This window comes from Megascapheus bottae, chromosome 9 (assembly GCF_031878675.1).
Source record: "Megascapheus bottae isolate mThoBot1 chromosome 9, mThoBot2.hap1, whole genome shotgun sequence".
Taxonomy (NCBI): domain Eukaryota; kingdom Metazoa; phylum Chordata; class Mammalia; order Rodentia; family Geomyidae; genus Megascapheus; species Megascapheus bottae.
The window spans coordinates 32,830,644-32,974,822 of record NC_143517.1 but is presented as its reverse complement, the minus strand read 5'-3'; the positions used below and the strand labels follow the sequence as shown (position 1 = coordinate 32,974,822).

The 144,179-nt window shown below is 36.3% G+C and overlaps 2 protein-coding genes across 2 annotated transcripts; one reads left to right on the top strand and one right to left on the bottom strand.

Moving 5' to 3' along the window:
- The first annotated feature begins 82,464 nt into the window (after window positions 1-82,464).
- On the top strand, window positions 82,465-109,031 carry Calb1 (calbindin 1). Its single transcript, XM_090339042.1, has 11 exons — window positions 82,465-82,700; window positions 83,215-83,291; window positions 87,176-87,250; window positions 98,467-98,550; window positions 98,648-98,704; window positions 102,185-102,262; window positions 105,308-105,363; window positions 105,453-105,492; window positions 105,625-105,678; window positions 106,385-106,456; window positions 108,112-109,031. Exons 1-11 carry the CDS (start codon window positions 82,622-82,624, stop codon window positions 108,223-108,225), a joined length of 786 nt encoding a protein of 261 aa, XP_090195168.1. The 5' UTR covers window positions 82,465-82,621; the 3' UTR covers window positions 108,226-109,031.
- A 5,781-nt stretch (window positions 109,032-114,812) lies between these two features.
- On the bottom strand, window positions 114,813-143,852 carry Decr1 (2,4-dienoyl-CoA reductase 1). The gene is made up of 10 exons (XM_090339041.1): window positions 143,762-143,852; window positions 137,108-137,310; window positions 135,038-135,095; window positions 134,827-134,913; window positions 133,387-133,534; window positions 121,515-121,614; window positions 118,862-118,934; window positions 115,520-115,666; window positions 115,070-115,132; window positions 114,813-114,975 (listed from the first exon to the last, which is right to left on the bottom strand). Exons 1-10 carry the CDS (start codon window positions 143,828-143,830, stop codon window positions 114,916-114,918), a joined length of 1,008 nt encoding a protein of 335 aa, XP_090195167.1. The 5' UTR covers window positions 143,831-143,852; the 3' UTR covers window positions 114,813-114,915.
- Window positions 143,853-144,179: the final 327 nt, after the last annotated feature.

The following is a 144,179-nucleotide window of genomic DNA, read 5'->3' as shown; positions in this document are numbered from 1 at the left end:
TAAAAGATTGTGTAGCAAAACCTGACTTCACCAGATAACTTTTAATGCTTATAATTATCTCTCTGGCATGGCTTTGATTCTGATTTTTTAAAAAAAGACATTCACAAAATGTAGGTGTGCTACTAACTGTTCATCCTAAAGATTACGGTATGGACTGAGCACAGTAGCTCACTCTGTAATCCCTGATATTTGGAGGTAAAAATCAGGAGGATTGGGGTTCAAGGACAGCCCAGAAAAGAAGTTTTTTCAGAACTCCATACCAACAAAATAAGCTTAGTATGAGAATTTACCCCTATATTCCCAGCAACAGTAAGTTTAAATAGGAAGATCAAGGTCTGAGAATGGCCCTGGGAAAATGAGAAATAACCAAAGCCAAAATGAGCTGGGACTAGAGTCCATTAACAGAGAGCACTTACCTAGCAACCACAAAGTCCAGTACCATAAAAAATTACAATTGCAAAAGCAAAACATATAAGTACTCAAATAAATTTTTGCATATTTTCTATCTTTCCGACAGTTCCATAGGTGTTTCTTAAGCCCCTTTCCTCATCAAATAAACATTTCACTTATTTGCTAGTTGCAAATAATTTACCCTTATCAAAGTGTATACTTTATGAAGACACTGATCTTAGTGATTGCAATAATTTTCTTCCAGGCTCATGCAAGGCATGGCATATACAAGGCATCCAATAAATACATTGATATTAGTATAATTCATCTTTGAAGTGAGATAGATGTCTACATAGACCACTAATCCTTTCTTTACTTCCTGTCCTAAGTCAGGGACTTATTTTTCTAAATAACAGTTTGAGGCAGATGACATAGTCCAGACTTAGAACTAAATCCTACAATCCAATAAAATCAATAAATAAATACAGCAGCAGATTCCATTAGGAAATCTTCCTGTTCATTGGCGGGTTGATTATGGGGTGGAACAGATGAGGATATAAACAGATGAGTGACAGAGTCTGGAAACTGAGAAGTTCTCATGATTCTGACTTAAAACACAGGAGCAAAGTACAGCTGTTATGATTGGAATTATGGGCATAACTGGAAAAGAAATACAGATAGGGTGATGAAAAAAGTCAAATCACATTGGAATCAGGAAAATGATACTGATGTTAAGAATAAATGCCTATAATTTTCCCAGTCCTTTATTTGTAAAGTCAAAGCATAATCATAGATAAAGATCAAGCAAACCCAGAAGGACAAAAGAGCCTGAAAAATATCCCAGCATTCAGCTCTTTTGAGTGCTTGAGAACATGAGTGTAGCTGCCCATACTAGCACATATTTGTGGTATCAGCTCTTTGAAAGGGAAAGACAAAAAAAATCATAGTCCTAAGACAACCTGAACAAAGTAAGAGTGAAATTCGATCTGGAAAACAAACTAAAAGGAGGAGGGGAAGGGTCATACATAGTAGTCAAGCGAACTTGAAGTCTGGAATTCTCCTCCATTGCAAAAAACAGTTAGGCACAGGCATATGCATGTGAATATATACAGACACACAGACACACAGACACACACACACACACACACACACACACACACACACACACACACACACACACACACACTACACACATTTTCCTTCAGAAGTCTATTTTCTAGCTTCAGCTTAGCCCTACTGTTAGGCAGAAAGTACACTACATGGAAACTAAGACAGCGAAAGTAGGACTTGCCAAGATTCTGAAAACTACCTTTGTCCTATGGAAGTTCTCCCTGTTTTGTACTACCAATTTCATGGCTCATTAGAAAGCTATGGCTATAGGACATGAAGCCTGGATATGAAGAAATGTATTCCAAGAGGAAAAGGGCTCCAGATAATGCAAGGATTTAGTTCGCATTCACAAACTGGCTTCTCTCAAACTTAATAGTGCTTAAATGCTTTTCAGAGATTAATATGAAAACCCATGAAGTAAGGAAACAAAGATCATAGAAAACTTGAGACCTTGTTTCTTCATGACTTAGTTTCACTGAGTACACAGAGTATATCATATAAAGCCACACATAAAACAGTGCTCTCTGTTTAAGACTGTCTGGAAGTGGCACTGTGGCTCAAGAGGTAGAGTGCTCACCTTGAGCTGAAGTGCTCAGGGATGGCCCCCAAGCCCCACAACTGACCAAAAACAAAAATGATTTTCTTGGAAAAAAACATATTAAGAGAAGTAAGCCAGACCCAAAGAAATATAGGCTCTGTGGTTTCCCTCCTTCATAGTAATTAGTATGTATCTAGGATTCTCCTAGCAGTGGACCACAATAGCTCAATAGCTATGTACATAGCTCAAAAATCCTATGTATATAGGATGAGGCTAAGCGAGACGAATTCCAGGATACGGAAACAAGAGGTTTATCTTTGTGATTGTTGTTCTTAATAAACTATATAAAGCTGTTTCTTTTTCATTTTCCCCTTATGGTTTATCTCCTGTTGTTATTCTATCTGCCTTTGGTACCTGGTATATCTATATACATTAATTTGTTTATTTGAAATAGGGAAGGAAAGGGGAAAACAAGATGACTAGGAGGAGACTGGGGAGGAAAAGTGGGAGAAAAGCATGGGAAGTGGTATCAAGAAGTAATGTATCCACTACATGATGAATGTAACTGTAAACCCTTTATATATCATCCTGACAATGAAATACAATAAAAGAAAAGAAGACTTCCTGGAAACCCAGATCCTCAGGTAACCATCATGGCCACAGGTCAACAAAGGTTGTGTACCTGACCAAGGAAATAGTCTTAGGCAACTGTACCCAGGAATCTCTGACTTGGATCTTTTAGGAAGGTGCTGCAGGAAGAGAAAGGAGAATTACTCCCTTACAAATATATTCTTGGATACTGAAAATGCATTACCTTGCCAACCTTCTCCTAGAGATAAGCCATCCTTCTCTCAAGCTCTCCTCTGAAATGCTGTCTCTGTGTATCTCTGTGTGCCTGGCCATCACAGTACATTTTGCAGATTGGGTAGGATGCTAAATCTGAGCATTTAAAGTAAAAGCCAAAATAAAATCATAAATGTAATGGTAAAAGTTTATTGGAATGCTGAGTGAAACAGAAAATGTGCGTGATTCTTACATTTTATCTAAAATTGGGCTTTCTGGGCCCTGGGTGAATCTATGCCTTTGAGACTACAATGATTCACTGGTTCTCAAAAAATAGTCACCAGAAAGACCATGTTTCTGTGTGATGAAATTTGTCACTGTAGTCACTACGTACAGGGCCTCTTCCAGTCAGTTGCTAATTGCTCCAGCGTAGAGCTCTGAAAGCTGCGGAGATGTGTATAGCCCCAGGAGCTCATAAAGTAGAATTGTAAAAATATTCCTCCTGACTATGTAGCAGGGGCACTGGAAACTAATTAGCTACAATAACCCTGTCCAGACACACCATATTCTCAGGCTAGAAAGCACACTCCCAACAGATAAAATATATAATGCATATATATACACAAGGTGTGTGTGGATGCACACCCCAGAGACAGCAGAATACTGCTTCTTTCCAGGATTTCATGTCACAGTTCCTTGATTTGATATAAAACTTCTATAAAAGTCCTGCTTCTTGTTTCAACACTCAATTACATGTGACAGTTACTCTTCTTTCTCATTGTTCTTTTTTTATTTTTAAGGTATAAATTCTTGACTTCAGGACAGAATAGGTCTAAGCACTAATCATGTTTCCAGCTTTACACAATAGTATCCCCTTTACATGAAGAACTTTATATTTTACTCAAGGATTTCCTGAATACAATGCTCCTTTACCTTCAACAGTAATTCCTTCAGAGAGGTTCACCCCTATTTCACACTGGGCCTTTATCATGTATGTATACTCTCTTCAAAGCATTGGATTGCAGAAGCATAAAATGGAAAAGGCCTTAAGGAAGTTAATGCTCTAATCCAGAGAAAGAGATACAAGCACGTCAGAGATGTGCATCAAAGAGGATGTGCATCAAAGAGGATATATGGAGAAGAGTACTTGGAGGGAAATTCTGGAAGCAAGATTCATCATTAAATGCAAGCTGCTATACAAAGATCATAAGGTACAATGTAATCAAAAAAAAAACTATGTTAGAGGCCTGAAACAAGAGGAGGTAATAGATTAGTGGCCAAGGTGGAAAGAAGAGGAAAAAGAGAAATAAGACCTAAGATCACACTCAAAACATAGTCAAGGCTAATTATGTATCACCTTGCAGCTATAGCAATAGAAATTCCTATGTTCCTTGTTCCTTGGTGTCCTCATCTATAAAATGAAAAAATTTATATATTCACAATAGACTTCAAGGATCAGCTATAGGTAAAGACCTCAGAACAGGACCTGCCTGGGACCCATAATATGTACTTGACATAATGTTAGTGATGATTAGTTTGCGAAGGAAAGTTACTCACAGCTCTGTGAGGAAGAAGTTGCTGCCATGTGTAGGTGACACATAATAGAGGCTTGGATTTGAGTTGAAGCACTGGAAACTGAAGTTTTGATGCCCACCCAGATGCATATAGACTTCAGACAAACCACCAAAAATGTGTTTAGACTGCCTGAGGAGGGCAGGGCAATCCACCTAAACCCCACTGGAAACATTCCACTATGGGCCCAACCAAAAAGCCCCCCACCTCCCTGGACCTAATGGCTTTTTTGTTAACCTCTGCCTCCTTGCTTAGTCCCTATAAAAACCCACCTCCTTGTACAACCTCCATACCCACAGGAAGGTCTGTGCCCCTTGCTAGTAATAAAGAGTCTTATCCTGTTGAGAATCGATTCTGATCTGTTCTTTTTTCCTTTCTCCTTTATTTCCTAACAAACAGCTAGCGGTTGAAGTCAGAATCTGTTTCGAATGTTTGTAATGTTTCGTAAGTCCAACAGGACTTATGGAGTGAGAGTGTGTTGATTTTCCTAAGAACATTGTAGATGATGGTGCTCTGAATCTTTGGTGCATGAGGATCAAGACACCAGTAGTTTTCCTGATTGGCAGTATCTATTGGATATCCAATGGAGTTGAAAGTATAGATCTAAAGTCAAGGAGGCGTGTCTCAAGAATAAGAAGTGTGTTCAAGAGGGGAAGGGAGATGGAGACAGAGGGACAGTTAAGACAGAAGGAAATTCAGACATAGGACCTAGGTGCCTAGAAAAGAAGTTATGTCAAAAACTGAGACCATGTGTCCAATATACCTGACATATTTGACTGTTAACAGGTAGTGAGAAAAGTTATGAGACTCCATGAGCTTGAGTGTGGAAAGACAGAATTGAAAGCAAGGGAATTTGAGGAATGAGAGAGCTTCCTAACTAAAAGATTTTTGGAAGCGGCACAATTATAATGATTGGCATCATTTGACTGAAGATTTAGACCTGAGAAGATGTCTGTAAGATTAAGAACTAATACTACAGGGAGTAAGTTGTCTAGAGGAGCAAACATAGGAAAGCCTTCACAAGAACTCCTGTGTTCTTCACACATATCTGTTGCCTGCAGTCCTCCCTATGAACAAAAATGAAGATGGCTCATTGTCAAATGAAATGCTGGGAGGATGGCCTATTTTTATGCCATTTCAACTATAAGATACAACTTGGATGCTTATTTGAAAACTTCCTTTTATCATGAAAAAGTGGAAGAAAATATTTCAGAATAAAAGCCTAAGTACCCAAAATCTTACTCTGCATCCTTTTCTATAACAGAAAAAATAGAAAAAAAGATGCAGTAGAAAAAGTTGCATCCATGTGCAAAACTACAGAGGCCTTCAAAGAGCAGCTGATGCACCCACAAAAATCTAGCAAGTCATCCTTTTCTTGTTCAAAGCAGAAAACACATTCTGTGCTGCATGAAATCCAGGATAGAAACATCTTAGAAAAAAGAACAGTGTGTTCAAACTTCCTTTTGTTTGAAATAGGAAGCGATATTTTCCAGAAAGTTTAATTTGGGTTCTAGTAATATCTTCTTTTAATAAGCAGTAGCAACATAATTATTATCAAAGCATATCTATATTTCATTTGTGGAAAAAGGAAATTATTTTGTCCTTAGCTCTTTAAAAGGATTTAATGAGATACCTTTGCAATTAATTTTTAAATTGTCTTTGTTTCTAGTTCTATCTTTAAATAGATATTTCCATAACCTTCTTGCCAGAATATTTTTGAAAAATAATAAACAATTTTATAATCCTTCTAAAATAACAAAAACTATCATAAAAGGTAGAACTTTGAGTACTATATTATAAATTGATTTTACAGCTCTAATAATTTTCTTAGACATGATTTCCCAGAAAACCTCTAAAGGTTATCTAACCTTCATTGTAATATTTTTGTAATATTGCCCTTAGAAATCTTCTCTTGAAATGAAAGAATTAAAAATTACATTGCAGTAATTTTGGAGAAAAGAAGTTAGAGTATTTCATAAAATTGTGACCAAGGAGAACATATAGAAAAAGGTATGGAGATCAAAGGAACTCCATTTAGTAAAACTGCAACTTATCTATGAAACAAACATGATAGGACATCTCATATCCAGTGGATATCTCATATCTATCTCCTTCCTTGTTTGCTTTAATTCTTTCATCTTCCCATGTTATGCTTCATGTTCATTAACTGCAGGCTCTCTGACAAGATCATTTCATTGTATAACCCACTCAAATCCACAGCTCCAGGAGAAAACTAGTCAATAATTCTTATGTCTAGATAGTATAAATACATTGCTAAAGTTACAAAAATGTATCACAGTGCCCTCCAAACTTAGGTTTACACTCAAATAGTTCGAGACCAGCTTCTGTAATAATAGTTTTTGGCAGGGACATGCATTAATGTGGTCCTGTGCTAAATCTCCTGCACTTTTATATAAATAGAATCACATCAATAATTTTCTAAAGAAGATTTTCTTGGTAATCAATATATTATTTCTGCCTGCACATTGTAGAATACAGTGTTCTCCAGTTCAGCTTCTTTCATTTTTTCCTGAACTTCTACCTTAGCTTGATTGTTTGTTTGGAAACTCCATATAATCCATGGCTAAACCATCTACTAACTCAGGACCCTGAAGAAACAGGGAAGAAAGGCAGAGTTCAGTTTTGTATCATTCTTTAAACTGGGTGCCCCAGACACAGCTTGTTCTTTCCAGCCTTCCAAGGAATTGTTCACTAGAATTGTTTTACTCTAGGAATGTTTTTTATTTTTTGAACACAGCATGCTTTATTTTATTTTTTATTTTTACTTTCTGTCAATCCTGAGGCTTGAACTCAGGGATTGAGCACTGTCCTGGGGCTTTCACAAGACTAGCACTCTACCACTTGAGCCACAGTACCACTTCTGGCTTTTTCTGTGTATGTGGTGCTGAAGAATCAAATCCAGGGTTTCATGAATGCTAGGCAATCACTCTACCAGTAGGCCACACTCCCAGCATCACAGTTTTTTGTTTTGGTTTGGTTTGGTTTTGGTTTTTTAATGAGGGGCATTAATGATTTTAAATAGCACATGTGTATTATCTCAGTTTTGGTAAGTCAGAATGTCAGGAACAGAGTTATCTGAAGTTCCCAAGGACAAACCTAAGCTGTGAGAGGGTTTGGGCTATTGTCAAGGATCCCTGAGAATCATGTTCCTAGGAAAGAAGATCATTCAGGATGTTACCTTTAGATAGTAGGATTGAGTTCCCATGATTTTCCAGTTACTAGATGGAAGTTAGACATAGTTCCTAAAACTCCTCTCTGGTTCTTGAATCTTGTTGTGTGTATGTGTCTTACTTATATGACAGAGCTAGCAAAAAATGCATCAGCTCCTTTGCATGTGTCAAATCTATTTCATGTCTATCATTAAAGAAAGTGTTCCACATTTAGGTCAAAGGTGAATATTTTCTATGGCTTCTTTCACTGTTAAACTTTAATTTTATTCTAGTATGGTATGTCAGGATAGAGGAATTTATTTCGTGTTTTTTTTTTAATTCGCTGTGACTAGCTTTATGACCAAAACTATCTGTTTTGGAGATAATCGATGGACTGCAAAGAAGATTGGATATTGTGCATCTGCTAAGTGGAAAGTCTGATTAGCTAGGCCAAGTGGCTGGTGGCTCATGCCTGTAATCCTAGCTAATCAGAAGGCTGAGATCTGAGGAATGTAGTTCAAAGCCAACCAGGCCAGGAAAGTCCATGAGACTTTTCTCTGCAATTAAACACCGGAAAACTAGAAGTGGTGCTGTGGTTCAAAGTAGTAGAACACTAGACTATAGAGAAAATACCAAGGAACAGTGCCCAGGCCCTGAGTTCAAGCCTCACAATTGTCCAAAAAAAAAAAAAAGTCTTGTAGATGACTATTAGGTCCAATTAATCAATGGTGTAATTTAAGCCTGAAGTTTCCTTGGTGAGTTTTTGCCTGAATGATCTATACATTAGTGAGAGTGGAATGGTGTAAACTCCAACTATTGTTGTGCTCTGATCGATGTGTGTTTTTAAGTGCAAGCAAAAAATAAAGTAATGCTGGAAAATGATCTAAGATTTTCAGCCTGAAAATTTTCACTTTAACCCTTCACTAAGCACCTCCATGCATGCAATACACATGCAACGGCCTCACTTTCTAGGGGATACTAAGTATATTCTTCCAGAGTCTTCTATGGTATAATCAGCTTTGGAATGATACTTGTTACTATATCTAACATAGTTTGTCAAACATACAAGATATCCTTATATGTTTCTTTGCATGTTATTTTGCCATTTCATTATAGCTGTTACCATTAATCCTAATAATTGTACTGACAATTACGCACATACATCTTTTTCATTGCATTTCTCATAGCATCTCCAGTACTTGCCTTGTTTTAGTGTACTTTTATGCATTTGTAATAAAATAGTCATCATTTATATTTAGTAAACTATATAGTTTAGAGTAGTTAGTAGATTTTCTTTTAGAAAATCATCTTGTGGTCAGATCATTCCAAGTAAAGTGTCAACAGCAAATATTTAGTAATATGTGGCGATTAGTCCTGAGAAACGTCAGGTTATTTTTAATTTCTGAGCTCCCTTGATCTGTTCTCTGTTCTTCCTAGAAGTGTTGCCTTGTCCTCAAGCTCCTGTGTCCTCAGACGTCCTCACCACTTCCCACCTCCAGCCACCTCCTACTCGCACTTTTCCTATCTTTAGTCCCTAATTTTCTTACTTAGGATTTCTCCCCCTTTCTTTGGGTTACTACAGTTTTCTGCTTGCAACTTGATTATTTCTATATTCCTACTTTGTGTTATGTTTTGTTTGTAGCATTTTTATCTAACTTGCTTAGTTTTGTGCATGGAACTGTGTTCCATGGCTGGCACCATGACTTAGGCCCACAACGGACATGCTCATACAATGTAGGCTGACACCCTAGAGGAGGTGGGTTATAGCCACACTGGATGGTGATAACCACTGTGACTCACAGTCAATGGGGCCTGGTGTGCCAGTGGGAGGAGATTACAGGAAAATTTAGCAGCCCTTTGCCCTGCCCCTCTGGTGCTCCAGAGGGAGTCTCTCATCATTGTGGCTGTCACGCCCTCTTTCCTGAGTGTCCCTCGTGGAATTCCTTTCTTTACCACTTCTCTGGTGTTCTCAGGAAATGGCTACTGCTGTCTGTGCCTCTTTTAACAAATCTCTGAAGTTTGCCTTACAGTGTTGTTGTTCTTCTGTTATAGTGGATGTGAGGGTCTTCTCCAGGAAATGTTTTCATTTGAAATTGTCAAAGATCCCAGTCCAAGAACCCACAGAACCCAGAGTTAAGTAAAAGTTGCTTGTTTTTTATTCCTTGTTTTCTTTTTTAATGCCAGCCTTGAACTCAAAAATCTTATGCTCTCCCTTGGGATTTTCACTCAAGGCTAAGGTTCTACCACTTAGCCACACTTCCATTTCTGGCTTTCTAATCATCAGTTGGAGAGAAGCGTTTCATGAATTTGTCTGCCAGAACTGACTTTGTGCCTGCTATCCTCAGTTCTCAGCCCCCTTAGTATCTAGGATTAAGGCATCAGCCACCAGAACAAAGTTTCTTTGTTCTATTTAGAATGTTCTTTGGACTTAGAAGAATTTCAAACAAGTGTTGTTAAATGCTGTCTATTGGTCCTTATCGCTCATCACTTTCATTCCACACTGCCACCTGTTGGAGTGGGGGGGGTGCACTTTGTGCTCCATGGTCTGTGTGTAGGTGGGGGTGTCTATGGCTGCTTTCCATGTACAGGGAAAGATCTGTACTTAAAAGAGAAAATGCTTTATATACAAGAAAGAGGTTCTTATTCATCCAATAGAAGTATGTCCTCTGAAGTGACACAAAGGGCAAATTTAGAAAGCACAAAGCACATTGCAATACCATTTTACAACCTTATGAAGAAGCAAACATTGCTGCAGGGCCATTAATAAATTTGGGATCGTGTTTTACATTTTCTGGGCTCCTCCTATTTCAGCCTTAGGACAGTTTACTGAAAATGCCCATGAATCTTCCAGCATTGCTTCCTTTCAAGACCACAGCACATTTACAGAACTTACTTCCTAATTTGTCACATCCAAAAGCTTAGATTAAAAAGGAATTCTCCAAAAATTCAGGCTCTGATCTGGTAGTTTAAGTGCTATTTCCTGTGTAACAAGACACCTTAATGAAGTTTTATGTCAGCTGCATTTCAGAGAACCAGTGACAGCTTCCAGCTGGATGTTTTCAGGGAACTGAAAACCTTGGCATTTAATTATCTTCCAAGGCTTACTCCAGTTTTGCTAAGAATCTAATGAGTCTTAATTCTGATAACGTACAGAAATATCTGCAGTCCCCAAATATTTGATGGAGTAGGAAAGCACAATGCTGTTGCAATAAGGCCTCAGGGGATAGCCAATGTTCAAGTCAAGGTAAAATTTAGTATAAATGATAGGTAAGTTTACTGGACATTCCCTTGCAGATTTTTGTCTCAAATTTTTGGTGATTTTTTTTTTTACAATGTACATCTAACTCACTACCTTTGGGAAGTTTACGATCTAGAAGAAAAAAGAAATATAAACTTCAAGTAGGGCACTGTATGTAATATGTAATAAAGTGCCACTGGAACACTTGCAAGCATTCATGATAAAATGTTAAAATAATAGTTGCAGTGTTACCAAGCGAAGGAAGATCCCCTTGTGGAAACCTAACTTTATTTGCTTTGGGCAACTCTTATCACTAATGACTGTTCCCTTAGCTTAACTCTCTGATTGAAAAGACAGTAGGAGAGTTAAGTGAGATGGAATCTTCATAAAGGTCTAGATCAAGTAGAGAAACTTCATGGTCCATGGCAAAGGACCATGAAGTGGGAGATTAAAAACTAAAGTACTGCTTTAGTTTGTTGATGACACAGGACAGAGATCTGTAAGCCCATCTATCATCCACACATCATATATCTTCGGATAGTTGCTTAGTTAGGTAGATCTTTATACAGCTCTCCAAGTAGCTTTCTTTTCTAACTCACAAGCAGGGGTTACTTTTCTTGCTTTAAATTTGGGCTTTCTGAGTTCTAGGCTCCTATCTGAGTAGGAGACTTTTCTCCCAAATGATTGACCTAGGATCCATTCTATTGAGGAGAGGCCTTACTCCTAAACATATACTAAACATTTACTAAAACTTAGACTGTTACTGCTGCTGCTATCAATGATAATAATGACAACTAGCATTTATTGGGTTGCAATGCCAGAACCAATGATAAGTCCTAGATAGTAATTATTTTATTTCACCTGCACTGCAACTTTGTAGGAATACCAACATTTAAAGAGATTGGGTAACTAACCTAAGACCAGAAGATATGAAAACTAGAATCTGCTCATGTCTGATTCCATATTAAATGTGCCTGACCTATACAACATGGAGGACCTACCCTATAACTAGACAATAATATCAAACTCTCTCCATTCAAAGAACACAGTTTAGATTGGAGGTTAGCTTTAGTATGCACGAGATAACACAATAATTATACTGGGTATACAGTAATTGCTACCCAAATGGCATCTTTTTATCCTAGATGGTGGCATACCACCTTTGATTAAGGTTACTGATGATTGGTTGATGGGCCCAGACATTTCAAGTATACCTGAGAACGATGAGAATCAGACATTAGGAAAGATGAAACCTTACAAACCCCTTGTTGCTCTCAATTCTCTTGTAAAGAGGTATAATTATTCTCTAGCTCAGATTCTGACATCAAACTTTGGTTTCCAATGACTCTTGTCAAATTCCTCTGATTACAGGTTTGCTTCCCAGTGTCAGCCCTCTCAATTGTGCTTGGCTTGTTGTCATGTAACCTGCCATTAGCACCACTAGTGTTTAAACAGTACCACTCTTAACACAATGTATAATGTGAAATTTCTTATTTATGCATGAGTGATACAATCTTCTCCTCTCTTGGAAATAGCTTTTTTCAAATCCCTTGTAACCTAGTTCACATATATTTATTAAGAAAACTAAGAGACTATTTACTACACTAGGGATTAGGGTTAGAAAAGTGAGAGAAACCATTGTGTGTCCCCTCACACAATGAAGAACAGCCCCAGTGAGAAAGGTGAAAAATCACGGGCACTCTGCACTCTGGAAACTAGCATTTAGAGCATCTTATAGGTCCAGAAGTTCCTGTTCTACATAATAGTAGAAATTTTCAGCACAGAGTTAAAATAGCAGTTACATTGATCTGTTTTGGTGGATCGAGCCTGTAATTGTAGCTACTCAGGATGTGGAGACAGAGTATCCCATTTCAAGGCCATCAGACATAAAAACTCACAAGTCTCCCATCTCCATGTGTGGTAACACATACCTACTATTCCAGCAACAAAGAGAAGCATAAATAGGAGATTAACAGTCCAGGCTAGCCTGGGCATAGAGTAATATTCTCTCTGAAAAATATTCAATACAAAAATGGGGCTGGCTGCGTGACCCAAGTGTCACACACCTGCATAAAATGTGCAAAGACCTGAACTTAAAAAAATGTAGTGGAACTTTTCCACAAACACTATATTCGACAATAGCTGTAAAGATGACTCCTATAATTGTAAGGGATCCTGGAATGAAAAACATTCTTCACAGATGCTATAATTTTGTATATCTCACATACTTATTTACATGATGATTATTCTCTATGTCAGCTTCAGATGTGTCCCATGTAAGGGACCATTATGTTTTAGCAAAAAGGGAGACTATCCAAGAACAAGTTCAGAGGCCTCCTGTTTCCATTAAACTGCCTCAACCTCCTTTCCCAACACAAAGACCTTTTAATGGTGGGCAGTGACTTAACAGTACTCAATTAAAGATCAAAATATAAATGTAAGTTTCCTTTAAATATTAAGACAGCCAGAGCTTTCTTCCTGGTTCAGCTTTAAAATTGATTGCACCTCTTGTGCATTGTTTTGACACCAGTGTTTACACTGGAAAAATATAAATGCTAACCAAAGATTTTATTATATATATTCACTAGTGTTTTACCTGCTTGTTTCTGACATAGCACTGTTATTTATCTAAAGATACGCTCACTTGAACATTTTCTCTATTGGGAAAATATCTTGGTATCTGAACATGAATTTCATTTTATGATTCTGTGGGTCCCAATCAGGGGATTTCCAAAATTTCTTTTGAAATTTCTTCATCAGATATCCTTAAAATATTTTAATGAAATAGTATACATTCATCATGCATATTGTATTTTACTCTGGAAATGTAATAGGGATTTTAGAATATTTATGGGGCAGAACTTCCACATACATGTGCCTAGGACACAGTGCTGTTAGAGATACAGACTCAATTTGAAATGGCTGAAATTTTCTCTTTGAAATCTTCCTTTTTGTTAAATGCTTCATTTTGTAGACATTCTTAGCTGTTGTGGTTTTTTTTTCTGGATTAGGAGAAAAGACCATTAAGGTATGTTTTGAATTCTTACATGCCATAGGAATTTGGCAGAGATTTTTGAGACCCTCCACATAAAGCACTTCATATTTCACCCTTTAGTGTTAGGATTCAGTTCTTTGCAAAGTCATACCAAACAAGCGTGCAATTTTATTACTATCTGATTCCAAACTCATATACTTAGGCAGACTATCACCGGAACTGGAATCCTGGAACCAGTTCATATTATTTCCCCCATTTTAAGACCTCTTACTGCTCTTGAAACAATTCGAAACCCTTGAAACAGTTACTACACTTCATAGTCATTCAAGGCAACATATGCCGGGCTCAGTGGCTCAAGCCTATAATCCTTGCTACTCAGGAGGCTGAGATATGAGGACCACAACTCACAGCCAGCCTGGACACTAACGTCTGTGAGACTCTTATCCTCAATTAACCACTAGAAAACCGGAAGTGGCACTGTGGCTCAAGGGGTGGGGTGGTAGCCTTGAGCTGAAGAGCTCAGGGACAACACTCAGGTGCAGTGATAGGGCAGTAGCCTTGAGCTGAAGAGCTCATCACACACACACACACACACACACACACACACACACACACACACACACACAAGCAATATGTGGGGCAGGTACAGTTATGTCTCAGTGGCAATTCACACACATTATTTGTATAAAAGTTCACTGAATGCCCATATTCTCAGGGTTAATCCCTTCCTTGTCTCCTCAACTAAATATTTTTATGGCCCAAATCCAGCAGCATCCACTTTTGTCTTTCCTTGTCCTCGGAAGAACAAAGCTCAACACTCCCTAGCTGTACACCTTGATATGTTTTCTGTTTCTTGCCGATCTAATAGAATTGTGCCACCGTCTCTCTCTCTCTCTCTGATTGCCATATAAGCTTGTGCTAAAATGTCCTTCCTAGCCTTTCCTACTTCAGGGCTGAAGAGTAGCTTCTCTGTGTCAACCTCAATTCTGCTTTTCACATAGCTCTTGTCAGCCCTCCCTGCCCACTCCCTTAGCTGTAAATAAAAGCCAAATTGTTGACATATTTATCAAGGTGTTTTTGCCTGAGACTTATAAGAGCTCTCAAAACATTGAGAGCCTGGAAAAATGGTATGATTAGATCCACTTCTTGAATAAGAGAATGTATGGTTTTCATGAGATCAAACAAACAAACAAAACTCTGAAGTGTTAGCTATAGATGTAAATAGAATGAGAATAATGAACCTGCAAGATATCTCAAAGAGGATTTAATTTAATATTCTCAGTGTGTGGTTCTGAGCACTTAGAATTCAAATATTTCAAATATTTCAAGAAGCACAAAGGAAATTATATCTTTATCAGCAATAAAGTTGTCTAATATAATGGACATTTCTATTACTTTGTTCTGGACCTAAATGAAACCAACACTGATCATGAAAGGTGTACACTTTCATTCTCAGTCAAGAAAAAAAAACAGAGTCTTCCAGGGTATGTTCACCACTGCCCATAGACCATTTTGATTACCACAAGTGACAGTGCTTTCAGCATAAAGTGGGTAGAGACCAGGGAGGCTTTGAATAAGCACAGTAGCCAGGGCGGTCTGCCACAGTACATGCTCAGTCATGTCACTGCTTCGAGACACTGCCTGGAAGAGAATGAGAACAGGAACGCTTTGTGATAGAAAGAAAACTATATTGAGACACTTTGACTGTGTTTGCTTCTGGTATAGAAAACATTTTTTTGGTGGAATACATGAACCTGTGTATTTAATGAGGACAACTGTGCTGTTTCCTTTGGGTTTCACTTTATTTTTCTAGCCTTTTGAGGCAGCATGTCTTCTGGCCTAGTTGACCTGGAGAATGTTCAAAATCATAAATTCTGAAACACTGACTCCTATGCATGGTTCATTCGGGTGATACGGGGGCTAAGAGCACTGACGACTAATTTCACCAAATCCCCAGGGCCTGCGGCTGCTGCAGACCCAGGAACTATATTTGAGAAGCAAAGTGGACCACTTGTCCTCTGAGGGGTCCCCCACCCTCCTGATAACAGTCACCTGTGCTGCAAGCCACACCTCCAGGCCCTATCGTTTCCCATAATCTACTATATACTATGACCTTGGAAGAACTTGTAACCAGTGTCACGTACTCTGTTGATAGAATTCCAGCACATCTACTTTTTGTAAAGTTTTAACATGATGCAAGGAAGGCTGAACTCTCCCTAACACCACATTCATCAAGAAAGGAAAGCCTGCCGGGCGCAGTGGCTCACGCCTGTGATCCTAGCTACTCAGAAGGCTGAGATCTGAGGATCGCAGTTCAAAGCCAGCCCGGCACAAAGTCCGTGGGACTCTTATCTCCAATTAACCACCAGAAAACAAGAAGTGGCGCTAGGACTCAAGGGATAGCTCAGGGGCAACACCCATACCCAAAGTTCAAGCCTCACGACCAAAAAAAAAAAAAAAAAAAAAGACAAAAAGTGGAAGAAAGAAAGAGAAAGGAAGGCAGGCAGGCAGGCAGGCAGGCAGGCAGGCAGGCAGGCAGGCAGGCAGGCAGGCAGGCAGGAAGGAAGGAAGGAAGGAAGGAAGGAAGGAAGGAAGGAAGGAAGGAAGGAAGGAAGGAAGGAAGGAAGGAAAAGAGAGAGGGGCAGGAGGGAGACAGGGGAAAGGCAAAGGATAAAAAAAGTACTGCCAAAATAAAATACATTTCTCTCTTTTTTTTTCTTCTAGCCTTTCTTGTGCTTGGAAGAACACATTTTGAAATGAATTTTTTTCCAACAACATGGTTTCTAAAACAGGCATGGCACATTTGAACATCTACTGTTTGTGTGTGTGTGTGTGTGTGTGTGTCTGTGTGTCTGTGTGTCTGTGTGTGTGTTTGTGTGAAATTTTAATGTGCCTCCCATCTGTTTTTAGAATCAAAAAAAAAAAGTCATGACTTCTTGACCTCTTTTTCTCTAACTTACTTCTATTTGCCCTTGTTACGGTGACATCTTATTGATTTTTTAATCTGTTCGAGGGACTCAAAGAAGTTTTGACTTTATGCTTTTACATTGTCAAACTTGTTTGTCTGTGTGGATATGTATATATACATATATGTGTGTGTATGAGGAGCATGTGTGTGTGTGTGTGTGTGTGTGTGTGTGTATGTGTGTGTATGACAGTCTTGCAGCTTGACTCTCAAGGCCTGAAAACTGTCTATGAACCTTTGTGCTCAAGCATTCTACCACTCTATTACTCTAGCTCTGCTTCTGGCTTTTTTGGTGATTAAAAAAAAATAGAAAATATTTGAAAGAGTCTCACAGGCTTTCCTGCAGGGTCTGGCTTCAAACCACCATCCTCAGATCTCAGCTTCCTGTGTAGGTAGGAATACAGGCATGAGCTACCTGTACCAGGCTGAGGTTATGTATTTTTTACCTGTGTGTAGGATTTTATTACCATTGGTGTTTCGTTAGGGCTTCTGTTCCTCTACTTTTAAATTCTACCCTATATAAATATTTTCTTTACCTCCAGTGCAATGCATAGTTCACATTTTTATTCTATATCATGGCTTTTCTATATATGTCCCCTGGACATTCTCTCTTCTCAGTGTGCTCTGTAGAGCACAGACTAGACAGTGCCTTTTATATAGAAAGTCTTTGTCTTATTTTACTCAGTAATGCTCTCTGAAAATTGATGACTGTAAATATTTTTGAAATATAGAATTATAATAAGTATTAAAAGAAATAAAATATAAAATCTATAGCTGTCAAAAATTACTTATGAACACTATTCTCCCTAGATGCCATATTTATTTCTCAATTTCTTGCTTCTTTCCTTCTCTGTCATGCAGCCCTCTGACCCTTTTAAGAGCCTTTTTGCTTTCATCAGAGGAGATAGATAGTCCCTGCTAGGATATTTGACTGTCTACAGGTCCTTGGTAGACCCAGCTCGACTATATCCCTTTATTAAAATAGGCTCTTGGACATTTTCTAAAAATACACATCTCACCACCTATACTGAATTAAATTCACCCTTTATCAGGGCAAAGATGATTGAATTCTTTCTCAGACACGTAAAATATGTCCTTTGGTGCCACAATCCGTTTGCAAATGATTATTCTCAGCTGCATTAAAGTTATCTTGATTTGTCCCATTTACCAGGTAAAACTCAGCTGCCCCTGAGTGAAAGACATTATCAATGCTCCTTAGTAAGGTTTTATTTCATGGGTATGCAACAAAAGCCTTTCATTAGAACTGGGCATGAAAATATATCTTAAACCCTCTATGGTGGGTTGATTGTTTTCTTGCTGCCTTCTCACCTTACCCTTTCTTGTACTCCCACACTGAAAATGAGCTTGGCCACCTTGCTGCTGGGCTACTGCAAGCTGTGACACAAGCAGAGAAAAAGTGCTTAATCACAGAGCATTTGTTCTTCTGCTTCTGTGGAAACTCTGTAAGTGCTAACAGAACAAGTCCAAGCAAGCTTTTGGGGATAAGAGGTCACAAGATCACATATCCATTGATGAAAACACCACTAACCACCCAGCCATAAACCAGCCATGCCTTGCTAACCCACCTAGCCACAAACTCCTACATAGTCTAGTCAGACTGAGCTCAGGCTGGTCCAGACTAAACTTATTACCCTCAGAATTGAGAGATAAACAAATGATCACTGTCAGTGTTGAGCTACTAAACTTTAGGGTCATCTATTTGGAAAAAGCTAACTTTTAAACAGAGCTTTTTATTTTTCTCTTTTTTCCCATATTGATGGTAAAAGTCTACGAACAATTTTGACCCTTGTTTCATTACAAACCTCAGGACCACTTCTCTCAAAATCTTCACTGAATTCAAATATTCTAGGCTACTTTTTTCACAAGATCAAAACAGAAATCCAACAGTTTATGAAATTTAACAAAAAGGAGCACACAAAATACCAGCTCCTTTGGGACACGGCAAAAGAAGTACTAAGAGAAAAATTTATAGCTCTGAGTGCCTACAACAACAAGTTGGAAAAATTGCAAACCAACAAGTTAATGTCTCACCTTAAGCTCCTGGAAAAAGAGCAACAAACCAACCTTAATCCCACTAGATGGAAGCAAATTATTAAAATCAAAGCAGAATTAAATGATTTTGAATCCAAAAAAACTATAGAAAGAATCAACAAAACAAGGAGTTGGTTCTTTGAAAGAATTAACAAAATTGACAAACCCTTAGCAAATCTTACCCAAAAAAGAAGGGAGCATACCGAAATGCACAAAATCACAGACAGAAATTACCAAGATCCAGAGTATCATGAGGGAATACTTCTCAAACTTTACGCCAACAAATTTGAGAATCTAGAAGACATGGATGAATTCCTAGCCAATATTAACATACCCACACTGAACCAAGAAGAACTAACCAAACCAAACAGGCCTATTTCAAGCACTGAAATAGAAATGGCAATAAGAGACCTTCCACCTAAGAAAAGTCTAGGGCCAGATGGATTCACAGCTGAATTCTATAAGGTCTTCAAAGCAGAGCTCACACCAATACTCCTCAAGCTCTTCAATGAAATTGAAAATGAAGGTTCTTTACCAAACTCATTCTATGAAGTCAGTATAACCCTCATCCCCAAACCAGACAGAGATTCATCAAAGAAAGAGAACTATAGACCTATTTCTTTGATGAACATCGCTGCAAAACTTCTCAACAAAATACTGGCAACCGTCTACAACAACTCAAAAAAATTATACACTATGATCAAACTGGATTCATCACAGGGAGGCAAAGCTGGTTCAACATACGCAAATCAATTAATATAATTCAACACATCAACAGGAGCAAGGACAAAAATCACATGATTGTCTCAATAGATGCAGAAAAGGCATTTGACAAGATCCAACACCCCTTTATGCTAAAAGCTCTGGAGAAACTAGGAATCCATGGAACATTCCTCAATATAATAAAGGCTGTGTATGACAAACCCACTGCTAGTATTATACCTAATGGCGAAAATCTAAAGCCATTCCCTCTAAAATCAGGAACAAGACAAGGATGCCCACTCTCTCCACTCCTCTTTAACATAGTATTAGAATTCCTAGCCAGTGCAATAAGGCAAGAAGCAAGCATAAAGGGGATCCAAGTAGGGAAAGAGGAAGTAAAACTTTCCCTCTTTGCAGATAACATGATCCTGTATTTAAAGCATCCTATAGACTCTACTCCCAAGCTCCTTGAGCTGATTCAAAACTTTGAAAGGGTAGCAGGCTATAAAATTAACCCTCAAAAGTAAAATGCCTTCCTCTATGCCAACAGTGAGAGGAATGAGGCAACAATCAGGAAAGCAACTCCTTTCACAATAGCCTCACAGAAAATAAAGTACCTAGGAATTACCTTAACTAAGAATGTAAAGGACCTTTTTGATGAAAACTTTAAAACCTTGAAAAAGGAAATTAAAGCAGAACTGAGGAAATGGAAAAACCTCCCATGCTCCTGGATTGGAAGAATCAATATCGCGAAAATGACAATCTTGCCAAGGGCTATCTACAAATTCAACGCAATACCCATCAATATACCAATGTCATTCTTTAAAGAAATAGAAGAGGCGATCCAAAATTTCATATGGAATAATAAAAGACCCCATATAGCAAAAACACTTCTTAGCAGAAAGAACAGTGCAGGAGGAATTTCAATTCCAAACTTTAGACTCTATTACAGAGCTATAATTATCAAAACAGCTTGATACTGGCACAAGAACAGGCCTGAAGACCAATGGAATAGAACTGAGGACCCAGATATTAAACCACAGACCTATGGCCACCTAATCTTTGAAAAAGGAGCCAAAAAAATAGAATGGAAGAAAGATAGCCTCTTCAACAAGTTGTGCTGGCAGAACTGGTTAAGCACCTGCAGAAAACTAAAGTTGGATCCTTCTTTGTCACCCTGCACTAGAATTAACTCCAAATGGATCAAAGACCTGGAGTAAAAGCCGACACTCTGAAAACTTTACAAGAAGGAATAGGAGATACACTAGACCTCCTTGGCACAGGTCGAAACTTTCTTCATAAGGACCAAGAATCACAACAAATCAGAGAAAGGCTGGATAAGTGGGACTGCATTAAACTGCAGAGCTTTTGTATGGCAAAGGACATAGCTAGTAAACTAATTAGGAAGCCTACAGAGTGGGAGAGGATCTTTACCAACCATACAACAGACAAAGGCCTCATATCTAAAATATATCAACAGCTCAAAAAATTGAATCAATCCAAAACTAATCTCCAAAGTAACAACCATCCCATTAAAAGATGGGCCAATGACTTAAAGAGTCTTCTCTGAAGAAGAAACAAAAATGGCCTATAGACACATGAAGAAATGCTCAGCATCTCTGGCCATAAAAGAAATGCAAATCAAAACAACTCTAAGATTCCACCTCACTCCAGTTAGAATGGCCAGGATCAAGAAAACGAATAACAAGAGATGCTGGAGGGGATGTGGCCAGGAGGGATCACTACTACACTGTTGGTGGGAGTGCAAACTTGTCCAACCACTATGGAAAGCAGTGTGGTGGTTCCTCAAAAAACTAAACATAGAGCTCCCCTATGACCCAGCAATTCCACTACTTGGCATTTACGCAATCATCCAGAAACAAAGACGTACTAAATCCACCAGCACAACAATGTTCATTGCAGCACTATTTACCATAGCAAAGATATGGAACCAACCTAGATGTCCCTCAGTTGATGAGTGGATCCACAAGATGTGGTATTTGTACACAATGGAATTCTATGCTGCTGTCAGAAAGAATAACATTGCCCCATTTGTTAGGAAATGGAAAGACTTAGAAAAAATCATATTAAGTAAAGTAAGCCAGACTCAAAGGAACTTAGACTCCATGGTTTCCCTCATTTGTCATAATCAGTAGAAACCTTGGGCTCTCCTAGCAGAGATTTGCAATAGAGCAAAACCTTGATACATAAGGCCATATAGTATGAAGCTAATTGAAAGGACCTCTAGGATATTGAAACAAAAGCCATATAATGAATGATTGTTGTCCATAATGTACTATGTTATCTCTCATCTCTTTTGTTGTGCCTTGGTTATATCATATTGTTACAGTATCTCACTTTGTTATCTGATATATTGGATAGATTTGTATTTGGTTACTTGAAATTGGATAGTGAAGGGGGGAAAACCAAGATGGGGGGTTGGGGAGGAGGGTAATGGGGACCAAGACATGTGAAAGTGTATCAATGAATATGAATTAATGCAACTTCTTTCTGGCAAATATCATGTAACCCTTTTATTAATTACAATAAAAATGTTTAAAAAATAAATTAAAAAAAGAAAATGATCCCATTTGCAATAGTCCCTAACAGAATAAAATATTTAAAAATTAACTTTAAAAAATCTTTTTTCACAGTATATCTTCAGCTATACATTTATAAATCTAGCTAGGACAGAAGCAAAAACTGAGATTTAAAGAGTAAGAAAGAAAACAATAAAAAAGAAAAAAACAATAAATAAAATCCTCATTCTCATTATTTGTGAAGGAGACAATTACATATGTAGAAAATGTAATGAAAGTTTCCATTTAGGTCTCTACACACAAAATCAACACATGCAAGCAAGAAAGCCTTAAGAATTATTTTTAAATGCCACTTGTAATATATTTTTAAAGAGATGTACCATCTTCATGAACTGAAAGACATTCTTATAAAAATATTAGTTTCTGGGCCGGGAGTTTGGCTTAGTGGTAGAGTGCTTGCCTACCATCCACGAAGACCCAGGTTCCATTCCTCGGTACCACATGCAGAGCAAAAAGCCAGAAGTGGTGCTGTGGCTCAAGTGGTAGAGCCCTAGCCTTGAGAAAAACCAGGGACAGTGCTCAGGCCCTGAGCCCAATCCCAGGACTGGCAAAAAAAAAAAAATTAGTTCCCTCAAAATTGATTGCTACATTCAGCACACTTAGAAGAATGTTAAACCAATTGACATCGACATGAAAATCAAATCAGGTGGATCATAAAACTAAAAGTAAAAAGCCAAATAAAATTTCTAGAAGATTGCATAAAAACATGCCAGATTTCCCAAATAGAACATTGTAAAAGAAAAACAAAAGAAAAAAAGAGAGAAGTAAAAGCACTAATCTGGCCTGGCACTGATGACTCATGCCTATAATTCTAGCTACTCCGGAGCTGAGATATGAAATCATAGTTGAAAGGCAGTAGGGGCTAGAAAATTCCTGAGGTTTTTAATCTCAAATTAAACACCAAAAAAGCAGGAAGTAGAGCTGTGGCTCCAGAGATTACACACTAGCCTTAAACACAAAAGCTCAGGGACAGCACTCAGGCCCTGAGTTCAAGCTCCAAGATCTACAAAATAAGAATTTTGTACTGCATTGAAGCTAAGAATTTTTATGAAAAAAATTAAAACTAAGAATGCAAGTTATATAGTGTGTGAAAGTATTTGCAAAATATAACTTAGCTAGAACTTATTTATGAAACAAAGTAGTTTCATGACAAGATGAACATAACCAAGAGAAAAAACTGTTTCACAAAAGCTGATCTATGAATTATCAATATATGTAGGAAAATGTCATATAAATATACCTATATAGATACAAATCTGATGGGATGTATATATTCTATAGACATATTGATATACCATATAGATCAATATATATCTATGACATAAACTCATAACCTAATTTTAATATTGTTCTTAAATTTATGTGCCACTGATTGCATATAGAGATTCTATTCTTGAATATTTTTGTTAACCTTGACATTTGAAATTGATATCTAAAAATCAGTGTGAATAAAATATTTTAATAAAAAAAGAATGTCTGTTTGAAAGGAATTAAGCATACAATGATACATAGAATGTGGAGATGCACTGAAATTCTCAAACAATGCTGAAAAAATTGTAAATTATTAAACATTTTAGAAAACCTACTGAAAAAATCCAGTATTTCATTTCTAGATACAAAGCCAAAATAAATATCTACTTACATGAACTAGATAACATACAAGGACTTTGTGGAATATTATTTATAAAATTACTTTAACACAGATAAAAATCCAAACTTTTAGCATAAAAAAATCAATTGTGATATAATCACATGATAAACCATTGCTGTGCACAACTACAGACACAATGTGAAGCAGGCACTAAAGAATATGGTTCCATTGACAAGAAACTCAAAAGTGAGCAAAATTAATCTTTGGAACTGGTAGTTAATTACACTTCAGGATCTAATAACTTAAGCTGTGGCTCAAGTGGTAAAGCAATAGCCTTGAGCAAAAGAAGCTCAGGGATGGCACCTGAGTTCTGAGTTCAAGCCCCAGGATCAGTGGAAAGTAAGAAGAAAGAACAAAGAAAGCATCTAAATGCTGAAAATATTCCAATTTTACTTGGCAAAAGTTCAAACATAGTACTTACTTTGGGCTCTTATTATTTCTGTTTCTGCTTAATAAAGAACTACAAAAAAAGTAAACCTTTTTAATTTTTTTCTGGTCAACTATTGTCTTCCTCACATACCTTTCTTTCTTCCCCGTTTTTGTTTTTGTTTTTGCCAGTCCTGGGCTTGAGCTCAGGGCCTGAGCACTGTCCTTGGACTTTCTCAAGGCTAGAGCTCTACCACTTGAGCCTCAGCACCACTTCCGGCTTTTTTCTATGTATGTGGTAACGAGGAATCGAACCCGGGTCGTCATGCATGCTAGGCAAGCACTTTAACCACTAGGCCAAACTCCCAACCCTCTTTCTTCCCCTTGTAAATCTACATTTTTTCTAGACTTAAAAATAGCAAAATGGACATTTTGAAGACATACCTATTATATTCATTCTCTTTGTTCTTGCTAACTGATAGAACCTTGTTGAATTTTTTTACCTAGAACACAAAAAATGAATTCATAAGCTTAAAAGACAATGAAAGAAAATATATTTTTCTCAGACTTCATTGCATACTTGCCCAACCTATTGATATTATAAGAGTATAATTATAGAACTATGTGTTTGTCTCAACACTTGGCTTATAATCTCCTTCAGGTAAGAGAATACATCTATTCTTAGTGATCTTGCTCCCTTCTTAAACTTTATAGAGTAGAACGCAGTAACTCCTTGCTGACCTGGAAAACTATATAATGCATTTCTAAATCTTTCAGAGTAGCAGGAGGGCTGGAATTGAAAAGCTAAGATATTCTATTTCTCTAAGAGGAAAGAACTAGATTGCATGACCTCTCAAGAGTCCTTCTCTGTCTCAGAGTCTATGATTGAATGACTTACTGGTAACTTTTATGGCCTTCTTTAGTTACTCATTGTACCAGTTGGTAGGCCACTGAGATTTACTTTGTTCCTGCTTGTCTCCTTTATTTTTCTTTCCTAAAAATAAAATTAAAGATCTGAATTTGTTTGATCTTTCAAATAACTGCAATTTGAACTAAATCTAAGCTGTATAATTTTAATTTCACAAACACATTCGAAATTTAGAAATCTGGATTTGAAATTCATCATTCAAATCCATTCTTAAATATAAAATTCATTTCCTGAATAATATTTTTTCAATTCACTCACTGTTTATATGATATATGTGTATATGTGTATATCCAAATGATAGCCAGTCCTTATGTTTGTAGCATCTCATGTTGGAACAACAAAAATTATTAATTATGAAACAGATTAAGTTGAGCTTCAAGGATACAATCAAAACTTTGTGAGGAAAACTGTTGTGATAGGAAAGAAAAGTAGAAGGGAAAGAGAAAATAGAAATTGGAAAGTGACTCTTTAAGAGTTTGGTAAAGTGCTCAAAATTCTTAAATTCTTAAAATTCTTCTCTTTTATATCTGGACCCACACTAATGACTTTACAGAAATACCTGTCTGCTAATAAAATAGAATATAATTGCAACTAAATTCACTCAAATTCATACTTCAATCTTACTGAAATTTAGGCTATATTCAAATGCTAAGTTTCTTAAAATATATTATACTTTTATAAATTCTATTATTTTCTATAAACTGTAAAATTTCTTAGTGACTTTTCTTCCATATGCTAAGAAACAAATGTCTTTGTGTACTTCAAAATAATTGGCTTTGGCCAGGAGTGTGGCCTCGTGGTAGAGTGCCTGCCTAGCATCCACAAAGCCCTGGATTTGATTTCTTGGTACTACATACACAATAAAAGCCGAAAGTGTTACCGAGGCTCAAGTGGCAGACTGCTAGCTTGAGAAAGCCTAAGGATAGTGCCCAGGCCCTGACTTTCAGCTCCAGGACTGGCAAAAAAATGATTTTGAAAGACTATATAAATTTTACTAAAATTAGTAGTAAGACTAATTGCTATGCATCATCTTTGCACTTTGATTTTTTTTTTACTGATGACATATCAACAAAAATAAATTTAAGCCAGGTATTAGTAATTTCTGCAATTCTAGCTACTCAAGACAAAGACCTAGAAAAGAGTGGTTCAAAGCTAGCCCATGCAGAAAAGTATGTAGGAGTATTTCCAATTAATAGTCAAATACTGGACTGCTGGGTGTAACTCAAGTGGTAGATCACCAGCAATGAGAAAGAAAGAGTAAAACGCAAAAGGTCCAAACTCAAAGGAACATAGGCCCAATAGTCTCCCTCATTTGTCATACTCAGTAGAAACCTTGGGCTCTCCTAGCAGAGATTTACAATAGAACAAAATCTAGAGACATAAGGCCAAATAGTATGACACTAAATGTAAGGACCGCCAGAATATAGAAACAAAAGCCATATAATGAGTGACTGTTGTCCTTAATGTACTATGTTATTTCTCATCTCTTTTGTCATCCCTTGGTTATCTCATTAATTGGTTATTTGAAATTGGATAGGGAAGGGGGGAAATCAAGATAAGGGGGGGAAGGGGGAAGGAAATGGGGACAATGTCATGAGAAAGGATATCAATGTTTGTGAAGTTATGTACCTTCCGTCTGGTGACTATAATGTAACCCTTCTATTAATCACAATAAAAAATATTTTTAAAAAAGCAAAAGGCCCTAAGTTCAAACCCTGGTACTAACAATAGATAAATGAGTTTAACAGAAATTATTTTTATCAGTTTAAACTACTCCTAATAAAAAAACTTACCTTTGACTACCTGAACCATTATTTCTCATTACATATCAGACAAGCAGTTCCTTTCACTAGTTTTTATCTCAAAAATTATAAAATACTCTTTTCTCTCTCTGATTTCTGAAAAATGTGAAAATATTTCCACTTTTTGCTGCTGATAAATTAATCAAATCTCTATTCTCCTTTACTGATTATGATAATATGATATTTTTGTTTTCATTCACAGTTCTGCTTCACTAAAACAAAAACAAACAAACAAAAAAACACCCAAAACCCTAGAGTTTCTTGTCCTGAGATTCTTAGATTCATAAAAATTGCTTTTCTGTTTTCGAGTTGGCCATCAAGAAATTATTCCAAAGAAACATCTCCATATACTGAGGGAAAAAATGCTATACACAAAGGCTAAGAAGAATCTAATCAGACAATCTGTTAATCAGACTGTTAACAATAGCCTTCACTCCAATAGCAAAATCAACAAAGGACTACCAACACCAGGAGGTAGAGAATTTTTTCTCCCTCATATAGTAAACAAGCAATCACCTTTTCAGTGAACATGAGTTGAGTGTTCTTAGATCCAATTCACTTTTAACTAAATTTATCAGAATGTAATTGCATACCAACATGGTTGTTCATTCTTCAATGAAGTCTCCATCAAAAAAGAAAATCCTAAAGGATAGGAATCAAAGAGCTTCCAGATATCTAAACATGTGTCCAGCTTTACAAAGTAGGGGCACCATACTTCATTTCCCACACCTTATCTTGTGTAAATTTTCTGTATCCTTTTACTATCATTTATCATGAATTGGTAAATGTTACTAATTATGGTATGAGAATAGAGATAAATTAGGTGCTTTGATTTTCTGACCATCATAAAGCATAAATAACTGTAAAATCATAGATTATTCAACCTTAAATCCAACTCTCTAAAGTTTAGATATCCAGTTTCAGAGTGATTATTTCCATAAATAGAACAATGACTGATAGGAGATAAACAAGCATCTTTCCTAAATATGGTCCTTCTTGGAGCATTCTTGCTCCCCATGTAAGTGGGGAATTGGCAAAGTCATACTTTGACATAAGCTGAGGAGGAAGCAGACTATGGTGGCTTGAGGAGTTAGACGTTTGCTTCATGTTTTCTTCCAAAGCACCTGTAATTTCTATATTGCTTTCTTTTAAGTTAAAAATGCAAATATTATCTAGAAAGCACAAAATTCTACATAATGTAGTTGTCCAAACAGAGTTACTCAGGTGATGTGATTTGAACAAAGAAAGGTAAAAATCTGATGACAAAAATAAGGCAGCGATAAATACATTTTCAAGAAGATCAAAATGAAAAATAGTCTTAAACAAAGATATAGCAAAGAAAGCTATAAAGTACAACTAAAGAGCAGACAGTGCATTGACCAAAGTGATCACTTTTTCACAAATTTTTTCAAAGGAATTGTGGAAGGTAGACCTAAAAATAACATAATATTATTAGCATAATACAGTGGAAAAGACAAAACAAAAGGTATCCCACCAAAATGAAAATTTTCAAAGAAATTACTAAGAATATTTTTGGTGATTCTAAAAATCCCTCTCAACCACAAAGTAAACATGGCATCACAGTGAGCAGATGAAAAAACATAAGAAAAAGGCTGTTCTTGAAGACAGTATGGGAGATGGAGATTGGTAGAATAACATTAATAGAGCTCTCAGGTAGGGTCTTTGATATCTCCAGGGGCAAGAGCACAAGCACTAGCTGGCCTGTCATTTCGCCCCTTCCAGCAAAATTCTAACAGGTAGAGATGGATTCTGAATGCTGTGGCAACAGAAAAGAGAAAAATGAAACATTTGCTGAGATCGCCGATAGCTCAGCACTTTCCAGGACAAACAATAGATTAATATTTCACATAAAAGAAACAGCTAGTCCAAAATCCTTTTAAATTTTCTCTATGAAAACCATGTAGAAAATAGAAAGAAAAATGATCACTATGGGAGAGGCAGCTGAAGGAAAATATATTTTTTCTCATTACTGAAAGAAAAATTCAAATATTCTCTTCTCTAAAGAGGAAATAAGAATGGCCTATAGACACATGAAGAAACGCTCAACATCTCTGTTCATAAAAGAAATGTAAATCAAAACAACTCTGAGATTCCATCTCACTCCAGTGAGAATGGCCAGGATCAAGAAATCTGATAATAATAGATGCTGGAGGGGATGTGGCCAGGAGGGATTGCTACTACAATGTTGGTGGGAGTATAAACTTGTTCAACCACTATGGAAAGCAATATGGCGGTTCCTCAAAAGACTAAACAGAGAGCTCCCCTATATAGACCCAGCAATCCCACTCCTTGGCCTTTACCCAAATGTGCCAAAACAAGGACATACTAAAGCCACTAGCACAATTATGTTCATTTCAGCATTATTTACTATAGCAATGATATGGAACCAACCCACATGCCCCTCAGTAGATGATTGGATCAAGAAGATATGGTACTTATTCACAATGGAATTCTATGCTGCCATCAGAAAGAATGACATTGTCCCATATTTGTAAGGAAATGGAAAGACTTGGAAAAAAATCATATTAAGTGAAGTAAGCCAGACCCAAAGGAACATAGGCTCAATGGTTTCCTTCATTTGTAATAATTAGTACACATCTAAGACTCTCGTAGCAGAGGATTACAGTAGCTCAAAACCTAGGTACATAAACTCATATAGGATGAGACTAAATGAAAGGAACTCTAGGATATGGAAACACAAGCTTTATCATGTGTGATTGTTGTTCTTAATGTACTAAGTTATTGCTCTTCTCTTTTGGGATTTTTTTTGCCCTTATGGCTAATCTCATATTGTTACTGTATCTACTTTGTTATCTGGTATATTGTACATATGTTTATTTTTTTATTTGAAATGGGAAATTGAAGGGGAGAAACAAGATGATTGGGAGGGTGTGGGTGAAGGGAAATGGGAACAAAACCATGAGAAGGGGTATCAATGTGTGAAAAGTAATGCACCTACTACCTGACAAATGTAACTGTAACCCCTTTATACATCATCCTAACAAAAAAAATGAAAAAAACTTCCTAAGATCAAATCAAAGAATTTGTTGTAATTCTTTGTGATTTCTTTTAATCTTTGAAGACTGGATAAATGCGATTGCATCAAACTCCAATGTTTCTGTATAGCAAAGGACATAGCTCCTGAGATAAATAGAAAAGACACAGAATGGGAGAGGATTGTTTTTTACCAGCTATTCATTATACAAGGCCTTCATACCTCAAATAAACTTAAAGCTCAAAAAATTACTCCCCCCCCCAAAAACAAACCCTCGAAGAAACCACAGCCCAATTAGGAAATGAGCTAATAGCTTAAAGAAAGACTTTGCAGAAGAAGAATGACCAATAGAGACATGGAGAAATGTTCAATGTATCTGGTCATTAAAAAAAGATGCAGGCCGGGAGTTTGGCCTAGTGGTAGAGTGCTTGCCCAGCATGCATGAAGACCCGGATTCAATTTCTCAGTCCCACATACATAGAAAAAAGTTGGAAATGGTGTTGAGGCTCAAGTGGTAGAGCTCTAGCCTTGAGAACATCCAAGGACAGTGCTCAGGCCCCGAGCTTAACCCCAGGATGGGCAAAAAAAAAAAAAAAAAAAAAAGATGCGAATTAAAACTGTGTTGAGATTCTACCTCATCCCAGTTGGAAAAGGCCATTATCAAGAAAACTAACAATAACACATGCTGGCAAGGATGTGGCCAAAAAGGAATGCTACTACATTGTTGGTGGAAATGTAAACTTGTTCAGCTGCTCTGGAAAGCACTAAACAGAGCTATCCAAGCACTTAGCAAGTCCACTCCTGGGCATTTATCTATTAGAACACAAAACAAGGCCACACTAAAACTACCAACACAACCATGATCACTGCAGCAATGTTTACTACAGCCAAGCTAAGGAATCAACCCAGATGCTCCTCAGTGATGAATGAATAAAGAAAATGTGGTATATATACACAATGGGATTCTATGTTTCCATCAGAAAGAATGATACAGTACCATTCATGAAGAAATGGGAAGACTTGGAAAAAATATAATAAATGAAGTAACCTGACCCAAGGAAATATAATGGGCATGATTTCTCTCATTTGTGGTAATTACAGTGTGTCTATAATTCTACAAGTAAACACATTGGATGGTAAAAGACAAAAAAATACACTTGGATATGATTAATTAAACAAGACTCAGCATTCCACACAGTGAAGCCAAAGGAGAATATTCTTAGAAGAGCACAGAGACTTAATAGCATGTGCATATGATCATATATGCTTTTTGAAATGAACTCCAAGAAATGGAAACAAGACAGTCATTGCTGTTTTGTTTTGTTTTTGCTTTTGTTCTCTCTTGTGTTTCTGCTTTTCATTTCTGTGTCTTATAAGTTTCTCCATTTGGGGGAGCACAAGGAGGAGCACAGAAATGGTGGAACAAAGAGTGAGCAAATGCAGCAATGACACTCTCTAGACAAGATGTTGGAAATGAACTATACAATTTTGGGGAAAGAAGGGGGCTTGGTAGGGTAAATCTGGGAGAAAAAGAAGGAAAGAGGTAATACTCTTCACAAAGAAATGTACTCTTTATCTGACTTACGTAACTGGAACCCCTCTGTACATCACCTTTAAAAATTAATTAATTAATTAATTAAAAAAAGATCTTTCCTGATCTTTTCCTAATCCAAATCAGGAAGGCTAGAAAACCTTGATTAGAAAGATAGGAGATAAGAGGGAGAGTAAATGTTCTTGGTTTTATGTAGTAGATTCCTTTTTTCAATTTAGTTTCTGAAGTGATTATTTTGCCTGAAGAGGATATTTTCAATGATCTTATTTATAATGTAAAACTTTCACTACCTCCTTCCCAAGCCTAAGGCTTCTCCTAGAGCACAGCCCCGTTGGGAAGAGGAGAAAGTATTTAAATCAAGTTCAGTATTTCAATTTCCATTAAGTTCAGAGGCCCCAAAATCTATAGTATTGTCTGTATTTCAAAACTAAGTTACTAGTATTCTACCACTGAATAAATTTGAAATGGAAATTGGAAAGCAAATGTAAAGACGTTTTCTGAACCAGGGACAGTGGCTCACATCTAGCTACTGAGGGCTGCTGAGATTAGGAGGAACATAGTAAAAGGCCAGCTCAGGCAAAAGGTTCCACATGAATCAATTAAAAGCTTGGCACCATGTATTGTGCCTGCCATCTGAGTTATACAGTAAGCATAAATATGAGAATCTCGATCCAGGATGGCCTGGGGGGGAAATTGAGACATGATTTGGAAAATAACAATGTGAAGGGTCAGAGACAGATCAAATGGTAGAATGTATTACTGGCCAACAAGAAGCTCTGATTTCAAACTCCAGCACCTCTGAAACAAGAGGGGATTCTAATAAACTCCCATGACATTTGATTATTCATCATCCCTATTATCATGTTATTTATAATAATAGTGATCATCAAAACAAAATACCTATCAATGATTTGTGCTCTATTACAAGGCAAGCAGCATGATATGATCTTGGTAGATATCTCATTTAATCTTTTTGAAAATCATATTCACTTAACATTATAATTTTTACTCAAATGAGGAGAATAAATCCAGATGAAGAGAGTTAAACAATTATCCCATATTATTCAATGAAAGCAGTTAAATGACTATATGACCACATGGAAGATTTCAAAGTAAGATACTTTGTAAGTATATCACAGTGGATAAATGCCAGGTTATAGAACTTCACTTCATCCCAGAGCATTGATGAGCTAAGACGGGGAAAAAAAAGACAAAATCAGTGTTTTGAAAGGGATAACCAGGCTGCCTTTTACTTGGTAGCTTTCTACAACATAGCACGTTGGCCACCTCAACATAGTAACAGACAAAATTAGTCACTATCAACCCCCTTGCCACCTGTCTTGCTCCTCCTAAAACACATCTAAGACATTCCACTTAGAAAATTTTCATCCTAAATAGGCACATGAATAATAGTCTTCTATTGCTAATCAATATACATATTAAAAACTAAGCTAAAAATATATTCAATTAAAGAAAGCTGAGAGCCTTCTTTAAGGAAATTTCCAACCTTTATTTTTCTTTTTGTTCTTTTTATTATTACTCTTTAGGAGACCCAGAAGTGCATGCTAATCATAATAAAATTCATGAACAACTCTAGCCAGTTATTTTTATTTTATATTTTGTATTCTTTTACTTCCTTTTGTTAGAGTGGCTCATGCATAAATTTAAAATGCAGCACCTACTTCAGTTAGGATTGTCCCTAGCTTAGAGACAACGTAGTTGCCTTGTATGAAGTAGTTTGAATTTTGCTTATTTATCATTCGTATTATAACATTAATGGCTATCAATAACAATAAAATAACAATTGAAGTCCTATTATATTTTGCCTTTTCTCTATATCCTCTCATCATGGCTGTCATAGGGAGTGAACAGGTAGAAAAAGAAATGGATAATTTTTCCTCATTGGTTTTTTTATCTAGAAATTTGGTTGCTAGTATTTTTATTTATTTTTGAGACATGCCTACCTATTTAAGTACCAAGGCACTTAGTATTTCTGACATTTTCAGTTCATTACAGAAATAATTCAGTCTTTTGGTTAAAGCTCTAGGAACATTAAACCCAAGGTGAATTCTGAACCAACTGTGTCACACTGAAACTAAAACTTCATTGATTTTATCTGCCCACTACAAGGTATGCATTGCACTGAGTGCCTGAGAACTGAGTAGAATGGACTCTGCCTCCTGGCTCCCATTACCCCTTGGCATTAGCTGAAGAGCATTGCACCTGAGTATGTTTTACTGTATTGGAAATCTGAGTAAGCATGAAAGATAAAACCACTGTAAAACTGATTATTTACTATTAAAGGAGTATAATAATTTTTGGCAAATGACTAACGTGGTCTTAGGATAAAGGAACAAGAAAAGCAGAATTTTGTCTTCTCCATCCTAGAAGTAGCCCATTGTATAACCTTTAAGAAGGGTATGAGCAGAAGCTAACCATGGCTCTGTCTCATCTCTAATAAACACGGCTCCTGGAAGCAGTCAGAAAACAATAGAATGTATCTTTGGGAGGGGTGACTAGTTCGCAAGCAAAAATGATGAGGCAAACATAATAAGCAAATGCGTGCATGCAGTGCTCATTGATGGATTTCTAAATATTTTTGAAATATTATCTTAGCATTAAATCAGTATTTATTCTTTCTCAGGGTTTGTATCTAGAGAATTAGAAACTCTTTTTGGCTGGGTTACTATTGAGATATTATGAAAAGTAACCATGCTTCCATCTTCCTCACTTATAGGAGGGGAATAATAAACCCTACGTATCTGAGATGGATGCAATGAAGAGGATTCCAGTTTAATAATTCATAAGAATTTCTGGGTGAATGATTCTATATAATGTAAGCATGAGTACAAAGCCAGTAATAAATCAGAGGTTATTTGACACTGAGTTCTGCATTTGATCGCCAACAATACCATAGTTTTAAAATAACCCTGGATGCAGGCTCTCAGAATTCTCTGTCTGCCTCTCCCTTCCCATATTCCCTTTCAACTACATCCCCCCACAACATGACTTTCTAGTTCCTATTTGGATAAACAATGAACTTTTCTATTATATAATAAGAAAAGTGTAGTTAGCTGCTTCATTTTTTCACTTTTAAAGCTTTAAAATACCTTCTTTCCATTGGATGGTTGTTCACATGCTGTTATAAAGCAGCAGTTTACATTTCCAAGCAAGTGCATTATCTTGGGCTTTCTGGTTATATATAAACACAAATGAAATTCAGTTTAGGAGTTTATACTAGGTGAAATAATCTACCCACGTGACAGTAACAGTTTGCATTTATTAGCTTGGATTACAGTCTTTGCTTATTAGTGTCTGCCATAATTTTTAAAAAGAAGGGAGAAATCATAAGTCATACAAATCAATTCTTGTGTCATATGTTGTTATATAGATCTATATGCTTTTATATTTCCATGTACTTGGGATAATTACTATTTTCCATTTCTAGAGTCAAGGTAACGGATATAGACATCTTCTAAATATCACAATCTCCAGTAATGATATTATGTAACAAAGCCACTATACTGACACAAAAGAGGTAATTCTGCTGACCTGATTAGAATGAATCAGATATACAAGTAACAAAACAGCACCTAACCTAACAACTCGTATCTGGTACCAGCATGGAAGAGTACAACAGAAAAAATAGGGAGTATTAGCAGGAATACACTGAATCAAAACATCAGAATAAGAGACAACTACTAAGAGATTTCTGAAAACACCCTCTGCAGGCAGACAGCCTTCCACACAGAAATCAATAAAATTTGGTCCCATCTGAACAGAGAAAGGGTTCTTTCAATAAAGCATGGGATAAACAAGTGAGCACTCAGTTGAAACAGGTCCTTAAAATAGTACCCATAGCCAGAAATCAGGCGTCGCTAAGGGCACACATTTAGGATGTTACGCTGGGTCAGGAGGTGGCTCAAGTTGATGGAGTACTTGTATAGCAAATTTGAGGCCCTTCATTCAAACCCCAGTAGCATCAGAAAATAATGTTAACATTTTCATTGGCCTTTTCTGAAATAATCAAGCCTGGACCACAAATGTATTAATGTTTTTTAATATTAAGTATAATAATATAATACATATAGTCACATATAATATAAACTTATTCGTTTTTTTAATCTGTATGTAAATATAATAAAAAAAGAAAGCAATTATAATCGAATTTTTCAAGGTAAGCCATGTACAATTGCAGCAAGTCTCTAAGTTCAAAAATAAAAATATGGTAAATTTATTCAATAAAATTAGAGCAGAGAAAAATTAAGTGTGTGTGTACCAGTCCTGGGCCTTGAACTCAGGGACTGAGTACTGTCCATGGAATTCTTTTTTTCAAGGTTAGATCACTACTACTTAAACAACAGTCACTTTTGGCTTTCAAGTATCTTACTAGAGATAAGATTCCTGCTGACTTTCCTGCCCACTCTGGCTTTGAACAACAATCCTCTGGATGAAATCTGAAGATCTCCTGAGCAGCAAGGATTACAGGTATAGGCCACCAACACCCCGCTTAAAAGTTGTAAAATAGTAACAGTTCCTTATTAGCAAAATAATATGAATGATCTGTCATTTTGTGAAAGACAAAAGCTTACTGCAAGCAAAAATCATTTAGACATAAATAACTAATTTCATTTAAAGAAGTCATTACTGCAATTGTCTGGTTATCTGTAGCTACTCAATGAATAACATTGCTGATAAATTTAATAGCTTAAAACAACAGTTTTTATTGCTTGTCATTTTGGAAGGGTTGAATGTGCTTAGATAATCAGCTTTCATATGGTTGCAGTCAGATGATGCCTGGGAATGAGGGCTTAACAGAGCCATGTGTTTAATATGAGTCTTTCTTTCTGTTTTTGCACACCAGGTGATATGTCTGGCTCATCTAGACCCTCACCTGCCCAGGCATCTTTCTTGCTGTCTCCTTTCCTCTTCTCTCCTTTACCCCATATTACTTCTTGAGTCCTTCTCAGTTCCTCCTTTTCTTCTCTCTTCTTTTCCTTTTCACAAGGCAGTTTAAGAATCCTCACAATTTTATTGATCTTGAATAGTAGATTTCTTAAATAGAAGATGGCTTTCCCAAAGTGTACCCTCCAGGGATATATAAAAGATGTACTTTTTTTTAAATCAGCCTCAGGACTGACTCATGGAGTATCATTGTTGACATGTTACATTACAAGCTCATGCTAAAGGGGAACGATTCCAAAGAATGTGATATTAATAAGTCCGCTTCATTGGGAGATCACCTGTAGAGACCAGTTCCCATGGTAACTAAAAGACAATATTGATGACATTTTTGTTATATGTTTTTTGCTTTCCTTATCTGTGGCAGAATTATAACTATTAATCTGTCTCTCCTAAGGGGAGACAACAAAAGATGATGTCAAAATTTTCCAGACTTTATAATGCAATGTAAAATGAAATGGGCTAATTCTGAGAGCAGTTGTAGACCAAATTTAGTATTGATTTGCAACTCAGTCTCAAATATTGAAAATTCTTTATTCTATAATGAATATAATTTCTTAATTTGTTATTAGATTTTATAATGTAATGTAAAATAAAAATGGTTAATTCTGAAAGCAGTTGTAGGCCAAATTTAGTATTAATTTGCAACACAATCCCAGATATTAAAAATTCTTGCTTCTGTCATAAATATCATTGCTTAATTTGTTATTAGATTGATGTCCAAAAATACACTAACAACACTTCTCAGAGCAAAATTCCTTGAGGTCGCAGCTTCAAAATATGCAAGAGAACTTAGTTTTCCAAAGTATTTTGGAAATTACTCAAGCAGATTATTTGAAGATGACTGTGCTAGTCAAATTTCCTTCTCTATGACAAAATATTTTAGGAAATCAACTTTTACAAATAAGGAAGATTTGTTCTGGCTCACTGTTTCAGGCAGTTTGGATTATAGTTAATTGACTGTTTTTGTTTGGGGTTTATGGTGAAGCAGAGCGACACAATGAAAACAGGAGCACAAAGCTGTTTACGTCATGACATCTAGGGGAAAGAAAAGGAGTCCAAGTATATACCTCAAGAGAGCCTCACCAGTCACACAACATCCTCCATTTAACGGTTCTACTTCTAAAGCTTCTACCACCCCCCAGTAGTAGCACAGGCTTGATGAAGCCTTCCACACATGGCCTTGTGTAATCAAAACCACAGAGCTAACCAAGCCAGCCTTCTCTTGGACTAGACTAAATTATAGTCATTAGATATTTTATAAGATGATTTTCTTCTGTAATCATATACAAATTAAACTGTAAATACTTGAATGTTTATTTCAATTGACAGGTTTATTTTTACTTAAAAATTGATTTCTGGGCCAGGAGTTTGGCCTAGTGGTGGAGTGCTTGCCTAGCATGCATGAAGACCCGGGTTCAATTCCTTGGTACCACATATATTTAAAAAAAGCCGGAAGTGGTGCTGAGGCTCAAGTGGTAGAACTCTAGCCTTGAGAAAATCCAAGGACAGTGTTCAGGCCTTGAGCTCAAGCCCAGGACTGGCCAAAAAAAAAAGTTGATTTCTAAAATTTAGATCATTAGCCTAAATAAAAACTAGCATTACTTGTCACAAACAGATAAATATCAGTCAATAAATGCATAAAATGAAAGCCAGGTGTGGTGGCTCACATCTGTATTCCTAGGTGCTCAGAAGGCTGAGATCTGACGATCACATTTCAAAGCCAGCCTGGGCACTAAAGATCCTAAGACTCTTATTGCGGATTAACCAATTAACCACTGGAAAACAGGAAATGGCTCTGTGGCTCCAGGTGTAAGGCGTTAGCCTTGAGCTGAAAAGCTCAGGGACAATGCCCAGGCCCAGAGTCCAAGCCCCATGACAGCCAAAAAAAAAAAAAAAATCCACAGTATGATGCTTCAAAAATAATACATTGTTATTTAAACAATGTTAGATTGAGAAATATTTAGAATCAGTTGTTTTAAGGTAGCACAAATGCACAAAAAGAAATATCAAAAAAAATTGTTTTAAATGAACCCTGGCCCTAAAAATACTAGTACATAAGATGAAATAGGAATGTAACTGTAATCCCTCTGTACATCACTCCAAAAATAAAATAAAATTTAAATAAATATACAAGTGGAAAAAAATGACACATGCAATAGTTGGGCCCAACATCAAACAGGAGAAAAGAGAAGAAAAATGTATTGATATTTATTACATATCAGTCTGGTTATCTAAAGTGAAAAAAGATACAGAGATGTCATTTTCTCAAATTTCCTGACTCACTCACCTTCATTTTCTTTGTTCAAGTGTCTTGAGCGTAATCATTTATCATTTGCTTATTTTTGTGTTGTTTCTGGAAGTGAGCTAACTTCCAGCCCCCTATTTCGTCTGAAGTCATAAATGCTTTATTATGTGAAAAAGTAATTAAAATTTATCTGAAAATATTAGGTTACAGATTTTGAAATAGAAAATTAATAACTGCAACTTCAAAATTAATTTAAGCAGAATTGGAAAATTACTAAGGAGAAAACTAAAGAAAATGCTATCATGGAGGACATGTCTGCTCTGTGATTTATACATTTTCATTAAATATTCTCTAAAAATATACCTCTATCCGAATATTACATCTATGTTTACTCAGTACCATATAGAACAGAAGTTAGAGAAACCCGACTAGGCTGTTTGCTATTCATTTTCTCGACTGAAAGAACATGTAAATATTTATCAAGTGCAAAAGAGATGGGGAAAAATTTAGGAACAAATATTCAATTAGCATTACAATCTCTATCAGAGCAGAGTATAAAATCTAACCAGGCATGGTGGCTCATGCCTGTATTCCTATCTATTCAGGAGGCTGAAATCTGAGGATCTCGGTTCAAAGCCAGCCCAGGCACTAAAATCCATGAGATTCTTATCTTCAATTAACCATTAGAAAATTGGCACTGGGGCTGTGGCTCAAGGGATAGGGCAGCAGCCTCTAGCTGAAAAGCTTAGGGATAGCACCCAGACACAGAGTTCAAACCCCACAACTGACAAAATCATCATCATCATCATCATCATCATCATCATCATCATCATCATCTTCATCATCATCAAACAACTAAATGTAACCTGCATTGGTGGCATGTAGCTTCTAGAAAGGTTGCCAGATCCTTTAACATAAAGTTCCAGATATAAAAAGAACGATATCTCCCACAAAAGGACCATAAGGAAAGCTGCTCTTCCATGCACTCAGATCTGTTAGAAATTCAGGTTAAAGTGCTCATTTAAAATGCACCTTCAATGATGTTGGTTGACATTATAACATAGATAGCTTGGCTCTGATAAAAGGTAAAAAGGTCCTGTGGTCAGGAGACTGTGTCTTTATAGTGAATCCAACCACGAAGGATAAAGAATCACCTCTGTTCGTCTAAGGGAAGTTTCTCTTTCCAGCCTATTACAAGGACCTCAGAAGCAGGACCTGTAGAATTCACTTGTGCTGAGGGATCACTTTGCTAGTTGGAATTCTGGGACAATCCTCCACATCAGTGATAGTCTGAAGTCTGTGTCCATCTTTATGTAGAGGCAGTCACAGTTTGGTGTGCTAAACCATTCTGCATTGCAGATCAAAACAACTCTAAGATTCCACCTCACTCCAGTTAGAATGGCCAGGATCAGGAAAACTAATAACAACAGATGCTGGCGAGGATGTGGCCAGGAGGGATCACTACTACACTGTTGATGGGAGTGCAAACTCGTTCAACCACTATGGAAAGCAATATGGCAGTTCCTCAAAAGACTAAACATAGAGCTCCCCTATGACCCAGCAATTCCACTACTTGGCATTTACCCAATCTTCCAGAAACAAGGACATACTAAATCCACCAGCACAACAATGTTCATTGCAGCACTATTTACCATAGCGAAGATATGGAACCAACCCAGATGTCCCTCAGTTGATAAGTGGATCAACAAGATGTGATATTTATACACAGTGGAATTCTATGCTGCTGTCAGAAAGAATGACATCGCCCCATCTGTAAGGAAATGGAAAGACTTAGAAAAAATCATATTAAGTGAAGTAAGCCAAACTCAAAGGAACATAGGCTCAATGGTTTCCCTCATTTGTCATAATCAGTAGAAACCTTGGGCTCTCCTAGCAGAGATTTACAATAGAACACAATCTAGATACATAAAGCCATATAGTATGACGTTGAATGTAAGGACCTACAGGGTAGAGAAACAAAAGCCATATAATGAGTGATTATTGTCCTAAATGTACTACGTTATCTCTCATCTCTTTTGCTGTCCCTTGGTTATCTCATATTGTTACAATAATTCACCTTGTTATCTGATATATTTTAATTGGTTATTTGAAATTGGATAGGGAAGGGGGAAATCAAGATAAGCAGGGGGGAGGAGGGGGGAGGGAATAGGGGACCATGACATGAGAAAGGGTATCAATGTTTGTGAAGTAATGCACCTTCTATCTGGTGAATATAATGTAACCCTTCTATTAATTACAATAAAAATATATGAAAAAAACATTCTGCATTGACTTATCAAGGGCTCTCCCATTTTGAAGTGACATTTGCTATTAGCTAATAGGACAATAGCACTGTCACCATTTGGCAAGTTTATCTGTAATTATATGAACTTCTGGCATTCTTCTAGATTTTTGTAACTAAGAAAAACCTATTGAGGATACATATAATTTATGGTATGATTTAATCACATAATTCTATCTATGCCCTATATAATGCTTAATATCTTTTCATGTAAATAGGGAACACATTTATTGGGAAGCAAGTTTGCAACAAGTATGTGGATAACTAATTAATCTCTACTGAGACCTTTAATGCACTAACCCACAAAGTTCAATAATGTTAAGGTTCTTTAAATAAGCAATGCTTACTCTGGTATTAAGACAGGCATATTAGTATCTTAGACTGAAAAGCTTTGTTTCACTATTTTTCCTCACATATCACTCAGGTCAGTTGAATGTATTTTCATCAGTATCATGTAGAACTGATCAGCATGTCTTTTACGTATTAAGCTATTACTATTCATGGTAATATTGTAACGCTTGTTACACTACCTATCCAAGCTACTTTCTCTTCTAGATTATGAACTTATTTAATCTTTCTTTTCTTTGTCTAGTCAACACTTCGATGACCAGTGTGTACTAGGTATTCTATAAGTGTCCTATGAGCAGTCCTTTTACCTTGGATGGCATATGAAATTATCCAAATTTGCAGGAAAGAATAAAATTTTTCAGGTTAGACATTGGTAGGAAAGTAAGAAATAAATTTGACCCATTTGACTATTTCTGTGTTTCTTATGTTATCAAAGTCAAAATGAGCTACAAATAACTCATTGCCCATGACAATAGCCTCCTCAGAGCTCTTTGTCCTGGACATGTTGGTGCTCCTCTTTTGGTTTTCTTCAGAGATAAATTTGTAGATGATAAATTCATGAAAATAATGATGAAGGAAGCAGACAGTTGAAATATGAAACCATATCTTGCTTCTTTAGTAAAAGGTGAAAGATTTATAGGATTTGAAGAGAACCCAGAGTATGATATTTTACTTCTTTAGAGAATCATTTACAAAGAAATCAAAATCAAGGGTTATGGGATAATTTTTGAAATAGCTAATACTACTTCAACATCTGGCTTTTGGTGCAGCAAAGATGCCTCTGCAAAGCAAAAGTGAAATAGGGCACTTGCTGTGGCTGGATATAATTTAACTGTCCTCCTCCAAGAACACAAGAGTTTAAGATGGTTCCCTTGCGGCTGGTATTGGTACTGTGAAATCTTTAAGAGACAGGGCCTACTAGAGCCCCTTGGGTCAATGAAAGTATGTTTTTTGAAGGCAAATCTTGGGCAATCTCAGAAGCTATCCTGAAAAAGCTGTTAGTAAAAGAAAAACCCCTCTAACCATCTCCTGTTTGGAGATGGGATTACTGGCTTGCTTCTGCACACACCCAGCCCTGCATTCTGCGCCATGATATGGAACAGCTCTTGCCTAGCTCTGCTATATTATTTGGATTTTCAGCTCCTAAAACTGTAAGCTAAGTAAATCCTGAAAGTTAGTACCATCAAGAAGACAGCTAGCTACCCCAAACTGTCAGAGTGCGGGTTACACCAAGAAATAAAAGTATTTGTTTCTTTAGTGCAATCAGGCCAGTTTTGACTTTAGGAAATTTTGGCAGTGTAATTAATTCCATTGATTCCAAGACTGATGTTTAAAGACAGAACTGCTTTTGCTATTTCTACTTAAATGACTATCCTTTACATATGTACGGGCCTCCTGGGGTATTCCAACCTAGAGCATGAAAGAACAAATGTGTGAGAGAGAATGGTAAATAATAAACTGAAAAAAGCCAATATTTTCTAAATACCTGAAGAATATCATTGGGAAGAAAGTTCATATTTGTAATACTTTTAAACTTTATGACAGAAAGAGTAACTACAATTTTCATGTGTTTCCAGATTATCCTGTGGCCCATTTCAGTCCACTAATCAGATGTCACAGAAAGCCCAGTTGTGAATTGGTGGTTGAATGTGGTTCTCTCAAGTTAGTATATTTGTGATAGCAACTTTGATCACAATGATGGTGGTAGGAAAGACCCGAGAAAGGATTTTAAGATATACTGTGCCATTCTTTGTATCCCATTTTGAAAAGTGATTTTATTTTCTTTTACTTTTTCTTAAATTATTTTTGTTGTGGAGGTGATCTACAGAGGGGTTCCATTTACCTAAATCAGGTAAAGAATACAGTAAGCAGGCTCTTAGGTATTTCATTATTGTGATAAAAATCTGACTAAAACAATGATGGAAGGGAAGGATCAAAAGAACAAAATGAAGCTAGAGACAAAACCAGAGTCTCCATTTCATCAAGACACTCAAGTTTATTGCTATAAGAACAGAAAAGACATGAGTGGTGAATTCTCATGGTGTCTTAAATATATGTATAAACATTGCTATGTTAGTAGTTGCCACTACAGTGATCTTTCTTACTCATTGCCTTCCTTGAAGTGTAAAAAGACTAGTGACATGGTAAAGTTTCCAAACATATTTATTTCCCCTATTCTGGTCACTAGTATAGAGTGGGGGTTACTTACTCCCAAAGCTTTTCTGCTTACTGCAATGGATGAATGCTTGTATGGGGTTTGGCAGAGGTGAAATGAGCTTCTTAGAGGACAGAAATGTCATTACTCAAATAAAGCACTTACACGGCACCACCTGCATCCTGATGTTGCTGGAAGTGTGTGCCTTACCTAGGAGATTGCTTCCACTCTCATTCCTCCTGCAGACACTGCACTTGAGATATTGCACACCACATCTTCTTACTGTATCAGCATTGGAGCAGATCCTGTAACTGGAGCCTCTGCTGATGCTTGTGGTAACTCAGTATCGTGTCTTTTCTCTTTGTAATTTGGGCAGCACTATCTTGGAAGCTGCTTGATAGGTTATGTGATAGTGAAATGAAGTCCCTTAGGCAATATGTGTGCATTGTCAGTTTGTTGTGAAGCACATTTGAGTATTCCTAAATGTGCAATTGCCAGTAATTCAAATCGAGGGAGAAATCTAGTCCTTAAAGAAGTTGCTTTTATGAAAAAAAGTGAGTCCTGGCTGTTATGGACAAACATTTTATTTCCAGAAAATAAAGAGCCACAGGTCCTTAACATAGATAGGTGGTTTTTGTGAGACATTTAAAACTTTATTGCAGTCATATTATACCCTCATTTTTCTCATTTTATTTTTAAATGAATTCACTAAGTTAAAAGTTATTTTCTGCAAATAGTCATGAAGATGATCATTATGGTATTCTGATGGCTTATCTTTCTGTTGTTTCTATTTTTGTGTATAATTTACAGAAGTATGCGCTCTAACTAGGTTTTTCAGTGGATGCAGAGTTTTACAAAATCAAATGTCAAATTTGATGTAATTCCCAAATATTTGTTTTCCATTTGTCCAAGTTCTTGTCAACAATGGACACTGAATTCCAACATGAATTTCAGAAAGGATTGACCATATCATAGCAGAATTAGGAGGGATACTTTTACCATTTCAAAATGATTAGCACACACTCTAAAGGTACACTGAATCTAAGCATAGTTTGAAAGAGGGACTTATTTATCTTTACCTATCCATATTTATGCTTTGATAAGAATACAAGAAGTATTTTCCTATCACTCAGTCTTTATGTGGACCACCAAGCTTTGTTCTCCTGAATATTTCCTTTTTCCTCAGTATCTTCCAGATTTCACAGTATGCTGTAATAGAGATTGTAATGCTCATAGAATATTTATTCCTAAACACTTCTCTGCTTCTTTATACTTACTTAAAGGCAAACAAATACTTTCAGCCAAGAAAACAAATACAAAACAGCCTAGGCATGATTCTCCAATTTCTCACTCTTCTATATGGAACTACTAAAGCGTGTAAAGCCCTGTCAACCTTCATAATGTCATGTGGAAGCAAGAAATAAATTTTCATATGTTAAATCACTAAGACTCAAAAGTGCTCACCAATACCACAATTCTACCTATCTTAGCCCATAGATATTATTCAAATATTAGGCTTTGCTTCATCTTCCCTTGAAGTAATGTCTTCAGAGACATTTATTGATTAACTACTATGCCTCAAGTACTATACTAGGTAGTCAGAATACATCAGTTAATGTATGTAGACATATATATTAGCTGTACTTATGGATTATATAACATAATTAAGAAAAATACTTATCAATAATGTCAGTAAAAACTATCACCAATAATTACAACCATTAAGTGTACTAAACTCTAACAAATGCAAGAAATGTTATCATGAAACTATTAACCATTAGTGTATGAACTTTTTTAAAAGACAAAATTTGTATTGACTTTACCTGGCTAAGAATATATACTACAAACTACTTGGATTACACAGCATTTTAAAAGGAACACCAATAATTTTAACAATTCTAAGGAAAAGTGAATGAAAAAGTCAGCAGTCACTATGCAGCCAAAGGGCCACTGTCATGACAAATACAGTAATCAGAATGTGCCCAGCCAAAGAAGTCAATCAGCATCAGCTTCCTGTCATTATTTTTAAAGATATTTAAAGAGCCAAACCAGATTTCTTCTTGTCATTTGCCAAACGGAACACTGAGTCACAGTTCTCAAATTCAGGTGCCTATGACTCAGGATGATAATATATGAGTAAGTAAACAGAGTTTTTATTTAAGAAAATCAACCACTAAATAAATAATCCTATTTATTTATTTGCTTACTTACTTATTTACTTGTTGGCAGTACTAGGAATTGAACTCTAGGTGCGGTACTTTCTATGAAAGCACTCTACCACTTGAGCTATATACCAGCTCTGCCATTTTTTTCTACTAAATTATGGCTCAAATAAGTAATAAGGCAAACATATTTTCATTGTTTTTTGACTTTTTTTTGTAGTTGTTTCTTTGTAGAGTAGGACTCAAACTTGGTACCTGATGCTTTCACTCACTAGCTAGGGCTCTATAAACTGAGCCATGCTTCTAACCCCAATGCAAACATATTTTAAACTTGAAAATATAAATCCTATATTAAATATGCATATTGTTATTAATGAATCAAAATCATTATCAATTTTCTTTTTTCTGTGACATTGTTCATTGAGGCAGGAAAGTGAACTAGAAAATTTGCCTTTTTTCTCTCACACCCAGATGGCTATAACTAATTGTATATTTTACCTGGATATAAGCAGTATAGAATTTAGCCTTAAGTTATTTACTGGGGAATTTTGTGCCATTTTACTTGGAGAATAAAATTGCTATTCACAAAGATAAATATATTGAGGCATGCAAAAAATCTTTGCACAATCATTTTCCTGTTGGGAAATGTATTACACAATGATTTTACTTTGTTTTTTATTAAAAGATTTTATTAACCCTGATTATTTAAAATCATATTTCAAATGTCAATGTTAACAAACAAGTATTCATAAATGGAATCTCTATATAATCTCTGGCAGATAAATTTAAGAATAAAATTAAAATTAAGCTGAGAGTTTGTATGTCATATATACATATAGATCTATATATATACTATGTCTATAGAATATATATCCCATCATAGATTTATGTGTCTATATAGTTATATTTATATCTCCAAGTTCATGTCAATTACCTTGAGTACTGAGTATTGAGTAATCTAATATCCACATATCAAGGAGACCATGCACCTTTTGTTCCTTTGGTCTTAGCTTATCTCACTCAACATGATTTGCTCCAGTACACAATGATTTTTCTAAAAAAAAAAATCTATCATTTTAGGGATTCTATTTCATTGTTCACCACTTATTTCTGAAATTAAGGAAATTTTATTTTACCACCCTGCTTGCATGAATCAGATTAATTTGGTGAGCCTAACTTTTAGTAAAATTAAATGCTAACTTATTTTGCAAACCTTAAAATCAGAGAATATTCTCTGGAAATCTGCCTCAACTTCAGATTTTGGAGAGTGTCGTTTAAGACATGTCATTTCTGGAAAACACTTCCAAAAGGAAATGGAAAGCATTATTTATTTCCCATGTGAGTTTCAGAAAGGTATTGTTTTGCTGTAAATGATGCATTAAGTCATTTCTAATTATTTCTGGTTTATTTTCATAATATATAGATGAATTTTAACCTAAACACAAAATTTCAGGATTTATCATCCCAAAGTCTCTGGAGAACTGAAGCAAAGATTTCCCCAATATTCTGTATGTATGTCAACTTCCAACCCTTAAAAAATCTTTACCAAGCCAAATGCTGGTAGCTCCCATCTGTAATCCTACCTAGTTGCAGTTTAGGGCCAATGGTTCAAAATGAACCCAGTCCAAAAGAATATCCTCAGCCACCAAAAAGCCAAAAGCTCAAGTGGAGTAATGCTTGCATTGAACAAAAAAAACTCAGGTACAGCACGGAGGCCCTGAATTAAAGCCCTAAGACTGGCACAAATACATATACATATATATATATGTATGTATACACACATACACGTATATATATATATATACATATATTCACATACTTTTACACACAGACTAAAGTGACCTAACCAACCAAATTCTGCTTCTGCATAGTACACATATACACTGAATTATCCATCTCATGTGTGGGTCAAGTATTGAGTTATTTATATTGTAAGTCAAGAGTATTTTTAGCTTATAAACCAAGACAGGATCCATCTTTTTAACTCATTTTTGTGTAATTTAATTCAAATTTTACCACTGCAGATGTTTGTCTCCAAATTAACCTATGCCTCCATGGAGGCACCATCTAAAATCACTAATATTTCTTAACTAGTTTTTAAATTTCAAAACACTTAAATGTTGAGACTGGGAGTTTAGCCTAGTGGTCGAGTGCTTGCCTAGCATGCACGAAGACCCAGGTTCAATTCCCCAGTACCACATACACAGATAAAAAGCCAGAAATGGTGCTGTTGCACAAGTGGTAGAGCTCTAGTCTTGAGAAAGCCCAAGGACAGTGCTCGGACTCTGAGTTCAAAACAAAATCAAGGGCCAGGAGTTTGGCCTAGTGGTTAAAGTGCTTGCCTAGCATGCATGAAGACCCGGATTCGATTCCTCAGTACCACATATATAGAAAAAGCCGGAAGTGGTGCTGAGGCTCAAGTGGTAGAGCTCTAGCCTTGAGAAAGTTCAAGGACAGTGCTCAGGCCCTGAGCTCAAGCCCAGGACTGGCTAAAAAAAAAAAAAAAAAAAAAAAACATCTAAATGTTGATAGTTTGTCTTGTAATGTTGTACTTCTCATGTACACAAGTTCTTCAGTCTCTATTATATTCTTATCTGTAATACCCATATATATAGCTGATGTGTTGCATTTATGATATATGCAAAATTTGCTATATGTTATGATATAGTTCAGCAGCGGCAACAGAACCTGACTGAAATGCTTCAGCTTCCCCTTCTAAACTACCATGAGATTCTCAACCATTTATTCAGTATCTTGAGCTCAAATTTCTGATTGGAATTCAAACTTTCCAATTCAAATTGTTGTTTCTGGTTAAGGTAGATAAATTTCTTCTGTCTTTAATTTATGTGTCTTTTCATACACTCACAGCTTATAACAATGGTTCTGATGCGAAACCAATTCCTGGAGACAAAAAGTGAATTTCACACTAGTATTACTCAGATTTTATTAGTTCATAAACAGAGTCAGTTTAAGACAAATAAGTCCTTTCTTCAGACTGGTAAGTTTCTCATTAAACAAGTATCCTTGGATCAATTATGCTTCTTAATATTATTGTTTACATAATGGCACTTTAAGTTGCATTTTTTCAACAACATTATGTTTTATAAAAGAACATAGTAGTCTTCATTTTAGTAAAGAAATATGCTTTTACATATACACTACCCTTCCTGTTAATCAAGTCTTTTCCTTTGTTTTATAAAAATACAAGGAATCATCTTCCTCTACACACACACACACACACACACACACACACACACACACACACACATACAAATATACACTCACACAAAGACATACCTTGATATATGGCAAATGAAATTCAATAACTTTAATTGGACCTGGTGACACCAGAGCAGTATTGTCTTCTTAATTGTCCAACTTTCATATGTTAATATCTAATTTAAAGTAGGCTTAAAGCATTGCTCAGTCAAAACAAAACAATCAAATCAATGATACATTTATCCCATAGCTGGCTTGGGGGTGAGTCAAGTTTCCTTATCAAGTAATTTCAGATCCTGGTTCATTTGTCTTAGATGTCATTCAGATTTGTCCACAGAGCCTGGCCTTGTAAATTCTAAAGCAAAGAAATTATGTATGACCATAACCCATAAAAAGTCTACCTGGCATTCAAAGAAATAATAAAGCAAAAGATGTCTTCAATAATGTATAGAGTGACTCCCAAAATATTTCAGTGTGCTAAAACAATTTTATTAAGGAACAGCATTTCAATCATGGATTATATAATATGCTTATAAGTGGATATATTAATAGTAAACTTCTTGTCCTTCTCCTATTAAAATCAATAACTTTTCTAACACATATTGCCAAAAACAGAACACTTTAAATTTCAGTCCTACATTAGTATTTTACAGATCCAGATAGACTCACCAAAAAATCAACTTTTCCATCTCATGAGAAATCACCTGAAATTCTTATCAGAACAAAGACTCAAACTATTAAATAATTTACTGTTATATGACTTATCAGGTAAGTCATCAGACTCACCATAATTTAAGATGCAAACATTTGAGGCTATGATGCTTTATAAAATGAAATGTTGAAGCAAGCATGGAGAACCAGGAATAAGGAGTGAAAACTAGTCAATAAAATACGTGATGGGCCAGGAGTTTGGCCTAGTGGTAGAGTGCTTGCCTAGCATGCATGAAGACCTGGGTTTGATTCCTTGGTACCACATACATAGAAAAAGCCAAAAGTGGTGCTGTGGCTCCAGTGGTAGAGCGCTCTAGCCTTGAGAAAGTGCATAGACAATACTCAGGTCCTGAGTTCAAGCCTCAGGACTGGCAAAAAAAATGTACATATGAATTGTCTGTTAAGGACAGGGCCCATTAGATGGTTCACTCAAAGAAAAACTTATGCTTAGAAAACTGTATTTCCTGTTAACTCCCAGGATCCAAGAAACTCTTAAACTCAGAAAGAGTCCAATGCAATATTTAATGAAATACTGAGTCTCAAGAAAAAAATGTGTTATATACAAAATGGACTATTTGATAGTGATAATATCCTTCTCCAAATTCAACACTTTATCTTGGGGTCTACTGACAACTATGAGATTCACGAAGCTCCCAAAATTGAATATAAAATTTTGTGTATGTGTAATTTTCTCTAAACACAAGAGCTTATAAACTCTCATTCACTTAATTTTATATGTGCTAGAAGAAAGGAAGATTTTGATTAGTATTAAGAAAAGAAGGATTTGATTAGTATTTCTGATTAAGCATTTAAAATATTCAAACCTTATTAAAATAACAACATTCAAATAAGTCATCAATAATTTTCCAGGTTTCATTAAATATGCAGTAAAGTATTATGGCTATTCAATACATTCATTATAAAAGTAGTAAGGTATTGAAAAGAAATTATTGATTGAGAAACCAGACAGATCCATATTCAGTCTGAATTTTGTCACTAATTAGCTACATGACAAAAAACAAGACATTAAACATTCTGAACCTTTATTTCCTCACCTGACAAAGGGAACCAGCAATCCTTACCTCAAAGGGACCTAAAATTTAGAAGGCCTTACAGAGTTCAAATATCTATCTGCTCCATTAACTTGTAAGAACTCAATAAAGTAAATATCCTTTCTCCTTTATTTTCTATTGAATAAATGTTCCTCATGAGTCTATAAATATCCATATTGCCCCTTCTTAAAAATTGTGAAAGCTAAAGGTACATAATTTGATAGAGGCTACAAAACAGGTAAGCATCTCACCAATATCCAATTTCTTAATGCCAATATTATTTCAACTATGTTAAAGCCAAAAAAGATTCCATTCATGTGACAACTGTAAAAATATTTTAAACAATGATGAAAATTTGACCAAATCTTGAGAGTTGAACTACAGCTCGCAGGGCTTACCCACAATACATAAATGGAGAACATTTTGAAGGACGGTTTAATCTTTCTAGATGTAACATGAGTCTGAGGAAGAAAACAAAATCATAGCACGAAGAGAATATCTTTTGCAGCATACTCAGCTTTGGGAATCAGCTGGAGAGCCAAAATAGAAAGAATTCCAGAAACACATCCTAACTCCTCAGAAAGCGTATGTGGTCATAGCATTTGCATCCACCATTCAAAATGAAGCAGAATTTTCCCACCAGACACAACCACTCTCATCATGAGCAAGTGTAAGGTGAAACAAAGCACACAACTATGCTCACATTTGCTTCAGAGCCTACCAGAGGAAAATACAGTGATTAACAGAAAACGATCTCACTCTGAAATCCAAGTCTATGAATAAGGACCTGGGAAATTCCTCTAGAAAAAGAATAACCCTAATATAATACAGACTATGTCAACAGTCATCTTTTGCATGCAACTAAATATTTTTCAAGAAAAGATGAATTAATAGTAGGAACAAACATTAGAAAATATAAACTTTTGAACACTAGCACAAGGTACAATTTCTCCTTACTGCCGGATCTCTCTATATATATTTATACTATACATATATATACATATGCATATACATATAAATATATTAAGAGATACTATGTCTCTACTACAGCCCTTGCTCATGACAGATGAACCATTTCATAAACTGAGATTTAATGTCTTCTATCCATGGAATAGGCTTCAACCAATGACTATCAAGAGGGGCCAATAAATTCACAAGCTCACACAGTCATTGCTCAAGAAAACTCTTAGGTATATTTGCTTGCTTTCAGGTATCAATGTGCGAGACATAATGCACCCACTACCTGACAACTATAACGGTAAACTCTCTATACATTACACCAACAATAAAATAAAATAAAATAAGTACATCACTGTATTTCATTTATATTACTAAAATCATCAAATGTAACTATAGGCTTGTTTCTATGCATTAGAAGTAGGATCTAAGTGTAACTTGTCCACCCTACAATATGACTAGAACTTCACTAATATAATTCAAACTAACACACAAAATTAAAATCATCATTTTCAGTGGTGAAAAACTCAGAGGGAATTCTATTCAAGTCAGAGATAAAAGAAGAGTATTTGCTGTCATTTCCACTTCTTGACATTGCTCTGAAGATTGTAGTCAATACAATGAATCCAGAAGATACAAAGAGAAGCAAGTAAGCACATTAACATGATTTGCAAATGATATAATTATCTACCTCCAAAACACAAGAGAGCAAAACAAAAAGCTAAAGAGCAAAAATGGAGTATAATAACTAACATTGACACACAAAATTTAGTAAATATAAAACTTTAGAAACACTTTCTTAGATGTTTGAATAAGAAAAAAAATCTAGCCAGGCGGGGTGGCTCACACCTGTAATCCTAGCTAATCAGGAGGCTGAGATCTTAAGATCACGGTTCAAAGCCAGCCCAGGCACTAAAGACCATGAGACTCTTATCTCCAATTAACCACTAGAAAACCTTACCGCTCAAGCGGTAAGGCAGTAGCCTTGAGCTGAAGGGCTCAGAGGGACAGCGCCCAGGCCCAGTGACCAAGCCCCACGACCACCACCACCACCATCACCAACAACAACAACAACAATATATATATATATATATATATATATATATTCTACTCACTATCTTACTAAAATAATGAGTTGGTAAATCCTGGAGATAACCTAACAAAAATTAAGAAAGACATCCATGAATAAAACTGTATTAATTTACTGATGGTCATAAAAATGCTTCTTAAAAAGGGCATAATATGGCAAATCCTTTGATAGCAAGCCTCAATAAAGTTGTAAAGATGTCAAATTTTCCCTAAGATAATCTATAAATGAAATACTCTGTTAATTAAATGTCTTGCCAAAATAATGCATGATATGCAATTAACCAATCTGGTAGTGAATTATTTGAAGAAAAGCACATTCATGAGGATGACCAAGACTTCATAAAACAAGGACAGAAGGGGCTGGGAGTTTTGCCTAGTGGTAGAGTGCTTGCCTAGCACGCACAAAGACCCGGGTTCGATTCCTCGGTACCACATATATAGAAAAAAGCCAGAAGTGGTGATGTGATTTAACTGGTAGAGAGCTATCCTTGAGGAAAAGCCCAAGGACAGTGCCCAGGCCCTTAATTCAAGCTGAAGGAATAACAAAAAAAAATCCATAGTAATTATCATTATTTGTCACTAACAAAGGAAAAGAGATTTAAAAAGACAAGATACATGTTCTTATATATATATATATAACTTCTGTTTCATAAATATATTTCAAATTAGTGTAGAAAAAAGTTTAACAACATGCTTGACCTGTCAAAAAAACTTCTTTGTATCACATAAATCTACATAAATTAATATTCAAATTTTAGCACAAAAATATCTTGATTTTAAAGGACAATTATTTTAATGCTGAAAATGACAAAGACATCTTCCTTAGATAGGAAATTCTCATCCTGCAAAGTGATGCAATTATATAACTATATCATATATATACAATAATTATATAATTAAAAAAATTATAAGAATAAAATGAAGACATTAAACAAAGAAATACTACAATATATACAACAGTCAAATGATGCATGATATTTAAGATATCAATATTATATTTCTTGGTATTTTGCTGTATATGTATAGATTTTTTTTTTTGCCAGTCCTGGGTTTGAACTCAGGGGCTGGGCATTGTTCTTGGGCTTTCTCAAGGCTAGTGCTCTACCACTTGAGCCTCAGCATTAATCCCAGTTTTTTCTGTGTGTATGTGGTACCCAGGAATTGAACTCAGGGCTTCATGCATGATAAGCAAGCACTCTACCACTAGGCCCTACTCCTGGCTCTAGTAGTATACCATATTTAAATATATTAGAGTCTGAGAAAAATAATTCTGATAAAAGCAACATAAAAACATTCCCATTAATTATTAATTATAAAAACTCAAATAGTATTAAACATTCTTTGTCTTTCAGATTATTAAATTTACAAAGTTCTTAAAAATTTTAAAATGCAAGGTACTAGCAAGAATGTGAGAAAATAGACACAAGTGTGGATTTATGAAAATATAGTTTGAAAACTTTTAGAAGAAACAACTCGAACTCCTTCAGACTTAAATGGTATTTAATTTGATGATTTATTTCTGAGAACATACTTGTAGAAATAATAAGACAAAGGTATATGCACAAAATTATTTAGTGAAATGTAACAGCAAAGAACATCAAATTGAATTTTTTTGTTGAAAAATACTAAATTAGTTTTCAAAAGAGCAAGAACTTTTTTCATATGCCCTAAATGTTTTTATTACAGTCATTAATATATATTGACTCTACAAATTAATAGGCTTCTCTGAGATGTATGAGAAGGAAGGAAGCAAGGAAGGAAGGAAGAGAGGGAGGGGGGAGAGAGGTAGGGAGAGAGGGAGGGAGGGAGGAAAGAAAGAAAAATATATCAAATTTTAATATTTGGGGGAGAGTTGTTTGGCATGATTTTGTTCCAACTCCTTTTCATGAAGGCACTGGGTTGAATAAATGTTTACATCATTCACAAGCAGTTGTAAAATAATTCATTTTTATTAGTGCTTATGACTTATAACTTGATAGTAAACTTACCAGATAGTGGAGTTTTGATGATTTTTCAGAAACAATGTCTAAACAAAACAATATCTATAGCTGCAAAATACTAGAAAATCTTAGCAACCGTGCACACAATGATAACCAAGGTCGTTTTTCTTTCAATTTTGAAGGTTAATGTTGAGCAGAAATCAACAGAAGGTGAAATAAAATTGATAGCTTAATGTTTTCTCTATAAAAAAGACCAATTTTAGTATTAAACATTTTAACTATGTAGGACACAACAATACTGATTTGTTCATTTGTTCTTTTACATGTATTAGCTACTTAAGGAGATAATTTACAGGATCAGAGGAATGTGCGTTTGCATCTGATAAACAAAAGATGCTGCCTATGTTGCTTCTGTTTGAGATATCCATTAGCTTAAATGAAAAGAGCATGCTTTATATCAACCGAATATATTTTCTTTGTAAGTCTCTTGAAACTAGCATCATCAAAATACCATTCTATTTTCACTTATACTAAAATTTTGCTAACAGAACCAAAAGACACATGGATTTTTTTTTCATCCACAAAGGAGTACTTCTAACGTTGTGTATATTAGCTTCAACACAATGCATTTCTAAAAAGTCAAATCAGCCAGGCAACCAAGTGAATCTTTTAAATTAATGTTTTATGCCTAGCAGTATAAAAGCTTTTTTATGTTCCAAAGACATATATACCTCCTCAAGTACAATAGCTCATGTAAATAGCACTGTCTTCGGTGTAAATGTATATGGTCGGCTGAAAGTTCATGGATATGTAAGTATCCTTTAAATCTCAGATTTTGTCTTGATAGACTAACAAGAGGCATTTAGATGAAAAAAATGGAAGGAATGTTCATTTTAACTGTTTGCAACAGGTTCTCCAAAAACAAAAGAACAGAATGAAATATTTTTATTTGAAAAATAAAGGAGTCTGTGATTGAATTCATTTTGTGTGATAAGCAATTAATACTTGCAAACAAATGCTTTGTTGGCAGTTTTCTTCTTTAGTAAACTAATTTCTGCATACAATCCAAACTCATAATCTTTATAACAATAATCTTAATATCTAAGCCTACGGATTAACTTGCATGCATTATCTAGTATCTGGATTCAATAGACACGGCAGCCCATCTGACAGAAATATGGATGAAATAATTATTTGATTTTAAAGGCCAAGGCAATACATGACTTGAATAGAATTTCACTCTTAAATATCTTTGGCTTATCTGTCTAATTATTAAACAATACACAGTTGTCAGTTGGGGTAACTATATTGGGAGATGCGATGAAAGGATAGAAACCCCCAATAAGTCCTAATTTGGTCACTAATGACAAAGAAAATGGGGGAAGCAGGAAGAAATGCCAACGTGAACCATTCTCACTTTTGCTCTGACAATAGCTTCAGTTTTCAATCCCCACGTTGCAAAAGAAAAAACAGACAAAACGGAAATGAGTTGTTTTTTTTTTCCCCCAGAGTCATTAGAGTAGGATTCAAACATTAAACTTCGAAACCAGGCCTTTTTCTCTTTACCATATGTTTTCACACAGATCACACTACTCCATGCAATGTACATCTTTTAAACAAGAGGTTTACCTTGGTGACTGTTGTTCTTAATGTACTATGTGAAGCTGTTTCTTTTCTCTTCTTTTCTCCTTATAGTTTACTCATGTTCTTATGTATCCAAATGTGGTACCTAGTATATTATTTATTTGTTTATTTAAAAAGGAAAGGGAAGGGAGAAACAAGATGAGTGGGAGGGTAGGGAGGGAAAGTAGGAGAAAAATATGGGAAGAGGTAACAATGTTCAAAAAGTAATGTATCTACTACCTGATGAATATAACTGTAACCCTTTTATATATTACCCAACAATAACATAAATAAAAAATAAAACAATATGTCTCAGACTCAGTGCCCTCAGTAAGAAAAAAGGCTAAATTATGAGCATTTAATTTCTCTCTCCATGTGACTAAGGAGATAAAAGGAAAATTAAACTAATTTGAAATTTGGGAAAAATTATGACATCTTAAATGAAATCACTCAGGTTCTTAGGGATCAGTAGCTCTTATCTTGCTTGCAAGTCACCATAACTGCAGGAGGTAAAAGAGAAAAGGTAAGTAGTATGGCCAACCAAATTCTTTTCTGGGATTCCAATATTTGGGAGTTTTCTCCCCCCAGCACTATGCTGGGATATAAGGAGGTTATCCACCTTGCTCTAAGGAGGAGATTTTCTGTCACTCAGAACACTTTTGACACAATGGTTGCCTTTGAACTCACTGAATAAAAGTATGAATCCTATAGCATTCTTAGCTTCCCATTGGCTGCAATATTCACCTAGTGTTCATTAAGTTAGGTAGATTCAATCTTTCCCTAGCTATTTGAACTCACAGATGAAGACATTCATGTGCAAATTTACATTAAAGATGAAGACCACTGAAAATTAACACATTTTATAGATTAGAAGGTTTGCAAATAAACATATAAAATCAAAGATATTGTTCTACTAAACACACCTTTCTTTGCTCCACGATTGTTTGATTTGAATTCTTTTGGTAAGTATCTTTCATTCTACCCTGTTCCATGATAGTGAAATAGCATCATATATTAGTAATATTTTGAACCCTTTGATCTTTTCTAAGCAATGGGGTGAGACTTGAATTTTTTTGAGAAAAAGCAATCATATCTAAGCATTTCTTTTCTTCAGCAGGCAAAGAACAGGAAGAAAGAGGCTTAAATTCTATTTACAAGGAAAAATTCATTTTATATGAAGGTCATTACATGTTAGAATAAGGATAAAGGTCAAAAAAAGAAAAAGAACAAAAATGGGCTTTCAATAGAGAATTGACTTTCTATCTCCTCGAAGGATTTGGTTACATCCACTCTTTTAATTTTAAAAATTCTTAAACTGCATCAATGCATTAAAACATAGCTAATTCCTACATCTTCAATTTCCATATCAGTAAAATAAGACATACTGAAATAAAATGGTTACCTAAGACCATACCAGGAAATTTGGTATTGCTTAAATTAGAATTCATAGGCAAGACCTAAATTTTTCTACCTTAGAAATATTTTTCATTATTATAGTGGACAAAAACAAAAACAAGCAAACAAACAACATGATATTCATAGTTTGAGGAATCTGGGGGAGAGTGGATAAAAATTCAAATCATACTAATATATAATTCTAGAAAATACTAAACACATATATGTATATTTGCCATTGTTTCTTTATATAAATATTACTCTTTTTATATACTCTAAGAGCCCTCTCATACATTTTTTTCAGAGACCTGACTGGCCAGCTAGTCTCACAAATAAATTTGGGGATTTGAATTACAGATAAAGAAATTTTTTTCAGGCTTGGAGTTTAGCCTAGTGGTAGAGTGCTTGCCTAGCATGCACGAGGACCTGGGTTCAATTCCTTGGTACCACATACATAGAAAAAAAGCCAGAAGTGGTGTTGAGGCTCAAGTGGTAGAGCTCTAGTCTTGAGAAAGTCCAAGGACAGTGCTCAGGCCCTGAGTTCATGGCTTTTTTCATATATTTTTTATTGCAATTAATAGAAGGGTTACATTATATTCATCAGATAGAAGGTACATTACTTCACAAATATTGATACCCTTTCTCATGTCCTGTTCCAATTTTCCCTCCCCCCCACAACTTGATTTTCCCCCTTCCCTCTCCTATTTCAAACAACCAATTAAGCATATATAAACTATCAGATAAAGAAATTTTATATACAAATTTAAAGACATATACATGAGTAACACAAGAATCAAATTTGTAAGATAGAAAATTTGAAATTAGTTGTTAAAGTTAAGCAATTGGAAAAAGAAAGTAAAAGGGAAACTTACTGGTAGAGCACTTCAGCATGCACTAACTAGCTCTGGGTTCAAACCAGCACCACACATACACATAAACACACAGTAAGCCAAAAGAATTTATTTTGTCTCAAATTTGATGGAGATTAAGTAGGTAGATAAATCCTTTCTATTGTAATTCCCATCACATGTCAATCCTCCAGAACTGTCTTAGCAGCCCAATAAAGTGTCTAACCGACCCAGAGCGGTGGCTCACGCCTGCAATCCTAGCTACTCAGGAGGCTGAAATCTGAGGATCACAGGTCAAAGCGAGTCTAAAACTCTGAGAGAATCTTGTCTCCACTTAATCACCAGGAAACCAGAAATGGTACTGTTACTCAAAGTATTAGACTGCTAGCCTTGAGCCGAAGAGCTCAAGGATAACGCCCAAGCCCAGAACCGGTTGAAGGAAAACAAAAGCAAAACAAACAAAAAAACAGTTCCTAACCAGTTTTTACTTCTGGTTACTTAATTTTTGCCTATTTACATTGCTAATCAAATTATGTAAGTTTCACACTTAAATATAAAGAAATATTGAAAACTCAGGTCTTCTATCCAGTAGCAACAACTGCAAACTCTGTAAGAATAGTAGCAGTTCAGCAAGTTTTAAAAGTAAGGGAATATTTAGGGCCAGCTATGTAGGAAGTAGCAATGGAAGGATCATAATTCTAGGCCAATCGAAAGACAGAAAGAGAGGCAGGGAGGGAATAAGAGAGACAGCCCATTCAAAAATCAGACTGAGCATAGTGGTATACACCTGCAGTCCCAGCTATGTGGAAGGAAGGCCAGAAGAAGCAAAAGCTCATGACACTACCTGAAAAATAAGCTAAACTAAAATAGGGTCTGGAGTTTGACATAAGTAAGAACCTATTCAAAAATCATACTGGACATAGTGGTATATACCTACAATCCCAGCAGTGTGGAAGACAGTAGTAGAATGATCACAGTCCATGCCAGGTCAAGCAAAATCCTAAAAATCAGAAAAGTAAAACAAACTGGGGTACAGTATACAGTGATTGCCTAGCAAGTACGAAGCCCTGAGACTAAAATATTATTATCAAAGTAAGTAAAGAAATACATATTTCAATTTCATTATTTCTCTCATATTGCAGTTTATGGAAGCTGAAAATAGAATTTTTTCTTCGCTGTTTACACTTCATATTCACGACTAATAGTACCCTGTTAATAAAAATGCCACTTGGGAACAAATACCAAATTGGTCGTTAGTGTTGCCGGAGCCCCCACTGTGGCTAATAGAGCATGCATATAAATGCAAATAATTTTCCTTGAGGTAATTCCACAGCCAAATAACAAGTTTGCCCTAGAAAAATGTTAATTATGCTGACCGGCTTCCTTATCACCCCCTGTGGCTATATAGACGTATTTCAAGTTCAAAGGGTTAAGGGATGAACTAGCTAACCTTCTCAGGCTGTGTACTTTAGAATCTAGATTTTTCCATATAAAACTTTATGGAGATGCCCATCCTACAATGTATTTGCTTTCAAATCTCATGTAATTGACCTATCTCCATAATAAAAGCATCATGGGGGATTACATAGTTAACAATTCCCAGAATTTGTTTCAGGGCTGCTCCTGCTTACTAAGAAAACTTGTAGGTCCACCATGTTGCTCTTTTCTCCAAGAATAATTATGAGCTCTCACAGACAAAAATTGCATTAAATATAGCCATCAAATTTCATATTTCACTGACTGAAATGAATGTTTTTGCTGTTTTTTTTTTCCTTTTTGTTCTGTTTGGTCTTTTATATGTCTTTGGGAGGATAAAGAGAGGCACAGAAATGGAGGAATAAAGAGAAAGCAAATGCAGCAGTAGTACTCACTGGACACTATGCTGAAAATTGGGAAGGGAAAATGATGTGAGAGTGAGGGCAGAGATGCATTGTTCCCCAATGTACTCTTTACCTGACCTTTGTAACTGTAACCCCTCTGTACTTCACCTTTACAATAATCGAATTTTTTTCATATATTTTTATTGTAATTAATAGAAGGGTTACATGATATGTGCCAATAATCAAATTTTTTTAAATAAATGAACAATTGCATTGATTTTACAGACAAGTAATGCTGTTCCTTATTCCAGAGGATTTCCCAAAATATACAAAAATTATTTAAGTTCTATATTAGAAAATATTGGTGCATAAATGCTCGTGCTATTCAGCATGATGAACGTGGTATAAATGTATTGTTTCATAAACTATCCCAAGCTACTCAAATATAAGCATTCTCTATCTGTGGTGGTAGATCTTTTTTCCTCTGTTTTGGCAACACTGGATTTTGAACACAGGGATTTATACTTTCTTGGCTGACATTCTACCACTTAAGCTATTCTGCTACCTCTATGTCTGTGCGGGACAGTTTCTTAATATCCTCTGAACCCTCTCATCTCCCTTTCCTAGGGTGACAGGGAGGGGTGAATAGAAAAGAAAACACAGTGTGATAGAGGGATCATGGTCTGTGGTGCCTCAGTGGCTTTGTACAGCTGCTGGTTTCAGAATATTCTAGAAGTTTAAAATTGGAATGGCGAGGTGGCATATCTCAGGAGGAGAATCATGAATTCAACACCATCCTGGATTATAATGAGACTCTGTCTTAAAACCAAACTAAAATAAAAGTTCTAAGATTCCTTAAGTATTAGGCCAGCTTCTTTTCTGATTCTTGCATTTCCCCTTCATTACATAATAATATAGATACTCCGCTTACCAAAATTCAGTTCCTGGACATTTCTAACATCTAGTCTTTTTCTCAATTTTTGAAGTGAAAATCCTTACATTTTCTGTCTGCTTTCTAGATAACTTTTGTCTAAAAACAATATGTAACTAACGCAGGATACGCTAGGTGCTTTAAAAAAAAAAAGCCAAAAATCTGCAAATCGCAGAGTATAGGGACAGGAGATGTCACCTCTCTCTAACTAAAAGACCCAAACGTGGAAATCTATGAGAACACAAAGCTTTACTTAAAACTTCCTTCTAGTATCAGAACAAGAACTATAGCCACGCCCCAGCCTTGCCTGCAAAGGCCAGTGAAGTGTAGACCACTGTCTCCAGTGTGATGGTGGAAGAGGAGATGCATTTCTGTGTGAAGTAACCACCATCCCCATGAGGTCAGTGGAAGACACTGGGGAACAGAAAGCATTCTATCCCCTCCCAACTTGAGTGGAATCCATGTGCCTTAGCTGGGAGATGAAGAACCCCTAGCAATAAGAAGAGACGCTATTCCAACTCTGGAGCTTCAGTGGAGGCTGAATGGAGACCTGTGCATCAGTTGCCCTTAACTAAACAGTAATGAGGCTCTCTCCCTCTTTGTTTTTGGGTACCATGACAGAAAAGTCTCCCTACATCATGAGATTTAAATAAGATCCATAGCCTCATATTACAGTCAAGATCTAATTGTCAAATACCCACAGATGTCTGTAAGCCTCTTGTTCAACTACTAGTAATATAAAAACAGCTAATACATACTCATTATCCCTGGCTATCAAGAAAGTGTAAATCAAACAACACTGAGATTCAATTTCAGTGGCCAAAAAGAAAAGGAGGGGGGGGGCAATGCAAACAGCAGCTAGGCAGTGACCAGTGACTCATATCTATGCTAGCTACTGAGGAAGTTGACATCTGAGGACCACTTCAGAGCAATTGGGGCAGAAAAATTTGAGGCTCTTATCTTCAAATAACCAACCAAAATCCAGAAGTCATAGCAAAACTCCAAGAGAGAGCATGAGGCCCTGAATTTAAGACCTAGCACAAGCACAGACACATAAAAGAATACAAACAGCAACAAATGCTGTCAAGGATGTGAGGGGATTGTGTCCTGTGGCACTATCGGGCCAGATGTAAACTAGTGTCATCATTATCAGTAATCAGTACGAAGGCTCCTCAAGACACTAAAAACAGAACCACCTGCCAGGGCCAACCAGCAGCAAACCAGGGTTCGCAGATTGGGGTTCCTGAAATAGGGGACAAGGACTAGGAAGAAAAAGAAGAGAGACAGACACACCGGGTCCGGGATGTCCGCAGTCCAGGCAAAGGAGACTGCCGCGTTTATTTTCCACTCTCCCTTCTCCCCTCCTCCAGACCCCGGGAACCTCCAGGTGTTACATTCATATGGTAATTCTCAGGTCATTTACATAGAATAGGGCCAGAAAGCAATAAGACAATAAAGCCATGGTCTGATGCAAGTCAAGGTACAGTTTGATTCCACTCTGGCTCCCAACAACCACCATATTATCCAGTGGCATCATTCATCTGCATTTACTCAAAAGAATTTAAAACAGGATACAGTAGATACTTGCATACCCATATTCCTTGGTGCTCTGTTTACAATAGCCAAGCTATGGAAATAATCCAGCCATTTTACAACTGATGAATGGATTAAAGAAACTGTGGTGCATAATGGAATATAATTTGGCCATAAAGAAGAATAAAATTGTGTCATGTTAAGCAGTGTATGTCAAGTTCAGAAGGACAAAGATCACATGTTTTCTCAAATATGTGGATGCTAGACCTAAACACACACAGGATCATATGCACATAGAGAATATATTTGTAATTGTGCAGCTGTTTGTACTGAGTAGGACAGGGAAAGGAAAGAGAAGATGCTAAAAGGAAACAATGCCAAAATAAATAGCATCTGTGAATGAAGAGAGCAAAAAGAAATTCATTATAAGCTGTTGAGGTAGGAGATTGGGGAAAGCAAGAGTACGTGATAGGGGTCAATCATTAAATTAAATGCAGTCAGTTTAATTCAATATTTGCTTCTTAGTTTTGTTATCTTCTGTGGGAATAAAAAGAACATTTCTAATTATGTGAGTAGATAAGCTAGAAAATATGATTTGCTTTATGGAAAAATCAATTTATGTACAACATCATTAGTTTACATATATTTCCTAAAGTGAAAGTATGGCTCTAACTAGATAAACTTTCGTGATCCATATGTACTTAGTGCATATTTCTCTATTTATAAAGCTCTGTTGACTAGTGTTCTAATAATTTTAAACAACGTTTGTTCTCATTAACATTATTATTAGTAGTGTCAGTTAATTTGCATTTCCATGGCACCAAATGCCAGAGTATTGAATGTGGTCCTTCTAAATACATCATAATTGCCTTCCATCTACCTAATGAGGTATTTGCTCAGTGCTCATCAATGCTTTCCCTGGGCGCAAGTCTGAAGTTTAAAAAAAATAAAAAATGCTAAAAATAGGACTTTCCCAGAGGAATGAAAGGTGTAATGTAAATTCTTTCAGCCTGATTCAACCCTGAGTGTACACAATTTAGATCAAGACACAGAGAAGAGCCTAACTTTCAAATGTCTCCTGATAGTTCGAGAACATCTTTAATGTCTCTAGAACATACCCAGTGATGAAATAACCCTGATATGCAGAATATGGATTTGCAATTTGAACTATTAAGTTTTGCTCTTGTTTTCTCCCATTCTTTTTCTTTTAATTTTTACTTGAAATTTGAACTTAAGCCTTGTGCTTACTCAGCTTATTCATGGCTTACTCTATATCCCAGGAGTCCTCCTTGAATTCTGCCTTTTGCTGGTTATTTGGATAGAGAAGATACTAGACTTTAATGTCTAGACTGGTTTGAAATCTCCTTACTCTAGATGTAAGTTTCCTAAGAGGCTAGGATTACAGTCATGAGCCACTGGCATTGTACTCCAGTCCTCTTTCCAATTCCTTCATTTTTCCCTTTTAGAACAGGAATGTTTGCTCTGTATCATTGTGCACTGGAAGTATAGACATTCTCTTGTACTTTACAGAGGCTCAAAGGAGAATTAACTTGGTCTTTTTTAATAATGTGGAAACTGTTGGAATTTGAGGGACTGTTAGAAATGGACTCAAAAGATATTCTGCATTTTCAGATGACTATGAATCTCTGAAAGACTGGAGCAGATGGTTGCTGTTTGGATCTGGAATGTCCCCCCTAGGATTATATATGGAACCCTTGGTCTCAAGCTAGTCACACTGATTGAGGAGGTTGTGGAAACACTGGGAGGTGAGGCCTAGCTGAAGAAAGTAAATCACTGGAGGCATGCCTCTGAAGTGATATGAGGTCTCCAGTCTGTTCTCTCTCTCTCCCTGCTTCCAGTCTACTATGATGTAAGCTTTTCTGCCATGACTTCCCTGCCATGCTGGATGAAACACTCTGAAGCTGTGAGCCCAAATCCATCTTCACTCACTTATGATGCTTTTTTAGGCAGCTATTTTTGGCATAGTAATATGAAACATCATTAATTCAGTATATTTGCTTTGGAGAAAAGATGGAAGGAATGTCTTCTGTGTCAGAAGTTGTGATTGACTTGACTATTTCAAATTATTGTTAGCTCTCGAAGCTCAGAATTTATTATTATGGCTGCTGAGTGATCAGCTCTAGGACAACATGGGACATGTGGTCCTCTCTGCTGACTTGTGCCTCAAGTTTCCTGATATACACCCATTAAACAGAAAAATAAATGCCTTGAAACTTCCCCCGGGAAAGTGGGGCTGTCTTTTGTGAAACATAATTCTGATTTACATAAATTATTGTGATATTTACATAGATGAATATAATATACTTTTCTCAATTTTCCACAGCTATATGTCTTTCTTAACCCATCTCTCTTCTCCTCTCAACATTTTTCATCAGCCTGATTATGCTATTTTCATAATACATGCACACATGCATGTGTGGACACAGGTAGATAAGTACATAGATGAAAAAGATAGAGCTGGGCACCAGTGGCTCATGCCTCTAACTGCTCAGGATTGTGATTTGAAGCCAGCCAAGGGCAGGAAAATTCATGAGATTCTTATCTCCCATAAACTACTCAGAAAAAGCCAGAAGTGGCAATGTGGTTCAAGTGGTAGAGGGCTAGCCTTCAGCACAGAGAAGCTCAACGACAGCACCCAGGCTCTGAAATCAGGCCCTAAAACCATCAGGGAAAAAAGATAGATAGAGAGATAGAATATACCTTCTTCATATCTTTATATTGAGGCCATTCCAACCCCAGAATAATAAATTTTAAAATATAAAAAGTATCTAATATTTTCTCCTAATAAAAAAGTAATATCTTTAACATTTACCATGAGATTATTTTTCCAATATTTATTGACTTAGAGTTGTGATTGAGAGATGATACCCTCATAATCACTGAGACTGCACCCAGCTCAGTAGTCACAGAGTGTAGTTAGGTGCCACTTGAGGATGCTTCAGTCAACAGTAGATCACATATGAACAGTGGCCCAAAAGATCCCATTGCCGGTGCTGTTAGAGCCATCTCAGCTTGAGTAAGTACCCTCTGTGACATCCCAACAACGATGGACTTGCCCAAGACTATATTTCTCAGACCCTATGTCTATCATACAATAATGCATAAATGTACCACAAAAATGTGAACAGCCCTACATGGTCAATTGACATGATTTGCAATGTAGATGTCAAAAGGGCACCTTTAGTTAATGAATCATGACTTGTGGATCAAAAAAAATAACCATTCAATTATCATACACCAGTAAATTTGCCTGTATTCTATTATAAAGCACGTAGGAATCGTTTTCCAAGTTAATTATAGTGGACAAAGATTAGGTATATCATAGGATATGTATCTTAAATCTAAATTGAGGCTTAACATGCTGACATTCATAGAGTCCTATAATTGCATTAATTACTAACTACATAACCTACGTATGACCTTATCAGGTGCTTTACAAATGGCTGGTTCCTTTGCTAATCCTTACATGGGATAGATAGCATTTTATATTTGGTAGACTAAGCTGCACTCCACAAAATTAGGAAGGTATGAAACTTAAGATTGTAAATGTCCCATAATTTCAGTGTCTTTGCTTTTCCTATTATCCTGAGGTACATCGCATAAATATCTGTTATCTTTCAATGATATTATTAAATGTTATCATTTATCAGGATAACACTGAGGATGCTGAAATTTTTTGCAGAAGTAAATGTATTCTACTCTTTGATAATCTAGTCATACTCTCCTTTTTCATTTCTCAATAAAACCTGAGACAAGTGAACATTAATAACTAAAACTAAAAAGTAATTTTTCTAGATTTTGATCTCTTCACTTTCTCATACACAAAATATATTAGCTATCAAAGCAACCTGCTTTGTATCTCCACTTATAGACTTGGATGACTGCTAGAAAACATAAATGTACAAAGTCAGGTAGATTTTATGTTAACATAATATGATTAGAAGTCAGTACTTTAGTTTTCTTCTATTGTCATACGAACAAAACTCGTTTTTTGTATAGGGTGTTTTGAACAACTTAAAGAAAAGCCAGGATTGAATACCAGCAAGAGTATTCATAAAACAGCATTCACTGAAAACATCAAATGTTTTTATGGGAGAATCTGACTGAACAAAGACTTTAGGGTAGATGACCTTCAAGTTTTATTTGAATAGTAAATTCAGTTTCAAAATATGAAATTGGTATGGTTGAAGCCCTTGGAACTTGGTTAGCATTTCTAAAAAATTATTAAAACAGACCTGGAAAAAAAAGATTACATTAAGTAAAAGTGAATCAGGCTCCAAGAAACAAAAGGTACATATTTTCTCTCATGTGTAGAAGTTAGTCCTAAATTACAAACAAATATGAAAAATAGCAAGGTCATATGCATATATACAGAAACAAAGTGAGAGCGTGGTGTCCACTGGAAGAACCCAATGATGTAATTACACTAACTTACAGTGTAACAAAATAAATACCAGGAAGCTGAAACATATTATATCAGAGAGAGCTGGTATTTAATTGAGGGCTGGGGAAGAAACAAATGAGTAGTGAAAATAAAGGTAAGTGAATACAGCCAATGTATTCAATATATATGTGAAAATGGAACCAGCTAACTTTAGGACAGGGATGGTTTTAGAGAGATGTGGCAAGAATAATGGAAAGGAGTGACAATGACCAAGATTCTTTGTAGTTATAAGTTAACATGTTAAACTGAAACACTTTGTGTAACTACAGATAATATTTTAAGTGAAAAGAAATTTCTAAAACAAAGAAATAACTTCATCTTCCCTCTTTCTCAAAATCTTAATGGTGTGTGTGGTGAGTGAAAAAATCATATTAAGTGAGGTAAGCCAGACTCAAAGGAAGATAGGCTCAATGGTTTCCCTCATTTGTCATAATCAGTAGAAACTTTGGTCTCTCCTAGCAGAGATTTGCAATAGAGCAAAACCTAGATACATAAGGCCATATAGTAGGACGCTAAATGAAAGGACCTCTAGGATATAGAAACAAAAGCCTTAATGTACTCATCTCATTTGCCATCCCTTGATTATCTCATATTGTTACAGTATCATACTTTGTTATCTGATATCTCTCATCTCATTTGCCATCCCTTGATTATCTCATATTGTTACAGTATCATACTTTGTTATCTGATATATTGGATATATTTGTATTTGGTTATTTGAAATTGGATAGGGAAGGGGAGAAAACAACATGAGGGTGGGGGTACGGGGGCAGGGAAATGGGGACCAAGACATGAGAAAGGGTATCAATGTATGTGACTTAATGTACCTTCTGTCTGGCAAATATCATGTAACCCTTCTATTAATTACAATAAAAATATATGAAAAAAAAGAAACTTAGAAGATTCAACACTCTATCCTAGCAACAAGTAAAGAGCAGATATGACTGATGAAATAAGAAAGAGAGAAAGAAAGAAAGAAAGAAAGAAAGAAAGAAAGAAAGAAAGAAAGAAAGAAAGAAAGAGAGAGAAGGAAAGAAAGAAAGAAAGAAAGAAAGAAAGAAAGAAAGAAAGAGAAGGAAAGAAAGAAGGAAAGAAAGAGAGAATGACCATTCTTCTTGACTCATAGGAGTCACTGGGTAGACCACTATTTTTAGGTTAGAAAGACACATAGATGAAAAGAGAAACTTACAAATGTAAGCAGAGAGTCATAAGAATGTCTATGGGAACCAACACTGTTGTTTTTTTTTTTTTTAAGAGTAAACCTGAATTATACTTGACAAATCGCTAGAGGCTCAGTGCAGTCAAATCTGAGTTAAGAACTCAGTACTATCAGAACAATTAATCAGTTGTGACAAGAATGTAGGCAAAGCAAACCTTCACTTATTGTTAGTTAGAATGTAAATTAGAGGTCAGAGCAATCACTCCAGAAAAGGTCTAAAAGTATTCTAATTTCCCAATGCCAAAACATCCAAATCATAAAAGAAAGTAAAATTATCTTAGTTACAATAAAATAAAACCTTTAAAATAAAGAAAACCTAAAGACAATACCAAAAAAGAGGGAGGCTGTCAGAACTAAGAAACAAAATTGTCATACAGTTGTAGTACAGTTGCAGTATCAGTGAACAAAAGTCAACTGCATGTCTTTACAAAAGTATCCAAGTCAAAGAAGAATAACCACATTTGCAATAATACAAAAAAGAATAAAATATTTAGGAATAAATTAAATTGAGGAGATGAAAGGTCTACACATTAAGAACTATAAAAAATAATTGATGAAAGAGAAGCAGAAATAAATGGAAAGATGTCTCATACTTGCAGATAAGAATTAACTTCACTTGTTCATACCATGCTAAATAATGTTCATATTCACCATAATCATTATCAAATCCAATGTTTTTTGCCACAGAAATGTAAAAAAAAGAAAGGAAAAGAAAACTTCATAGATCACAGAAAACTCTAGCAAAGAAAACCAATCTTATGAAAATAGGAAAGAGTAGAAAGCTGCACTTTTCCTACTTTCAAATTTTATAGCAAAGCTATGGTTATTAAGGGAGTGTACAACTGACCAATGGAACAGAACAGAGCTCAAACTAAATTCAAGTAGTTATGAGCAGTTAATTCTTAATAAGGATGTAAATACAGGTATATGCCACAACATAGATGCAACTTACTTAGCAACATTGGGAAGATGATATCAATTGCATATTTGATGACTAAATTTACACAGTATATACAGAAAAGTTAATTTTAACAAGTCAGAAACAACTCAGTGGATTCCTGGGATAAGAGGATTTTAAGAAGAAATTTACAAAAACATATCAAAACTAATTCAGGAATCAGAGAAAACTTCTAAAATACATGTTGGGGGTGATTCAGAATATAAGTTTATTTTTTAATGAGTTACATACTCAAAATAAGTGAATTTATTGTATACTTTAAAGCTATTAAAAAACTGCTAAATAGCATTGTTCATTCTAATTCGTGTATTTAAATCACCTTAAGAAGCATAAAAACAAATTCATATCACTGTGGCCTACTCTTTGAGACTGTGATTTTATATTCTTAGAATCTGGACAAGAGCATTTAAGCTTTCTGAGAAACTCCAGTGTGCAACTGTAATTGAGAACCACTGCAACAAATGCTCATCCTTCATTAAAGCCCTTAATGAAGTTCTAATCTCAATATTACAGTTCTCTGTTAGTCTATTCAGTAACATATTAAATATTCATTATATCTTAGGTATGCCATTTGATTCTGAAAAGACAAAAACTAGGAAAATCTCGTCTCTTTTCTCCATGGACATACAGGACTATATAGAAAGAATCTGTAGAAAGAAAGAGAATGGGAGGGAGGGAGTAAGGCAATAAAAGAAAAAGAAGGAAAAATATGAAGAATTAAAGGGAGAAAGAAATGGAGGTAAAAAAAATGTATATTGAAAATATCACAGTGCCAGTGGCTCATGCCTATAATTCTAGTCACTGGGGAGGGGATAATTGGAAGATCATAGTTCAAAGCCAAGGGAAGGGGGGTGAAACAAGATGAGGGATGGGATGGGGGAAGGGAAATGGGGACCAAGACATGAGAAAGGGTATCAATGTTTGTGAAGTTATGTACCTTCTATCTGGTGAATATAATATAACCCTTCTATCAATTACAATTACAATAAAAAATATATGCAAAACAAAAAACAAAGCCAACCCTGGCACAAATGTCCATGACACAGCCACAACTGGGCTAGAAACATAGCTTAAGTAGTAGAGAATCAACTGTGAACAAGAATGAAATGAACTCCAGGATGTGGAAACAAGAGGTTAATCTTTGTGGTTATTGTTCTTAATATACTAAGTGAAGTTATTTCTTTCCTCTTTTCTTCCCCTTATAGTTTATCATGTTATTACTGTATCTGGCTTTAGTACGTGGTATATTGTATATATATTTATTTGTATATTTAAAGTAAGGAAGTGAAAGGGAAAAACAGATGAGTGGGAGGGATGGGGGGAGAGAAAGTGGGAGAATAACATGGGAAGGGGTATCAATGTTCAAGAAGTAATGTACCCACTACCTGATGAATGTAACTATCACCCTTCTATACATCATCCCAAAAATAAAATTAAAAAGTAAAAAGAAAGCCAACTGAGAACACGAGGCCTGAGTTAAAGTCCTGATATCAGGAAAAAAAAATAATTCAAAGCTTAAAACACTTGAGGTAAAAGCAAGTAGTTCAGTACAGAAGAAATACTAGGGAAAGGTTAAAGAAAGAAAGTTGGAGCTAGGTGAGATCTAAGGATTACAGACTCACATCTAGTTAACCACCCAAAGAAAATATAGAGAAGTAAAGCTGTGGCTCAAGTGGTAGAGCACAAGCCTTGTACAAAAATGCTCAGAGACAGTGCCTAAGTCCTGAGTTCAAGTCCCAGGAGCAGAATACAAACAAAGGAGAACATTGAGAGAACTAATAAAAGCCGAAATAATATTATAGAGGATTTAATATGCATTGAAGTGGGAGCCATTTAATGGAAAGGACACAGTCATCTTTGCTCCTTAACAAGAGGAATGGCAGTATTTTAAATAATGAAAAAGATTTCCCTTTCTAGCCATGAAGAAAGCATAAGAGAAAGTCTTAACAATCTTTCATCAGGCAAAGATTTCTTAGATGCAATATTAAAAACAAGATACATAAAAGAAATTTTGATAAAGTAGACTTGATTAATTTTTTTCATATATTTTTATTGTAATTAATAGAAGGGTTACATTACATTCACCAGATGGAAGGTGCATTAGGGTATCAATGTATGTGAAGACTAGATTAAATTTTAAAGTTCTTGTAACTGAAAAGACAAGTTATACATTGATAAAAAATATTTACAAATCATATATCCAGTAAAGGACTTTTGTCCAGAATACATGCAGTTAAAATGAACTCCAGGATATGGAAACAAGAGGATTATCTTTGTGGTCATTGTTTCTAATGTACTATGTGAAGTTATTTTTTTCTCTTTTATTCTTTTTTTTTTCACCTGATGGCTTATTTCCTGTGGTTACTGTATCAGACCTTGGCACCTGGTGTATTGTATATACTTTTACTTGTTTATTTGAATTAGGAAAGTGAAGGGGAACAACAAGATGATGAAACAAAGGACAAAGAATGACCAATGTAGCAGTAATAATCACAGGAAATGAACTTTACAATGGGAGAGGCTGGGAAGAGGAAACTTGGAATAACACATGGGAAGGGCTAACAATGTTCAAGAAGTAATGTACTCACTACCCTATGAATGTAACTGTAACCCCTCTATACATCACCTTGAAAATATTTTTACAAAAATTTTATTGTAATTAATAGGAGGGTTACATTATATTCACCTGATAGATTGTGCATTACTTCATAACCTTTGATACCCCTTCTCATGTTTTTGTCCCCATTTCCCTCCCCCCACCCAAAATTATTTTTTTATGTCAGACTCAATTAAAAAGAAAAAAAAAAGCCAGAGCCAGGAGCTGTGGCTCACAGCTGTAATCCTAGCTACTCAGGAAGCTGAGCTTGCAAGATCACATTTCAAACCCAGCCAAAGCACTTAAGTCCATGAGACTCTTATCTCCAATTAACCACTGAAAAATTGGAAAGGGCGCTGTGGCTCAGGGGTTAGGGTGGTAACCTTAAGCTGAAGAGCTCAGAGGCATTGCCCAGACCCAGAGTTCAAGCCCCACAACCAACCCCCCCCCAAAAAAAGCCAGTTTATATAAGCCTCTAACAAACACTCCATCAAAGAAGAAATGCAGGTGGAAAGTAAGCACAGAAAGCTAGGCTGATGTAGCTCTGTGGTATAGCACTTTCCAATGAGCTGAGAACCACATAAAAAAAATTGTCATCAGGAAAAATGCAAATTAAAATTATAATATGATGACAATATAGACATAACATCTGAATGAAAAATATTGACTCTACCAAGTGCTAGGGAGGACAGGAAGGAACTGAAAATCTCATACAATGCTGGTGGGAAAGGAAAATGGTATGGCCACTCTGGAAGAAAAATTAACTTTCTTAAAAATTTAAGCATGCAATGACCTACAAGAAATGTGCTCACCACCTTAGATATGTAACTGTAACCCCTCTGTACACCACCCTGACCATAAAATTAAATTTAAAAAATTAAGCATTCACAGTGAGAATGAAGAAGGATACTTCTAGGGGAGAAACACAAAGGCACAATGCCTCTGTGCCTCTGATCATATGAAATAATATTTATCAAAATGAGCTCCAGGAAATAAAAACCTTTTGTTTTTCTTTTCTTTTTGTCTTATTTGTTCATTTATCTCTCTTTGGGAGGCGGGGACTTTGAGAGGGACCCAGAAATGGAATGGTATAGGGTAAACTAATAGGCATTGTTACTCACGAGATACTAAGTTGAAGGAGAACTGTACAACCCATGGTAGGGACAGGACAGAAAGAATGGCAGAAAGTGAAGAAAAGTGTTACACGGTGGAATACTACTTGGCAATTGGAAAAACACATGTGACAGCACGAGTGGATCACAAAACAATTATGCTGAATGAAAGAAGCTTGTCAAAAGAGTGTATAATATATGATCTCATTTCCAGAAAATCCAAATTAATCTATAGTGACAGTAAGCAGCAGAACAATAGTAGTCGGCTGGAGCTGGGTAAAAAGTAGGTAGCCAAATACTTGTTCACATACTTACTGTGTGTTGACTCTTTGAATGATATTATATAAACGATACCATTTTATCACATTATCATGAATATCATTAATTAATGATTACTAAAATAAAACTTTGCACAATGACAAAGAAGAAGTTGGAAGTAATAAATGGACATAAGAGCCACAGTAAATTTGAGAGTAGTATTTATGTTCACTATCTTGATTGTGATTACCATTTGAAGAGAATATCATTTATCAAAACTTGTTAAACTGTACCATTTAAATCTGTACAATTTGTGTATGAGAATTGTACCTCTAAAGAAACTTACTTTTTAAATAAAATAAAATGGGGCTTATCCTAGTCTTATAACTCATGGGGATGAACTATGGGGTGAAGAAGAGAATTTATAATTATCCGGGAACAATCCAAAAACACTCCTAGACCTGTGGCTTGGATCTAAGTAACCACTAACCAATGTATGAAGTACACAATAGAAGCACCCTGGGTAAAGGGATGTTGGAATATAATGAGTTCAGTTTTATTTGTAGATTCTCTGGTTTTGATATCCTGAGTTTTTTTCAGCCATACTTCTATCTGGTTACTTAATTAGTTTTTATATTAGCTTTCAGTGAATTATTATGCATTTTCCCTATGCATATTTCCTCCATCTGTGTCTGTCTTCCAGTAACATTTAAATTTAAATCACAGATAAAGCAGAGAATAAGAAATATAGCCAGGTGTGGTAGTGCACATCTGTAAACGAAGCTACTAGTTGAGAAATGAAGGCAAGAGGATTGAGTGTTCAAAGCCAATCAGTGAAAAACTGCTAAGACTTTGTCTCAAAAATAAATACAGGGGCTGGGTGTTTGGCCTAGTGGTAGAGTGGTAGAGTGCTTGCCTAGCATGCAGAAAGACCGGGGTTTGATTCCTCCGTACCACATACATCGAAAAAAGTTGGAAGTGGTACTGAGACTCAAATGGTAGAGCTCTAGCCTTGAAAGTCCAAGGACAGTGCTCAGGCCCTGAGCTCAAGCCCAGGACTGGCAAAAAAATATAAATAAATACAACCAAAAGTAATGAATGGAGGCATGGTTCAAGTAATAAAGCATTTGCTTACTATGTGGGAAGCACTGGGTTTAATTCCCAATACCATGAGAAAAAAAGGAAGGAAAGAAGAAGGAAGGAAGGAAGGAAGGAAGGAAGGAAGGAAGGAAGGAAGGAAGGAAGGAAGGAAGGAAGGAAGGAAGGAAGGAAAGAAGGAAAGAAGGAAAGAAGGAAAGAAGAAAGAGAGGAAGGGAGGGAGGGAGAGAGGAAGAAAGGGAGGGAGGGAGAAAGGGAGGGAGGGAGGGAAGGGAAGGGGAAGGGACTGAAAATGTAGACTTTCAATCAGAAGTGCTCTAATCTAGCTACATATTTTCACTGGATTTAATAAATCATCTTAAAATGTTAGTTGAAGATGCATGCCTGTAATTCCAGCACTTGGGAGACTGAAGCAGAAGGATCATAAGTTTAAGGCCAGTCTGTGATAAATAAGCAAGTTTGGCACTAAATAACAAGACCTTGTCTCAAAACATGAGCAAAACTTTTTAATTGATTTTTATTATGGTACTTGTAAAGCCAGGGAAAAAATATAAATTTAATTATTTTTTCACAAAAAATTAACCTGGGGGTGGGAGAGTTAGTAAGATATAAAATGATGAATGCTTCCAGAAAGCATGCAAGATGCTCTCTTGGTAATGCACACACACAGACACACACACACAATTAAAGGACTTTATAAAAAATGATGTTAATTATAGTTTCAAATGATGACAATAATTAGGCCAACTAAGTGTCTGACATATCTTAGGAAGAGGGAAATCAATGTACAAAGACTCTGCAGGAAAAAAAAAAAGAGAGAGCCCTAAGAACTGAAAAAGTATCAGTACAGATAGGGTATGGAGTACCACCAAGCAGTGTCTGGAAAGACATGAGTCTGTAACAAATACAACAAACTTTATCAGACCTTGACTAGTACACATTCCTTCCCTTGATTAACTACTTACCCATTTCCAATGCCTACTGCATTTTTACAAAGCCATTTTTAAACCCACTGCATTCATTGATCAGTACATTCCACCAGATATGTGCATTTCATACTTTTTTTAAATGTCCAAGAATCTATTACAAAAAAAGCATAATTATGAGTTCAAACATTTTGTAACATGTCATGGATTTTTCTAGTGAAGTTTTCATTCAGAATAAAAATTTTTAAACGATGTGATAAATTACCCAGCCATTACTTGCTGAATATGGTTCCTAAACATAACTCCTTATAGTTTGCTTTCAAAAACCGCTTAATAAATAACCGTACAATCTAGCTGAGCAGTCAAGCAGAGAAGACAGAACAAGAAGCTACTCCAAGTTACTCTGAAAACAGAAGTGTTTATCCATCGATGAGAGAGAGCAAGAGAACAGCCTGACAAGACCTACACTTGTGTGAGGCTGCTGGTGGTTACCACACCAGCCAAGAAATGCTAAAAGGGTGTGGGAGGTGGGGGAAAAAAGGAGTAACAAAAGGAGTAACATGAACAAGTCCATTCTCAGAATAGATACACGGGTTTTGTGGCTGGAATGTTAGGTATGATAGAGATGGTGTTAGAATAAGGCTAAAAACACATGTTGGGATTCTAGGCCTATCGGTTTACATTCTGCTCTTTGTATAAATAGCCACCAACTTTTTTTTTTTGGTTGATTGTGGGACTTGAACTCTGGGCCTGGGCGCTGTCCCTGAGCTCTTCAGCTCAAGGCTACTTCCCTACCCCTTGAGCCACAGCACCACTTCTGGTTTTCTGAAGACTAAGTGGAGATGAGTCTCACTGACTTTAGTGCCTGGGCTGGTTTTGAACCTCAATCCTCAGATCTCAGCCTCCTGAGCAACTAGGATTACAGACGTGAGCCACTGTGCCCGACTCAACTCATATTTTTTAAGAAAATGAACAATGGAAAGTTCAAAGCAAAAAGGATTTAAGATATTCGATGATCACCTGATAAGTATAGAACAGTAACAATAGTTCAGAAATATTAAAATGTGGGAAAAGTAGAGTATAGAATTGATTAAAATAGCCATCAACATTGAAAACTTGATGGTTTCATATATCACTATAAAAACAGATTTGATAAATTCTTGCTCTTCTTTTTATGTTCCTTTCTAGTTCTAACCCACAAGTTCTAGCAAGTGAACATACAATAGAGTTAAGGTAAACTAACACCATGTCTATTAGTTTATTTGGGGGGACATCATTTCTCTCAAGCACCCAATCCAGGAAGTGGCACTGTGGCTCAAGTGGTAGAGCATTAGCCTTGAGCTGAAGAGCTCAGGAACACAGCCCAGGCTCAGAGTTACGGCCCCATGAAAAAAGCCGCAATCCATATTCCTTACTAGAAATCTACTTTGGGAATGCATGCTACATATCATAAAACTACCCAGAATAAGCAATCACTAATTTATAGAGCTAAAAAGATTGGAAGGATCATAGAAGCAGGACTATCAAAACACCCCCAATGTAGGTATATCCCCTTTCCCTGACAGCCATTCAGCCTCCACTTCTATAATCTTCCCTACTAAACAAAGATGTTTGGTTTCATTTACTATTGAATCCCCTTCAAAAAAAAAGTGTGGTCATAGTAAATGAATAGCCATCCTTGTTGGGGAATCTTACCACTGATTTAAAAAAATATATGCCAGTCATTGCAAAAGACTAGGGAAATCTGTTTCAAAAGAAGTAAAAGACACCTCTGGCTGATAAAGGCTGTGTCTGTTTTTGGATAAGTCCTAATAATACAAGTAGCTTCTTCAAACTTTCCAATTTCATTCCATAACTTTTTATATACTGCTCTTTCCAAAACTTCCTACTCTCTTTTCTGTAGCTGCATCTGATCAGTTCTTTTAAAAGTGATGGGACTCAATGAAATGTGTTCTCCAGGATATCTGGCGTGCCCAGGAAACAACTCTCTTACTAAACCTATGCAGACCTTAAACCTCTGAGAAAATTGCATCAAAATAAGAGATGGTGGTAGTGAATGAATGATGTTTCAAAGGGCCCTAGTGAGTGAAGCCAGGAATGAACTCCCCCCCCAAAAAAGCTTAATCTTAATTAAGAACATATATGTGATAAACTATCATGGTAAGAACGAGGGGTTATTTTCTCCCTGAAACTGAACCTATAGTCAAAACTTTTTAAAAAAGAGTTTTCTTTTCTGAATGAAAGCTAAGTAAACATTCATTAAACCTGAGAAATTCCGTATTTTCAAATTTGCATAGTGAATTGGAACTGTCAGCTGTTGTCTAACCATGAATGACAATGCAGTAGTTCAGAAACACATTATGGAAAATAGTTTAATTATCCTGGAGGTTTTTTTGTTTTTTGTTTTTTGTTTTTTACTTTTATGACAAAATGAAATCATGAACCCAGTCACCTCAGCTTTGGGTAGTGAGGCCTATAAACCAAGTCATAAAGGTGCTTTGTTTGCACTACTGTTTTTAGAAACTCCAATCTTATGGAAAAATCTCATTACCGAAAGCACATGTACTTTTCCTAGAATCCTAGAAACTAGGGAATTCATGAACAACTGGGAAGTGAAGTCGTTCCTACCTTGGTTAATGAACTGAAGGATTTGGAGGACAAAAAATGGGGGTGGGGAAATGTCAACCTTCTTCAAATCTATGAATCTAAAATGTACTTCTTTACTGGTACCCTAAAGTAGACTTCAATCTTGAAATTATCTGAAATGTAAGTCTGAAAAGAGGTATTGATTTAAAGGAATAGTTCAGGACTAATAAGAATTTCAAGGGGAAGAATTTCTAATGAAATTACATTTCTGCTATAATGTCTTAACCTGCAAAAAATAAATTTTAATAATTAGTAGTGAGTATGAATTAGGGTAAGAATAACAACTTATTCTTTATTTATTACATTAAAACAAACCTCAAAGGGAAATAATATTCATAGCTAGTGCATCTAAGTTATCCTCCCACTTTGTGAATTTGGGTATGAATTGCCACAAACAGGAGGAATAACCAGTAATATCTTTAAAAATTCTCAATACACATTGCATTGAACCAATAGTAGTGACTTCATCAGAAAACATCTTTATGAGTTTAAAGACATGTAAAACAGCGGCTAGTGGGGCCAAGATTGGGGCCTAGTGGTAGAGTGCTTACCTAGCATGCATGAAGCCCTGGGTTCCATCCCTATGTACCATATACACAGAAAAGCTGCTAGTGGCAGCATTCTTTGTCACAATAAAAAACTAGAACAGTTGGAATAACTATAATTATAGTTATTTAACAAAGTATCCAACTATAAAAATAAAATGGATGTTGATATTAGTACTGGGGAAGAACATTTAATTGATAAGTTAGACTCTAACATAGAGAACATAGTCCCTTTCTGTCTTTCTTTCTTTCTTTCATGCTTTCTTTCTTGCTTGCTTCCTTGCTTGCTTTCTAATGGGTCTTGGGGCTTGAACTCGGCCTGGGCGCTGTCCCTGAGCTCTTCCCATTTTCTAGAGATTAATTGGAGCTAGGAGTCTCAAGTTCTTTTGTGATCCTCATATCTCAGCCTCCTGAGTAGCTAAGATTACAGGCATGAGCCATAGTCCCTTTTCTGTGAAACAAAAACAGTAACAGTGGAAGAAAAATATGAGAGGAGATAGCAATGTCCAACAAGAAGTGTACTCACTACCTTGTATGTAACTGTACCCCTCTGTACCTCACCCTTGCAATAAAATTAAAGAAAAAATTAAAGAAAAAGCTTTCTAAGAACAAAAAAAATCATGCATGTGTATTTTTGCTTGTAAAAATATTGGGCTGAGATGTAGCTCAGTGGTAAAATACTTGCCTAGGAACTTCAATATTCTACGTTTGATCACCAGTACTAAAAAAGAAAAGACCCCCGCCCCCAACCAAAAGAAAACTTTTTTAAAAAAGCATGGAGCTGGGGTCGGGGCTTGGCTCAGCAGAAGAGCCCTTGTCTGGCAAGCACAAGGCCCTGGGTTCGGTCCCCGGCTATGGGGAAAAAAAGCATGGAGCTTTTAATACTGATTACCCCCAGGCTAGTAGCAATATGAAGACTTGCAATCTCTTCATCGCTCAAGGCAAAGGACTCAGAACAGATGTACCATTTGCCTAGAACTGCAGAGAATTTGTGCTTCTTTGCTCCCAAGTCATAACCTAACCTACATGAAAATTCTGAAAAATCCTTTTCATATCCCCTTATAACCTTTTTAATATTGTCTCTTAGTACTTGGAATTTAAGATGAAATTTTAAAAGAAAACAAATACTGAGGGAATTTAAATATTTAAGAAATTTACACAGCACGTAGATTTTATTGTCGTTTTCAGGAAGAAAATTAGTGACTTTGGTACCTGGTGCATTGTTTGGGACCTGGTGCATTGTATATAAATTTAGTTAGTTATCTGAATCAGGGAAGGGAAGGGGAAGATCAAGATGATGAGACAAAGGACAATGGACTAACCAGGGTAATAGCGATATTCACAAGACAATATATTAGAAATGAACTTTACACCTTGAGAGGGAGTGGGGGAGGGAAAGTGGGACAAAAACATGGGAAGGAGTAACAATGTTCAAGAATTAATGTACTCACTACCTATGAATGTAATTGTAACCTCTCTACACATAACTCTGATAAAAATATAAATTTAAAAAAAATAGGAAAACCAGGCACTGTTGGGCCCTGCCTGTAATCCAAGATACTCAAGAGGCTGATATGTGAGGATGAAGCCAGTGCAGTCAGGAAAGTCTAGTGAGACTCATATCTTTAATTAATCACAGAAAAAGCCAAAAATGGTCTGTAGCTCAGGTGATAGAGTGTTAGCCTTGAGCAAAGGGTGTGTAGGAACAGGACCCAGGCCCAGAGTTGAAGGCCCAGAACCAGAAAAAAAATTAAAATGTTAGGTCTCTTTTCATCAATATATGTAGTCACAGACACTTTTTTTTGTTTGTTTGTTTATTTTACTTTTGTCTTAATACTGTTCTAAAATTTCTAGACATCATCAGTTCTGGTCAGGATTAAGAAGGTCAGAGGAGGGGCTGGGAGTTTGGCCTAGTGGTAGAGTGCTTATCTAGCACAAAGACCCAGGTTCAATTCCTTGGTACTACATACATAGAAAAAAAAAGCCAGAAATGGTGCTGTGGCTCAAGTGTTAGAGCTCTAGTCTTAAGAAAGGCCAAGGACAGTGCCTCGGCTTAGAACTGAAAAAAAAAAAAAAAAAAGACGGTCAGAAGATGCCCTCCAAAATAATTCAATAGTCTGCTCAATCTCTCTCCCCTCTTCAAAATGTATCTTCTAGCACTGAACTTCCATTTCATATATCACATTTTATTCAAAGATTCTGTCCCCAAATGGCAATAATTATTTTCTAAGAATTAGAATACACTTGAGCAAGCTGCTGATCTTTCATTGTAATGACCACTTTTCCTAGAATTTACCATGGAATAATGTTTTCAAAATAGAAATATAAACTAAGTTAAAGTTGAACCCTCCCACCTGCATAAGGGAGATATACATGGAAGAGGCTTGAGCACATTTTCACAATCATATATGTTTATGTGACTACATCCTTCCATAGGCTCAAGCTTCAAGTAGGTGAAGATTGTATCTTTTACTTCATTATCTCTAACATTGGTATAATAGTTGCAATAGTTGTTGCAAAGTGTAAACAAGTGGATATTAAAGGAATTCTTTTAAATCAGAGAACATGAAGTTATTAGCCTCTTGAATTCTAGTTTATCTCTTCAGCAAGATCTTCAATCTCAGAGACATTATGGGAAAAATCAAATATGGCAACTAATGTGAAAATAATGCATGAACTGACAAGTATTATGGCAGCAAGGACTGCATTGAGATGATTGAAACAAAGCTGTCTCTGAAAATGGTGATCAGAAAAAGATACAAGCAGCGCTCTACTAGAAATATCTACAGTATTGGAAACACACAGTTGAAGGTTTACACATTCAAAAAATTACAGCACTTAATACATTCACTTTAAGTTTATACTGGGTAGGTTTGAACTTTCTCCTGCTCCTTTTTGATTTTGTGCTGCTGTAATCAGAAACTCAGTATGCGTGTACCACATACTTCGAAGTCTCAGGAAACTAAAAACTAAACATTTCAGCAATACATATATGTTATAAACCGTGAGTTCGAGTTTTATCGTACAGATGTATAACACTTCCTTCACTTGTTAGTCCTTTTTAACTCTAGTGAGTTCCAGTTTCAAAGAAAAAAAAATCTCTACCAGAGCTAGAAAAAAAAATGTGAATATAAAGACTCGTAAAAATAGGATTGGGTCACTAATTTTCCTAGGGACCAGATCTTATGTTCCCTTGGCTTTAGTTTACTCTTTCTAAACTTTAAGGCTGGAACTACGTGTGTCTCTCGGATCACTCCTTTCTGCACCATCTTAGGGTTTAATCATTTAACTGTGTTGCTTTTGAGTAACAATTCTACTTCCAGTTGGGAGCGAGGAGGAGGAGTAGACTAAACCATCATCCTTTCTCATTGTGGCAAGACTAGTGTATGCACACGCCACTGAGAAACATTCCTACGATCTTTAGAAGCACAAACGGGAGTGATTACTGACAGCCATTTGTCGAATGCCTTAATCGAATTCTTATTTGCCAAGCTTTCACCTGGTTCTGTTCAAGCCAACACTTGTCTTGGACTGTGCCGATGTAGTCACCATTTCTGTGGTTTTTACTCTCGATCGGCTTTTCCCTTCCATCTGAAATCCAAACCCTTTCCAGGTTGTCCTTTCCTTTTTTTTTTCTAACGATGTTCTGGGGTGAGACGCTGCCTAGACCCAGGGGATCCCCGGAGGAGAAATGCGTCTGCCTCTCCAAATGCAACCTGTGAGCAAAGGATCTCCCACCACCTGCTGCTTCCTGGACTCCGGAACTCCTGCAGCAGCCAGCCAGCTTTCCTGAGAGAGGAGAGGAGGCTGGGCGGGAGGGGAGCAGGCTGGAGAGAGGGAGAGGCGGGGAGTGAGGCATGCGAGGCAGCAGGAGGCGTGGCCCGGCCTGGGGCCGCCGGGATAAATGCTGAGAACTGGGTGCGGGGTGCAGACAGAACTCGGGAGCCCAACCTGAGCCCAGCAGCACCGCGGACAGCGCCCGGCCAGCGCCCGGCCAGCTCCTCAGTTCCGACCCCGACGCCCACCCTGACACCCGCGCACTCGCTCGCTCACACGCGCACCTCCACGGTACCATGGCAGAATCCCACCTGCAATCGTCCCTCATCACAGCCTCACAGTTTTTCGAGATCTGGCTCCACTTCGACGCTGACGGTGACTATCTCCTTTTTAAAAAAAACTGTTTCTAGTCCCCTTTCCTTCCCTCTCACCCCACCATCTTCCCTCCCCATCCCTGACCACCCCCCCCCCCCGCTTCATGGCCACCTGCCACCATCATACCCCAGCCCCGCGACTGCTTGTCGCACCATCAGCCTGAAAGTTCATATTGCTTGTATGCAACCTGCAAACCCTAAACTTCGTCTTTCTAGGAATGGTAAATGGTGGGAGAGAAAGTCAGGGGCGGGGAAGAGGTGGGATGGGGGAGAAAGAGAGACTGGCCCCCCAAAGTTTCTATGGTTGCACTCAGCCATCGCTGCTTTCCTGCGTCCTCGCAGCAGCTAAAGTTTGACACCCTGGGAAGAGAGCTGGCGGCTGCACCCTTTCTCTGGTTCTTCTGTACCCCAGGCAAGGCAGAGAGAGCTTCTTCCCAGGGTGGCAAGAGGACGAGAGGATGGAGGAGAAACTTGGGACGAGGCGGCTGACAGCTGGGCACCCTTTGTCTTTGCAGGGAGTGGTTACCTGGAAGGCACCGAGCTGCAGAACTTGATCCAGGAGCTCCTGCAAGCGCGAAAGAAGGCTGGATTGGTAGGTTCCACTCCGTGAAGGAGGATCAGCAAGAAGGCACACACACACACACACACACACACACACACACACACACACACACACACTCCCTTCTTGGGATTTTTATCCTTCTAAAAAGCCAGATGAGCCCAGGAAGAAGGGGTGTCAAAGGTTGTGGCAGGATGTAGAGGTTTGTACGTTGAGACTATCTTTCCAAATTGCACAAGAGGGACAGGGAAGGTGGTTGGGTGGGAGACAAGTGTGTGTGTGGGGGGAAACAGAGAGAGAGAAAGAGGAGAGAGAAAGAGATTTCCTAAAGGGGCACTAAAAACCCTTACAAGTTCTAATCAGACTTTAAAATAAACACATTTCCTACCCTTGTCCTGGCTTTGACAGGTCTTCGAAGGAAATTATGGGTAACAGGAGATTGAGGGCCGCATCACCTCCACCGCTTGGTAGGGTAGGGAAGCTCTCACTTCCCTTTACTGCTTACAGAAGGAAGGGTAGAAATACTTCTCTGCCCCTTGGTGGTCAGGAAACGGATCTGCAGATTATGGATTTCTTCATTCGCCTGCCAGGGATGGTCCTGATGTTGCTGTAGCTGAGGAGGAGGGTAGAGGGGGAGGGTGGAAACACATCCTGTCCTGACTCCCCTCACCTGAGCACGGAGGTCCATGTAAAACATCACCACGAGCAAGAATTTTGCAAGAAAATGTCTTCCTTATGTTGAAAAGGAGACACCCAAAAGTTAGAAAACTTATATATATACAAAATTTTATTTTGAAAGAACAGAAATGAATTGTAGAAAAACAGAGAAGTTCTAATAGAAAGCAACTAACGATGCTCAGGAAATAAGCTATATTTGTGGCTTAAGACACTAGTTAATTAAATGGATGACAATTCATATGAATTCATTGAAACTTCATTCTTTGATAATGAACCAGCCTGTCAAGGAGAGACGTCAGCATAAAAAAATAAAATAAAATAAATATGCCCAGCTTTTCTGAAACTGTTGTATAGAGGAAAGTAGGTTAAGAATTTTACCCACCTAATGGGCTTATGTAAGACTGGCTTTCAGAAGTCTGTTGGATTTGGGCTAGTTAGATACTAACAGCTATGAGCCTTTTGTACTATGGTTAGAAAGAAAATTTTATATTATGGATGATATATATATATATATGCACACACATATTGCAGATCACGACTCTCTACTACTGAGTGGTATAGAGAGATAAAATAGATATACAAGTAAGTAATAGAATTATCTTTTCTTCTATCAAAATTCAAACTTGTACACATCTTTACATAATGTATTCAAAAGAACCCCAGAGGGTTCTAAATGTAGTACAGTGTATTACAGTACTATCAGTGGTTAAAATCATTGGACAAATTGATTTTAAGCCAGGTCATACACTAGGGATTCTTTCTACCCAGATGTAATGTAATATAAATCTACAAGCATAATAAAATGAGATCAAGTAAAAATACCGTATAGGCTTTACCCTCCTCCCACTTTATGCATTATCCCATGAATAAATTCATAGAGGGCTGTCATTATAGCTCTATGGACTTCATAGCAGTAAAAACAAAACCAGTTTGCTTCCCTATTTAAGAATGGGTATTTAAAAATTCTGCTTGGGAAAGTTGTACCTTCTGAAAATTTAGAATGAAAACCTTGACAGATGCTTCCAGATGCTAAACATGTATATATTTAAATTTCCCCAGAAGCAATATTGAGCTTTATTTTCATTTTAGAAATATGTATGAATTGTATACATTTTTCAAATTTTCATTTTCCTCATCCTCATTTTTTGTAAACAACAAAGAGGTTGGGAAGAGGTTAAATTTTTAAATTTCTTTCCTATGGCATAAGATCCAGTTTTGAAAATATGAAAACCTAGTAATTAGATTATAACCCAATTGTACTAAAGTTGAGTACAGGTACAGTATTTTATCAAGTCACTTAATATCACGATTCTGAGATATTTTTCTGGATTATGTAAATTGGCACTGGATACTTTAAAATCTAAATTAAATTCTGGATTGAAATGCTCATATTACTAGATACATGTTTCACTCTATCAAGAGTAATATTATATCTGTGTTTCTTCTCTTTTTTTATAAAAAAAACCACAAATGTTAGCCACATTTTCTCATTTCTTACTCTATTATCACAGATTTCACTGCATTAGTGGAGACATTTGTCTGTTTGCCATATTAATAATAAGAACATTCAAATCATCACCAAGTGAATATAGAATCTGTGATATATGACAATTCAACACATTTCTGAAACCACAACTCTTTTGCTCTAAACATGGTATCTTTCTGTTTTTAATTTCCATTTATCTTTCTGTTTTTAATTGATTACATATTTTACACTGTTTAAAAGCAAGTTTTGACAAAATGGTTCCTCAGAAATTTGGCAAACTAAGTATTCAGTGTTTCCATTTATTACTTACATTAAACAGCTTTAAGATTTAAGATCACTGCTTTGGTGTTTGTTTACAGCATGTATAAAAGCATGAGGACTGATAATCCCACAGTTGCCATGAGCAATATTTTCATTTTTTCCTGTAACAAAATTGAATAAATGCAAGCTTCTGCTTAGCCACATAAAAGAGTCATATAAAGATTACAATATATTAAATTACTTTGTTACTCTTACCTTAGTCCCATTAAAGATATGTACAATGATTTTTTAAAGAGTTTTGTAAATACTAGTAGTGATATTTAGCCTCAATATATCCTTAACCCTCCCAATGCCTAAAGCAAACTTATAGAGAAAATTTGCATGGTAAATGTCCACCGTTCTATTAGGGACAATGAAAACTGAGGCTTTAATTTGCTTTCCCAAGAACATAAACTAGGATATGAGTAAAGGCTGGTCTATTTTAAATGGACTTCAGTTAATGTTAAAAGGGCATTTTAAATTTTTAAATTAATTTCCTGAATACTTGCTCTATGTTCAGATCATTAGTTTAGAGTTCATATCGCTCTAATCTGTCAATAGGTAAAGAGATTATAATAGTAATAGAACATACAGGGGGAAGGGGAAACAAATGAGAAGGGAGCATTTTCTTTGTTACTATGAAGCATATTGTATTATATGCTTCAGCTCATTAAACCATTTCCTACATTCCAGATACAGACAAATGTTATAAGCATATAATTAATTTCAAAACTAAGGTCATCAATATTGTATATCTCTTAGCCAAAGTAAAATTTGAACATGTCTTTTCTTTCATCTCATATTTTTCCCCTAATATTTCATTTCATTTATTTATTTACTTTTTAAAAATCAGGGCGTTAGGGATTTAGCTCAATGGAAGAGCACTTGCCTGGCATATGCAAGGCCCTGAGTTAAGTCCTGAGCCCTGGGAGCCAGGCGGGGGGGGGGGGGGGAGGGAGAAATACCTGTTTTGTACTACTTACTTTATAAACAAAGTCACTTTTCCTCACATTTTTTTTCACTTGTCCAAACTAAAAATGCATATTAACATTTTACACTAGTAAAACATGTTAGAATAGGAAGTGTTATAGGATGAGTTATTATGGAAATATAAAAATAATCTCTAGTGAAAAAACAAGTTTTATACTATATTAGAAGCCATTATTGTATTTAAAATTCACTCAAGGTTGTGAATTGAATAATTCTGACTGCATTTGCAAAGAACAGCTCACTCTCAAAGCCAGTAAAAGATAAATCTCAGTGATTGACTCTAAAATGATCATTGTCATTACAAATCTAATACATACTATGTAGTATTTATAACTTTAATTTTCTTAAGAAGTTTCATCAATGTGCATAATTCTAAGTGACTCCAATTTTTTGTTTTCTTTCCAATAATTTATTGTTGTTTTTTGATGTACAATCTCCTTAACCTGCTTTTATATAATTTTAGGAACTATCACCTGAGATGAAAACTTTTGTGGACCAATATGGGCAGAGAGATGATGGAAAAATAGGAATTGTAGAGGTAAGAAACTAGTGTGTTTTTCTGACTTAAAAATGAATAAATTAGCTTCAGTTTCGATGTTGCATCCACATCAAATATGATATGGTAAAAGAAGCCTATTTAACCAAAGTCAAATATCTTCTGCTCAAAATTATCAAGTCAAGAAATACCTAAAAATTAAAGAAATGTGCAGCTGTGCCTAATCTGAAGCTTATGCTTAATGTATTACGTAATTGAGATTTGGGGAATGAAAAGCGCTTGATTCTGTCTTCTGTTGTGTGACTGTTTGCTGGCACTAGTGCTGCAAGACAAGTCCCAACTCCTGGAGAAGCACCCATACCTTGCATTCCTAGCATTTGCTCCAAAAAAGTGTCTACATACTTGATTAGCTAGGTTTATTAATGTTCAAGAACATGGACCTTTTTTAAAAATTAAAATGTAAATATTTCCCAGTAACTGGTGGTTCAGGCCTATAAGCCTAGCTACTCAAGAAGCTAAGATCTGACAGTTGTGGCTCAAAGCCAGTCTGGGCAAGAAAGTCCAGGAGACCCTTTTCTAATTAGCCACCAGAAAAATAGTAATGGTGCTGTGGTTCAAAGTATTGGAACACTCAACTTGAGCAAAAAGAGCTCAGAACAGTGCCCTGGTTCTGAGTTCAAACTCCATGGCCAACAAAAAATAAAAATAAAAACTAAGTATTTGTAGTTCCCAGGATGACTTGAAAGCATAAAGCTACATTCTAATTTCTGAAATTCTACTTCAGATAGGCAAATAACCTTAGCAAAAACATGAGTTTGATGAAATTAAGTGAATATTTTATGATGTTATAGACACCTCTTTTAGGTCCTTCAAACTCCTCTTTGGATTCTCTAAAAGTTCAAGCTATAGTCAAATCTAAATGTGTGTGTGTGTGTGTGTGTGTGTGTGTGTGTGTGTGTGTGGTGTGTGCCATTTCTGGGGCTTGAACTCAAGGCCTGGGTGTAGTTCTGAGCTTCTAATTGTTCAAGGCTGACTAGTGCTCTGTCACTCAGCCATTGCTCCACTTCTGGCTTGTGTGTGTGTGTGTGTGTGTGTGTGTGTGTGTGTGTGTGTGTGTGTGTGTGTGTGTGTGATTAATTGGAGATAAGAGTCTCATTAACTTTCCTGCTCAAGCAGGTATCAAATCACCATACTCAGATCTCAGCCTCCTGAATAAGTAGGATTACAGCATAGTTGATAAAGCACTTATCTCTATCTTTTGACAATGGCTTTTGACCATGAGAGCAACTTATTTTATTTTAGACTAAAGAAGCACACTTTGATAATGAATCCATTTTATATTTTCAGATTTGTGAAAAAAAATGTTGCTTTCCCTATTTCTGCATTACAAAACTCATGTGTTATCTCAGTTCTTATCTTTATTTCTACAGCCTATTAGAGAAATTGAGTAGAAATATTTAGCCAGAAAAATGAATAAGGTCATATTTTACAATATGCCAAATCACAAGTATAATTACATTATTTATATTGTGTTCACAGCATATTACCTTGTCAAGTGTTCTGGCTCTCACAAAGATTAGTTATAATTTAGCTTGGATGGAGAGAACTAACCTGGTTTTCAAATAATTGCTCCTATTAGAACATTTGTGATGCTGGTATAAAATATATGTATTTTTAAACAGTTACTACAAATAGAGTGAGAGAGAGCATACTATTATCTTTGTAATTAATTTCTCCCCCTAGAGTATAAACTTTCTCCTTCACCTATAGTATAACTCATTATTATATAAATAGATAATATTATATAAACAGATTGATATAGAAGATAACTACTAAATATATGAAATAATCAGAAGAAACAATGGCTGGGCATAGTGGTAGTATACAGTAATATAATCGCAGAACTAGGGAAGCAAAGGCAAAAGGATCAACTGTTTAAGGCTAGCTTGAGCTATGTAGTGAGTTTGAGGTCAGCCTGAGCAAAGTAATAAAACCCAATCCTAAGTAAAACAAAAATGAAAATCAATCTGTCTTAGAAATAATGAAGTAACTTTAAAATGAACATAAATTAAATAAAATAAATCTAATTTATTCAAAATTATTTTGAAAATTTGGCATCAGTAAAATTCTAGCTTAGTTATTTCAGAGTCAGGAATGCTATAATCCTGGTAAAAATTGTCATTTTATGTTTACCTCAGCTTTTCTTAAAGGATACCAATGGCCTTAGCTGTTTGTTGTTTTATTTCCTCAGTGATCCTGAGTTGCATAGTAAAATGCATAAGTCTTATCCACATGGAGTGTAGGCTTCTATGAGGACAAGCTGGGTGAACACATTTGAAAATCAGGTTTAAACCTGGGTCTTCGTGCATGCTAGGCAAGCACTCTACCACTAGGCCAAACTCCCAGCCCCTATAAATACTTTTATAAGGATAAATTTAGTGGCAAACATAGAAGTGACAAATTTCTTTCAAAAATACTGCCCAAATTGACAAATATTATTGATTTTCTAAATAAATTTGATTTATATATTCTTTAAAAAATAAAATAAAATAAAATCAGGTTTACTGTATCTGATGTTGCTTAACCATTTAGGATTTGGTTGAGTCTTACTATGAATGAGAAGCTCTGGGCCTTGTCTTAGAGTTTGATGAAAGACTATTTCCCAAGTAGTTTGAGATAAAAACTGAGAAAAGAAAAAGGGTTCCTATGAAGAAAAATAGAGAAATATAGGTAAGAGAGTGAAGAAGGTAACGAAGACAGAAGTAAACAACTAAGGAATTTTGGTAGCAACAAATAAAAAGAATGTACATGAATGTACATTTGCAGGATGTTATAAAATTTATAGTGCTTTCAAGTAAGTGATCCCATTTGATCCTCATAATTACCAATAAAATTCTAGATAGAAATGGAGGATGTGTTTTATAATTGAGAAAATGGACACATCCTTAGAATTTGAAGGAAATGGGGACCAAGACATGAGAAAGGGTATCAATGTTTGTGAAGTAATGCACCTTCTATCTGGTAAATGTAACCCTTCTATTAATTACAATAGAAAATACATGAAAAAAATAAATGAGACCAGCAGGTGCATGCAGTAATAATCCTTGTATGTGTGACACAGAAAGCAAGACACCGGAAACCGGATGGTGACTAGTGAGGAAGGGAGAATGGTGGTAGGTTGATCAGGATGCACAACAGATATAAATGGACACGTACAACCATTTGAAGATAAAAATTAAAAGTGTTATGCCCACTGATGTGCTGAAAAAAAAAGAAATTGCCTAAAGAAACAAGAAACAATGTGAGATGGGCTCTAAAGTAATAGGTAATTTAAAGTAATAGATAATCTGCCATTTGTGTACTAAAAAATATTTTCAAGCTTCTTTGATAGCAATACCTTTAAGTTTTGCTGGGTTAAATATGATCAAACAAAGTAGAAATGCTCCTCAGCTCCCAATGGGGTGCATGTCAATAAACCTCTCATAACATAAAAACAGCAGAAGATTTCTGAATATACCTAGCTTAGTACACTTATGATTTAAACAGAACTTTTCAGATCATTTTGAGCCAGAAGTGTCTGAAAGGAGAGAAGTGAAACATAAAAGGATTGGTGGTAAGTATTCAGGCACATGGAACTTTTTTGCTAGATGAGATCCTTGGGGAGAACTAGCCCAAATTTCACATTTTAAGCTGAAGAAACTGAGACCCAGAAAGATTGAATGATCCCACTGCTAGGGAGAGGAATAACTATATACAGAACTAGATCTGACCTGATTCCAAAACTCTTTTCATAACCTTAGTCATCAGAGGAAAAAGAATCAGAGAATAAGAGGACAAGTAGAATTGTCACTGTGGAGCCTGTGCACATTTCTGTGCAATCTAGAGTTATCTAGGAGTGAAGGAAAAAAATGGTTCAAGAAAGAAAGAAAGAAGGAAAGAAGGAAAGAAAGAAAGAAAGAAAGAAAGAAAGAAAGAAAGAAAGAAAGATACAAAAAAAAGAAGTTCAAGTTAGAGGTAGCATGTGGAAAATGTGGAAGGGAAAGAGAAGTATTGTGGAATGTAATACACCAAAATGTTTTGTTGAATGAGATTTTTATACTTTTAATATCTAATATGACATGGAAATCCTATAGGCAGTGTGGGCCGTAAACATTCAAATCCTTGGATGCTATAAAATAATATAAAACCCTGTTGCCCAACACTTCTAAAAGATATTGGATGTGTTTATATGTTATGCTCACCTAATAGGTATGGATTAATCAAATAACACCCAAACAGTAGTCTCCTGCCTAGTTAGAACTAATCAGAATGATTTTAAAAAGTTGAAAAAATAGTGATTGATTTTATAAGTTCTGGCCTGATAAATTTGAGTGACATTTCCAAGCAATACGCATTTGCTATCAAGAAGCATGTAAAAATAATTACATAAAAATATGATTGCTCTGATTTGGTAGTTTTATTTCTTTGCATGTATTGTTGAATTAATACAAATAGTTTGATAATAATAAAATTATTAACATAAACTCAACACAGAGCACTGGTTTTCTGATAAAACCTAACAAATACTGAAGCAGTCAAAAGGTGTTCCAAATTTATTCAGATTAATAGTTTTACTGTAAAGAAGGCCTATTAAAATCATTAAATAGGAAGACTGAGTGATTTAACAGAGAATAGAATTTTTTTCTCTCTAGGCCAAACTTCTGGCCCCTCTGAAGTTCATTCTGAAGTACACTCATTGCTCGTAGAAGGAGGCCAAATCTGTAACCTTTGCTCTGTCCCTTGGGCAATGTGTGGAAACCTACTAACTGCTCTAGTCTTAGAATTTCTACCTATCCACATTAGTACATCAACTGAATTTTTTAAAGATCTAAACTCTATTTTAATGTCAAAACTGTCATAATCTCCTCGGAAGATTTTCTTTTTGTTTTCTATAGTAGTCCTTGAGCATGTAAGTTTAGCCAGAGTGAATGTAATCTTCACAACACGATAGTGATCCACTGTAGAATTTAAGGTAATGACAATGAGATCTGACTTTAGAATGCACTAATGGAAGGAAGGAAGCAAGGAAGGAAGGAAGGAAGGACAAAATCAGAAGCTGAATTGTGGCTCAAGTGATAGAACACTTGAGCAAAAGAATTTCAGGGACAGTGCTCAGGCCCTGATTTTGAGCCCCAGGAAAAGCACACTCCAACAGAGGTAGGAATTGTGTCTTCCGGACATTTTAACATATCTAGCCTAGTCATTATTTTCAGTCTCCAGTGAAATCACCCCTCTCAAAAGTAGGGATTTGATTTAGCAATGTATCCACATCATACTTTGAAATTGTCAAGGAAAAAATGGTTTTGAAAACCTCTGTCTCACTTCAAGGTTCTTATTGATGGTGACTGCAAATTCTCACATATCATCATAGTTGATATGTGTATTGTATTTGTATTTATTTGTAATTAAATGTGTTATAGTCAGAGTTTTCAAACACACTCATAAACATAGGATGAAGGATCCATACACTAGAAAAGGAAAAGGAGAGTTGGGGAAAAGTTGTTCGCTGTTATTTGTAATACTGAGTGGCCTGGAAGCAGATTTGAGTGGAAGAGTGGCACCTCGTAGGATTACTACAAAGTGCTTGAGAAACACTTCCTGTGGAGGAGGAATAAAGAGAACTAGATTGGGCAAAGGGAAATACTGGGCTAGCAGTCGTCACAGAGATTTCAGTTGACCCAACTGGCACTCAGAATCAGTGCCCCCTCAGAGATTTCCCAATATACAACCAAAATTATCTAGCCTTTTTATACCCATATGGATTAATCATAGGATGTGGCCTCTTTGGGATACAGCTCTTTTCAGCCCAGGCAATCTCTCAAAAGACCCTGACAGCTGAGACCACATAGTCCCCAAACCTGATCAAAGCTCTAGGGAGTGAATCACACTACTTATCTACACTTCAGAAAAATTATTTGAATTGTTTACAACAGAAGTTCACCTCCACTTATCTACAGCCTATGCTGACTCTAGATAAAGTCAGCTGCCTTCATTAATTGCAGCAATAAATTCAAATTCAAATTTCTGTAGTTACTGGACACATACACAGAAGGTAAAAGCACAAGAAGATAGACAAGCTGAAAATGACTGCTATTCCTCATTCTCAGGGACAAGCAGCCAATTTCCATAACTGAAGATCTGAGAAATTATGTTTGTGGATGCAACTATGTGCCTCATCTGCCTAATATTTTTCACATGCTTCTGTAATCAAAAAAATGTTTCTAATTCCTGAAAAGGGCAGCAAGTAGGTGAAGGAGCAAGAAATCACCACCAATCTTGGCATAGAATGTACTGGGTACTTCTATGAACAGCCATGACAACAAATATGACAGTAATGCAGCTCTACTTAATATATAGGAAAGACTTTTGGAAGGTTTAGATGTTGTCTTAGATGCTATAACCAGTGAATGTCCATGCCCAGCTCTGAAATTTGAATATGGATTCCTGAGCAAAAAGAATGTCTACTATAGCCACATTGTAACCACATATCTTCTTTGCTTCTTTAATGGATACTTTGTTTTAATATTTTACATGTTTAAGACTCAGAATGCTTGTAAAATAGGATGGGATTGTGCCTAGCATGGCATTACCAGTTCAATAAGTAGCAAGTGATGATCTTCAGCTCACATCAACTCCAATGAAATTTTTAAATAATATATAGATACAATCAATATCTTTTGATAGCACTAAGGTTTGATTCAGGGCATTCTGCCAGTTATCCAGATGTTCTCCTATTTGATCCAGGTCTCCACCTTCAAGCAGCATTTCTAAGTAATCAAAGTAAGACAAAAATATCATGGGCAAAGAAACATTAAAATTTGCACTAGACATGAAAAGCAATTTGACTTTCTTTGTAGTTAATATTCTAAAGAACTCTAAACTTTATGTAAATTGCAAAAATTTCATGAAACAAAGATGATTGAATTTCCTTAATCTTATTGTTAGTCATGGCTGGTAAAATATTATTTTATATATGCATTTATTTATTTATTTTTAAGTAATCAGTGGATTTGGAAGAGAAGTTCATTTTCTTAAGAGAATTTTTTTCTGTTTTAGTTCAAGGCAAACTACATTCCTTATAAATTCAAGTGATAAGGAAAAATGATGATAGTGAAACTTCACTATAGAACAAGTTAAAAAAATTTCTAATTCTAAAAAAAAAATTCTAATTCTTTAATTGTTATACAAAGGTAATATACAGAGAGGATACAGTTACACAAATCAGATAAAGAGTGCATTTCTTTTCGGACAATGTCACTCCTTCCCTCTCTCTCTCTCCTGGATTTTCTTGCCTGTGCCCACCCACAAATTATATAATTCATTTTCAGCATAGTGTCTAGTTAGTAGTTTCATTTGTTCACTCTTTGTCCCTCCACTTCTGTGCCTCCCCTTACACTCCCAAAGACATATAAATGAACAAACAGAACAAATATATTCAAAAAGAAAAATAATCTGTTTTCATCCCCTGGAATTCATTTTATCATTTTGACAAATATTATTTTGTGTAATCATATGCATATTGACATTGTGCTTTTTTTGTTCCTCTCCTAAGAGTGACTCCTTTGGTCTCACTGTGTGTGTGCCTACAGAGCTATATAATTTATTATGTCCTGGTATTTTAGATCGAACTTCCACATATGATAGAAAACATATACTATCTGTCTCTCTGAACTTGAAGGAAGTACTTTTTTTGCCAGTTCTGGGACTTGAACTCAGGGCCTGAGCAATGTCCTTGGGTTTTCTCAAGGCTAGATTTCTACCACTTAAACCACAGCAAGACTTTCAGCTTTTTCTATGAATGTGGTACTGAGGAATTGAACCTGGGTTTTTGTGTATGCTAGGCAAGCACTCTACCACTAGACCAAACTCCTGGCCCCTGAGAGAAGCACTTTTTTAATGAAATAAAATGATCAGTCAAGCTACAGCTTTTACTTGAAGTGCATACTATACTGGGCCCACACTGCTTACATCTTCTCAGGGATGTAGATAAGAAACATCCTCTAGTTTATTGAAATAGATGGCTTAGAGAATGTATACCCTAAATTTTAAAAGGTATATACCATTAAATAACGATATTTAATGATCTGGGCAATCTCCTAATAATGATACTATTATCAGCTATTTCCAATTTCTGTTAATCATAACCATTGCATGATATGAAGTCATCCAGTGTTATAGTAAAATGTGCACTTCACATTAATATTATATTAGAATGTGCACATGCCATCTAGTTCTACCAGCCAGCTTGTTCCTTAAATTGTTTGCCTCAGACATATTTCTTCTCTCTTTGAAACAAATGCTTATTTTATCCTCTTCTTTCCTGTTACTTCTATTCTTTCTTCTCTCCCCACTTTTCTTTTTTTGTGGATTGTTGGGCTTAAACTCAAGGCCTTGACACTGTCCCCTACCACTTGAGCCACATATCACTTCTAGTTTTGAGTGGTTAATTGGAAATAAGTCTCAGAGAGACTTCTCTGCCCAGGCTGGCTTTGAACCATGATCCTCAGATCTCGGCCTCCTGAGTACAGACATGAGCCACTAGCACCCAGCTCTCCTCACCTTCTGCTAAGTCTTAAAAGAAATGTTTTGAGTCAAGTTCCACAAAAGGACTCAAGAGCATGACTGCTTCCTCTTCTGCAGACCTCCATGCTCAATTCTCCCCCTGCCTTTCTCCCTCCCTCTTTTCTTCATCCTTAGCTTTTGGTACTGACCAACTCTTGGCCTGACTTCTCCAATATAAATGGCTACTTCAATAATGAAAATCATTATTCACTACTGTCTGTACTAACAGCCCAATTCCAGATGAAGAGGAAAAAGGACTTGATAAAAAAAAGATGGTTCTGGTTTTAAAAAGTGGAAATATAGTCTATCAAAGCCAGACTATCTTGTCACACGTAAAAGTTACCATCAAATGCATCATTTGCATTCCAAGTACAATCCTAGAGTGAAGAGACTACAAATTTGTTCTACCATGGTCTTCAAGAAACATGTTGCTGGTCCAATTCACTAAGAATCACATTGATGTAATTTACAAATTCCACCATTCACCAGCCAGTCATTCAACCTCTCTGGGTCAACTAAAAACTTTGGAATCTGAATTACCCTACTTCTAGGGTACTGGATTTTATAACTGAAGAATTCAAAGAAATCAAGGGACACAGAAAAATATTGAATTTAGTAATACCTAGAAAACATGCATGTATTGTGGTGGTGTAAGTTATGCTTATGGGACAAAAGCCAATTCAATTACTGGCAAATCTAGATGCTTATTCTCCCCTTTCAGATATACCAGCATATATATATTAACCAGTCCTGGGTACTCAACTCAGGGCCTGAAACTGCCCTTGGACATTCTCAAGGCTAGTGCTCTACTGCTTGAGTCACAGTACTACTTCTGGCTTTTCTACATATATGGTACTGAGGAATTGAGCCTGGGTCTTTGTGCATGCTAGGCAAGCACTCTACCACTAGGCCAAACTCCCAGCACCAGTGCATATTTTTTATCTATACTAGTGACCTGTGCTTCAACATAAGATGTCTGGTTGATTCATAATAAACATTCTAATGAGATATTCAATACATCCCATTCTAGTAAGAACCTTCCCTTTAGCATTGTTTTCATACACAGAGTCCATAAATTTAGCTGTTTTCATGTGAGGCACTATTTCAAAGATCTGAAGGCACTATTTCAAAGATCTGAAAACAGGAAAACTAAATAAAATGTTTTATGCTAAATTTAAAGTTTTAGCCTAGATACATAAGGCTATATAGGATAAGACCAAATGAAAGGAGCTCCAGGATATGGAAACAAGAGCCATATAATGTGTGATTGTTGTTCTTAATATACTGTTATTTCTCATCTCTTTTGTTGTCCCTTGGTTATCTCATATTGTTACAGTATCTTACCTTGTTATCTGATATATTGTATATATGTTTATTTGCAATAAGATAGGGAAGGGAGGAAAACAAGATGAGGGGAGGGGGTGGGGGGACAAATGGGACAAAACATGAGAAGGGGTATCAATGCTTGTGAAGTAATGCACCTTCTATCTGGTGAATATAATGTAACCCTTCTATTAATTACAAGAAAAATGAAAGAAAAAGGTGAAAGATTTTTTTTAGATAGGTGCTATCATCTTTGCTGTCAATTGGCAGACCTTACACTAACCTTAATGTACACTACAATTTCTTGGTCCAAAGTCTAAGAATGAGGGTCCATTTCTGTGCATTGTAAAATTCACCAGCTTCTGAATAATAGTCAAAATAGAGTATATATGTGGTGAGGGGTTGTCATTATGTAGTGGTGAAGATAAAACAATTCCACTAGCAGGTGGAATTGAACCCAAGACATTTAAGAGACATTGCTTTCTCCTTTGCCTCCTTATTTCAGTGACAAGGGTTTCCAAGGTCAGAAATGACAAGGGAGTTGCTGGGGACTACATCTCATTAGCAGCTGAGTCAGAAATAGATCTCACATCAGCAGCAGGGCCATCAATCTAGATCCCTCCTCTGCTCGGAATAGGCAGATTATATTCTTCTTGAAATGGTATCCAGTCCTTTTATCCTCAAAAAAATTAAATAAATAAAGGGGAGAAGTTATGAAGGTTATGAAATGAAGATCTAAGGGGAAAATGTCACAGAGTCACACAGTGACGATCAAGACTTCACCTAAGCCCTGGAGTCAAGCAGAGGAAGTCCTTTCAGCAGAAACCAACAATTTTACAATTGATGTGTTTTCCGACTGTTCAATTTCCTGCTGTTCCTCATGAGTTGTTTCTCTAGTTCTCTTTGTAAATGCTTCACACTGTCTTGAGTCTATCTACCTTTGTTCCTCATAGCAAGCTTTCTTCCCTGACTTGGGAATGCATTGTTTTCTTACTCCATTTCCTCTTTATTCAGGTTTCTCTGTTTCTTTCATGTCACAAAGTCTCTGGTTACAGTATATGCCCTTGAGTGTGCCTTGATGAATCTGCTCAGATGAGTACTGGTCTTGCGGCAGCCCTTCTCCCCACCCAAGCAGAGCAGAGCACACAGGCTGTGGAACACAGGGTAGAAAAATACCAGACAGGAAAAGCCAACTGATGTTGTTTTCTCCTCATTTTCTAGGTGATAAAGTTGCCCCTAGGGAATATGTTGAAGCAAAATTAAGCAGCAGGTGATAGAGAGTTGTGTTCAAGCTCCTTACCACTGTTTCTCACTTTTTAAAAATTTTTTTCCAGTTGGCTCATGTGTTACCCACAGAAGAGAATTTCCTGCTGCTCTTCCGATGCCAGCAGCTGAAGTCCTGTGAGGAATTCATGAAGGTAGTAAAAAAAATTGTCACTTTAAGAAAGCTATTGAAAATAGGAAAATAGTTGGCTTTTTTAAAGATTTTGTTTTCCTTATCCAAATTACTTACAGACTTGGAGAAAATATGATACTGATCACAGTGGCTTCATAGAAACTGAGGAGCTTAAGGTAAGGAAATAAAAATTTATGCACTTTTTTTCTTTCCTTTGAAGTACTATTATGAACTCTGCTAAGGGCTTCATCGCTTAAAAAAAACTCCCACAAAAGAAACTAATGTTGAGCAATGGCACATTTTCACCCACTCTTCACATCATTAATGAAATAGATCGAAAAAGAGACTCCAAGTACTTCTTGAAATTCTGTTCAGCAAAGTAAGAAATTAGCATTTTCTGTGCTGTATACAATTTGTTATACAAGATACATAATGGAGAGATGTTAGATAGATACCTGAAATAGATGATTGAAGGTCAATGTTAGCTGGACGCGATGATTCACGTCTGTAATACTAGCTACTCAGGAGGCTGAATTCTGAAGATTGAGATTCAAAGCCAGCCCCCGCACTAAAGTCGGTAAGAAAACCGAAAGTGGTGCTGCGGGTCAAGGGGTAGGGCGGTACCCTTGAGCTGAAGAGCTCATGGGCAACACCCAGGCCCAGAGCTCAAGTCCCATGACCAACAGAAAAGAAAAAGAAAGAAAGAAAGGAAGGAAGGAAGGAAGGAAGGAAGAAAGAAAGAAAGAAAGAAAGAAAGAAAGAAAGAAAGAAAGAAAGAAAGAAAGAAAGAAAGAAAAAAGAAAGAAAGAAGGAAAGAAAGAAGGAAAGAAAGAAAGAAAAGAAAGAAAGAAAGAAAGAAAGAAAGAAAGAAAGAAAGAAAGAAAGAAAGAAAGATATTAGATGCAGCGGATAGACAGATGATAAATGATAGATCAATTGATAGATGGATACATAGGTGAACGATTTGGCAGATAGATAAACAAGACAGATGTAATGATATAATTCCAGCCACCTTTTTTCATTTAAATTTGAAATCTTATTTCATACATTAAACATCAAGTTTCTCTTTCAAAAGAGAAACGAAAAATTGGGGATGTCTAATATGTGCCAAGTACTTTCCTACCTTATTTTATCTAATCTTTGCATGGTCTCCATGAGATTATTATGACTGTCAGTAACAAAAGCATTAAGAGTAGTTAAGTGCTCCACTAAAGGCTCCACCAAATAAAGCCCAGGGCCAAAGTTTTTAAACCAGCTGTCTCCAAGGCCCTAGCCATCCACAGTCCCTGCTACCACTTGGCAACATCAATGAAATCCTAATGGGATTAGATTTTGAAACATCACAATGTTGAAAACGAACTGATCAATTCACACCTCAGTGGTACTGAGGAGGAGCTGTGGAAAGAGGAAGATGTAAAGGAAAAGAGACCTAAAATCAAGTTTTAACCTCAGTGCAAATGTCTACATCAGTCTAACTTTTCTCATCTTTAAAAGGGAAGCAATAATACCCTCCTCTCAGAGGTTTAATATGAACCTTAAGTAAGACACTGCACAGGAAAGTTCAGTGAAATGCAAAGCACAATCATACTATACATGAACACAATCCATGAACCTTTTCAGAAATGTAAATCAATCTTTGAATCTCCATTCCTCAAATCAACTTTAAGATATCTCATTTCACAGCTAGTTCCTCTAGATTCAGAATATAAAATGACTAGAAAGGGAGCAAGGTAGTATTTACTGAGTGTATGAATTTGAGCAGCTATTTGTACCTAAAGTGTTTTTTTTTAAACATTTAAACTTCATAGAAAACTTGTGAGGCAGTTATTGTCGTTCCCAAATCACAGATGCTGAAGTTCAGTGCGATTGGATAATTTTTAAAGCTTATACATATACCTCAAAAAAGGACCTAGAATATATGACAAAATTGAGGATACCGTTTTAGAGATAAAGTTGTACATTTGCACAATTGTAAAGCATTCAAGGGCGGTCTTTTGAAAGTGTGAACATTTTTAATATGAAATGAACAAAAGCAACCTCTCTCTCTCTCTCTCTCTCTCTCTCTCTCTCTCTCTCTCTCTCTCTCTCTCTCTCTCACACACACACACACACACACACACACACACAACACATACACACAGCTCTGAAAACATAAATTGCAAGGTGACTGACAGTGGCACTATTGTGCTTTTTTTTAATCAAACAAAGAATCCTTTGAAAATCATCTCCATAGCTCATTTCCAACAGTGACCTCAAAATATTTTAAAAGTCTCCTTCTTTGTTCTAAATTTTCTTCTCAGAAAGAGATTCTAAATAGAAGCCTTCCCCTCCCCGGGGAATTTTGAGGCTAAGTTGGCATTCTTTTTAATGGATTTTTCAAGAAAGCTAATTTTAAGATCCATAATAGAGTAAAACATTGCTCACTTGCTCTCAGACATGACTTTGAATCTTAGCTTCCCAAGGTTTTTCCTGGGCTATTTTTGTGACCACCATTTTGGTCTCTGATGAGGCTTTTTAACCCAATTAATCTCTGACAAAAGATTCAGAAGACTCAAAAATAAGACTCACCCCCACCAGATAGCTTTGACTTTCCCATGCTTCATTTTAAATCTGAAGAATATTATTTGAAGTGAAAAACAATTTATCAAACCAAAAATGTCTCCTTTCTTGAAAAGACGGATGTCAAAGGCAAGCAGAAGTATTCAAAGAAACTCAGTCCTTCTGTAGTATGGGAGAACAAAATCTACTCACTTGTCATAATTGTATTACTTTATTTTCTGAGAAAATAAAAAGAATTACAAATGAACATTACTGGTCAAAATGAAAGATTACAATACACTTAAGTCCTTCCATTGTCATTTGAATGTCATGCCAGGGCAAAATAAACTCTAATTTATATCTGCTTAAAAAATTAAACTTACATCAAGCTCCAACTGTCAAGTTAATAATCATCTTTTCTCATCCTTCCCACATTAATCTTGATTTAAATATGATTCATATATCCTTCAAGGATTTAATGCCATTATCTGTGGCCAACTGTTTTAGTTTGTACCGTTTGCTGAAGCATTGTACATGAGGCTATTTAGATTGTGTCAAATCTAAAAACTAACCACCTGGCCTCTGGAGAAACAGGCTTCACACTAGCTATAAACTGATATGTAAATACAGCCCACGGGAACATAAAATGCATTTGAAATTGGAGGTAGCTCTCCATCTGGTTTGCTGATAATTTTTCACACATGTTACAGAGTCCTTGTGTTTCTTACAGAAGAGTCACATGAGTTCTTTCGGAAATGCCATCTAAGGAGAAAGGATTCCATTGAGCTGGCGTGATTTTAAAGTTTTAATTCAGATCTCTACACAATACAGAGCCTGCTTTAATTGAAATCCCAAAAGCATCAAAGAGCTCAGATTATGACAGATCTAATCTTAGTAAAAAGCAGATATTATACCTGCTACTGGCATTTCATTACTGAAATGCCACATTGATCCTTTGTTTTAATTTTGCTTCTTTGATCCTCTCCACACCTGGCTCTACCCTCTAAAGTAGGCTTTTTTTTTTTGCCTTCTTGTCTGTTTTGTTTCAATACCTGTTAAACCAGAAGCCTACTGCACACTATTGATGAAATTTATTGAAATGTTCTTTGTCTTAACAGAACTTTCTAAAGGACCTGCTAGAAAAAGCAAACAAGACTGTTGATGACACAAAACTAGCTGAGTACACAGACCTAATGGTAAGAAAAATGTTGACATCATCTAGCCAAAGGCTCATAAAATTCCACTGTGTTCTTGCTGAAGACCACAGAGGATGAAATATATGGACCATGATAGCAATGTCACATGCACGTACCTATCATTTTCATTTAAAAATGAAATTAGGAATTGTTATTACATCTTGTCACATTGAATGTTATAGACATTGCCTTTATCACACAAAGATATGCACATCCCTTTCTTTGTAATGCTATGAAGAGATTGTTTCCCCTTTAAAGATCTCACAAAGCGAATATAATTCTATCACTAAATTATGAAGCTTATATTAATCATTGATTTGAAATTACAGCACCCCAAGCTCATTATACGAATTTGGAATCCACTTTTACCACTGTTTTGGAAATCAGAGGCTTCTTTAGACTTTAAAGAAAACTTCTATCTAGTTCATGCAGTCACTTAAAAATGGACTGCTTTTCTTTTTTCTTCTTTTCTTTTCTTTTTGTGATTTTCGGGGGTTTTCCATTGACGTTATAGGTGAAAAATTTGAAATTCACCCTAAGCTGGATTATTTGGTAAATAGTACAATAAAGATCTATTATAAGATATAGATAATAGAGCCATGGAAATTTCTTTACACACGGACTCCTAACATTTCAGAAACCAATGTACAAATAAGTTTTTATGAGGCTTGATAAATTAAGTCAACCCTCGTGTAGTTACTTTTTCTGAAATGGTAATGTTTGCTCATTTGAACTCATAAGATTAGGACTTCCCAAAGGGGCATGTTGTAAATACTAAGGATGTCAATAAATTGTCCAAAAAATCTAGTGGTTTATTGTCAAATCTGTTGTGCTACATGGATCAATGAAGAATTTAAAGTTTAGTTACTCTGAGAGATAATTCAATAAAGAGCTGGGGTGTGTTGGTGTAGCTGCCTTTTATCTTCAGCCTGTCAGCCTAACTTAAATCGGAAAACAAACACAAAACACAAGGACTTAACTGCCATGTTTACCAGACAGTGATATTTATGTTAAACAGGGCTTAAAATCATCAAAAGAGTATTCCCTAGTCCTCTTTAATTCCACATTATACCTCCAGGTATAGTATTAACAAATACACAGTGGAGAGCTGGGAGTTTGGCCTAGTGGTAGAATGCTTGCCTAGCATGCAAGAAGACCCAGGTTTGATTCCTTGGTACCACATACATAGAAAAAGCCAGAAGTGGTGCTCAAGTGGTAGAGCTCTAGTCTTGAGAAAGCCCAAGGACAGTGCTCAGGCCCTGAGTTCAAGCCCAGGACTGGCAAAAAAACCCCACAAACAAACACACAGTGGACTTTCGTCTATGTGTCACAATGGATTAATCTAAATTCTGGATCTTTTGCAGGGGGTGAGGATGAATAATAACCTACATTTATCAATTTTCTATTTTGTCTCAATCTTAAGGGATATCTATTTAAAGTCTCCTTTCCATGTAGAAATTTGAAACAACCTTTAAAAACCACTCAGATGGGAGTTTCCCCTGTTAAATTGGCCCAGAAGATCTGATTAAATGTCATAAACCAGTTCAAATTCAGAGAAGCAAATTAGTCAAGAACTAATTAAAATTTAAATATATAGGTGAGACAATATTTCCCTATGGGCACTAAACCGCATGCTCTAGCTGTCCACTGTGTCAGTAGACAGTGTGACCATACTAGAATTTATGGTCAATGGATTTTGAAATGCTATGTCACTATAGACACTGGGAAAAAATTCTGCTTCCAACAAAGAATATTTAGAACAGCTCAGACCATTGAATGTCTTCTGTTTCCTCTTCAAAAAGATCTCACTGACCTACATTCATTACAGTTTCACCATATTCTTTTCTTCATAAATAAAACAGTGCTACATGTTTACATATTTACTATACATATTTCACATATGCTACTTCTACATGACATAGTATAGCACTAGTAGCTACTTTCTAAATTTGTGGATGCTTCACAAATATAGGTATGACTGCATTTATGTATTGATGCAACTCAATGTGAAGTGTGGGTGTAAGCACAAGGAAAAGCTTTATTGAGTATGCATTGCTTACTGGAAAATTAACTCAAAATTACTCAGCAATCCTGTTTTCTCTACAGATTTTGTTGATGATATCTGCATCTTGCTTCTGATCACATTTTGTGCTCTAAAAGACTGAAACAAGGACTGGAGATGTAGTCGGAGGTGGAGTACTGGCTTAGCATGGGCTAGAGTTTGGGATTCCAGCACCACAAAGGAAAGATAGAGAGATGCAGCACAGGAAAAGAAAGATAGTGAAGTGAACAGTAGTTTTCAAGGCACTGTTGGAAGAGGCTAAGGAAGTACCATATACTACCATGCACCTTTCTCATGATCTGATGTACATACAAATGTACAATTTGCAAGATAAATAAATAATATTCTAGAAGCCTAATTAAGAACATTACAACATTATCTGCTTGGTAAGTCTATATTCTGATCAACTTAGCAATTGACACAAATTATAGAATGGAAATTTTTCATTGAAAGTTTTAAAACAAGGCCAGGTATGATGCTCATACCTATAATCCTAATTATGTAGAATTTAGCAAACAGAGGCAAAGACTAGGGAAATTCAAATGACAAGCCAACATAGGCAAAAAAAAATGTAAATTACACTTCATTTCATCCAATAAGTTGGACATGGTGTTATAGGCTTATGACTCAGTTGGGTGATATTTAGGTAGGAGGATTCTGATCCAAGGCCAGCTTTTGGCAAAAACATGAAGCCCTATCTGAAAAATAACTAAGCTAAGGAAAGGACAAGGTCCTGGCCCCTGTGATCAAGCAACTGCCACAAGTTCAAGGACTTCAGTTCAAATCCTGTCAGCCTCCTTACACACACACACACACACACACACACACACACACACACACACACAAAGTAAAAAAAAATACTAGTTTCTAAAATTTTATTATCTATGTAAGAATGTTAATTCAATCTGTTTAATTTTATATGTATCTCCTTCACTCCATACATTATCATTCAATAGCTGGAATAACAATGTTCTTTCTTTCAGCTAAAACTGTTTGATTCAAATAATGATGGGAAGTTGGAACTGACTGAGATGGCCAGGTGAGTTTGGGGACTCTGGAAATGTCATCAGAATAAGATGATTTTAACACCCAAATCTAACCTATCAATACAATATTCTGTTCCTAAAGGTTACTACCAGTGCAAGAGAATTTTCTTCTTAAATTTCAGGTATTTAACTTTTTTCTCTACAGTAAATAATAGTTTCCTTTAAAAGTTAGAATTATAGGAGATTTATCAATAGAAACACACTAAAACCTAGTAGTAGAATTTTAACGTTTTTCCCCCTTCTCTGTCCCCTAGGGAATCAAAATGTGTGGAAAAGAGTTCAACAAGGCTTTTGAGTTATATGATCAGGTAAATAGTACTTTTTCCTTTCTTTCTGGTTCCTTCTCCCTTTTGAGTGGGACACAAACTTTTAGCATGAAATCTATGCTCTCAAAAATTTTTAAATTAAAACACATTATTGTTAATTGTAAAAATAATGTTATACAGAAAATCTTTAGAACTTTTTTCTCATGTATAATTGATAAGTGGGCATAAAACCTCTCCCTACTGTGACAATAACCATTCTACTGTTTCCATGTGTTTGACTATTTTGAAATCTTCATGTTGTAAGTGGAAGGGAATGCCATATGTACCCTTCTCTGACTAGCCTGCTTCTCTCAAAACAATGTCCTCAAAGTTCATCAATGTTAAAATATAGTGAAGAATTTTCTTATTTTTTAGTGTAGAATAACATCTCATTGCAATATATACACACACATCTATCTATCTATGTATCTATCGATCAATCGTTTGATCTATCTGTCTGTCTGTCTGTCTATTTTATCCATCTATCAAGACATCTTTGGGTGTTGACTTTTAAATCCTGTAACTATATTGAATTGCAAGGTATTGAGTGAGAATCACTTGCCAAATTTGCAACCAGTTATAAGCCTGGTGATCAATAAGAATACCTACCAAGTGTTCCACTGGGAGATTTTGTAAGGATTTTAACTCTTTCCATTATATTTATTCTGCCACTGTTGGATATAGACTACTTAATTTTTCCCTCTCTCAGGATGGCAATGGATACATAGATGAAAATGAACTGGATGCTTTACTGAAAGATCTCTGTGAGAAGAATAAACAGGTAATTATGTGATTCATTTTCTAGGCAATCTTTAAAGAGGGTCTATGCCCAAGAAACCACAGACCATTTTGGAAATTTACCTTCAAAACTGATAGAGCAGCACAAGTAGATTTAGAATTTTTTCTTTTTTATATTGTTATTGTAAAGGTGATGTACAGAGGGGTTACAGTTACCCAAATCCGATAGTGAGTACATTTCTTTTGCATAGTGTGGACTCTTCCATCATTTTCTCCCTGGTTTTCCCTCCTGACACTCTCTCCACAAGTTGTATAGTTCATTTTCAGCAGTGTCTATTGACTATCACTGCTGCAATTATTCACACTCACTCTGTCCCACAATTGCTGTGCTCCCCTGTATCCTCACCAACATGCACAAACTTACAAAAAAGACAGAAGGTACAGAAATCAGAAACAGCAACACAAGAGAAAAAAAAAACCCATTGTCCCCATTTCTTGGGGTTCCTTTAGATAAACATCATTTTATGTGATCATATGTCCATAGCTATTGAGCCTTTGTGATCCTCTCCTAAGAATATCCTCCTTTGGTCTCACTGTGTGAATATCTGGAGTCCTATATAATTTTTTTTCTGGGTATGATTAATTTTTTTAATTTTTTTTATTGTAATTAATAAAAGGGTTACATGATATTTGCCAGATAAAAGGTGCATTAATTCACATACATTGATACTCTTTCACATGTCTTGGTACCCATTACCCTCCCCCCACCCCCCCACCTGTCTTGGTTTTCCCCCCTTCCCTATCAAATTTCAAATAACCAAATACAAATAAATTCAATATATCAGATATCAAAGTGAGATACTGTAACAATATGAGATAACCAAGGGACAGCAAAGGAGATGAGAGACAACATAGTACATTAAGGACAACAATCATTCGTTATATAGTCCTATATAATTTATCATGTCCAAGTGTAGTTATTTTTGTCTCTTACCAAAAAATGTTTATGTGTAGATTTTTAGATATAATCTAGTTACCACAGGTGAGAACAACCATGCAACCTATGTTTATTTTGTGTCTGGCTTACTTTGCATAATATAATTTTTCCATAAGTCTTTCCATTTCCTTTCTAATGGAAGCATAGAATTACATTGCATGTGTATACATACATATGTATCACATTTCCTTGATCAATTTTTCCACTGATTGGCATCTGGGTTGATTTCATTTCTTGGCTATTGTAAACAAATACTACAGTGAACATGGTTGTGCTGGTTGCTTTGGTGTGGTGCTGTTTCTTTTCTATTGGATAAATGCTGAGGAGTGAAATTATTGTGTTTTAGGGAAGCTCTATGTTTAGTCTTTTGAGGAACCTAACAATAACAGATGCTGAGGAGCATGTGGCCAAAATGGGGTGTTACTACACTATTGGTGGAGATGTAAACTTGTTCAACCAGTCCGGAAAGTAGTATGGAGTTTCCATAATAGATTTTGATTTTTAAATGGTTGGTTCTGGCCTAAATCATTATGATAAACAGATACTCTTTTAAAACTCACTGTTATTCACATTTGTATAAGATTTTAATCCCAGTTCTTTCCCTAATATATTGATGTAACAAGCAGCATAATTTCTCACTGGATAGTGGGTGATAAACTCCATATTTAGTGGGATTACAATGCCATCTTTATTCTGTACAGGATCTGGATATCAACAATATTACAACATACAAGAAGAACATAATGGCTTTGTCGGATGGAGGGAAGTTGTACAGAACAGACCTGGCTCTTATTCTCTCTGCTGGAGACAATTAGGGTTGGTGATAACAACCACAAGCTAGTGATACATTGTATCTAAAAAAAAGTAACTGTGCACTATAAAGAAGTAGGCTGTATTTTCTTTTATATCTGTAAATTTCACTGCATATAGATAATTATCCAGGATGTGTGGCATATTCTTTTCTGCTTGTTTCTATACTGTTTGTAATGTACAGTTTTTGTAACTATATGATTGAAAAGGAGAAGGCCTATGCTTAGACCAGTCAGTACACCCAATTTAAAAAAACATATATAGATAATTTGTTTTCATGAATACAGTTGGATGTTGATTTTTCAAAATACTTCATCAGAATTAATATTTAAACCTCTAGCCTCTAATGTGTAAATACACATTTGTCATTGAATAAGAGATTAATCATGAGAAACCAAACATTCTTAAACAATCATCTGACTAGTCCATAAAATATTTCTAAGCTTTTATTCACAACTATTAAGAGAAATGTACTTTTACATCTAAAATACCCACATATCAATGTATCAATAAAGAATCACTTGTGGCTTTCAGAAGTTAGCAGCCTCCGCAGAGATTCAGATTACTAATCATCTAAATCAACATCAAATGATTGTCACAAGTTGGTTTATTAAGAAGGGATGGCGCACCAAATGACCCCAAAATCTGTCTGATTTGACATTGGTATTTCCAACATGTTCATTGTCAGAAAGTATGACATTATTCCATTTTCTAAACTATTTCATGTGTTTCAAATTATAATTATCCTAGTAAACTGCTGTCTTGTGTCACATCCCATGTGTATCTCCAATTAAATTTATGATGCTGAGTATCCTAGTGTCTACTTTGCATACTTCCTGGATTTTCTTTCTACGTAGAACTGTTCATTTCCACCACAGGTATCTGCCACTTCTGAAAATACTTTTTTTCTAGCCATAACAACTCTATTTTTTACTACATAACAGAATTTTAATGTAAGATTCATAGCATTCTGATGACTGAATGTTCTATCACCAATACTTTTGTGTATTCTGTGGATTTTTTCTCTATTTCATACTGAGATCAGCATTCAAAATAGCTCTATTTCTACCTGCAAACAGTTTCAAGTGAGTTAATCATAGCATCTGGAGAGAAATGTTAATATAATTATTTATCTTATGTAGCCAGAGATTCCCAAACCTCCTTTGACCCACATCTAAGTGACAGTTTCACGTATTTATAGCTAGAATACCCTATCCCGGTTGTAGTTGACTTGCAGTAGTTGATGGTTTTAGATCCTTTGATGTGTGAAGCAGGGAACAGTGATAGAAATGGCTGTGAAATCTAGTTACTGGGAGTTACTGGTGGACCAGGGTCAGTTTCAATGTTCCCATTTTACGCATTTTTTTCAATTTATAAAAATAACAAAAATGCAAGCTATCTCCTTCCAACAAGAATGAACAGAAAAGAGATCTGCCAAAAATTAAAACTTATCAAATGATGGAATTGGTAGATTGGCTTTGCCTTTAGTGTTTAAATGGAAATACTGGTATTATAACTATAAAGAATGAATAAAGAACAAAATAATGTTCATCTCTCTTATTTATTTCTTCTCAAGAACATTAGCTGACATGTAATTCATAATCAACCAAGATAGAAATATAAGATGGTCTTATTATAACCTACAAATGAAATCTGATACAATAAATTATTAGATAGATGCCGTAGTATAAGTGCCTCTGACACTACTATAGGACAAGAAATTTAAAATCATTCAAATGTTTGGCAGAGAGATAGGCAGATATATAAAACTATGTAGATATATGAGCAGGAAGAACATAAATATTTTCCTGTATTTCATGTATAGAAAAAAATAGTTGTTCATTATATCTATACTATGGTTTAGGACTCTTAAAATAACAGCATAGAAAAAGAAAAATACAAAAGAGAATTGTATGGTGGTATGTCTGAAGAGACTTCTTAGAGAGCTGGTAGTAATAATGGTCACAAACCTAGCACCACTGGACTTGCTATAGTGGAATGAATTTCTTGAAAACTATCAGACTCAGAAGAAGAAATTCTCTCTTTCTCTCTCTCCCTCTCTCCCTCTCTCTCTCCCTCTCTCTCTCTCTCTCTCTCTCTCTCTCTCTCTCTCTCTCTCTCTCTCTCTCCTCCCTCCCTCCCTCCCTCCCTCCCTCCCTCCCTCCCTCCCTCCCTCCCTCCCTCCCTCCCTCCCTCTCTCTCTCTCTCTCTCTCTCTCTCTCTCTCTCTCTCTCTCTCTCTCTCCTTTCTTCTGTGTCTCTCCTGCTCTGTCTCTTCCGGTGGTACTGTTGCTTTGAACTCAGGGCTCAGAATTGCTAGAGAGGCAATCTGTCACTTAAGCCATGCCTTCTGCCAACACTACCTTCATTATTTATTTTGTTTGCTTGCTTGCTTTAGTTTTTTTTTTAAAGTAAAGCCTTGTGTTTATTTTGTCCAGGGCTAGCCTCAGAATGCCTCCTTTTCACCCTCTGACATAGCTGGAATGACAGTACATGGCACCATGTTTGGTGTATTCGTTAGGATGGGATCTTTTTGCCTGGGCTGGCTTCAAACCATAATCCTCCTCCTGAGTAAAAGGAATTACTGACAAAGACAAAGAATTCTTATACCTCTGCTATTTAGTAACAACTGTATGTGTGTGAAAGTTCTACTCTGTAGGACAGAAAGCAACAAGAAAAATGGAGAATAAAGTAAATCTAGAAAGGTAAATGAAAGATTGGAAACATAGCACACCATAAACAAAATGCATGCCTAGTTCCCAACTAAATATAAATGGCATGCCAACGTTGAAATATTACCTAACTTAGTATTCCTTAATAAGATAGAAGAAATAGATTGAAGAAATTGTACTCTTTAAGTGTCCCCAAAGATACTTCTAGGAGTGAAAAGTCAGACTCCTCCTGGTCATCCTGTAATCCTAGCCATGCAGGAGAACTATGGTTTGAGGCCAGCTCAGGTACAGTTAGGGAGTCCTTATCTTAAAACAAACAAATTGGGTTTGGTGGCAAGTACCCATAAATCTCAGCTCTGTGGAAAGTAGATGTAAGATAATAATGAGGGCTAGACTGAGACAAAATTGTGAGATCCTGTCTGAAAAATGGAATGTGACAAAAAAAAAAGCTAAGGTGTGGTTCAAGTGGTAGTTGACTTGCCCAGCAAGCACAAGTCTATAAGCTCAAACTCTAGTATCACCAAAGAAGATGATAAAAATCAGATTTGAGAATGGGAAAAATACTTCTAATACCTAAAATTTATTTTTATAAAAACCATATGCGTAAAATACATAAGCATTACTCTTAACTAACAATTTTGAAAAACAGAACCGATTGGATCAACTTGTAAGAAACTAGAATTGCCATTTCACAAAAAGAAGAAATCTAAATGTCTGATGAACTCACAAAAGTCATAAACATTTATCAAATGAAATGCAAGTGTTGAAAAATTAGATCACAAAGGATTAAAAAATAAAGATTTGACTGCTAAGCATGGGTGAAGAGGTAGTGTCATGAACATTCTCACACACTGGAGGAAGGAAAGTGAAATTACATTTTGGAAATCCCTTTGGCAGAATCTAATATATTTGAACACATGAACATATTATAATCTGGCAATTTTGCTTCCAGGAGTTATCAAATAAAGAACTGTCTTCACAGCGGCATAACACTGCAAACTAGAGACAACCCAAATGTGCACCAATAGCAGAACTAGCACAGGACAGTAGTCACATATACCATATATGAAAAGGAACAAGAGAGTGCCTATTCCATGGTTCTATTTATATAAATTGAAAGGGCAGCTTAATTATGCTGCCAGATGCTGTCATGACAATGATTCATTGTAGAAAGAAGGTAAAGCCTCTTGTGAGAGAAACTTCAAGATTCCTGGTTATGTCCTCTACTTCATCTGTATAAATACTACCTGCATATACTCAACTTATGATGACTCATGACTTCTGTCCTTTTTAAATTACAAAGTAAAAACAATTGGATTTTTCCCTTTAAAGGTATTTGTAAATGGTATAGCTCCTAATACTGTGATTATCTTGATAGTCATGAACTCGCGTGATTCCAGATAGGACAGAGATGCAAGGTTGCTGCTGTTCCCGAGGGCAAGTCACGTAACTTCCTTGGACATAAGGCACATTCTTTAACTTTATGCTCTAAGGATACTGTATTTATGCTCTAAGGATATGCATTTAAGGATACTGTATTCACGCTGCGTTAGTTTTTACAACAATAAGGAAATGATGACTGTCATTCTGGACCTGAAATATTTCCTGAAGGTTTCCACATGTCAATTGTCAAATGATATGGCATAATCCTCACTTTAAGTATTAAGTCTTCCATTAGTACATTAGAAGCAGAACTTTTGCAAAAGGCACTGAAGAGAATGACAGCACTAATGCTTAAGGATAAGTTCGAGGTGAGGCTATGGATTAACAATCATGTAGTTACAGGCAAGGGGCAGACTGTCACAGAGGAAGTAATTATCCATCAATCACACTCATTTCTCTTTCCTACTCAGGAAATAACATCTTACTGGGGAGAGAATCTTTCTATTTGATCTTCTCTGTCAGTCATTTCATCTCACCCCCCACTTGTAAAGACATGGAATAATGAGAAAATGAGATAACTAATAGAAAAAAAAACTGCATTCAAACTCAATATACAAATTAGTAGCCCATTAATTACCATCATGTAAAATTACAAACAAGAATGGTTCAAACTCCATTCCCTGAGCAAGTAATCCACTAGGGAGTCCAAACTTCACCTATTAAACAGCTCCTATTAAAGGAACTATCATTTGCTCCTTATAAAATCAGTAAATACATTTCATTTTTGGCAACTATTTCTTGAAATCACAGTTCTCACACTACTAAGGGGTTATAAAACCATGCATTTTTAGAATGAAAAAATACAGAAATGGCCGGGAGTTTGGCCTAGTGGTTGAGTGCTTGCCTAGCATACACAAAGACCCGAGGTTCGATTCCTCGGTACCACATACATAGAAAAAAAAGCCAGAAGTGATGCTGAGGATCAAGTGGTACAGCTCTAGCCTTGAGAAAGACCAAGGACAATGCTCAGGCCCTGAGCTCAAGCCCAGTACTGGCAAAAAAAAAAATCAGAAGTATATTAAAAAGGCAGGTAAAGCTTTTTTTTTTATTAGTACATCATTTCTAAGAATCTGTGATAAGAAAAAATCCTGATTATAAAAATATTTCTGCACAAAGATGTTGGTATAGTTTTATTAATAATACAGAAAAATAAAAATATGTCCTTACATATACTTGGAACCTGGAAAACTTGAACCTATTAGCAAAAAAAAAAAAAAAAAGGAATACTGGAAGTCCAGACTTCATTACTGTAGCAATAAAGTAACAAAAAACAGCTTGGTATTAGAACAGAAATAGCCCTGAAGACTAAAGGAACAGATTCAAAGTCCCAAAAATAAACCCATATACCTACAGCCATCTGATGTTGGCAAAAAAGCCTCTTCAACAAATAGTGTTAGGAAAACTAGACATCCATTTGCAGAAGATTAAAACTGGATCCCTGTCTCTTATCTTGTACTAATACCAGTTCAAAATGGATCAAACACCTTAATTATCCAATAGTATCACTCCTAGGCATTTATGCAGATTACAAGTCAGGACACAGAAAACAAGCTTGCACACCCATGTTCACTGCCATAGTCAAGTTATAAAAACAGCCAGGCACTGGTGACTCATGTTGGTAATCCTAGATACTCAAGAAGCTAACATCTGAGGATTGTAGGGTTCAAAGCCTGCCCAAGCAAGAAATTCTATAAGACGATCCCCAATTAAATGCCAAAAAAAAAAAAAGCTCAGAAGTAGAGCTGTGTCTCAAATGGTAAAGTGCAAGCCTTAAAGACAAAACATCAGGGCTAGCACCGAGTTTAAGCCCCAGGACAAGTACTCACAGGTGCACACATGTGTGCATACAAACACACACACACACACACACACACACACACACACATACATACATACACACACTAGCCTAAATGTTCTATAATGAACAAAGAATCAAGAAAATGGCATATATTCCGTACACTGATCTATCAGAAAAAAATGGCAGGGTACCTGATGGACCTTGAAATTTTATGTGATTTAAAATAAAAGAAGTTCAGAAAAATAAAAGGGTGTGTGTATTCTCTCATATGAGGAAGTTAGCTATAAACTACAAATACATATGGAAACATATAAAGTCGTATGTATGGCTGGATGAATGAGCATTTAACAGGTGTAAAACGATGAACAGGGTAAACTGATGAAGATACACTGTACTCCTAAATTGACATCTTGACTTAAAACTCCTTAGAACACCTACTCATAGAATAACTTTTTAAAGAACAAAAAGACATTATTTTGTACAGTTAATATGTGCTACAGAAGAAAAAAATTTGCAGAGAAATGTTGTGAACAAACAATTGCTAACACTGTCTTGAAACATATGCAGAACTGGGTGAATGTTTGTTAATTTTTTATCAGTGTTAAGGATGTAATCCATAATAGGACCCTTAGAATGTGTGAGTCCCTTGGTTTGAGCCCAACACCACAAAAACAACCAAAACAAATCAAATCAATTTATTTCCTTAAAATACTCAAATGATCAGTTTGTATCATTTCTAGTCTCTAGCTTTTACTGCATCCAAGATGAAAATTCCAGGTCACCTTAGGAGCCTTTTGTCTTCCGAATGAGTCCTTCTATTTTATCCCACTCCTCTTTGGTGACCTGACACAAAAAGAAAACTCTTATTAATGTGGACTCTTGCTTGTTTCTAAAGCTTGGTGTTATAGCTGCCTATATTATAATAAAATGGCATTACCTTGTTCAGTCTGTTGAATTCTCCTGATAAAAATACTTCCTCTCCACCATCAAATCTAATGACCTTTAAAAAAATTAAAGACTCTGAAAAGACCTTCTTTTAAAAAGTTCCTGAAAAAAATTCATTTTTACATCTTAATTGGATAGAATATCTCCTTGGCATCTGCAATGAAACCCCTATATTTTAAAAGATAAAGCTCATGATTAAACCTAAATCAACTAATTGCTTAGGATCCTTTTCCTAATAAGATTCAGCTTAATCATAAGGATCATTTCAAAGCCATGACTATCAGAAGATAGACCTATTTATTGAGAAATTCAAGTGCTATATGTAATATTTTATGTTGTTCACTGAATATTTAGGATCTATTTGCATTCAGCATTGCCAGAATTGGATCCAAAATAGGACTTTCCATTTCCCCCCAAAATCAAAAGACACAAAGGTACTTACTGCTCCATTAATCCAATTAGCATAATCACTACAAAGGAAAATAGCAAGATTTGCAAGTTCTTCCGCAGTCCCGAGCCGACCACAGGGAATATCGTCAATCATATTTTGCTCAAATTTTCCAGTTGGATCCAAACGACTAAAAGCACCCTTAGAAATTAAGAAAATTCAATTATATTATACATTTGTGTGTACATGTATATATGTTTAAATGCAATCCGCTTCCTACTTAAGCACATTGGTATAAAATGGAGCTACTACTACAGCAGCCTATTCATATCTTAGGCTTTGTGAAGCACAGAATTTAACCATTTTTTTTACATTCACTCTAGTCCAAAACCCTTAACCTATATTTAGCCTAAAACAATAACAAGGAAGGAAGGGAGGGAGGGAGGGAAGGAAGGATGGAGGGGAAAAGAAATCAAGAAAAATACAAACTTATCTGGTTTCTGCTATATAAGGTAAAGATAGTTACTTCAATTTCACAACCTTGTTACAAATATCAAATAATCCACTATCTTTGAAAAAACTGTGAACTATGTGGAGAGTGTTGTGTGGTACAGGGAGTGGAAACCTTAGCCTTCAGTAAATACAGAAAAGTGACTCAAACAGGAAATATTTAGAAGAAGGTTCATTTTCCCTCTTTTGCCTTCCAAATATTAACAGAAAAGAAATAAAACATGTGTATAGGGGTATGAAACCCAATTAGATCTTAGAGAGAAAAGAACCCTAAGTAAACTGGCTCCCCAGCCTATTTTGTACTGATGGCATGCAAAGGGAGGCCAAGGTGAGTCTAATAACGATAGCTGGCTTTTTCTCTACTGAAGCCCTGAAACCAGGATGATGGTTTTCTTCAGCAACACAGTAAGAAACACGACACAGACTCTGAGCACCTTATTAACCTCCAGGATTTTTTTTTTTGGACAAGGACAACTTTTCCAAATGTTCATAGTAATAAAGCACGTTAGGTAGTTTTTCTAGTTCAATGTGTTCTAAATCTTAAAGCAATATACCTAATCAGATACCAGTGGCTCATGTCTGTAACCCTAGCTTCTCAGGAGGCTGAGATCTGAGGACTATGTTTCAAAGCCAGCATAAGCAGGAAAGGCTATGAGACTCTTATCTCCAGTCAAATCACCAAAAAGCCAGAAGTGGAGCCATTGCTCAAATGGTAGAGTGCTAGCCTTGGTTAAAAATGTTCAGGGACAGCACATAGACTCTGAGTTGAAGCCCAAAGACTGGCATGAGCATGTACATTCATGCACATGCAAACACACAAACACACACACACACACACACACACACACACACACACACACCACCACCACCACCACCACCAACAACAACAACAACAACAGCAGCAATAACAAAAACAATGTACCCATTATTTGAGTATAGTGCACATCTGTGTTACTAGAGAGAAGTCTCTTGATGGGAACAACAGTATTGCTTGATACATTTGTACACAGTGAGCACTTAATAAAAGGTAGTAAATAAAAAGCAAGTGATCTTTCTTAGATATTGGGGATATTGGGGCCTCTGTGACTATGGTTCTCACATACTGGTACTTTTCTGTTCTTTAGTTGTATTTTATTGTCGGGGTAATGTATAGAGGGGTTACAGTTACAACCATCATGTGATGGGTGCATTACTTCTCGAAACTTGATACCCCTTTTCATGGTTTTGTCCCCCTTTTCCTCCCCCTCTCAATCATCTTGTTTCCCTATTTCAAATAAACAAATAAATACATATACAATATACCAGCAACAAAATCAGATAATTCAGATACAGTAACACCATGAGATAAACCATAAGGAGAAAAAAAGAGAAAAGAACTAACTTCACATAGTACATTGAGAACAACAATCACAAAGACAACCTTCTTGTTTCCATATCCTGGAGTTTATTTCCTTTAGTCACATACTTTTTAGCAGAGTTATATACCCATAGTCATGTGTTGTTACATATGATTTTTTTTTTGCCATCCTTGAGCTCAGGGCCTGAGCACTATCCTTGGGCTTTCTCAAGGCTAGAACTATACCACTTGAGCCACAGCACCACTTCTGGCTTTTTTTTTCTATGAACGTGGTACCAAGGAATCAAACAGGGACCTTCGTGCATGCTAGGCAAGCACTCTACCACTAGGCTAAACTCCCAGCCCCCAATATATGATTTTAAGTTATATTCCCACTAATTTTATTAGACTATGTTTGAGTGTTGGAAAAGACTTTAAAGTCAAGTTTCTGTTGCTCAGATGATTGTCTTCCAATCATCACCCATTAAATTGTTAAATAAACTGATGTGGCCATTTCCATGTTCATATTTCATATTCCAGAGCAAACTACCAAATGTTATCTTGTACTAATTCTATCACATCTATGCATTTTAACTGGGTCTCCAGAAATCATAAATTATTGCTTTTCATGAAAACAAAAAGAAAGCCAGGTGCAATGGCTCATGCCTGTAATCCTAGCTACTGGGGAGGCTGAGGTCTGATGATTGTGGTTCAAAGCCAGCTTGGAGACTCTTATCTCCAATTAATCACTAGAAAACAGGAAGTGGGGCTGTGGCTTCAGGGGTAGAGTGGTAGCTTTGAACTGAAGAGCTCAGGAACAACACCCAGGTCCAGAGTTCAAGCCCTAAGATCTACAAAAAAAAAAAAATGTGATGGCCAAATTATCTATCTAGGGATCATCTGATTAAAAAAGTGGACAGCTGTAATTGCAGCATTAGTGATAATTTATCAGTTGCAATGAGTGTCTGAGGTTTATTAATCACAAGTAAAATCCTGCCTTCAAAAGGATTTTTCAGTCACAAAGATGTAGGAGTGAGATGACACATGTAACTGACAAAATGAACAAGCACAGGTATGAGTCAAGGAAAATACTGCCTATAGCAAAACTAAACCTTCACAGTAAATTTCTGGAGCACCACTTAAACTAAAAATATAGTTGCATATGCATGATTTAAAAAGGGAGAAAGGCAGGTCAAATGAACCTTTGGAATCTTTACTATATGGTAAAAGGTAAGATATATTTGGACAATAACCCTTTACAGTAACAAAAACAAATCAAAAAACAGAAAGAAAACCCACAATGGATGGCATAAGGAATCCTAGAAGATTAGGAGATTGAAACAGACTTTATCACATCATTTCAATGCCGTTATATCCCTAACCTCCTTATACTTCTTATACTGGATAATAGCAAAGGCCTCTTTTGCCCACAACCAAGGATTCAAACCCACACATTCCTAGGAAATTCTTTTCCCAAAATCAAAACGCACCATCCTTCGCTATTTTGTTCTCTGATCACTCAATGTTACAATAAGACAACTAAGACTTACCTTGGTTTTTATGGGCCCTGGTTGAATTATATTGAATCGCATTCCATATTTACCCCATTCACTTGCAAGAGACCTAAAATATTGCACCACATGTTAAAAATTTGAGTAGCTGAGATTCATTGCACGCTTACTACATGCCAGTAAGTAAGTACTATCGCTGTTGCCTGTATTGAAAATAAGATAACTGAGAATTCATAATATTTTCTCCAGGCTATATGGCTAATTTGTCAATCTCAAGTTGTCTAGCCTAGTCTACGCCCTTAATCACCCTGCTAAATGACCTATCGTTCATTTTTTACTGTCTTTAGCCATTTGTTATACTACCTGTCTTCTACACTTTAGATGAAATTCAACATCACTATATATTTTTAGAATGGATTCTCAAGACTCATATAAAAACAAGAGAATTTTATATTCTTCCTTCACATTTTCTGGAGTTCAATCCTGCACTCACAGTTCATTATAATTTTACTTATAGTCCTGTATACTGAATTACAGTGTCTGCAGCATCACAAGGAGTGTAATTGAATAAGAGATGAACTAGACAGACTTAAAATATTAACCACATCCATGTTTAACTGGGCTTTAATATAATTGCTAAACTGAACTTCAAAGGAAATAGAGACCTAACAAAATCTTACTAAATGTCCTGAAGCAAAATAATGAACAAAGAACCAACATGTTTTAAAAATGTATTTGATAAATAGGTCTACCTATTTTTTCAATCTAAACTTATTTTATAAATCTATATTGATCTGTATATTTGTTATGTGTATACTGAATCTTGTTTATAAATCAAGTTTAAGGAAGGCTATCTAAAAGCATGCAAATAATGCAAATGCAGAAGATATCTTAGAGAGGCAAGCCAGGGAGGGAAAAAGAGAAAGATAAGGATGCTAGCTAGATGCTAGCAATCCTGGCACTCAGAAGGCTGAGCTCAGGAGGCATTCCATTCAAAGCCAGTCTGAACAGAAAAGTTCCCAAGGTTCTACTACCAGTTAGCCATCAAAGAGCCAGGTTGAAGGAGTGGTTCAAGTAGTAGAGTATAAGTCATGCACCATGACAGCCTGAAGCTCAAGCTCAAATTCCAGTACTGGTAATATATATGTACATGTATGTTTACTTATGTAAATAAAAGGGCTAAGAGTAAAGTTAACATCTCAATTGATAAAGAGTTTGGGGACAGTCCACTTAAAATGTGATTCTTAATGTTGGCTTTGATTTCAAAGAGGAAAGACATTTGGGCACTTGTGCCTCACAACTGTAATACTATCTACTCAGGAAATAGAGATCTGAGGATAATGGTTCAAAGCCAGCCTGGGTTGGAAAGTCTCTGAGACTCTTTTTTTTATTATTGTGATTAATAGAAGGGTTACATTATATTCACCAGATAGAAGGCTCATTACTTCACAAACATTGATATCTTTTGTCATGACATGGTCCCCATTTCCCTCCCACCCTCCCCCTGCTCATCTTGATTTCCCCCTTCCCTATCCAATTTCAAATAACCAATTAAGCACATATAAAATATATCAGATAACAAGGCAAAATATTGTAACAATATGAGATAACCAAGGGATGGCAAAAGAGATGAGAGATAACACAATACATTAAGGACAAAATCACTCATATGGCTTTAGTTTCTTTATCCTGGAGGTCCTTATATTTAGTGTCATACTATTTGGCCTTATGTCTCTAAATTTTGTTCTATTGTAAATCTCTGCGAGGAGAGCCCAAGGTTTCTACTGATTATGAAAATGAGGGAGACTATTGGGCCTATGTTCCTTTGAGTCTGACTCACTTCACTTAATATGATTTTTTCTAGGTCTTTCCATTTCCTTACAAATGGGGCGATGTTGTTCTTTCTGACAGCAGCATAGAATTCCATTGTGTACAAATATCACATCTTGTTGATCCACTTATCAACCGAGGGACATCTGGGTTGGTTCCATATCTTTGCTATGGCAAATAGTGCTGCAATGAACATCGTTGTGCTAGTGGATTTTCTCTGAGACTCTTATCTCCACAAAGAAAAAAAAATGCTAGAAGTGGAGCTATAGCTCAAGTAGGAGAGTGCTAGCCTTGAGCAAAGGAAGCTCAGGGGTAGCACCAAAGCCCTAAGTTCAAGCCCCAGTACAGGCAAAAGGAAGAAAGGAAGAAAGAAAGGAAGGAAGGAAGGAAGGAGAGAGAGAGAGAGAGAGAGAGAGAGAGAGAGAGAGAGAGAGAGAGAGAGAGAGAGAGGTATGGAGAGAGGGAAGGAGGGAGGGAAAGTGGAAGGAAGGAAGGAAGGAAGGAAAGAGAGGGGAGGGAAGGAGGGAGGGAGGAAGGAAGGAAAAGAAAATTAAATTTTGTGGGCTGGGAGTTTGGCCTAGTGGTAGAGTGCTTGCCTAGCATGCACGAAGACCCGGGTTTGATTCCTTGGTACCACATATATAGAAAAAGCCGGAAGTGGTGCTGAGGCTCAACTGGTAGAGTTCTAGCCTTGAGAAAGTCCAAGGACAATGCTCAGGCCCTGAGCTCAAGCCCAGAACTGGCAAAAAAAATAAATAAATAAATTTTGTTTATTTTTCTCTGAAAGACCAGAATACAGGAATTTAGTATCATGAACTACCAAAGTACTTATTATCAACAATAGGATTAGCATATTACATACTTGTTCAAAGCTTCCACGCCTGATTTGGCAGAAGAACTTGGTACTACAAAGCCAGACCCAGACTCAGCATAGATGGTTGTAATGGCAAGAAATACTGCTCCTGAAATTTTAAAGGATAAAGTTAACATTTCTCTATCAACTAACATCAAGAAATAATGACTTGGAACAGTATCTGATCCAGTACAGTATAACAATACACTGAATCTTAATAATAATTCACCAGCCCCTAATTAATGAAGAGTATAACCTAAGAAAATGGCCACTAATCTTGCTGTCTTTAGAATGGTCTGTATTTCCTGGAAATTCCAGACCTGGAAGTCATTACAAAAGCTCAAATTTCAGTACAAGACCCTGAATAATCAGCCAGGTAGGATTCCCATTAACTAAGTACAACTTAAAGAAAAATAAATCAGACTTAAAATTATCAAGGATGCTCTCCTCCAGCTCTGATGACCTTGCCGTCCTGCTACAAACATCAAATAAAACCACACAAGATACACGGCAGGGTGTCATTGTCCAAAAAGAAACATACTCATTACCTGACTTATAAAACCATAACCCCTCTGTACATCATCTTTATAATATCATTTCTCTAAAAGATACTTTACACATTTACACAATAGGCAGAGGACAGTGTTTCCTAAAAGAAGGAAAAGCAAAAGGAACAAAGTTAACAAAATCTAACATCTACCTAGAATTACTTCATAATGCTGTGGCAATTAAAAAGAGAAATACAAACAGAAAATAGATAGAAAAGAGAGCATGTATCGATATACCAGATTTGTAAGAGTTCCTCCAAGGAGGAATGCATTCATTTGGGGGAACTTTCCAGAGTCATTTTTGTAGAGTGTCCTTCCCTGAATGTGGCCAACTGTTAAGCTATGCAAATTGATGTGAAATTCTATGAAGCCCAGAAAAAAAAAAAAAAAAACAATTTTCAGGGGCTATGACTAAATGTCTATCAGACCTCACACAGGGTTCAAATATAGGAGTTAAAGGCAACTTCATTGAATATCTAGGCTTTCTATTCAGTGGTATTTCCTTCCTCTCTTCTTCCCTGCCTTCCTATCTGTCTATCACCAAGAAAGCAAACAACAAATGCTATTGAGAATGTGACAAGACCGGGGATCTGATCCACTGCTGGTACAAGGTAAATTAGTGCAGGCACTATGGCAACCAGAATGGAGAATTTACAGGCATTTGGAAGTGGAACTGTTGTTGGGAATTGGTGACTCACGCCTGTGATCCTCGATACTCAGGAGGCTAAGATCTGAGGGTCAGGTTCAAAGCTAGCCCAGGCAGGGAAAGTCCATGAGATTCTTACCTCTAATTAACCCCGAGAAAATCAGAAGTAGAGTCATGGCTGAAAGTGGTAGAGTGCTAGACTTGTGTTAAAGAACTCAGCACCTAGTCCCTGAGTTCAAGCCCTACAAACGACAAAAAATAAAAGCAGAGCTATTACATGGTCCTATACTACTCCTGAGATAGACACAAAGGAATGTAAGCCTACTTATACCAGATACCTGCATATTCATGTTCTTAACAGCACTGATTACAATAGCCAAATTATGAAATTAGCCTAAGTTACCATCAATGGAGGATGAACAGATAAGGAAAATTATATACAAAGACATGGGTACATGCACACATACACACACACACACACACACACACACACACACACACACACACACAATCGAGCAACCTAAAAAATGAAATTACTTAATTTGTTGGAAAATGGATGAAACTGAAGATATGATATTAAACAAAATAAACCAGTGTCAGAAAGATAAATAATGTATGTTTTTCTAATTTACAGAAGACAGGAATAACATGACTTAAGTGGTAGTAGGCATGCCTAACACTGGAAAGGGCTCTTAGTTCAAACTCCAATATTGCCCTGGAGGGGCAAACTAGACTGGAGGCATAACTGAAATAGTAGAACATGAACTGAAGGCACTGAGTTCAAATCACAGAACCATCTAAATAAATAAATGATGTAAAAGTAGAAAAGGTGACTATTTGGGAACAGGGTATCAGAAGAGGAGAGAGGCAAGATGAAAGAGTAATGGAGGATGAATATTATTAAAATACATTATGTGGGCTTGGAATATGGCTTAGTGGTAATGTGGTAGGATGATAGCCTTGAGCAAAAAAAGCTAAGAAACAGTGCCCAGGCCCTGAGTTCAATCCTCAAGACTGGCAAAACAAACCCAAAACCCACAAAATGCATTATGTATACATATGAATATTTTCCATATTCTAGTATTGTCTGCAATTGATTAATACACTAATAACAGGTAGGCTATAGTGACACATACTTGTAATAACCTTTGAGGTCACAATGGGCTGCCTGAGGAGATTCTGTCTCAAAGAAAAGTACACACACACATAGATATACAAATACATATTTATACATATGCTAATTTTAAAATACACTAATTTTAAAGGAGTATTAATAATGACACTGTTCCTATAATAACTGAAAGTAGGACATAGTAAATTTTCAGTGAATGAACTAAATGAATGAAAGGTCAAAAGAATAATCTTCAGCTTCCAAGAAATCAGTGATTTGTTTATACTTTCTTAGACAACATACTAAATAAGAAATATTCTAAGTTCCATATTCTCAAAAGGATGAGCATCTCCTAAGACATATTTTAAATAAATCTGAAAAACTACTAGGAAAGTATTTTGAAAAGCACGCAGGTGAGTTCTCTTCTACCACATTTAGTTTTTCTTTCCCTCATCCTTTAGCAGAATAGATACAAAACTTAGCATGCTCCGGAAAATATGGGGGTGGGAGAGGGGGCAGAAACACTATTTTGAGGATATGAGAAATAAGAATGGTTACATTACTGATTCTGGTAACTCTTTTTATACATTAAACTCAGCTTTTCAGATCTCAGAAAAGTTTGCTTCTAAAATATTACTCAGGGAAAAATGAGAGATGTAACATTAGTGGGCTCCATTAGTGCAGACTGACAAAAGATGTGAACTGTGTCATCCTTACAGAAAAATCATAAAGGCTACTTAAATAATGGCAACTACTGACACAAAAAAATGCATCATCTTCCAGTGGAGAATATGTTTATGTGTGGGAGGACTACACCCTCCTCATAATTTCCATGCTTAAATGAGAGGTACTGCATTTTCTTCTCTGTAGGTTTATTTTTTCACCCTAAGCAATATGAATATTATATATTGAGCTATATTAATCCAATAGGAATAACTGATTCATGGTGGAACTACTACCACCAGCTGGGCTTCAAAAAATGAACAATAATGCCAAAAGTTCAAAGTGAAGAAATGATAGCTTCTCTGTTTAGTTACAGATATACTTTTTTAAAAAATAAATAAATAAAAGGCAATGATTATCAATGCAGTCATCATCATGCAAGATGTTTGTAAGAGGTAAATTTCTAACAGACCAGTAGAAAAACCAGAAACATTTTTGGGAGGAGGGAGCAGTCATGAACTCAGCCTGGGCACTGTCCCTAGAGCTCTTCACCTTAAGGCTAGTGCTCCATCACTTTTAGCCACAGCATCACTTCCAGTTCTCTGGTGGTTAATTGGAGATAAGAGGCTCATGGACTTTTGTGCCTGGGCTGGCTTTGAACTATGATCCTCATATCTCAGCCTCCTGAATAGCTAGTATTACAGGCGTGAGCCACCGGCACCTGACAAAAATAATTATTTTGTTTAATAAAATCAAAAACTAAAGCCAAAGACAAATGATTGAAATGAATATTACACTTAAAGGACAACACTTAGGCCACCAGTTCCATGCAACTGATTTTTTTTTAACAACAGTGCCAAGAATATACAACAGACATGAACAGTTTCTTACTGGGAATATGGATTATTCATATGCCAAAGAATGAAACTACAACCTAAAATAGGTCAAATTTCTAAATGTATATCTGAAGTTATAAACTACCAGGAGAAACAAAAAAAATACTTCAAGACTAATGGTATAGGCAAGAATTTGGGGGAGGCAGTAAGACCTTAAAAGCACAGACAATTAAAAATTAAGCAAATAAGATTACATCAGACTAAGAAGCTTGTACACAATAAAGGAAATGAGAGAGAAGACATAAGTTTCAGAAACTAGGAAAATAAACAATCTATTGATCTGTCAAAGGCTTAATATGAAGAATGCACAAAGAACTCAAAAAGAATCCAGGATTAAAATCCCAAACAATCCCATGTAAGACCTAATAAGCTGACATTTCTCAAAAGAAAATATACGTTAGAAAGTATAAAAACATATTATATGGCCTTATGTATCTAGGTTTTATAATGAGTGATTGTTGTCCTTAATGTACTATGTTATCTCTCAGTATTTCACTTTGTTATCTGATATATTGGATATATGCGTATTTGGTTATTTGAAACTGGATAGGGAAGGGGGGAAAACAAGATGAGGGGTGGGGGGTGGGTGGAGGGAAATGGGGACCAAGACATGAGAAAGGGTATCAATGTATGTGAATTAATGCACCTTCTATCTGGCAAATATAATGTAACCCTTCTATTAATTACAATAAAAATATATGAAAAAAAGAAAGTATAAAAACAGTTAGCTCAGTGGCTCAAGGTTCAAAGCCCAAAAGGACCTGAGACTTATCTCTAATTAACCTCTAGAAAATAGGAAGTGGGGCTTGGCTCAAGTTAGGGAAGTAGCTTGAGCTGAAGAGCTCAGGGATAACACCCAGGCTGAGTTCAAGCCTCACAACCAAAAAAAAGTATAAAAACAATTAAAAACACTTAATTTTAGTAAACAGCAAGGAAATGCAAAGTAAAATCACAATGAAATATAATTCCTTCTTGGAATGGCTACTATCAAAAAGATGAAAGAATTAGAAATGGCTGGTGAGAATATAGAGAAAAGGGAATTCACACAAGGAGGTAGGAATGTAAATTTAAGAAATTACAAATAGAACTACAGACAATCCAGCAACTCCACTACTAGATACATAGCTAACAGAAACAAATCAGTATGCACTACCAGACTTACTATAGCATTGTTCGTAATAGCCAACACACAGAACCAGCCAGAATTTCTATCCATGGTTAAATGGATAGAGAAATGGTGCATATACTAGAATATCATTCCTCCATGAAATGAATCCTATAATTTTCAGCAACTTGGATGCACCTGAGAACATTATGTTAAATGAAATAAGCCAAGAACAGAAGACATATGTGGGAGCTAAAAACATAGAACTCATAAATTTGTGGGAATAGTTCATATTAGAGGTTACAAAAAGGGTAGGAAGCAGAGGAGATATAGGAAGACAATAAAGGTACCAAAATACAGTTATAAAGGAGGAGTAAATTCCAATATTCTATATCACAGTAGTATACTGGTTTAAAACAATTTATCATATATCTGGAAAAGAAGAGTTTGATGGTCCCAGCTGGATGCAAAAGCTTATGTCAGTGAGTCTAGTCAAAAGGAATACAATTTGAAGTCAGCCTGAACAAAAAAAAAATCTCTGAGACCCTTTCTTAATAGCTGGTCACAGCAATTCCACTACTTGGCATTTATCCACTCATCCAGAAACAAGGACATACTAAATCCACTAGCACAACAATGTTCATTGCAGCACTGCTTACCATAGCGAAGATATGGAGCCAACCCAGATGCCCCTCAGTTGATGAGTGGATCAACAAGATGTGGTATTTATACACAATGGAATTCTATGCTGCTGTCAGAAAGAATGATACCGCCCCATTTGTAAGGAAATGGAAAGACTTGGAAAAAATCATATTAAGTGAAGTAAGCCAGACTCAACGGAACATAGGCTCAATGGTTTCCCTCATTTGTCATAATCAGTAGAAACCCTGGGCTCTCCTAACAGAGATTTACAATAGAGCAAAACCTAGATACATAAGGCCATATAGGATGAAGCTAAATGAAAGGACCTCCAGGATATAGAAACAAGGCCATATAATGAGTGCTTATTGTCTTTAATGTACTATGTTATCTCTCTTCTCTTTTGCTGTCTCTGGGTTATCTCATATTGTTACAGCATTTTACCTTGTTATCTGATATATTTGATATATGTTTATCTGGTTATTTGAAATAGGATAGGGAAGGGAGGAAAACAAGATGAGGGGAGGGGGTGGAGGGAAGAGGGAAATGGGGACCAAGGCATGAGGAAGGGTATCAATGTTTGCAAAGTAATCTGCCTTCTATCTGGTGAATATAATGTAACCCTTCTATTAATTACCATAAAAATTATATGAATAGAACAAAAAATTATATGAATAGATAGATAGACAGATAGATAGATAGATAGATAGACAGACAGACAGACAGACAGACAGACAGACAGACAGACAGACAGACAGATAGATAGATAGATAGATAGATAGATAGATAGATAGATAGATAGCTGGTCACAGTAGACATCTGCCATACTAGCTACATGGTAGGTATGGACTTGAAGATTCATGTTTTCAAGGCAAGCCAGGCCAGTCTATGAGATTCATTTCATCAGAAAGCAGCTGGTTATGGAGGTGTACATTTGTGATCCCAGCTACGATAGAAAACAGGAAATAGGAGGATCAAAGCAAGCCTGGGCATAGACAAATGGAAGACTTTACCTCAGAAAAATTGTACGTATGGCTAAGTACTTTCTCCTGATACCAAGAGGAAATGCATTTGACTGATTCTTTGGTTTCAGAAGACAAAAAGATTTGTGTATATTCAACATTGCACTGGAGATTTTGTCTTTGAAGGGATGGGAGTGGTCAAAAAAAGAGGTAAAAAAGCATACATGTTGGGAAGGAAGATGGAAAAATTGTTTCTTCTTATGGATAACATCATCATCATGAAATCTAAAGAAATCTAAAGGGTATAACAAAAAAGTTTAAAGTACTATTGAGTTTAGTAAACTCCTGCGAAAAAACACTGAAGGATCCATTGTGTTTCTAAATGTTACAGGTAAACAATTGAAAGCAAAATATAGAAACCACTTACTTGCACTAGCACTCAAAATAAAAACAAAAAAACCTCAGGAGCAAGTTCACAAAACATACATAAGAATGATATAGTCTGAAAACAGTAACATATTCCTGACAGAAATTAAAGAAGTCTAAATAAGAGACATCCCAATGGATAGATAATCTTGAGACTGTTAAATAAAAATTCTCTTCAATATAAATTTAACACAGCACTGGATACAAAAGGCACTCCCATAGGCTTTTTCATAAATATATAAAGTTATTTCTAAAATTTCCATGGAAATGAAAAAGACATAAAAGAACCCTAACAATGTTTACAAACAATAAATAAAACTGAAGGTCACAGGCATCCTTTCAAGTTAACATCAATGGGAGGTTCAATATGTAATATATGTTCACTTTATAAAGACATATAATCAAAACAATGATACACTTACATAGATCTTGGAAAGAACAGACAGATCAAAAACTGATTCATATACATATGATTAAGTGATTTTTCCATTGAAGATCCAAGAAAACTCAATTAGGAAAGAATAAAGAGTTATGCACAAAAAAGGAAGAAAAAAGAAAGGCAGGCAGGTATACGGGAAGGAAGGAAGGAAGAAAGGAAGGAGGGAAGGAAGGAAGGGAGGGAGGGAGGGAGGGAGGGAAAGAGAGAGACAGAGAGAGACAGAGAGAGACAGAGAGAGAGACAGAGAGAGAGACAGAGAGAGAGAGAGAGGATCTCAGTCATTACTTAATAACTAATGAAAAATATATCACCACCAGGCACGGTGGCTCACCCCTATAATCCTAGGTACTCATGAGGTTGAGATCTGAGGATATCAGTTCAAAGCCAGCCAGGGCACTAAAGAATGTGAGCCTCTATCTCTAATTAATCACTGAAAAAAGAGAAGTGGGGCTGTAGCCTTGAGCTGAAGAGCTTGGCCCAGGCCCAGAGTTCAAGCCCCATGACCCACCAAAAAAAAAGAAAGAAAGAAAAGAAAGAAAAAGATATGACAGACTGAAATGGCAGGAGTAGAAACTATAAAACTTCCAAACACATTGAAGATATTTAGTGCTTCAGATTACAGAAAGGAAAAGTAGCTAGGAGGAACATAGCTCAGTGATAGAGGGCTTGCATAGAATTGAGCCATGGCCTGGATTCAGTCCCTAGCACCTCAAAGAAAATAAGTAAGTAGGGGCCGGGAGTTTGGCCTAGTGGTAGAGTGCTTGCCTAGCATGCACGAATACCCGGGTTCTATTCCTCGGTACCACATACGTAGAAAAAAAGCCGAAGTGGTGCTGAGGCTCAAGTGGTAGAGCTCTAGCCTTGAGAAAGTCCAAGGACAGTGCTCAGGCCCTGAGCCCAAGCCCAAGACTGGCAAAAAAAAAAAAAAAAAAAGAAAAGAAGTAAGTAAACTTAAGCCAAAAAAAATTGCACAGTTGGAAGAAAAAAAAGAAAATCTTTCCTCTTCAAAAAACATTGTTAAGTACATTTAATCGTAGTCCTGGGAAACATTTTTTCAAAACAACTATTTCATAAGTGGATAAATGATTTTGTAGGAATGGATTTAAAACAATTATTCCAATTCAATAAAAAAGTTTTAAGACAAGAGATAAGTATAAACCAGACATGTATTTACCATAGCAAAGATATGTAACCAACCCAGATGCCAGATGTCCCTCAGTAGATGACTGGATCAACAAGATGTGGTAAACAAAGATATGTAACCAACCCAGATGCCAGATGCCCCTCAGTAGATGATCGAATCAATAAGATGTGGTATGTATACACATATCAGAAAGATGCCATCAGAAAGAATGACACTGTCCATTTGTAAGAAAATAGAAAGACTTGGAAAAAAATTATATTAAGTGAAGTAAGCCAGACTCATAGGAACTTAAGCTCAATGGTTTCCCTCATTTATCATAATTAGTATAAACCTTGAACTCTCCAAGCAGAGGATTACAATAGGGCAAAACCTAGATACATATGGCCATTTAGAACGAGGCTAAATGAAAGAATCTCCAAGATATAGAAACAAGAGCCATGTTGATTGTTGTGATGTGATTGTTGTTCTTATTTCTCATCTCTTTTGCTGTCCCTTGGTTATCTCATATTGTTACAGCATCTCACCTTGTTATCTGATATATATGTTTATTTGTTTATTTGAAATAGGATAGGGAAGGAGGAAAACAATATGAGAGGAGGGGTGGAGGGAGGAGGGAAATGGGGACAAAAACATGAGAAAGGGTATCAATGTGTATGAAATAATGTACCTTCTATCTGGTGAATATAATGTAAGCCTTTCATTAATTACAATAAAAAATAGGAAATAAAAAACTAGACATAGTAGAACATGTCTGTATTCCTGCTATTTGAAAGACATAGTGAAAAGAATCATGGTTCAAGTTCAGCAAAGGCAAAAGCTGAAGATACTGTCTGAAAAGCAAAATGAGGCAAAAGATGTTGGAGCATGAATGTCAGCGTGCTTCCCTAGCAAGTGCAAGGCCCTGAGCCTCATAGAACTGCACCCCTACCAAAGTAAATCTACAGCTCAACTTCATGGAGAATACATACCATGTATCAGATGCGTGGGGGTGCATATATAAAAAAGGTATTTTTTACCATTTGTCATCAGGAAAATCTTCATTATAAATGAGGAATCACTATACAACCCTAGGAGGGCTAAAGCTTAAAAAGACTAATGATCCCAACTGTTGGCTAGGTAGTGGAGCTACTACAACTTGCAAATTGCTGTTGAGAATCTAATAGGTAATAGTAGGGCAAATTTGTCCAAATTCAAATTTTCCTTCTATTCATCCAAAGATGCTGCTCACAAAGTTAAAAGGGAAGCTAAATGCTGGGAGAAAATATTCTAAATATATAATATATGTGGTAACGTAACCAGTTCAGATCACATAAAGACTTTCTACACAGTAACAGTAAAAAGACAAACAATTCCACTAACAACAAACTGTCCTCAAGACCGAATGTAATAATGAGAATTGTATGAAGTTAGTAAGAAAGAACTCTCCATTTATGATCTACACATTGTATTTAGGCATCGGTGTTTTAAAGCCTTTTAATTCATAATTGATTATTGTTTACCAAAGCTGATTATCCTAATGAGCTTCTCTGCCTCTAATGAAAACTCAGTAGTCTGATTCTGGTCATCTGCAGACATCTCCCAGTCATTAGTTCTTACCTTCAGCAAGGGAGCTCCTGTCATTGCTGCCCTCCCCTTTGCTATTCTCACTATAGCCTCTTCGACTGACTTTCTTGATGCCTGATCGCCTAACATACTTTTGGTCACAGGTACACAGATACATCACGACGCCTGACTTCCAGGTTCATCCACACAGACACATTTGAAAGATCGTTAGCCCTTGAGTGCTTTGACTGTAGATTCATCACTGAAACAGATCCTCTTCATGGTACTCTTCATGGCCCTGGAATCCAAGTTCTCCAAACTCTGTCACATTACAGGCATCAATAACTGTCAGGAATCGTGGTAGAACAAAAACTGGATCCCATCTTTTAAAAAGTCTTACCTAATCTATTTTTAATAAAACCCATAGAATTTTAATCCAACGCAATGAACAAAAATAGACCAAAGTCTATGTTAAGACAATAATGAGAAGAGAGTCAGATAGAGATCTTAGGTCACAGAGAAAAAAATAAGAGGGCAAAGGAAGAAACAGGAGACATAATAAAGCAGAGGGGAAGAAAATGACACAGAGCTTAAAAAGAAATGGAACACAAAATAAAGTATTTACAAAACCAGAGAAAGAAGCAGAAGGAAGAGGGGAGAAGAACATTAGAGGCAGAGATGGAAAAAAGATGCAAAAATCAATGACTTGCCCAAACTCCAAATGCAGAGCAGACTCACTTTGCTGCCTTAGACTTCCATTTCAATGAGTGCTTAGATAATGGAGGCAAGTTACCAGCATTGCAAAGGAAAAGCTGAATCTCAGTATCATCCCTCCTTCCGTTTCTATATCCAGTCTTAAGCTCATTTATGTATCATCCATGGCGTACTGAAGAAGGAACTGAATTTCATGGGCTGGGGCTTCTACAGAAGAGCCCAGCCAGCTCCAGGTCTTCCCTCAAACCTCAAACCTCAATACAAGGCTATCCCTGAAGAGCAAGAGATAGTTCCTCCTTACTCATTCAGTGCCATTCTCTGAGAAAATACCTCACCTCAATCTATGGAGGACTGCCTCTGCCTGAATCATCAGGGTAAGACCTGACACCAGAAACAGCAGTGTCTAAATAAATGGTTCTATACAATACTTGTATATTTACACATAGAAACCCTTACTCTTATTTCTAAAAATACAAACTTTTATTAAGAAATTTGTTCACAGTATTAACAAAACAGTTCTAATGACTTGCATCTAATCTACTCTCTCCAGCGTTCTCAATCTCATTATCCAAACTATTCATCATTAGATCTTGTGATTATTAGCTACTTTATCTCAGGTCATCTATAAAAAGAAGCCAAACAACTTTTCTATCCACTATCGTGCCAGTAACTTTCTACATCAAATCACTTTCTTCATTAAAACTCTGAGTGAAAGGATTAACACCTTAATTACTAGTCATTTCCTAGTTCTGCCCTCCTTTTTTATCCACAGAAAATTCCTTATAATTTCCTAAACACTTCTGCTTTTCCTCAACCAGGTCTCTCTAAGGGATGTTTACATTCTTTCCCCTCCCCTGTATCCACATGTAGAGTTTTGAAAATTCAGCTGTAATTATATCTCATCCCTATGGTAATTGTTTAAGCATCTGTGCCATTGAGTTACGTAAAAATAGATTGTCTCATTTACTTTTTTAAATATTTCAGGGCATAGTACAGAATCTCGCCATGAGTGGGGCCCAATAAAAGTAGGATATATTGAAACATACCTTTCTGTGCTTTAATTAGTTGTTTTCCAATCTCTAGAGTCACATAGGCTGTGCCATTTAGAACAATGTCAGTTATGGTCTTCCAAGCATTAGGAGAGAGTCGTTCGGTGGGAGAAATAAAGTTCCCTGCCGCATTGTTGATCACGATCTAATAAATGAAGAAGGCCAGTAGTAGAAATTTTTTAATGAGGAAGAACGTTTTCGCTCCAGGACTTTTATTTATGCAATTTATTCATTCAAATAATGCAAAACAGGTACAAAATAATACCAGGAGATATGCTTTGATTCCATATATTGAGTCTCTCAAAATCTCCTGTAATTTCCCAATTTCAGAATCCTAACCCTTGTCTCTATAGTGAAGTATTGAAATATAGATTGCTTTATTTCAAGGTACCATGAACAATGCCTGGTAAAAATCAGGCACAGTGCTTCAGTGTGTAATCTCTGCTACTTAGGAGGCTGAGATCTGAGGATTGTAGTTCCAAAACAGCCCAGGTCGGAAAGTCCTACAGACTCTTATCTCAAATTAACTACCGTAGAGCTGTAAGCAGAGCTGTAGAACCCCAGACTTGAGTCAAAAGTTAAATAAACGATAGGACCTGGATCCTGGGTTGAGTTCAAGCCCCTGCACAAGAAAAGAAAGGAAAAAAACCTTATAATTTCTAGTGTCATTTTAATGTCATGAAGGCTTGATTAGTGACCGCTTCACTAGCAATAAAGACTCTGCAATTTGACCCTAGGGCAAATTCCATATAGTTAGTTTCTTGTCCAAATATCTTTTCTTTTTTTTTTGCCTGAGCTTAGGGCCTGAGCACTTTCCTTAGGCTTTCTCATGGATAGAGCTCTACCACTTGAGCCACAGCATCACTGTCAGCTTTTTCTGTGTATGTGGTACCGAGGAATCAAACCCAGGTCTTCATGCATGCTAGGGAAGCACTCTACCATGAGGCCAAACTCTCAGCTCTGTCTGAAGAATGGCTTCTCTTTATAATAAATGAACCAATAACAGCAAAAATGGTTATATCTTAAGTCTTACAGGGAGAAATGTGGCATTTCCTATAGTTTTCCTTGTTTGTATTATTCTCCATCACCACAAGAAATAATCAAAAGTTATTAGGAAAAAAGAGATCATCAATCATTTAAACTAGATTTTGTGCTCTTAGATAATTTCTCTCATTTCATAATCTTATTAAATAAAATGAAATCAAGTTTTTTCTACAGTTATAAATCTGTTTTTGAAGTATTTCTGAAAGGAAATGATGTAGCAGTCCCGCTAATCATTTCTCTGCCTTAAGCAAAGTTGGGATTTTCCTACAGCCAGAAAGCAAGTGCTTTTCAATGCAGCCCTTGCTCCCTTCCGTAGTTTATTTCCTTTGTATCTTGGTAGGTATTTTCAACATCAAAAGACTTATGTTTTGGCTTCTTCTCCATTGCACTTACATTAGGATGCCCTGCAACTTTGATCAGTTCCAACACAGCATTATGAACCATACCAGGATCCCTTACATCACACTGAATTGCATGAACCTGCAAAAGAACAAAGAAAAGAGAGCCCTACATATTCCAGGCTTCCTAAAGAAAAAGCATGAATAAATTATGTAAGTGCATTATAATTTCTGAATCTAACTTGGGTGACTGTTTCTTGATGTACCTTATTTCCAGTTTGAGAAGAAATGTCTTCTGCAGTAGCCTTCAAAACATCAATCTTCCTAGAAATAAACACAGGGAACTTTGTGTAAGTTCTACATTACTGAAATTTACAATTTGAACACAGAGAATCTATAGCTTAAAAGGGCATTTTGATAAAGCATGGCAGTTATTATAGCTATATATAAATCACTTTAAATGAAGTCATAAAACTTAAAATTCAGGCTAGGAATTGGTGGCTCACACATGTAATCCTAGCAACTCAGGAAACAGAGATCTGAGGATCATGGTTCAAAGCCAGCTTGCACAGGAAAGTCTGTGAGATTCTTGTCTCAAATTAAAAGGCTGCTTAAGCTACTAGCACAACAATGTTCACTGCAGCATTATTTCCTATAGCTAAGATATGGAACCAATCCAGATGCCCCTCAGTTGATGTGGTATTTATACACACAATGGAATTCTATGCTGCCATCAGAAAGAATGACATCAGACCATTTGTAAGGAAATAGAAAGACTTGGAAAAACATCATATTAAGTGAAGTAAGCCAGACCCAAAGGAACATAGGCTCCATAGTTTCCCTCATTTGTAATAATTAGAACACATCTAGGATTCTCCTAGGATGGGATCAAAATACCTCAAAACCTATGTACATGTGGTCATACAGGATGAGACTGAATGAACTCTGGGTTATGGAGACAAGAGGTTTATCTTCGTGATTGTTGTTCTTCATTAATATAGTATATGAAGTTTATTTGAAATAGGGAAGGAGAGGGGGAAAACGAGAGGATTGGGAGGGGATGGGGGAGAGAGAGGTGGACAAAAACATGAGGAGTATCAAGAAGTAATGTACCCATTACCTGACAACTGTTAACTCTAACCTCTCTAAACATTATCCCAACAATAAAATACAATTTAAAAAAAAAACTACCAGAAAATCTGGGAATGGTACTGTGTTTCAAAGGGTAGAGCACTAGCCTTAAGCACAAAAGCTCAGAGACAGTGCCACGCCCTGAGTTCAAGCTCCAGGATGAACACCAAAAAAAAAAAAAAAAGTTAAAATTAAATAAAATTTGGGGCTAGGAGTTTGGCCTAGTGATAGATTGCTTGCCTAGCATGCACGAAGACCCAGGTTTGATTCCTCAGTACCACATACACAGAACCAAAAGCCAGAAGTCGTTCTATGGCTCAAGAGGTAGAGCTCTTTTCACCGGGGCCACTTTGAACCTTCAAATTGTAATGTTAGAAGGTTTCAGCTCAAGAAGTGGAGCTGTGGCTCAAGGAGTAGGGCAGTAACCTTGAACAAAAGAGCTCAGGGACAGCCCCCAAGCCCAGAGTTCAAGTCCCACTACAGACAAAAAAAAAAGAAGTTTGAACAAAGAAAGTTTCAGTTCAAATTTAGATTAGATAACCTATATTCATTCACTCTTATGTGCTTGAAAAAAATACAAAAAATAAACCAGACATATAAATTACATAGTACTAAGATGACATAATGTTTTAAAACACTACAACATAAAAATAAAAATGTTGTGGCCAATTTACATTTGTGAATGACACAGTAAAGACCCTATGTGGAGAGGGGTAAATTTCTTGACTAGCTTTTGAAGCTCTAAATTTACAGTTCTAAATATTACAGGGTAATAGGATACACCTAAATAAGAAATTCCTTTACATGGACTTATCCCTTCTACATTCAACACAGTAGATACTCTACAAAATCTGCCCATCTTAAAGAAAACAGAAGGATTATAGCCATTATCTTAGTGCAAAGTTAATTATCAATTAAAGCAGTCATCACAATCACTATCACTAGAAACAAAGCATCATCAAGATAGTACTTTGTAACTTTATCATCATGCACAAGGCAAAAATCATTATCACTGTCTTTAAATGTAAACATCATCACTTTCATAATTGTCATTATTTTATTATTTCAAATTAATACCTCATCTTTCAGAGATGTATTTAATCTGTACAATATTTCATAAACAATTAAGATGCAAATAAAAAACCCAAAAAGTTACTTCAATATTGTGGTGGAGAACCTTTCCAATAGACTCTGTAGTGACTTACCGGCTAGCTATCACACACTCAGCACCCAGGCTGGATAGAAATGTCGCCATTGCCTTGCCAAGACCAGTACCTCCTCCAGTAATGAATGCCACTTTTCCTTGAAAACTGTTAGGTGGTAGCATAGGTTTTTGAAGGGGTGGGAAAAATTTTGCTTGTGGAGCTTCAATACCTTGATACAATATTTTTGTTCCAGAACTGAAAGACTAAAAGGGGGAGAACATGAATTGAAACTTATATACATATATTGCCAAAATTAGGATGAAATTTTTAGGATTTATTCATGAATTCAATATTAATTCATTCTTGGATGAATGCAAACTCACTGTAAGCATATATATCATATATGTTGTCATGTATTATAAAATCAAGTATTATTCTTTTTTTTTTTTCAGTGTTAAGAAACATGAGGAAGTGGCTTGAAAAGAACAGGCTCAAAGACTGACTGGCTCTGGTAGCTCATGTCTGTAATCCTAGCTACTCAGGAGGCTAGTATCTGAGGATCATGGTTTGAAAGCCAGCCTTGGCAGGAAAGTCTGTGAGGTCCTTATCTTCAATTAACCACCAGAAAACCAGAAGTGGTAATATAGCTGAAGGAATAAGGTTCTAGACTTGAGCAAAAGAGCCCAGACCTCAAGCCCCAAATTCAAGCCCCACAATCTACAGGAGGAGGAGGGAGCAGTTAAGGGTAGCACCAAGAGACGGAAGTTTTCATTAGTCTCCAAAGCTATTAATTCTAACTCTCTGAAATGACAGAATGTCCCCCATACCATATAAACCGTCATCAAGTTATTTAGCCTCTTTGTGCCTCAGTCTTCTCGTCTGTAATATGATGATCTTAACCAACTACTGTAAAGATTACCTATTTTAATGTAAGTTAAATAACAGACCACATAGTAGGCACTTTGAAGGATTTACAGATGTTTTACTTAAATTTTTGAAGGAAATAAACATGTACAAAATATTTTTGCCTATTGAAAGAATAATTTTATAACATTTATCAAATCAAAGGCTGGCTTGCTTTTCTTTTCCTTTTTCTTTGTACCAGTACTAGGGCTTGCACTCAGGGCTTTGAGCTCTTGCTTAGCTTTTTCTCCTCATGACTAGCTCTTTACACTTGGGCCACAGTACACTTCTGGCTTTTTACTGGTTAACTGGAGATAAAAGTCTTTTGGATTTTCTGATTGGGATGGCTTTGAATCCCAAGCCTTAAATCTCAGTCTCTTGAGTAGGATTACAAGCCACAGGTGCCTGACTCATGCCAATCAATTTAGAACCAATGAAATATCTTTTTACATAAAATATTATTTTATGTAAAATAGAAAATAAAACTGAATGATTTTAAATAAAAATGTATTGCTGTATTATTTTATATTTTTTAGAAAGCAATAACTTCATTTGTAAAATTTAAGAGGAATCCAGGTGTTTTATACTTGTATTTCCATATCCTACTACTTCTGAACATCACTGATATTCTTTCCCTTCTTAACTATAAATACAAACCTTAAGTATTGACTGTGAGAAACAATAGGAGCTAACATTAATTAAGGGGCTACAACTGTCGAGATTATCCAGTGACTACATGGAATAAGTTCATTTTGACTTCATTACACAAGGAGAACTGAATACTCAAAAAACCATGAAAGAGCTAAAAACCAAGATTAACAGGTTGGCAGGTTTCTGGGCTATCTCATAACTGCCTTGTACAGCCTGTGTCTATCCTCTGAGCATTTGCAAAGCTTAATGATCAAGACATCCCAGGTAAGTGTCTGGTCCCCTGTTATTTAATGGTAACAAAATCAAAACTCTAGTAAGTTAAATAAGCTTCCATCACTTTATCCAGGTCATCTAGAAATTTGTGCTAATAACGTGGACAATGATTTAGGATAAATCAGCTGGAAATTACCCAAGAAAATTCTCAGAATGTGTGTAATAGCAAATAAATTGAAAAGAAAAGAAAAAGAAACACACAGCATGTTTTTAACTACAAATCAAAAGAAATGATTGGAAAAGACTAGAAGAAAGTAGCAGTAAGCAAGCAGTAGAGCGAATATTATCCTATGCCAGTATCCTCAGTGGACTTTCCTCACATAAAATTTATTTTTATAAGGTAAATTCCATAAAATTTACTCTCATTTCATAAAGGAAATTGAAGTAGAGAAAAGTCAACTAACATTTTATGAATACTAAGTCATAAAAAACTGACTCAACTTCACAATTTGTTTGACTTTATTTTGTCCCTTATGGTTATTGTTTCTAAATAATGGTATTACAATTACTTGTTTCCTTCCATTTAGTTGGGTTTTAGTGTTTTTAAATTCTTCTCAATAAATATGCTTTTATTTCATAATTTGGAACTAACATTTGAAAGACAAAATGTGAGAATGTATATGAAGTTATTGATGAAGATAAATTCGCAAATCTGGCTATGTTCCATGCCAGTCATCATATTTCTCTCAGCATCATGTTGACAAGGCATTATTTTTGTCCCCTTTTGCCAAAGCATAATAATCCAAGCAACCTACAATAATCTTTTTCTACATAAATGGCAGTTTTACTTAAGGCTGCCATCCGCCCCCAGAACTATTAACATAATATGATGATTCAGGAAGTTTTTAAGAATAGGCTGGTAAATTTGTCACTACCTAATAATTATGAAAAATACATTCAAACTTTCCAAAGACTTTACCATGAATTTTTATTCATTCATTGCTAATTTATATAAAGAAGTCAATGTGAGGCTTTATAAGAAACATTTAATCAATATAAATATATATATATGTACAACCTTTAGACGTTATTTCAAGTCATTTCTTCCAGCCTCCTAACTGCTATAGAATAGCATATAATGGAAAGAAAAAGAATAGCACACAATGGTAAATATATCACATTCAACAGTGACAATAATCCTAGTGTCTGAAATGTAATAAAATCATTACGTAAGTGATACCTAGTTACCTTATTATATTCAAGCAGTACTGATCTTAGGATTTCACTTTCCTATCAATTCAAAATTGAAAAAAAGGAACATGCTATTTAATTCACAATTTATGGCATAAACATTACTATAAATGCAGCTATCTTTTGGCCTAAAAATTGTTCAATATTAAGACAAGAAATGCTCAGGCCTTACTGAATTATTCTGCATTTGCTTCTCTATTTCTTCAAAAGCCATACTGAAAAATCCACAATATGATTTGGCCATTTGTTTCTAAATTTATCTTCCTCCTTCACATATCCCTAATGTATAATAACAAAACTAGTAAGTGGCTATTGTGCCACTAATTCACAAATGGAAATAATGTGAAAGTCTTTACCCTGTTCCTTCCCCAGAAGATGAAAATTGTGTACCAAGTAGATTTATACTTATATTTCTTTGGGCTTTGGGGTAGTCTAAACTGTCCAGAGTAGATCTCTAACTAAAAGTGGATTGGTGATGGGCTAAATTCATTTTATGGGCCTACCCAATCTTTTGAAAAATCTAAGTCAACATTGGGAGAATTCACATAAAAATCACAAGCTGTACCAACAAGGTATCCATCTTCCTACATGAGTAGGTAACTATGGCACAGACCATAGCCACTTCCACATAAGGGGGGTGCGGTTCCCAGCAGGAGGCATCCGAACATACAGAGGAAGCCAGAGGATGCTCTACTGAACTTTACACTGCAGAAAAGGATAGACCTGTATAATGAAGAATTGTTCCAACCAAAATCCAATAGTAGCCTTTCAAACGTTAAACAACTAAAGTACCCAAACTGTCATACCTACGGCTAGATACAGGCCATATTAAGCGCATGCTCTCGTCTGTAGATTTTCTGACCATGTCTAGGCTTAAAAGAGGAGGCATTGCAAAGGCTGCTGAGATTCTAAGCTTCTGCACAACACAGATCTCGTTGCCACAGCAACTTAAATGTAAGGCAAAGCAAATATAAAAGAAAGTGCCTCTCTGGACTCCAAGCTAAATGCTTAGTATGAATCATACAGTTGCTGGTAGCAAGGCCAACATTACATTTGTGTGTAGCAATAAATCAGGGTCTTTGAAAAAGTAGCTTCTCTGTGCTACAGGGTGTGTCTTCAAATTTTAAGATAGCTCTTATCGATCTGTAGTTAAATGTAGACTGAACAGATATTGGAAGATTTTGATAAGGAGCTCTGTATTAGAAATACGTTGCTTAAAATACACAGGTGACTATATCCTTCCTAAAACTTACTTAAGCCTCTTTCCCTGGGTAACTCCTAATCATCCTCTGATCTCAGTGTAAATATACACCAAAAAAACCCCACACCTATAAAACCAGACAGTCCATGCAGGAGCAGTGCTTGTTTTTTTTCCCCAAATCTGGGGGCGTTCAGTTAAGGAACCCAAACCTTCTTTCTGCCACCTTGTTGCTGCAGAGATGGTTGATCTCATTCACTAAGAAGCTTGAGTTTATATACTCTCATTGGGGAGGACAAGAGCATAGACCAGTGGCCACTTGGGAACTAGCTGATCCCAGATAGGCCAAGTTAGCTATAAGAATAAACTCTTTAAAGATGATATTTATATGTGGACATTGGTGGCTCACACCTGTAATCCTAGCTAGTGAGGATTGTGGTTAAGAAGTCAGCCCAGGCAGGGCTTGCTGTGGTTCAAGGTAGTAGAGAATTAACCTTGAGCACAAAAACTCAGGGACAATGCCCAAGGCCGGAGTTTAAACCCCATGACAGAAAGAAAGAGAGAGAGAGAGAGAGAGAGAAAGAAAGAAAGAAAGAAAGAAAGAAAGAAAGAAAGAAAGAAAGAAAGAAAGAAAGAAAGAAAGAGAAAAAAGAAAGAAAGAAAGAAAGAAAGAAAAAGAAAAAAAGAAGAGAGAGAAAGAAAAAAGAGAGAGAGAGAAAGAGAGAGAGAGGAAAATGGGATTCATCTTTACTCTTGTCTTACAGACTGCAAAGAAGGTGCTTTATTTTTAACACACACACACAAAATCAAAACATCTATGATGTCATTAGACTATCGGCAGGAATCAGGTATTCTTACTTACACATTCTGAGTACATAGCACAAAGTAAATGGTCATTTTTTAAAAAAATCTAAGTATGGAAACATACTCTAGTTTCTGCCCCCATACATGTCACAGACACCATAATACCAAACCACTTAAAGAAGCCAAGCTCTTTAACTTCTACACAAATACCATCCTTTAGGTCCAGAATATAATTAAGGATTTATAAAATCAAATTCCTGATTCAAAAGCCATTTCTAGGATTAATTCCAGGAAGCCTCCTTCCCTGAGTCCAAACAGAAGTAGTTTTGTTCACACACACACACACACACACACACACACACACACACTTTAATATACATTGGCATTTTTAGTCTATTGGTGAACAGTGGTCACTCACTAAACCATCTTTTTAAATGTAAGTTATCGTTTTTTAAAAATGCTTTGTATGTCAATAGAGAGCACACATTCAGCCATGTGACAAGAATTTCTTATTAAACAATAGAAATGCGGGCGATAGGAAGGTGGAAGCCTGGATGATAATTTCCACTCTCAGTTTTATCTCTGGGAAAAAAAGGAGTGTACAGATCCCTTTGCACCCTGGTGTTCAGAACGCAAGGCCATGGTACCAGGCCTTTTTTGCTTTACTCATTTTGCAGAGAAGGTCCTCCCTTTTTGCCTGGGGCCTAGCCTTAGACTGTCCTCCCCCAGGTGCCCAGGCTGACTTTAAACATTTCCTCCACGTTCATCACCTCCCGTGGAGCAGAGACCCTTAGCTGGCCCTTAGGTTTTGTTTTTATTCTGGTGTTTCATTTTTATGTGGAATTGTTTGGTGAAAATTCACTATACAAAATGGGATCATATAGTGTCATATTCGCTGATATGGAGTTGAGGAGCAGTGGGTAAACGCCTGCTGGGATTAGTGTTTCACAGACCCAACCCAAAGAAATTGCCTGCTCCTCTTGGAACACGTATTTCCTCCCAAACAAACACAGAGTTTCAGCTTCGACCTTTAACCTAGTTCTTGACCGCTGCCAATAAGCGTTTGTCAGTGGCTACACCATAGGCAAAGTGCCAGTGAACTTCATTCCAGAATAATTTTGTGAGGCCAGCCAGTCTGTGGCTTGATGTGTCACAATAAAATATTTTTTTTTTATTGTGGACTGATCTCTAGATGTTTGAGTCTTAAGTTGGAATTAATGACACTAACACGTCGGTAGATCCTCATTTAAAGAAAAAAAATTTTTTTTTCAGAGAAGACCAATGTTCGCCTACAAAGTTGTCTTCTCAGCGCACCCTCTGTCCTCCAGGCAGTAGCTATGGCATGTCCTTCGCTCCCTGTCTTTGCATCGATTTACACACAACTTTGAAACTTGGGGGAGGAGGAGACGAAAAATGCGAAACTTTTGATAAACCCCTATCTCCCTCACGTCTCAGACGCCGTGCTGTCGTCGCCGCTGGCAGTTGGATTTCTTCTAAGTCCCAGTGCCGGAGTGCTGTCTCTCCCCTAATGGATGAAGTAGGGTCCCGTCCTAGCTCCCCGCGCCCCGGGGCGCCCGCTCTTCTCTCCCTGCTCCCTGCGCCCGGCGCTCTGCGCCCTGGGCTTTGCGCGCGCGGCCCCCAGATCCTGACACCGTGCGCCGCAGCCGGGCCCCCAGCCTCTCCAGCCGCCTTACCCGCTGCAGACCAAGGCTCCAGGACAGCTGGGACAGCCGCGCGTGGAGGACGAGGCCTCGCAGCGCCATGTCGGGGCAGTGTCTGCACGGCCCCGGGGGCGGGGCAGAGAGGTCGGGGTTCCTGGAGGCGGATCGGGCCGGGCTGGGAGGCGGTGCGGCCCTTCACCCGCGCGGTCCCGCCCAGGTCCCGCCCCGCCGCGGCTCCTGGCGTCTCCGAGGGCGCCGTGGGCCCCAGGTTTTGTGTGCGTGGTGGGAATGGAGCTTCGCTGCCCACCGAAGTGGAGCACTTTTTGTGCCTAGTTCAGTTAGCAGATGGCAAGAACACGCGACCCACCCCGTCCGCCCGGTGGCAATGCCTTTTTGCAGTAATGGATGAGTGACTTGCATGTAGAATAGCATTCCTAGTGCCCGAATGCTA

Excerpts from the sequence above, each read along its gene's own strand:
- Calb1 (XM_090339042.1), top strand. The coding sequence starts at position 82,622 with ATGGCAGAATCCCACCTGCAATCGTCCCTCATCACAGCCTCACAGTTT. Across the intron at positions 82,701-83,214 it reads GCTCCACTTCGACGCTGACG|GGAGTGGTTACCTGGAAGGC; the intron begins GTGACTATCTCC and ends TTGTCTTTGCAG. Across the intron at positions 98,551-98,647 it reads CCTGTGAGGAATTCATGAAG|ACTTGGAGAAAATATGATAC; the intron begins GTAGTAAAAAAA and ends AATTACTTACAG.
- Decr1 (XM_090339041.1), bottom strand. The coding sequence starts at position 143,830 with ATGGCGCTGCGAGGCCTCGTCCTCCACGCGCGGCTGTCCCAGCTGTCC. Across the intron at positions 118,935-121,514 it reads GGCGTGGAAGCTTTGAACAA|GTCTCTTGCAAGTGAATGGG; the intron begins GTATGTAATATG and ends GCAATATTTTAG. Across the intron at positions 115,133-115,519 it reads CTAATTGGATTAATGGAGCA|GTCATTAGATTTGATGGTGG; the intron begins GTAAGTACCTTT and ends ATTTTTTTAAAG.